The sequence below is a fragment of the Rana temporaria genome, chromosome 3 (genome assembly GCF_905171775.1).
Source record: "Rana temporaria chromosome 3, aRanTem1.1, whole genome shotgun sequence".
Classification (NCBI taxonomy): Eukaryota; Metazoa; Chordata; class Amphibia; order Anura; family Ranidae; genus Rana; species Rana temporaria.
The window spans coordinates 371,832,168-371,976,346 of record NC_053491.1 but is presented as its reverse complement, the minus strand read 5'-3'; the positions used below and the strand labels follow the sequence as shown (position 1 = coordinate 371,976,346).

Here is a 144,179-nt window from a genome sequence, read left to right as displayed (position 1 = left end):
AGTATCATACAAAAACCATATGATCAGCACCGACCAATGAAGGATTGTAACCATTCGAAGGAAATCAATTACACACTAATTAGATAACACTTAAAGGTATGGACATGCTTTAGACCATTAACCCATCAAAGATGTAGTGAAGGTTATAGAACAAATATGAAAATAATAAATAAATATAAGAAATAAATCCTTGTGTGATGTATTGATATAAAGCATGTGTGTAAGTGTTTATGAAAATAATACGCATAACTGTATAATAAGTGTGAAGTAAAGTCTGTATATAAAACTAAAATATATATATATTATATATATATATATATATATAACCTACTGATACAGTTTGCATATAAATGTCAAAAAACGATACCTATAAAAAGATTATCATCAACTGTAGATGCATAAATGTGTATCCGTAGTGATAAACCATAACCATAAATAAAAGATTAGCTGTGATCCTTATAAATGTGAAACATGTGAATACATCAAAAATGCAAGTACTGCATGAAGTGCGAGTCTATGTAATGAAAGATATATTAAAGCGGGAGTTCACCCAATAAATTTTTTTTTATCTTTTCCCCTTAGATTCCTGCTCGTTTTGTCTAGGGGAATCGGCTAGTTGTTTTAAAATATGAGCTTTACTTACCGTTTTCGAGATGCATCTTCTCCGTCGCTTCCGGGTATGGGTCTTCGGGAGTGGGCGTTCCTTCTTGATTGACAGTCTTCCGAGAGGCTTCTGACGGTCGCATCCATCGCGTCACTAGTAGCCGAAAGAAGCCGAACGTCGGTGCGGCTCTATACTGCGCACCGACGTTCGGCTTCTTTCGGAAAATCGTGACGCGATGGATGCGACCGTCGGAAGCCTCTCGGAAGACTGTCAATCAAGATAGGAACGCCCAGTCCCGCAGCCCATACCCGGAAGCGGCGGACAGCAGATTCAGGTGTAACTGAATACTGGGAAACAGCCCTGCTTCCAACAACACTTTACTTCGCCATTCCAGCAGGAGCGGGTATAGCGCACCTGGACAGGCCTCTCTCACCAGCCTGGCAGCCAGAGTGTCACTCGAACTTAGGATCAAGTCTCTGCCACAGACCCTCCCAAAAAGTATAACAGTATTGAGACAATTGTGGTCCAAAATCCTCTCTCAGTAGATTCAGCACCTGGATCCCCTTCAGGTAGTTTTGCAAATTAGCAGCTGACAGATGACCAAAATCCAGCCTGTCAGATCCCAGGTAGTCCCCCGATGAATGAACAGGCCTCTCCTGGAACACCAGCCTCGTGCTTGGTATCCTTCGGACAGACTCCTCATCGGTCAGCTTCCTCCAACTGGACTGACAGCTCGGGACCCCCTCCAGATTGAGGACCCAGTCGATCTCTGGGCCCGCACAGCAGATCAATTTCTCCGGGCCAACGTGGTCCCGGAATCAGGAACACTGCTACCCACGCACCCCCCGGCCAGGAGGGCCATATGCAGGGGTGTCGTGGAATGGCTACCCCAATGGTGGGTGCCACACGAGGAAGAAGAACCTCGAGACAATGGTGTCTGCCCCCTTTATACCCCTCCCCAGCATGCACAGCGAGGCGGCCAAACCCCTGACTGGCTGCTAAGGAGTGGCCCACAGCACAGCCAAGCAATTGCCCTTTCTCTGTATTATCTTGTTATTTGATAACTTCAATCGACTGTTCTCCTTCACCTGTCTTACCACTCCATTGCTATTAACACAAGCTAATCATTTATCTCACCAGTGTGTGTGCATTTTTCTTTTGTGTAACAGCCAAGGAATTGCCTAGCCATGTTATTTCAGTGGTGTGAGCAGGGGTAGTGCTCTGCTCAGGGTTAAACAGGGAACCCAAAATATTTAGCAGCTCCAGCAAATGTGTATCGCTATAATAGTTTAAATGCAGCTGCCCATAGTTTCTTAGGTGTATTGCGTAATTCTCATGACAAGCAGAGTATCTGTCCTATTACTATCTCACATGCACGGTGCCAGATAACTGGGACTGCGTTCCAGCCTGGTTGGGTAAGGGCTGGAGGGTTTCCTTATAACTGTCAATCTTGATTTCAGGTCTCCAACACAAAGACACATGCTGCATCAGCCTCTGGGGTCCCTGCAACTGGACTTTGTTGCAACATTCATCTGGAGGTATCTTTTTAAATGACAGTACTCCTATCGGGCCCTTTGCGCATAATTTTTGTTTGTACATTGAATGTAGGTACTGTTACTAATTGTTTCTTATATAAAGCTTTTCTATACTGGTGTGCATCTACTGTATATGCTTGTGGTTAATGTTATATGCTGATTGCAGTAGTTATTCTGCTTTCATTTACTTTGACTAGAGTACTGGTTATTTTCCCAAGAAAGTGATCCCTGCTCACATACCTGGATGGAGGCATTGCAAACTTTATTATTGTAGCAGTTTGTTGCTACTAGTTACTAACATCCACGCATATTCACCCTGCTGCCAGACATCCATACATCGCACTTTGTAGACAATGAAAAGACTTTTGCTCTGTTTTGTTGTTTTATTTGGGGGATTGAACTTGGTTGGGGGAAGGGATATGGGATGACCATAAAATAAATTGGTATTTGCAATGTTATAGTGGCTCCGGCTTTGCATTGAAAAATGTCATAGTGGTTTACTCATTACTTTGAAATGTAATAGCGGTTATGCTTTACATTTCCTTGGATTAGAACAAAAACGGTGGACCCTAATCTTGACTTCAGACCATTCTCCTCTTCTGCACTCTCCCTGCAGACTTCTACCTGCAGGACACTTCTCCTCCTGCACATAGCTTTCCTGTCATATTATTAGATATCCTGACCCACCATCTTGAGCTGACTAGGCCTCACACTAAATAAGTCCTAGAAGTAGTTTCACTTGATGATTCTTAATAGGCCAGGGGCCTGCAGTACCCCTTTCTTGATGATGGACTACTGATCCCAGCAAGCCCGACGTGTAAATCCTGTGCCCTCAGGCTGCAATGATTTTGCACAAAACCCCACAGTCTTTCCTCTGGCTCTGCACCAATCTACCCTGGCATGCCTCTTACAGATCTCCACTGTGCTTCACTCACCGGCTCCTGCCCTGAGTCCTTCCTAAAGGATTTTCCTGGACTGTGTGGACCAACTGCTTCTCCAGCTCCTGTTTCAGGACACCTCTCCATGACCGTGTACGGAGAGGCTCCCTCCCAGCTCCTGAGCTCCTCCACCTGAGTCGCTCTCCCCCCCAGATGGAGGTGTTCCTCCTGCACGCAGTCTAGCACTCCATCCTTCAGTTAACCCAGCCGACAACTCCCCCCCCCCCCAGCATGCTGAACATGATTATATGTAGGAGGCCTGCCCCCTGCCAATCCTAGTTGGGGATTGGTCAGGGCTTCTCACATGTACTCCATGCCACTCCAACTCTCAGCCCTGCCCGTACCCAGAACATTCTCACTGGAAGCAGGGGGGGCACCCAAAAGCTAAAGTATATGTCAGTCACACTCACTGATACAATAACCACTTCCTACCCCCAGATCAAAAACAAACAGGCCCAGCTCGCAGCATAGGCCTGCTTAAATTTACCTGCACTGACAGAACTTACAAAAACACTACACCTCTAGCACTTTATGGAACGGATGTTACTGGCGCAAATGGAAAAGACAAATTTGTTCTATGTTGGTTGGTTTGCTGCAATCAAAAAAATGTGCAAGTCACTCTATGGTGGCTCGCCCAAAGTGTAATTGATAAGATATATGGATTGCGCTACCCTGGTGGGTGACCTACGTCCACCTAATCATGTGCCATAATTGCGGTTATTAACACCTATAAATATCACCTATTCCACCACAAGTTATACTGTTAAATGACAATCCACCATAAATCTATATTAAAAATTACATAAATATACCATGCACGTGTTAATATATGCAAATAGTGCTCTTTACATCTAAGAAAACTTACACTACCCTGCTACGGATTCACCAAGAGTATCGTGTCACAAAACTACAAAAAATATATATATAAAGTGACAAAAAATCTAAAATATATATATAAAAAAAAAATATATGTAAAAATATATATGTGGGGAGGGATTTCTATATGTATCCTCTTCCCTTTAATATAAAAGTCCCAAATGTGATAGCCAAGTGCTCCGAAGCAATAGGTATTCCTTCTGTGGAGCGTTCAAAAGCAACGTGCTTTCACCACTTCCGTGATTGTCCCACCACCGTTAAAAATGGCCACTCACCAGATCCTATTAAAAAAATGCCTTTGGTTCATTCCCAGGATAACCACTCCTATTATGCGTCACCAGTGGTTCCGCATGGTCCGGTGGTTCCAGGAAAGAAAATGGCGGCTGTGTGACTTCCGGCCCGCCCATTTACGGGGTGGGGTGATGGGCGGGAACCTCAAATTACAGTCAGTCATAGAGGGGTATAAATACAGAGCACAACAGAAGTACAGCAGCTTCCTGATGACGCAACATAATTTGCGAAAGGCATAGAGGCTGCTGACACCCATAGGACAACACGCCGATCGCAAGAAAGGCCCAGGGGGAAACCGAGAGAGGAACGCTTTTTCTTCCATATATTTACATACACGGCTGGAGAAGCTTGGTGCCGGCATACAGGCACAATAAAATGTGAGTGCAATATATGCTTTATATTTTAATTTAATACATTCTTTTACCTACTACACTATGAGGGGCACTCTTTTTCTGTGAGTTTTTATAGAGAGACCATACTATTACATCCAAGACACCTTGACAGCTGTGGTGACACATAATAGGAGTGGTTATCCTGGGAATGAACCAAAGGCATTTTTTGAATAGGATCTGGTGAGTGGCCATTTTTAACGGTGGTGGGACAATCACGGAAGTGGTGAAATCACGTTGCTTTTGAACACTCCACAGAAGGAATACCTATGGTAGAGGGTGCTACATTATCATTCCCACTCTTTCATCTAGCAAGGGTTCTGGTTCTATTATTTATCTACAGATTTAGTGCAATACCCTGTCTGGGAAGGGCCATTTCTCATATCCCCTGCAATGGAGGGTTACATTGGTACAACTGTTTATCATCACAATACACCAATAGCAGGGTGTGAAGGGGTCATACGCAGAGTTCGATTAACAGATGCTTTTAAACTGATACTTTTGTTAAAGTCATAGAACCTGAGGCAGATGTTTTGTCTGTACAATAGTTCCTATTATTTGGGGTGTTTGGTGTTTTCAATTTAATGGTCAGGTTTCCCATTTCCCCCCCCCCCCCACCATGGTACACAGTATAAAATAGTGTATGTATTATAGCAGTCCAGAGACACTGACAGAACAACAATCCTTATACTGTACTGCATCTGTCCATACCAGTAGATACAGCCAATCGATCACTCTCAATTGGTCAGGCTGGACCATGGCCAGTTCTCCTTGGGCCAAAATCACAATCAGTACAATAAGAGCAAATATATTAAACATTTATGTGAAAACACAGCGGTCGCATTGGATGCCAGACCTCCATCTAGATCTGGCGATACTTTCAGGGCCTGTTTGGGTGATTTGTTTGACTCAAAATTCTGCTTCAGTCTGGTGACATTAACATCAGAATTTAAATATCATTTCTACCATGTGAACTTCTAAATTCTTCCTCTGCAGATTACCAGGAAGAAAAAAAGAGCTGAATCATTCTAATCAGTAGATTTCTGACTGTTCCAGCTCTGCCAGTTGTTATTATTAATTCACCTATTCTTCTGAGTGCTGAGCTGCACTCTGTCGTTATTTTTAACAGAAACTTACAATAAAGAAAAAGCTTCTGCTGTATGCAGTTTTGCCTCTAAAAACAATTTAGTTTTGAAACCCTCTTAATTTCTGCTTGTTTTAAGTGCCAACAGAACCATCTGCCATCTGGCGTTTGCTGCGCTGCTACGGCAGGTGGAGATGAAATTTATTTAAAAGTTCTTTGTTTTCTCATCCGTCTCCCGGCTGGATTTCTTCCTAGCTGCAGACAACGGACCATTTATTGGTGCAAAGAAATGCCAAGCATTTTATAATACACAAACCCATGTCACCATGGCAAAGCCAATCTAAACGACCCATGTCACCACAGCAGAGCCAATCTGAGCCACCATCCAGGCCTTGTCCACTTGTCATATTAAAATAAGTGTTATTTAAGTGCTGTTTGTACACCAATATGTACAGCACACTTAGTTCAAGGGCACCTGCATATATATTCATATATATATATATATATATATATATATTTCTACAGGTGCATCTCAATTTTTTTTTAATATCATCACCAAGTTATCTTATTTCAGTAATTCAATTCAAAAAGTGAAACTCATATATTTTATATAGATGCATTACATATAGAATTATATATTTCAAGCATTTTTTTAAAAAAAATTTGATGATTATAGCTTAGAGCTAATGAAAAAACAAAAATCAGAAAATTAGAATATTACATAAGACCTGCCGCGGACTAGGAAGAGGCAGATTAGGAATATCCGCATAGCAACCTGAATTTTTGTAAAACATTTTTTTTTTTTCAATTTTTTTTTTTTTTTTTGCATTTTGGTGTAGTTTTTCAATTTTAGGGTGGACCTCCACTTTAAATCCAAATTCAGCACAGACTTCTACCAGGAAATTCTAAAGCACATCATGCTTCCCTCTGCTAACAAGCTTTATAGAGATGCTGATTTCATTTTACAGCAGGACTTGGCACATGCCCACACTGCCAAAAGTACCAATACCTGGTTTAATGACCATGGTATCACTGTGCTTGATTGGCCAGCAAACTGACCCAAACCCATAGGCGTGCGCATTGGGTGTGCTGGGTGTGCCCTAATCTCCTTGTGCGGTGCAGATTCCCCCTGTTGCCCAGGCCCACCATGGTACTCCCCCTGCAATGCTTTCAGCTTATCTCCTATGCTCTTCCGCCAGCTGCTGCAGGCAATGTTTCAGGATGGTGAACGGGGGAGGGGCTTGTAAATATCTCATTTACCAGTCCATTTTTTTCCTGAATAAACACAGTGAGTGATTGGTACCATTGTGGCCCACGACTGGATACCAAGTTGCTTATGTGGCCCTCACTCTTCAAAAGGTTTGGCACCCCTGGCCTAGGTTAAAGGCCTGAAACAGCCGGATGGCAAGAATGAAAGCCAGGAGGCTAAAGTATTGAGTATACAAGATGCAGTAATGGTGGAACCCCCCTGTGAGGGCTACTGATGTATTTGATGTATTTGTGAACTTTTTGTGCTTTTAAATAAAAGTGGGCTACCAGGCCCTTAAAAATTCTGAACTGGCGTACTCACTAAAAACGCACCTACCGCTGGGGTCTGATCACCCCAATCTTACTAATATATATATTGTAACCTTGCAGGAACAGACTCCAACGGTAGGTGCGTTTTTGAGGGCTTGGTGGCCCACTTTTATTTAAAAAACATCAAATATTCACATATACATTTGCAGCCCTCGCAGGGGTTCCATCACTACTGCATTCTACAAACTCAAGAGCTTAGCCTCCTGGCTTTCAATCTTGGCATCCAAAGGCTTCAGGCCTCTAGCCTAAGCCTAAGTTCTGTTCCTCAGAACACACAGCCTTTCCCAGAGATAAGCTCAACCCTTGCTTTTCTCCTAGTCAGCGACTTGCTGCTCAAACATAAAGCGGCATCTGCAACCTGCAGATCTGCACACACTAGCTGCAATCCATGCAGCCTCTCTCTGACTCCTTTCAGAGAGTTGAGAGCTCACCTGGCTCCCAGGGACCAGACTTCCTGTCTGTGGGTGGGGCTCTGAGCCACAGCCAGGCCAGCACTAAATAGCTGACCACACAGCTGTGTAATTAAGGCGTCTGTCTCTCCAAAATATGGCGAAAACCAGCCATCCTTCAGGCAAGACAGACCCAAACCATCACAATATATATATATATATATATATATATATATATATATATATATACACATGCATGTGTGTTTGAGCTTTGTTGTGCACACTCTAATGCAATAGGCTGTGCACACCTATGCCTAAACCCCTTAGAGAATCTGTGGGGTATTGTCAAGAGGAAGATGGGACACCAGACTCAACAATGCAGATGAGCTGAATTCTGCTAACAAGCTGAAGTCTGCTAACAAAACAACCTAGGTTTGCATAACACCTCAGTAGTGCCACAGACTGATCACCTCCATGCCACACCACATTGATACAATAATTAATGCCAAAGGAGCCCCGGCCAAGTATTGGTATAGTGCATACTTCAGTAAGCCAATACTCCTGTATTAAAAATCCTTTTTTTTTTATTGGTTTAGCCCAGGTTCACACTGGGTAAGTTTTGCTTCGATTTGAGATGCGATTTCACATGTGAAATCGCATCTCAAATCGGCGGCATTTGCCGGCAATTGTCGGCAATGACACTGTCCTAATCGGTGCGACGCCGCATCTGCGGCGCTGCACCGATTTCAAAAAGTAGTTCCTGTACTACTTTTTGCGATTTAGGGCCGCGATTTACATTGACATCTGTGCAGAAACCTGCACAGATGTCTCTTAAATCGCGTCCGAAATCGGGACTGCCGGCGGGAGTGAAATCTTGCAAGTTCAGCTGAACTCGCACGGCTTCACTCCCGCAGCCCAGTGTGAACCAGGGCTCAATGTAATATTCAAATTTTCTGGGATACTGAATTTTGGGTTTTCACTAGCTGTAAGCCATAATCATCAAAAAAAAAAAAAAAAATGCTTGAAATATATTTAAATATATTGTATCATTCTGTGTGTAATGCATCTATATAAAATATATGAGTTTCACGTTTTGAACTGAATTACTGAAATTAACTTTTTGATAATATACATTTTTCTTTAAATGCACCTGTACTACTGTGTACAAAGACTATAAGGACACCTATGTACAAGGGCAACTGTATACAAGGACTCCTGCATACAAGAACTTCTGTTTACAAGGACACCAGCATACAAGGGCTACAGCTTACAAGTACTCCTGTGTACAATGAATCCTGCATATTGTACAAGGACACCTAGATACAAGGATTCTTACACACAAGTACACCAGCTTACCAGGGCTCCTGTATACAAAGACTGCAGTTTACTTTACAAGGTTTCTTGCGAATGAGAACTCTTGCATATAAAGACTCCGGTGTACAAGGGCACCTGTATACAAAGACACTGGCATGCACGCACCTCTGGATACAAGGTTGTCTGCGTACTAGGACACATATGTACAAGGAAACCAGAATACAAGCACTTAAGTGTACAATGATACCTGTGTATCTGTGTATTATTATTATTATTATTTATTATTTAGTTCCATTTTAATTATTATTATTATTATTTATTATTTAGTTCCGTTTCACTTCATTTAGATGCAGCATTTTTTATTTTGGCTAATTCGTAACTTCAGATAAATTTGTATTCGTTATGTTCACTAACAGCCAAATTTACAAAAGAAAATTCCAATGCCTATAATTGAATAGTTAATTATTGATAGTTAGTTTGTTATTTAAAATTTTTGGATTTTCGATCTCTCTAATTTTCCTTTCTTAGTTTCGGATTTTCAAATTTACGAATTTTCTAATTGTCGAATTTTCTAATTCCGAATTTTCTAATTCCGAATTTTCTAATTCCGAATTTTCTAATTCCGAATTTTCTAATTCCTGAATTTCCAAATTCTGAATTAACAAAGTTTTAGAATTTACGAATTTCCAAATTCTGAATTTTTTTATATTTAGGAATTAGCGAATTTACAAAAATAAAAAAATAAAAAAAAACGAATGAAACGAAAACAAACCCAATTTTTGGCAGTGCACATGTCTATTGATTTTACTCTTAGACCCCTTTCACACTAAGGCGTTTTTCAGGCTCTTTTGGGCTAAAAATATTGCCTATAAAGCGCCTGAAAAACATCTCCCCTGCAGTCCCAGTGTAAAATCCTAAAATGAATGGGCACCACTGCCGAAGCACCTGCAAAGTGCTTCTGGAGTGGCGCTACATGGGCGCATTTAACACTTTATTAAACTTTAACCCATTAAAAGCGCCCCGCTAGCGGCCGAATAGCACACCTGCAAAGTGCTTCGGCAGTGGTGCTACATGGGCGCATTTAACACTTTATTAAACTTTAACCCATTAAAAGCGCCCCGCTAGCGGCCGAATAGCACGCTAAAATGACAGTAAAACGCAGCTGAAACTTGCCGCGTTTTACTGTCAAATTGCTGATCCTGAACTCAGAGAGGATCCCTGTCATGGACCTTGGAATGCTGAAGTGTTTGAATCTGTTACACAGTAGGGGGTCTTCTGCCCTGTCTTAAGTCTAACCCCCCCCCCCCCTCCAGACGGCTCCATGGTCTGAAGGAAAAGCATTGTTCTGTGTCTGGCTGTTTGTGTACTTTGATTGCCCCCTGGGGCTTCTGTCTCATTACACATAGCAGTCCTCCTATTCAAGCTATCGGACCAATCCCTGCTGACCCTGTTTCAAGTCCTCATTTGCATGGCTAAGAGGACCTAATTGAGAACTATAATGTACTTTACAATTGACCAATAGGAAAGCGGTTGTTGGGAGCGGGGTGTTCAAACTGCTGTATAAAAGTGTGTTGTGTGCATCCAATAAAAGAGTTTTCCTGTTTGAACTTACATACAGCCAACGGCACATAGCTGTAGTTTGAATCCCGGAGCCTTGGATGACCGACCCATCAGACGTTGCGATCTGATTCAATAGCAGCAGAGGAGTGTCGGGAGAGTGGAACCGAGTGAGCAAGGGTCTCGTTACAATCCCACCCTGGAGTGTTATGGAAGAACCTATGTACAGTAGAGCTGCACGATTCTGGCTATAATGAAAATCGCAAATTTTTTGCTTAGAAGATAGATCACGATTCTCTCATGATTCTCGCGGCGTAACATCATCTTTCACATTAAAACAAAAAAAAATTGGGCTAACTTTACTGTTTCATAAATTTTTTATTCATTGAAGTGTATTTTTTCCCCAAAAAATTGCATTTGAAAGACCGCTGGACACAGTGTGACATAAAATATTGCATCAATTGCCATTTTATTCCCTAGGGTCTCTGCTAACAAATATATAAAGCTTGGGGTTTCCAAGTAATTTTCTAGCACGAAAAGAAACAAGTGTCAGAAACAGATTTGGACTTTAAGTGGTTAAACACAGAAGTTTGATCTAAGAAGGAAGCGTTAGTTACAATGTTTCATGTTGTTACAAACTTGGCAGGCTGATTTTTTTCTTTACACACACACAGAAGTTTATCCCTTTGATCTAAGAAGGGTGCGTTGGTTACAATGTTTCCTGTTAAGAACTTGGCAGACTGCCCAGATATTTTCTTTTGATAGCTGAGTGAGCAGATAAAGTCTCTCCACTTGTTATGTGAAAGAATCGGAAACCTCTGTATTGGAGATCGTCAGGGGGGTTGAAACGAGATCACGATTTTTAACGATTAATTGTGCAGCTCTAATGTACAGTACAAGGACTGCAGCTGACAAGTACTCCTGTATACATAGACAACTGTGTAAGGCAGGGGTCGTATCGACTGTTTTTCAGACTTTAGGGGGGCCAGACTGTGGCCATCAGGAGTAGAAAAGGCCTCCAACATCAGTGGGAAAGAACAATGCCCCATCTTAGGTGTCAGTGCAAGGAATTGTGCCCCATCGTTGGTGTCAGTGGGAGGATTAGTGCACCAACATTGGTGTCATTGTGAGGAATTGTGCCCCATCCTTGGAGTCATTAGGCTAACTTTTTGGTGTCATTGGGAGAAATTGTTCCCCATCATTGGGGCCATTGGATGAAATTGTGCCCATCATTGATGTCATTGGGTTCAATTGTTGGTGTTACTGGGAGAAATGGTGTCCCATCATTGGTGTTATTGGGTCCCATTGTTGGCGTGATTGTGAGAAAATGGGCATCAACATTGGTGTCAGTGGGAGGAATTGTGCCACTTAATTGGTGTCAGTGTGGGGGGAATTATGCCCCATTGCTAGTATCAGTGGATGAAATAGTGCTCCAAGGGCAAGATAAAAGCAAGCAAAGGGCCGCATCTGGCCCCCGGGCCGTAGTATGGAGACCACTGGTATAAGGACTCCAGTGTTCAAGGACATTGATGTGCAAGGACTCCAATGTACAATGACACCAATGTATAAGGACTCCCGTTTACAGTGACATTTGCATACAAAGACACCGGTGTACAAAGACTGCAGCTTACAAGTACTCTTTTGTAAATGACACCTACGTGGAAGGTTTCTTGTTTACATGTACATCTGTGTACAATGACACCTGCCTAAAAAGACACCTCCAGTGTATAATGACACTAATATACAGGGCCTGTGCTACCACTAGGCAAACTAGGCAGCCACGTAGGGCGCACTGCTGCCTAGGGGCGCCCATCCATTGGTGTTCCTACTCTCTTCTCTCTGCAACAAGCAACTAAATCTTAGCATCAGCAGGCAGCCGCCACTGCATTCGTACATAGTGTCAGAGGCGCAGTGGCGGTGGAAGACTGCGTTTTGTGTCCCAACTCCAGAATGAATGGAAGCAGGCAAAAATGAATTGATTGACACTAGTAGGCTGCATTGATGGGCGCTGGTGAGGCTGCATTGATGGGCGCTGGTGGGGCTGCATTTGATGGGCGCTGGTGAGACTGCATTGATGAGCGCTGGTAGGCTGCATTGATGGGCGCTGCTGGGCTGCATTCATGGGTACTGGTGAAGCTGCATTTGATGGGCACTGGTGGGCTGCATTTGATGGGTGCTTTGTTAAAAAGGTGGGGTATACATGGGCAGGGCAAAGGGGTGGAGCCAAGTGGGGGGTGCGGAAAAATGAGGCTTCGCCTAGGGTGTCAAAAATCCTTGCACCATCCCTGCTAATATACAAAGACTCTAGTGTACAGGTAAACCTGTGTAGAATTCCAGTGTATAATGACACTGATATACAAAGACTCCAGTTTACAGGGACACCTGCGTATAATACAAAAGAAATATTGCGCTTGTTTAACAGAAATATGTGAAGCTGCGATCAAAAAGTGTTATACTACACAAAGACAAATGTAAAGGAAAAAAGATCGCGCTAAGGTTACAACAGTGAAAATAAATGGTGAAAAAGTTCAAATCAATAAATGAGTAGTCCCGCCACACAGGCAAATTCATAAAACAATCTCCCAAGTGCACCAACGAATCCACAAGAAGAGTGCTTGAAAGGAAAGATCCTCCACCAAGGTTATAAAGGGCCTCTTACCGGATGGAGTTGATCTCCAGATAATAAGAGATCACACACAGCATGATAAGAGGTACTGGGATGGTATCACATTGGCAGCCACAGCAATGGAATCCTTATCAGAATGTATCCTTATTTAGGCAGGAACTCCCATTAGAAATCCACAGGTATGTAAGAAACAAAGGGGCTCACATAGTGTAAAATCCTTTTTTAATAGTTCAAAGTAAATGAAATTGCACTTACATGAATTCTGATAAAAACGAGCACATAAAAGCCGGCCAGCTTAAACAAAACAGCCCGTATCCGGGTAGATGGTACGCGGTGACGTCAGCACGCCGCCTCCCAATGTTTCGTCGCGATAGGACTTGATCACGGGATACGGGCGGCGCTCTGAGTCACCGCGTATATACAGAAACAGACGGATGCAGCCTCGATGTGGAAAGGCACCCGAGATCGAATGTAACTAAGATGGCGGATTCGATCTCGGGTGCCTTTCCACATCGAGGCTGCATCCGTCTGTTTTTGTATATACGCGGTGACTCAGAGCGCCGCCCGTATCCCGTGATCAAGTCCTATTGCGACGAAACGTTGGGAGGCGGCGTGCTGACGTCACCGCGTACCATCTACCCGGATACGGGCTGTTTTGTTTAAGCTGGCCGGCTTTTATGTGCTCGTTTTTATCAGAATTCATGTAAGTGCAATTTCATTTACTTTGAACTATTAAAAAAGGATTTTACACTATGTGAGCCCCTTTGTTTCTTACATACCTGTGGATTTCTAATGGGAGTTCCTGCCTAAATAAGGATACATTCTGATAAGGATTCCATTGCTGTGGCTGCCTATGTGATACCATCCCAGTACCTCTTATCATGCTGTGTGTGATCTCTTATTATCTGGAGATCAACTACATCCGGTAAGAGGCCCTTTATAACTTTGGTGGAGGATCTTTCCTTTCAAGCACTCTTCTTGTGGATTCGTTGGTGCACTTGGGAGATTGTTTTATGAATTTGCCTGTGTGGCGGGACTACTCATTTATTGATTTGAACTTTTTCACCATTTATTTTCACTGTTGTAACCTTAGCGCAATCTTTTTTCCTTTACACCTACGTATAAAGATGACAATGTACAAGAACTCCTGTGTAAATTACACCTGCATACATGGTATACTATGTAAATGGACATCTGTGTACAAGGACTCCAGTGTACAATGACATCTGTAAATAAGGACACCAGCATACAAAGACTGCATCTTATTAGTATCATGCCCTGTACACACGATCGGTTCGTCTGATGAAAACGGACCGATGGATTTTTTCATCAGATATCCGATGAAGCTGACTTTCATCAGTCTTGCCTACACACCATCGGTTAAAAATCCGATCGTGTCCAACGCGGTGATGTAAAACACAACGACGTGCTGAGAAAAATTAAGTTCAATGCTTCCGAGCATGCGTCAACTTGATTCTGAGCATGCGTGGATTTTTGACCGATGGATTTCCCCACAGACGATCATTTTTTTCTATCGTTTTTTTAACCATAAGAACATTTTAAAACAAGTTCTATTTTTTTTTTCACCGATGGGGAAAAAAACGATGGGGCCCACACACGATCGGTTCGTCCGATGAAAGCGATCTATTGGTCCGTTTTCATCAGACGAACCGATCGTGTGTACAGGGCATCACAGTGTGCAATGGCACCAATATACAAAGGCTTCTGTGTACTTGGGCACCATCATGCAAAAACATCTGTGTACAAGTTTTCCGGTGTACAAGAATTCCAGTGTACAAGGACAGCTGTGTAAAAAGGTGTGAATGGGCCCACACAGGGGGCCATATCCTCAAAAGAGATACGACGGCGTATCTACTGATACGCCGTCGTATCCCTGTTTCTATCTTTGGAACTGATCCACAGAATCAGTTTCACATAGATAGGGAGAAGATCCGACATGTGTAAGGGACTTACACTGCCGGATCTTAGGATGCAGTACCGCATCCGCCGCTGGGGGCATTTCGCGTCGAAATGCCGCCTCGGGTATGCAAATTAGCACTTACGGAGATCCACGAAGCTTTTCAGCTTCGTTTTTTCTCCGTAAGTATTAAGTTGCATGTGTAAAATTAGGGCTGCTTTTACAAAGTGTAAACTGTTTACACCTTGTAAAAGCAGACCCTTCTGTCCAGCGACGCGTTTTTTTTTTTGTTTTAAATTTTTTTTTTTTTGCTGTATCTTTTTTTTTTTTCGACGCAACTTTATTGACCCGTCGCGATCCACAAAGCTCGGCGTAACGTAATTACGCGCTATGCACATCGGGAAAATGACGTCACGAGCATGCGCAGTACGGCCGGCACGGGAGCGTGCCTAATTTAAATGGGAATCGCCCCCATTTGAAGAGGAACGCCTTGCGCCGGCCGGATTTAAGTTACACCGCTCAAAATTTCTAGGTAAGTGCTTTGTGGATCGGGCACTTAGTTAGAGATTTTGCGGCGGTGTAACTTAAATGGAAAAAGTTACGTTGCGCCAGGTTTTTGAGGATTAGGCCCAGGGGTTTTTTTTTTTCAGAGAAAAAAAATTGAATAAACTGTTTTTTTAATCTGTCAGTTTCAGAGTTTAAAAAAAATCAGTTCTCAGCTTTTAAAAAAAATGCATCATAATAAAATGTTGAATCTGATTCTACAATGAGGAGTTGCTGAAATCTGTAAATACAACCAATTACTTAGCTAACATGCTATTTGGAAACTGACACCTTCACAATCTATGGCCCAGATTCACGTAGAGCGGCGTATCTTTGTGCGGCCGTAGCGCATCTCATATGCGCTACGCCGATGTAACATAGAGAGGCAAGACCAGTATTCACAAAGCATTTGCTCCGTAAGTTGCGGCGGCGTGACGTAAATTGGCCGGCGTAAGCCCGCCTAATTCAAAGTAGGAAGGTAGTGGGCGTAATCCATTATAATGAAGCGTGACCCCATGTAAATGAAGGGTCAAACGAACGGCGCATGCGCACGCATGCTCAGAATCACGTCGCATATACTCCCTAAGATAAGACGGCTCAATGCCTACGACGTGAACGTAACCTACGCCCAGCCCCATTCACGTACGACTTACGTAAACGAAGTAAAATACGCCGGCTGTTCCGACGTCCATACCCTAACGTGACTTACACCTGCTATTTGGTGGTTTATCTTTACGCCAGACGTACGCCTTACGTAAACGGCGTAGATTACTGCGACGGGCGTAAGTACGTTCGTGAATCGGCGTATCTAGGTCATCTACATATTCGACGCGTAAATCATTGGAAGCGCCCCTTGCGGCCAGCATAAATATGCGCCCAAGATACGACGGCGTAGGAGACTTACGTTGGTCGTATGAAGCCAAAATTCAGGCGTATCTTGCTTGCTGAATAAGGCGCATAGATACGACGGCGCATCCGTGGACTTACGCGGCGTATCATTAGATACGTCGGCGTAAGTCTTTCTGAATCCGGGCCTATGTGTCTGTGACGGTATCGGTATGATATCCCAGTCAACGTTCCCTTCTTCCCATAACGACAATCACCCCAATATTCCACGAGGAGGGATATCCCTGGAATCGCCCAGCAAGCCACACATGAGACAAGCTTACTGCTAGAACAAGACACTTTATTGACACAAAAACTCAGCTTATATGTGGTTACAGCCTGTTAGGAACGCCCCCCTCACACAGTGGGGTTTCCCATACAGATTATAGGAGACAAGTCGGAGCCGACCCTGCAGACACGTTTCTTTAGATAAAGACATCAGCGGAGTTAATTACTAGGTGTAACAGCCTGACCACAATGAAGCAATCAGAATAATTAACATGAGCCCCTTATCTAATCATTGTAAACAGTAAGGCCGGTCTCCTTCCCACACACAATAAATCAATTACCATTTGAACTAGGGAGCTGGCTGAGGAAGGGTCATTAACATGTCAATAGCTTGTAACACATGAATCCATCTAGCCCACAATTTAACCAAGCAGGGAGATTTACACTGACATCCTTCACAATGGCCCCCCTTTTTCTCCCTGCTCCGGCAAACCCGGTTGGACCTTCCCTGGTCCAGTAGGGTTGACGGGTTCAGAGCTTTTAGTCCGAGGTTAACTCCGTTTGGCGTGACTGACCTCCATTGGTAACTGCTTCCGACTCAGGTATGCCACCGGGTCGTCAGATCACACGTCGGTCAGTCCCCAAGTCTTTGTGCGATCTGCAAAGTCACCAGAAGTCAGTGTGAAGACAGCGAATGGGTCTGTGCGCCGCCATCTAGGTGTCCCGCTATGGGAGGGCGCAGGTTATGGCTCTGAAGTGACAATCACAGGAGATTCATAAAAAGAAAAAGTTATATTTGTTGAAATGCTGTAGCACTGGTGCTCAGAGTCCGGGGGGGGGGGGAAGAGGGGACTCAGAGCCCCATAAGGTCAGCCACCCCCTGCTCCCTCCGCAGCCGCCGGTTCTCCTCTTTGAGCTTCTCCAGCTCCATCTCCAGTTCATGGAGCCTGGGGGGGTCAGCCCGCTGTGACCTCAGGTGGTTGTTCTCCTCCTCCATGCGGCTTATGCACTCCTCCAGCTCTATGTACTCACGGATCAGATCCTGCTTGCTCATGTCCTGCAGGCTCTCCACGTGGTCCTTCATCATCAGGAACTGGGTGGTGGTGTAAGGGGCCACCGGTGGGCCCTTGGCGAACATCTCGGCCCGCATCTGGGGCGCCCGCTGCGATTCCATCTCCTCCAGTCGCTTCTTCTCCTCCCAGGTCCGCTGGTTATATGACTTCCAGGACCTCTTCTTCTTGGAGGGTAGCTGGCGGTGCCTCTTTCTGCCCAGCTCCCTCCAAGGCCCCTCCGGCTCATGGCGGTCGCCCATGACCAGCTGACAATGGTGTTCCCTGTTGTCCGTAATAACAGATTGTACCATGAGGGCTTCGTAAGGGGTGCCCAATGGTTCTTCCTGACCCAGCTCCTGGGGATCCCAAGCCGAGTCTACACAATGGGCTGCTGCTGGTGGGCGGTACCCCGGTTGAGACCAATTTGACCTGGTGTTGTTGTTCATGGGGCAATTCTGCTTGAAGTGACCCAACTGTTTGCACTGGAAGCAGCGTTGTTCGTTGTCCTCCTGGCGTGGGTAGCGAGGGCTAGATGTCATCGGTCTGTTAGGCGGTTGGTATCTAGCGGCTGGTGGGTGTGAGGGCGCCGTTGGTTGTGGAGGTTGTACCCGTGGTGTGACCTGGTTTGTCTTGCGAGTATCCGCATATTCATCCGCCAACTTCGCGGCCTCTGGTAGAGTCATGGGCCTGCGATCTCTCACCCAATCTTTGACATCCGTCTGGATGTGATTGTAAAATTGCTCCAGGAGCATTAGTTGCAAAATGTCCTCTGCGGTGGTGGCCTGGCTGCTGTTAACCCAGTTAGAGGCCGACAGGGACAGCTGGCATGCCCATTCTGCGTAAGAGTCTTTCGTGGTTTTGCGTGAGTCCCTGAACTTCTGTCGGTGGGACTCTGGGGTTACTGCATAACGAGCCAGGAGCGCTTCTTTAACCCTGGCGTAGCTATGGATATCCTGATCTGGCACGGTCCGGAAAGCATCAGAAGCTTTGCCTGACAGTTTGCCTGACAATATTGCAACCCACTCTCTTCTAGCTATTCGGTGCAGGTTACATTGTCGCTCAAAATCCGCCAGGTAGTTATCAATTTCACAGTCCTTTTCATCAAAAGCTTTAAAAGCGCTAAACGGAATCTTCCTTGCGTCTGCTGTGCTGTACTCACTGTTCGTAGAAGGTGCGGCTGCTTGTTGGACTGCTGCCAGTTTTAACTGTAGTTCTGCGTCCCTTATTTGTTTAGCCTCCTGTAGCTCTGCGTCTCTTATTTGTTTGTCTCTTATTTGTTCCTCCGCTAACAGGTCCATCACTTTCAGCACCACATCCGGCGTTGGGTTCGGGCCGAACCACGCTAGCTTCTCTCTCATTAGCTTGTTGGTTGGTGACTCCTCCTGAATCACTGGTGTCTCCATCTCTTGTACTGCTGGCGTTGCTGCAATCCCGTTCTCCTGGTCTAGCTCCATTAATTCTGCTATGATGACCCGCTTGGTTTTGTTGCTAGCGATCCTTCCACGAACTTCCAGTAGTTCTTCCAGTGTCTGCTTGGAATCCGGGTGTGAAGGGGAATAGAAGGGAAGATCCCGCTGCTACCAACCAATTGTGACGGTATCGGTATGATATCCCAGTCAACGTTCCCTTCTTCCCATAACGACAATCACCCCAATATTCCACGAGGAGGGATATCCCTGGAATCGCCCAGCAAGCCACACATGAGACAAGCTTACTGCTAGAACAAGACACTTTATTGACACAAAAACTCAGCTTATATGTGGTTACAAAAAAACATAATATCAAGCGCACTCCCTATAAGTATCTCTATAGACCATAAACAAAGGATAAAAGATGGGAACAATAGAACTCCAAACTAATTTTGTGAGAATCAAAAAAATGAAAAATATATAGTGCTCATATGGAATTACTATAGTCCATCAATGAAAAAGTCCACAGCACTAAATAACCAAACGATGCCTTGCTTAGATGGCTGCCAGCTGACAGATGAAGCGATCTGTGAAGCAACAAGAAAGGAGACACAAAGCAGCGCCTTCTGAGCGTAGCAAGTGTATTTAATATTGGAAATGTATCAAAAACATATAAATCACCTACTCACATGTCTGATGTAGGTAAAAGACATAGTCAATTGTAAAGGGTTCATCCGCGGGGGTCCCGGAGAAGACGAGATGTCCTCACACTGACATGTAGTGTCCTGATCCGCACTGCAGCGGCGATGGGAACCAAAAGCGCCCTCGGAACTGAAGTGCGCGGTGCAGGTCTCCACTGTGTGCTGCTGTTGCTGCCGACTTCACATCCGGGCGCGGGAGGTGCACGCGTTCGAGGCTTTCAAGTCTCTTCTTCAGGCATAGTAGTGGCCATCTTTCCGGAGCTCAATATATATAAAGGAAAGACCGCCCTGAGTACTCCGATTGGCCAGATCTTAATTACGGAACATCTAATGCCCCCCACGAGACTTATATACAAAAGTACCGTTAAACAATGGGATAAACTACATTTATATAAAACATTTATATATAAATGTTTTATATAAATGTAGTTTATCCCATTGTTTAACGGTACTTTTGTATATAAGTCTCGTGGGGGGCATTAGATGTTCCGTAATTAAGATCTGGCCAATCGGAGTACTCAGGGCGGTCTTTCCTTTATATATATTGAGCTCCGGAAAGATGGCCACTACTATGCCTGAAGAAGAGACTTGAAAGCCTCGAACGCGTGCACCTCCCGCGCCCGGATGTGAAGTCGGCAGCAACAGCAGCACACAGTGGAGACCTGCACCGCGCACTTCAGTTCCGAGGGCGCTTTTGGTTCCCATCGCCGCTGCAGTGCGGATCAGGACACTACATGTCAGTGTGAGGACATCTCGTCTTCTCCAGGACCCCCGCGGATGAACCCTTTACAATTGACTATGTCTTTTACCTACATCAGACATGTGAGTAGGTGATTTATATGTTTTTGATACATTTCCAATATTAAATACACTTGCTACGCTCAGAAGGCGCTGCTTTGTGTCTCCTTTCTTATATGTGGTTACAGCCTGTTAGGAACGCCCCCCTCACACAGTGGGGTTTCCCATACAGATTATAGGAGACAAGTCGGAGCCGACCCTGCAGACACGTTTCTTTAGATAAAGACATCAGCGGAGTTAATTACTAGGTGTAACAGCCTGACCACAATGAAGCAATCAGAATAATTAACATGAGCCCCTTATCTAATCATTGTAAACAGTAAGGCCGGTCTCCTTCCCACACACAATAAATCAATTACCATTTGAACTAGGGAGCTGGCTGAGGAAGGGTCATTAACATGTCAATAGCTTGTAACACATGAATCCATCTAGCCCACAATTTAACCAAGCAGGGAGATTTACACTGACATCCTTCACAGTGTCTGTACCTCACATTCCACTGATATGCTGACTGACAGCATGGCTTGTACAGGAGAAGAACAAAAAAAGAGCCACTGCATCATGGGTAGAGTGGTAGGGGCAACACATGGCAAATGGTATGCAAGAAGATGTCAGGTCCCCAGAGTACAAGCCCTGTCATCAGTGGGGTAGATTCAGGTAGGGGCGCGCAAAACTGCGGCGGCGTAACGTATGACATTTACGTTACGCCGCCGCAAGTTTTACGGGCAAGTGCTTGATTCACAAAGCACTTGCCTGTAAAGTTGCGGCGGCGTAGCGAAAAAGGAGCCGGCGTAAGCGCGCGTAATTCAAATGATCCCGTAGGGGGCGTGGATCATTTAAATTAGGCGCGTTCCCGCGCCGAACGTACTGCGCATGCGCCGTCCCTAAAATTTCCCGACGTGCATTGCGGTTAATGACATCACAAGGACGTCATTGGTTTCGACGTGAACGTAAATGGCGTCAAGCGCCATTCACGGACGACTTACGCAAACAACGTAAAATTTTCAAATCGCGACGCGGGAGCGACGGCCATACTTAACATTGGCTGCGCCTCCTAATAGCAGGAGCAACGTTCCGACGAAAACGACTTACGCAAACAACGTAAAAAACTACCGCCGGGCGCACGTACGTTCGTGAATCGGCGTAAGTATGTAATTTGCATACTCTACGCTGACAACTACGGGAGCGCCACCTAGTGGCCAGCGTCAGAATGCACCCTAAGATACAACGGCGTAGGAGACTTGTGCCAGTCGTATCTTAGGCTAAAGTCGGCGTATCTAGCTTTCTGAATACAGAAAGTAGATACGCCCGCGCAACTTAGCAATTACGTGGCGTATCTATGGATACGCCGGCGTAATTGCTCTCTAAATCTACCCCAATGTGCCCAAAATTCTGCACGTAGACTGGACCACATTTACTATAGAGATGTAATGCTCCAAAGCCTCAAACATCAAATAGTGTGCTGGAAAAGTTCATGAGTTCATTGCAATTCCATGAGTGGGACTGGGCGAACACATGTTTATTTTAGTAAGGTAGATGTCTTAGTTCTCTTGCTTCATCACATAAAACACGAAAAATGCCCCATTATCTCCTCAGCACCAACACACATAATCAGCTCCGGAAATCTATAAAGTGTTTCACACTCTACGAACAATCGCAAACAGCCGGTGATAAATCTGATTATATTTAATGTGATCTCTAACAAAAGAAATCCAACAATCTCCTCCAGGGAGACAAATTCGGATTATTATATTTCATTTTGAAGTGAAGCTAATTCCAAACGATTTGCCCCCCTCCAGATGAGAGCCGTCCATCGGCTCTTCTACAGATTTGTGGGCCATTCTGCGGACGGTGTGGGAGAGGAGTTGAGCGGCGGCGCACTAAGCGGAGGCCTCGTGAGTTAATAACACCTCTGGGGGATTATGCAGCATCTGGCTGTGACTCACAAAATCCCAGAGGAGTGCGTTTTGTGTTCCTATTATCCCGCCCCCCACCGTGTTTTTGTCTCGCTAAAATTACCATATTGTGCAGAAATCTTTCCGTGCTGTTCGGTACTAAGCTACCAAAATGTTAAACAATTTCAGCCTCTTAGTTCTTCTGTATCCAACCAATAAGATGATTTGGAGTGGACGAAAAGAAACTGTGCAGATGTCTGATGGCTCCCTTTCTGGGACTGGTGCCATAAGTAGGCAAACTTCAAAGACATCAGACTGGATGCAGCAGTAAAGAGGTTAAACATATCCGTATTGCCTAACACCAGGCGACCATTTTTCACGGTCCAAACAGCGGCCATCCCTGCATAAGGACATTTGAATAATAGAACGATAAGAACCTGTAGGGATAGGGGGGGCAGGCACCACAATAGCCCAGCTCTCTTCATTCACCATTCTTTACATTAATATTAAAGGAAATTACCATAGAAAGTGGTGCTTGCAGCAACAACTTTTGTGTGTATGAATTTTAAAATCTTCTTCTTGACCACATGATAAGCTCCTTCAGCTAACACCAAATTTCTCTCCATTTCTAGGCCTGTCATAGTCATATTTTGTGTATTTCATCCTCTTTCCAATCTTCTTGGTCTTGTTCTCTCCCCTCCTCTCACCCCTTCCTATCTTCCTCTCCCTTTCCAACTCATGCCCCCCCTTTCTTCTTATGACCTCTTCCTCCCTATCCTTCCTACCACCCCTGGTCCCCTCCCATCTGATCTCTCTCTTCCTGCCCTCTCTAATGTTCACCCTCCTCTTGTTCTCCCCATCTAGCTCTCCCTTGTCCTCCAGCTTGGGAGGCTGGAGCCCCGAATGGGTCCCCGAAACCCCAAAGTCCCCCTCGGCATTTAGGTCTCCATTATTAGCCCCGAGCGGCGAGCGCCGGGACCGATCTAATCCCATGCGCCGCCGAATGTGGCCGAGTCGCCGAGACCGAGCTGATCCGGACCAGACCCGAGCCTTGCCGAATGTGGCCCAAGTCCTGCCAACTCGACGAGTTTCATAGCAGGTCCCGCCCTCTGGAGCCTGGGCAACGCCTATGATGGATGTCCCACTGGTCCAATGCCGGGACCGCGGGACATGTGACATCAATCATAGATGCTGCAGACTCCAGAAGGCAGGAATTACAATGTGGCCGCCGTGCCACATCCCCTCTCGGCGCTCGGGTGGGCGGCTCTCATCTCCTCTCCTCCCCTCACGGAATGACTGTCTGACTGCAGTAGTGCCTGCTGTGACACCACTGAGCGCAGATAGGTCAGACAGCACACACAGTGTAATGTGTATGTAAATGTCAGTGTGTGTAGGTCAGGTCAGTGTAGGTCAGGTCAGTGTAGGTCAGGTCAGTGTAGGTCAGGTCAGTGTAGGTCAGGTAGGTCAGTGTATATAGGTCACTACCGTAAGTGTAGGTAGGTCAGTGTATGTAGGTCACTTCCATCAGTGTAAGTAGGCCACCACGGTCAGTGTAGGTAGGTCAGTGTATGTAGGTCACTACCGTCAGTGTAGGTAGGTCACTACCATCAGTGTAGGTAGGTCATGGGCCAGCCAAAAAAAAAAGCCTGCGTCACATACACCACCCACCCCCCCCCCCTTCTGGCCTTGGGCTGAAGCCCCTGGTCTTTTTGCCACCTAGCAACGCCCCTGCCCTTTCCCTATTTCACTGCTGTTTCATACTCTACCCCCCACTCCTGTCACCCCACCATCTCCCTTCCCCCTTAATTTCTCTCTACCATGCCTTTCTCTTCTTTTCCTACTCATTCCCTCTTTCCCATACCCGCTTTACCTCATCTCTCCTCCTCTCCTCCCTTTCTCTCTATTTCCTTCTTCTGCTACTTTTCCTGTTGCTTGCCCCTCCTGCCCCCCACCCTCTCTCTACCTTGCCACCTTTCTCTGCTTTTCCTACTCTACCCCTCTGTAGTGCTACCCCCGCAGGGGCTGCTGGTTTTAACGGGTTCTCCCCCCAAACAGCACAGAGGCTATCAGACACCCAAGCGCCAATAAACATTCTAGGGGTTGTCTTTTTTGTGGTTTATTGCTGATAAAACTTGTAACAGGAGAGGGGTTGGGGGCATGAGATACTCTAAAATGCTGAGCAGTAGATAGTAAACAGAGGACAGTCTTTCTTACCAAAGCTAAAGAGCATGGAGCAAGTCTTTGGGCATCATGTTACCTTGCGCCAGTGCACAACTATCAGCACCCAGTGCAGCATGCAGCACACAGTCTCAGTTTAAGGTCGCTATTAAGGATGAGCCGAACACCCCCCTGTTCGGTTCGCATCAGAACTTGCGAACACACCAAATGTTCGTGTGAACTTTAGAACCCCGTTAAAGTCTATGGGACTCGAACATTTGAAATCTAAAGTGTTAATTTTAAAGGCTAATATGCAATTTATTGTCCTAAAAAGTGTTTGGGGACCTGGGTCCTGTCCCAGGAAACATGTATCAATGCAAAAAAAAGTTTTAAAAACGGCAGTTTTTTCGGGAGCAGTGAATTTAATAATGCTAAAAGTGAAACAATAAAAGTGTAATATTACTTTAAATTTCGTACCTGGGGGGGGGGGGGGGGGGTGTAAAGTCAGCATGTGAAAAAGCGCATGTTTCCCATACATAGAACTGTCCCTGCACAAAGTGTCATTTCTGAAAGGAAAAAAGGCATTTAAAACCGGCTTTGCGGCTATAATGAATTGTCGGCTCTGGCAATTACAGAGATGATTCATTCATAAAAAATAAAAATAAAAAAGCTGGGGGTCCCCCCAAATTCCATTAACAGGCCCTTCAGGTCTGATATGGATATTAAGGGGAACCCCGCCGTCAATTAAAAAAAAAATGACGTGGGGTTCCCCCCAAATATCCATACCAGACCCTTCAGGTCTGGTGTGGATTTTAAGGGGAACTCCACCCCAAATAAAAAAAAAATGGCGTGGAGTTCCCCCAAAAATCCACACCAGACCCTTATCCGAGCACGTTAACCAGGCCGGCCGCAGAAAAGAGGGGGGACAGAGTGCAGCCCCCCCTCTCCTAAACTGCACCAGGCCACATGCCCTCAACATGGGGAGGATGTCCCCATGTTGATGGGGACAAGGGCCTCATCCCCACAACCCTTGCCCAGTGGTTGTGGGGGTCTGCGGGCGGGGGGCTTATCAGAATCTGGAAGACTCCTTTAACAAAGGGGACCCCCAGATCCTGGCCCCCTCCATGTGAATTGGTAATGGGGTACACTGTACCTCTACCATTTCACGAAGGAAGTGTAAATAGTTAAAAAAAAACACACAGACACCGTAGAAAAAAATCCTTTATTAATAAAAAAAATGCCCAGCGGAAATGACGCGCTGGAGCTGTGACATTTCTTATATAGGGGAAGCGGCCACCCGTCACATGACCCCGCCCCCTCTGACGCACCCTCGTACGTCACTGGGAAAGACCGGGAAAGACCGGGTCTTTCCCAGTGACGTACGAGGGTGCGTCAGAGGGGGCGGGGTCACGTGACGGGTGGCGCTTCCCCTATATAAGAAATGTCACAGCTCCAGCACGTCATTCCGCTGGGCGGTGTCCAGCGGAGAGAGGAGCTCGCCTGCTGCGCTCTGGACGGATGGATCTTCTCATCGCTGGACCGGACCGCTGATCACCCGTCGCTGGAGAGATCATCCGTCGCTGGATAGAAGACAATGTTGGAGCGGGGGGCCGGGCCGAGAGTGGATTCACATCGCTGGATTTTTTTTTTATTTATTAATAAAGGATTTTATTCTACGGTGTCTGTGTGTTTTTTTGTAACTATTTACACTTCCTTCGTGAAATGATAGAGGTACAGTGTACCCCATTACCAATTCACATAGGGGGGGCCAGGATCTGGGGGTCCCCTTTGTTAAAGGGGTCTTCCAGATTCTGATAAGCCCCCCGCCCGCAGACCCCCACAACCACCGGGCAAGGGTTGTGGGGATGAGGCCCTTGTCCCCATCAACATGGGGACATCCTCCCCATGTTGAGGGCATGTGGCCTGGTGTGGTTCAGGGGAGGGGGGGGGCCGCACTCTGTCCCCCCCTCTTTTCTGCGGCCGGCCAGGTTAACGTGCTTGGATAAGCGTCTGGTGTGGATTTTTGGGGGAACTCCACGCCATTTTTTTTTAAATTTGGGGTGGAGTTCCCCTTAAAATCCACACCAGACCTGAAGGGTCTGGTATGGATATTTGGGGGGAACCCCACGTTATTTTTTTTTAAATTGACAGCGGGGTTCACCTTAATATCCATATCAGACCTGAAGGGCCTGTTAATGGAATTTGGGGGGACCCCCAGCTTTTTTATTTTTATTTTTTATGAATGAATCATCTCTGAATTGTACGGGAAACATGCGCTTTTTCATATGCTGACTTTACACCCCCCCCCCAGGTTCGAAATTTAAAGTAATATTACACGTTTATTGTTTCACTTTTAGCATTATTAAATTCACTGCTCCTGAAAAAACGTCCGTTTTTAAAACTTTTTTTTGCATTGATACATGTTTCCTGGGACAGGACCCAGGTCCCCAAACACTTTTTAGGACAATAAATTGCATATTAGGCTTTAAAATTAACACTTTAGATTTCTCCCATAGACTTTAACAGGGTGTTCCGCTGCTTTTCGAATTTGCCGCGAACACCCCTAATTGTTCGTTGTTCGCCGAACAGGCAATGTTCGAGTCGAACATGAGTTCGACTCGAACTCGAAGCTCATCCCTAGTCACTATTAACAAGTCCCGAGGACAGCTGCCCCCTTCCAGCTTACTTCAGACATAACCCAGTGAGATGGCACCTCTCAGGACCAGATCCCTTGTGGTGCGGTTCTGCAGTCAGCTCTGAGCAAAGTCCTTTTGAGCATTTGATTCTGGCACATCTGAGGTCTCCTAGAGCAGCTGTTCAGTCCATGGGCCCCTTCACCTCTGGAACCCTCCTGGAGAGAAGAAACCCTGCTCTTCAGTGTCTAAAGCCTTGTACACATGAATGGGTTTCCCAATGGGAAAACTGCCCAAAAACCGCCGGACAAAAAAAGAATCTGCTCTCTTTTTTCCCAGCAGTATTCCTGTGGGAAAAACTGCGGTGGAGCATACACACGGTCGGGATTTCCGACCAAAGCTCTCATCTGAGTTTTCCCGACGGGAAAACCTCTCGTGTGTACGGGGGAAAATTTACAGAGCAGGTTCTCGGTTTTCCTCCCAGGATTTCCGATGGATCTTTTTCCGTCGGGAATTCCGGTTGTGTGTACGAGGCATCAGACTATTTATCTGTACTCAGGCCCCCTTCTGGACGCTTTCCCTCCAGGGATTGACTGGATACTGATAAATATTCAGGCTGGTCAATTTGAATTTCCCTCCCTAAGCCCTGGAAGCATCTTTTAAAGGCAGGGGGAAGCAATCGGACTCTCAACCTTTGAGACACTAAACAGGCAAAAACAAACAATCACTGCTCTGTTGATTACAGAAAGAGTGAGCAAAAGCTAAATGTACCTAGTCACCTATGCTAGGAGGGTGCTACACCTCTTTTCCCTTATACCTCCTCTCTTCTTCTCTTTCCTCTTCCCTTTTTTCTTTCCCTTTCCCTACTCCCTCCTATCATTCTATTCCTTGCCTTCTTTCTCTCCTTTCCTGCTCCCTCCCTTTATCTTTCTTATACCTGCTTTACCTTCCTATCCCTCTCCTGTTGCTTTCCCCCCTCCTGCCCCTCCAATCTCTATTATCCTTGCCCTCTTTCTCTCCCTTTAGCAATAATCCCCTCCCTTCTCCTATACTCCCTCTACTTCCCTCTCTCCTCTCCCATTCCCTCCATCATCTCTCTCTCTCTTATGTTTCTTTTGTCTGTGCCTCCTCTGATGTCTTTCAAGGCTATAGATATATAGAGGTGCATGCAGTACCCCTGTCCCGGACCCCATCGGGTCAGCAGGAGAGCCCAGGTCTGGCAGGGGCTGCCTGTAGGCCAACATCACTGAGTGACGCAGACTCCCCTCTCTCCACTACCCATTGTCTGCTGGCTCTTTGCGCTCCTTCCCTTACACTGCGCATGCTCCCCATATATCACATACCTACACCCACCTGATTCTGTGTTCATTCGTTCCAAGTATAGTAAACTTGCTGCGACTTTTAACGTCATTGGGTACACAAGATCGACCCAGGATCCTTAGAGGCTGCCCTAAGCGTGCATGCTTTGAAGTTTGCTGTAAGCATGTTAGCTTTGTTTCCAGGGCTCTGTAGCAGCTTTTTTGAGTAACTGTGCAACCAGAACTCTCCATACAGCCTGCCACTTAGGCTGTACAGCAGGGATATGCAATTAGCGGACCTCCAGCTGTTGCAAAACTACAAATCCCATCATGCCTCTGCCTTTGGGTGTCATGCTTGTGGCCATACCTCCCAACTGTCCCTGATTTCGAGGGACTGTCCCTGATTTGGAGCAATGTCCCTCTGTCCCTCATTCTCCTCATTTGTCCCTCATTTTGGTCTGATCTATACAGATGTATATAAAATGCACTTTTTATCTATCAAAAAGTGTTTCCCAGTGCTAAACCTTTCATCTGATTTCTAAATTGCTGCATTTGTAAATTCCAAAAGCCAATATAAAGAAATAGTAGTGGAAAATAAAGCACTTGTGGGTTTAACCAATCTTATTTTTTTGTACAATTCTCCTTTAAGGGGGCGTGGAAAGGGGTGTGTCCTATGATGATGTTCATTACCAGATCTCTCAAATGAAGTCACAGACGATCACCTGCAAAAAGTGTGTGCGGAGATATTTTTGCAGGTGAGACAGAAAATGGTTAAAGCGAGGGTTCACCCTAAAAAAAAAAATTGTTTTGTCTACCATGGCATCGAGCATACTAGCGTGAGCTACAGTATGCCTTTATTTTATTTTTTTGGGGCTGTACTCACAGTTTAATCCGTTAGTTACGTTTCAGACTCCCCGCGGGGAGTAGGCGTTCCTATGAAGAGGGGAACATGATTGACGGCTGGCTATGGCGCGTCACGCTTCCCGAAAATAGCCGAAATAGGACTTGGCTCTTCACGGCGCCTGCGCAGTCAGCTCCTAGTCTGTGCGCAGGCGCCGTATAGTGCCGTGAAGAGCCGAGTCCTACTCCGGCTATTTTCGGGAAGTGTGACGCGCCATAGCCGGCCGTCAATCATGTTCCCCTCTTCATAGGTACGCCTACTCCCCGCGGGGAGTCTGAAACGTAACTAACGGATTAAACTGTGAGTACAGCCCAAAAAATAAAAATAAAGGCATACTGTAGCTCACGCTAGTATGCTGAATGGCATGGTAGAAAGTTGTATTTTAGGGTGAACTCCCGCTTTAAGATGAGAAAACAAAGTTAAAGCGGTGGTTCACCCATAAAAACGACTTCCCCCTATTACACTGCCCCCCCGCATTACAATACGATTATGCCTTTAATTTTTTTTTGGCTGCTGTACATACCTGGGTACAGCTATTCACCCGTGTCCTCCGGGTTGCGAGTCCCGCGGGAGTGGGCGTTCCTAACATGGCGGTGATTGACGTTTTGACTAAAAAATGAGCTCCCCCCCGTCGCGTAAGCCGCGTCACGACTGGCGAAAGGAGCCGAACTGCGATGCGCAGGTGCAGTATAGCGCCGACTTGCTGTTCGGCTCCTTCCGCCAATCGTGACGCTGCTTACGCGACGGGGGGAGCTCATTTTTTAGTCAAAACGTCAATCACCGCCATGTTAGGAAAGCCCACTCCCGCGGGACTCGCAACCCGGAGGACACGGGTGAATAGCTGTACCCAGGTATGTACAGCAGCCAAAAAAAAATTAAAGGCATAATCGTATTGTAATGCGGGGGGGCAGTGTAATAGGGGGAAGTCGTTTTTATGGGTGAACCACCGCTTTAAGAGCACTTGTATTCTGCCTAGGAGATGCTCAGCAACTAGTAATACTCACAGTATGAGGAGATGCTCAGCGACTGGTTAATATCCACCTTATGGGGTGAACCAAGTCTTCTGAAAGGGAGAGTACCAAGAGACAATTTTGAACTGATCCCCCCTTTGGTCTCACCCCAGGACGGCCTTGCGCCTTTCCAAGTACACTGCCAACTTCTGAATATGTTCTCCCAATTATTTTTGGAAAGTATTGATTCCAATTTAATTTAGTGATCCTAGCATGAGTGGCGTCTCAGAGGAAGCCGTAATCAGGGCCTGGCCTGGAGGTGAAGAGCCGACACCAAGGCGCCGTCTATCAGTGCTGGCGGACCAGAGCAGAGGTCATTCGCAGGCAGATTAATTTTTGACGCAAGAATCGATGGAAAATGTTTCTCCTCTCCACACTGAATCGTGTAATTTGCTGTTTATCTTTGGCTTATTGAGTTGGGAGAATTGTTAAATCATACCTTTCAGCTCTTTAATTTAAAATGTGAGTTTTAGCGCTCCCTCTTGTCGCCACGCATAAGTCTTCAGGCTGCGGCGATCAGCCAGATGGGCTTCGCGCTGACACTAAGCCTGTGTCGAGGCCTCCAGGGTGATGTTAGCGCACTTTGGAGCACTTGCTCGCTGCTCGTGGCTGTAGATCAGCTGATCTCTGGGGAAATCAGAACTCGTCATCGTTAGTTGTATCGTTAGCTGTGGTGTCTCCTGCCGTGTCCGGCACATGACAAGCGCCGAGGCGCGAATTCTGCTCTCTGAAGCTACTGCGGCTCCGATAGGTGATTATTAATGTAAAAGCGCAGGAAGAAGAGACGCAATATTCGCATCCAGGCACAAGAGGCTACCAGATAATGGCAACACAATGAGCCCTTCGTTTTAGTTTTAATTTATTAATTCAGGCTTTCATTTATATTTGTATGTAGGATTGGATAAATTAGGCAAAATGTTTGTGTGTATATAGATATGCATACACAAATATATAGATAGATAGATAGATAGATAGATAGATAGATAGATAGATAGATAGATAGATAGATAGATAGATAGATAGATAGATAGATAGATAGATAGATAGATAGATAAATAGATAGATAAATAGAGATATGTATGGAGAGGTGGAAGTGGAGACTGCAAGAGGGCATGTCAGCAGGAGGCAGAGAACCAGCAGTACACTGATCTACTCAGTGAATGGCTGTGTAGGGAGGTGTGTCAGCACAAGTCTGACCATTAGAGGACAGGCAGGCTGTGCTCCCAGCACAGCCAGAAAACTGAGCACACTGGGAAGGATGTACTACCATGCATAGTGTGGCCAGTTTGAAAAAGGAAAGCAGGGAGACTGGCAAGATCGCCAGGTATTTTACACAAAGGAAGCAATGCAAACAGAACAGATACTTGGTACCACAGGCACATTACAAAAATATGAAATGTTGGGGTAACATACACTTTAAAGATGAACGCCAGGCAAACAGTTAAATACACATATGAAGTTCTTAGAGGATGATTTACTAAAGGCAAATAGACTGTGCACTTTGCCTTAGACCTTATTAAATAAGCAGAAGCTCTGCTGACTTCCATCATCCAATCATGTGCAAGCAAAAATGCTGTTTTTTTTTTTTGGCAAAGTGCACAGTCTATTTGCTTTTAGTAGATCAACCCAGTGTATATAAGTGTTAGTTTCACCAGCCAAAAAGATTCATACACATACCTCCCAACTTTCTGAGACAGGAATGAGGGACACCTATCAGCAAAAGTGTGCAGGAGTAGGACACACCCCTTGCCACGCCCCCTTAAAGGAGAATTGTACAAAAAAACAAGATTAGTTAAACCCACAAGTGCTTTTTTTACCACTACTATTTCTTTATATTGTTTTTTGGAATTTACAAATACAACCATTAAGAAATCATATGAAAGGTTTAGCACTGGAAAACACTTTTTGATAGATAAAAAGTGCATTTTATATACATCTATATAGATCAGACCAAAATGAGGGACACATAAGGAGAATAAGGGACAGAGGGACATTGCTCCAAATCAGAGCCAGCCTGGTGAGCAGACCTTTCTTTTCTTCAGTTACGCAAAACAGCATAATCACTTTTCTGCCCTGCGGCTGTGATTGGGCAATGGAGGAGCAGCCCAGAATGAAGAGCTCATCGTTATGCTTGCTACTCTGTCAACACGTATGAATATAGGACATCTGTTTACCTAAATTGTGCCCCCACCCGGTCAAAAATGTGCTGTACAGAGGAATGAGAGGTCAATATCAGGACATTTAAAATTAAAGTAGTTGTAAAGTAAAAAAAAATTCACCTTAATGCAATCTATGCATTAAGGTGAAAAAACATCTGATGCTGCCGCCGCCCCCCCCCCCCCCCAGCCCCGTTATACTTACCTGACCCCTCGAAAGTCCCGCGCGGTCCCGAGATTCTCTTCGCCGCTCAGCCTGGCCGCTGATTGGTTAGAGCGGATGGATTGAGAGCAGCGCAGCCATTGGCTGGCGCTGCTGTCAATCACATCCAGTGACGCGGCGTGCCGAGGGGCGGGGCCGAGTGATACAGTGAGCGGATATGGCCGCTTGCTGTATCACGTGTAGTTTGTCCTCAGATTAGCCAACCGAACCACATGCTATTGTAAATTTGCAACCTTATCTAGGAAAATAAATATGATTTTTTGCTTAGGGTCACATGAACTCAGAATTGTGTCTGGAAAATGTCATGTGATCTCTTCCCTTTAAAGTTATTGGCTACAAGACCACACTGGTATCATTGGATACTCCCCAAGTAGTGCAATCTGCACTCACTGACAGGACGGCAAGTGCTATCTTTACTGTTTTTCATTGATTTTTCTCCCCTGCCAAGCAGCCACAATAGTCACCCAGCTCTCATCCTTCTAGCTAGTAAAAATGCTGAATAAAATATTGGAATATCCCTCTTAGAAGGTTCAGCCAGCAGATTTGTGCCATGCCCAGAGGCCCAACATCCTCAGAAGTAACACTTTAGTCACAGAATGTTTTAGGGGGCAGAATCTGCAGAAACGAAACCAAGTGAGGGATCCACACTTACCTGTCAGAAGGATACTGAAGAGTAGGGATGAGCTTCGTATTTGAGTCGAACTCATGTTCGACTCGAACATCGTATGTTCGATTGTTCGTCGAAATACGAACAAAACGGGTCGTTCGCGCCAAATTCGAGTTCCGTTTTACAGACCATAATTCACTGCGGCATCGCTGGCTGATGATTGGCCAAGCATGCACTATGACCCGCATGCTTGGCCAATCACAGCTTGCAAAAAACGAAGAGCCATAATTGGCCGAAGCCAGGGTGGCTTTGGCCAATTATGGCTCAGGGGGTTTAGTACACGCCCCACACTAAAAAAGGCCGCCTGCAGGTCGCCCTTGTGTAGTGTGTTGCGGTGGTTGAGAGGACAGAGAGAGACAGAGAGAGTGTCATTTTTTGCAAGTAGATAGAGCAGGCAGGCAGGCTAGTCAGTTAATGTTACAGTGTGTAGAGGATATAGATACATCCCAGGTGTTGTACATATATTTATACACTGTATAGTTTAGCTAGATCAGTTCTTCCTAATTTACTGGCAGGCAGGTGATTGTGCTAGCTGCAGTATTATTACGTGGTTTATTGCCTGTGTCCTCTGTAGTTTGCACCTAAAGCTACTTGGTGTGTACTGGCCGTGTGCTCTGTAGTTTGCACCTAAAGCTACTTGGTGTGTACTGCCCGTGTGCTCTGTAGTTTGCACCTAAAGATTGTTCGGCTCATCCCTACTGAAGAGGCAGTTTGCACATATTTTCTGGAAATTTCAACTGATCCAGGATTTCTGGTTAGAAGTTACTTCTTGCATAACTGATGTATATCCTTATGTCAGTTAGGGTCTGTCTCTTAGGACTGGTAGAGCATGTGGTACACTCCAAAGCCCTTAGAACTTTACTCAACATGTTATTATGTTATGCCCTAAAAGCTATTCTTTTACATTGGAAAAAGCCAAATGCTCCCACTCTGTCCTTTTGGAAGGGCCTGGTGAACTCTATGATATCATTCTACAGGGCTACTTATGTTTCTAGAGGTTGCCCGGAAAAATTTGACAAAGTATGGCAAGTTTGGTTAACCACATCTTCTACCACGGGGTTATGTAGTTGGGTAATTCCTGGGCAATGTATACTCTGATTAGCATTGGGAACTTACTCCTCCCTTTTTTGGCTCTTTGGAAGGGACTTAGGTGCCCGTACAGGTATTGGTTTAACCTCGTCCCTCGTATGGGCCCAAAGTTACAATGTCCTATTCTCCTTCCACTAGTCCTGATTGTTTACTCCGAAATAATGTGACATCATTTTCTCCAGTTTATTCTTTTTAGTTGCATCTGTTATCCTGTTCTAAATGCCTCACAGGTTGTTGGGGTCCAGCTGGTGATTGGGGGAGTTGTGGGTATGTATGGGGTTTTAGTATTGTTGTGCCGCATACACACGATCCGATTTTCCGTCGGAAAAACCTTGAAGGGTTTTTCTGACGGAATTCCGCTCAGGTTTGGCTAGCATACACACGGTCACACAAAAGTTCTCTGAACTTTCGTCTGTCAAGAACGAAGTGACTTATAACCCTATGACGAGCCGAGAAAATTAAGTTCAATGCTTCCGAGCATGCATCCTATTGTTTCCGAGCCTGTGTCGGAATTTTGCGTGTCGGAGTTGCTACAGACGATCGTATTTTCCGATAGGAATTGTTTTCCGTCTGAAAATTTGAGAACCAGCTCTCAATCTGCACTACTACTACTATAAAACAAACTGTCAGTTTGCAACTATAATTAGATGTACAACCTGCACAGGCCACGTTAGAAAAAGTAAATGATGTTTTTTTAAACTTATATTGTCAGATTTGAAGTAGTAAAATAGTTTCTTTAAAGGGTAAGACCTCGTACGACCCAGTTTCTCGGCAAAAAACAGCAAGAAACTTGCTGTTTCTTTTTTTTTTGCCGAGAAAACTGGTAGTGTGTACACTTTTCGACGAGGAAACTGTCGAGGATCTCGTCGAGCCAAAAAGAGAGCATGTCTTCTTTTTCCTCTACGGGAATGGAGAAATTTGGCTCGCCGAGATCCTCGACAGCCTAACAAGGAACTCGACGAGCAAAACGATGTGTTTCGCCCGTCGAGTTTCTCGGTCGTGTGTACGAGGCTTCAGGGAACTATGCCATACAGCTTTCTTACCCTCTATCTTCCAAACTACCCCAATCGCTGTATCATGTTTACATCCCTCTCCTGGCTTCTCAATCTGATATTTGCATACGTACGTGCAGTTCAGCCCCATTGAATTTCGGAGAGATAGACGGATCGCCTCCTATCCGTCTACAAGCCTCAAAGAAGTCTTCCCAGTGGAGGGATGTAAACAATGCCATGACAAGGATTAAGGGGGTGGGCTAGACCTATTTGTGCGGGTGGGGGCAAAAGGGTAGTGGAAAAGATTCCTTACTCTTTAAAGCAGTATTAAACCTAAGCAAACATTTATTGTATTGCAGCTTACCAATTCTTAGATTTGACGGCTGCGTTCGTTTTTCTTTTTTAGGCTTTCACTGCATTCACTATGTTGTATATAATACTCATAATCCCTGCACTGTCTGTACTGTATATGCTATGTTGTACAATATACTCCTGACTCCGACAATGTTTAAGCTATTTTTTACATTATACTCCTGACCCCTGCACCGTATATGCAGTGTTAGACTTTATACTTCTGACCCCAGTACTGTATATGATATGCTGTGCTCTACACTCCTGACCCCTGCACTGTATATTATACCTCTAACTCCAACACTGTATATGTTTTGTTTTACATTATACTTCTAACCCATGCATAGTATACACTATGTTGTGCTTTTTACTCTTCACCCCTGCACTGTGTACACTATGTTATACTCCTGTATTGTATACACTACATTGTACATTATACTCCTGACCCCTGCACTATATACTCTGTTATACTTCTGACCCCTGTGTTGTATACATTACATTGCACATTATACTCCTGACCCCTGCAGTGCAAACGCTATGTTGAACATTATACTCCTGATCCCTGCAATATATATATATATATATATATATATATATATATATATATATATATATATATATATGCTGTATATGTTATAATCCTGATTCCTACATTGCATTTGCTATGTTGTACATTATACTGATAAACCTCTACACTGCATTAACTACGTGGTAATCCATACTACCCAAACTTTTTTCTTTGACCCCTGGAGTGTATACGCTATGTTGTACATTATATTCCTAATCCCTGCACTGTATACGCTTTGTTGGATGATATACTAATGAACTCTGCACTGTCTGTGCTATACTGTACTTTATACTCCTGACTCCTGCACTATATATGCTATATTGTACCTTATATTTCTGACCCCTGCACTGTATATGCCCTATTTTACATATACTCTTGACTCCTGCACTATATACACTACGTTGTGCATTATACTCCTGACCACTGCACTTTATACACTATCCACTTATGGAACGCCCACCGTGAATATACAAGGCTACTTTGACGTTAAATACCAGGGTTATGGCAGCTATCTGCTGCCAAAATGCTGGTATATTTTTAAATGGTGTTCAAACCACACATGTCACACTTGTCGCCATTCCACGGGTGTACGCAATTTTAAAGCATGAAATGTTGGGTATCAATTTACTCGGCGTAACATTATCTTTTAAATTATAAAAAAAATTGGGCTAACTTTCGTTTTTTTATTTTTTACTTTAAAAAAGTTAGTAAGACTGCTGCGCAAATACGGTGTGACATAAAGTATTGCAACGCTCTCCATTTTATTCTCTAGGGTCTCTGCTAAAAAATATATATATATATATATATATATATATATATATATATATATATATATATATATATTTAATGTTTGGGGGTTCTAAGTAAATTTCTAACAAAAAACTTGTAAACAAGAAGTGTCATAAATAGGCTTGGTCCTTTAAAGTGGTTGTAAACCCTTTGCAACCACTTTAACCACTTTAGCCTACAGGTAAACCTAGATTAAGGCTTACCTGTAGGTGCTTGAAATGTCTCCTAAACCTCCACGGTTCAGGGGATATTTACTAAAAACATGGGCGCCGATGTCTACGGCGCATGCGCACTTTAGCAACGTTCCAAAGGGAGGCCGTGCTGTGACTGTCAGCTCCCGTGTGCATGCGTGGTAGTGAAGTCATCGCGGCTCCAGCTAATCACAGTGCCGGAGCCGCGATACCTGTAAGTAACCCTCGGGAAAGATGTTGGCCACCCCAGCAGTTTACGAGGACGGCTGTGGGGGCTTCGATCGGAGGTGAGTATTACATAATGGAGCTAGTATGCTATGCATACAAGCTCATTATGCCTTTGTCTTGCAGGTTTTTTTTGTGTGCCTTTACTTCCTCTTTAAAGTGGAGGTTCACCCAAAAAATCTATTTTTAACCGTAGATTGGGCCTAATTACGGGAAGCAGAATCGGGTGTTTTGATTAAAATCAATGCAGTACTTACCGTTTTAGAGATAGATGTTTCCCGTGGCTTCTGGGTATGGGCTGCGGGACTGGGCGTTCCTATTTGGTTGATAGCCTTCCGACCGTCGCATACAGCGCGTCACCAGTTTCCGAAAGTAGTCGAACGTTGGTGCACAGGCGCCGTATAGAGCCGCACCGACGTTCGGCAACTCGTGACGCGCTGTATGCGACCGTCGGAAGGCTGTCAATCAAATAGGAACGCCCAGTCCCGACGACCATACCCAGAAGCGGCGGGAGAACATCTATCTCAAAAAAGGTAAGTACTGCATTGATTTTAATCAAAACACCCGATTCTGCTTCCTGTAATTAGGCCCAATCTACTGTTAAACATTTTTTTTCGGGTGAACTCCCGCTTTAAGTGGCTATTGTGTGCATTATACTCCTGACCCTAGCATTGTATATGCTTTACTGCACTTTATACTCCCAACCTCTGCACTCTACAATATGTTGTATATTTTACTCCTTCCCCGTGTTGCATTTGCTGCACTGTACATCATACACCTGACCCCTGCACTGTATACACGTTACACATTGTACTCCTGACCCATGCACTGTGTTTGCTGTGTTATACTCCTGACCGCTGTATACACTCTGTTGTACATTATACAGTACTCCTTACCGCTGTAGTATAAATGCTATGTTGTACATTTTACTCCTGACCCCTGCACTGTATGTGCTAATCTATTTTGTATGTTATAGTAAGCTAGGTGACAGAGTCCTAACTAACTTTATTACAAACGATTTTTCCCACCTATATAAGCCTTCAATCTATAGTATGAGCAACCACAACAGGTGTAGTACTCATCAGAAAGTCAGTGTCTAATGCAAGTAGGATTGCATTGTAAATTATCACTGTATTCTTTGCTGGAGCTGTCGGGATGCTGTACTTTAAATAGACTACAGACTAAAAGTTGAGGCTAGCTAAACAAATACATAAATCATTTAACTATTGACTGATATTTTCTTGGCGTTTCCTTCCTCATTTTGGTAAATCTTTCTGTATAATACAATAAATTGAAAATATAAAACTATAATATAAAATATAAAACAGATGGTGCAGCGCTAAAAAGACAAGTCCATAGTAGGAGCAATAACACCCTCCGTGGGATCTTCAGTGCAAATAATGGAACATGCGGAGATCTTCGTGATACGTGAAACACCTCCACCAATATAGATCAAATGGCCGCTCACCTCACAGCATGGACCCCACAATAGAGAGGGTCAGTAACAGCCTTCCCTTACGGGTATAATGGGTGATGTGGTGACTCCAAATCCTTTCGAGATAGGCAGTGATGTCACAGATGATGAGAATCTCTCAGTATGACATATATCCTGGTACGATGTAGTATTGAGATCCTTCAGATGCTCCTTGTTCTCTTTGACTGTAAACCTTCTACTTGGCTGAGCTCTGCTTCACCTTATATTCATTCCACCCTCATTCACTAATATGAGATGCCTTTGGATTGGTTTTAGATTACACAGATGGCAGACTTCAGACCAGCGTGCTCTCGGTACATGTGGTGTGCCTCCTTCCCTCCTCCCTTTTTTTTATATATATATTTTTATATATACAATAAATTGCATAGTAGAATCATGCATGTTTTAAATGAATGCCCTGTACCTAATAAAGTATATTTTCCTCACAGAGCTGTTTATACCATCCTGGCATGGCGAGTGGGGTGTAGATATTGTGCTGGTGGGGTGTATATACTGTTCTGGAAAAGAGAGGGATATACAGTTTATCTTGTGCTGGTTATGGGGGATTTGTTTTGCTTTGGGAAGGGGCAGTGGCGTATCTAGGGTATGGCAGCCATGGGAAGTGCCATGGGCGCCATATGAAGGGGGCGCTGTTGAGTGGCTGGGCAGCAAGGCACTTACCAGGGTCTGAGGGTCTCTTCTTCCCTCCTCCCAAACATAGGCAGGATCTCCTTTGCTAATGGACAATGGCAGCGCTATCCCTGCTGCGTTCAGCCACAGCCCTCCCCTGTTCTCCCAGGCTCTCCCATTCCATCTGGTCAGATTGGCAGCACACAAAGAAGAAGAGGAACATCAGTTTCTCCCTCTCCTCTGTGAAAACTGAGGCCTTAAGTGATGAAGATTTCATCACTTCCAGTATTGGTTCTGCATTTACCTGGCCTTGGAGGGCTGAGGAGGGATCAGGGGTCTAATAAACCCCAGATTTCAACATAGAGGATATGTCACTACCAAAGGTATCACACAAGATGATAAATATCACTATTTTTGTTAGCTATTTTTTTTTGTAAAGGTTATCTGAAAGATGGGTTTCAAATGTTTCGACAGGGGCGCAGTTTCAGTGCTTGCCATAGGCGCTATTTTCACTAGATACGCCTCTGGGAAGGGGACATATATAATTATTATTATTATTATTATACAGGATTTATATAGAGCCAACAGTTTGCGCAGCGCTTAATGAACCTTATGATTTTTTTGGAATTGGTTTAGAAGGTTTCCGTAGCATGGGGGGTGGGGTCCTAAAATGTAAATTTTGACTTTTATTTCCAAGCCAGATCTCCAGCTATCCCCCACTTCTCTCTTACCTGACCTTTACATATATGGACATATAGAGTAAAAGCAGCACTCATATAAAATTGGAAAGTTTGGTGGTTTCTGGGGCCCCAGAGAACGTCTGAGAGAGTGACTTTCAGTGCTTCTCACCTATTACATTGACTTTGCAGGTGAGGTGAGGCTGTCGCCATACCTGGTGTTGGCATGCAGCTGGGTCCATGTTGTAAGTGTCCCAGTACAATAGGTGCCTTTACCTTGGTAGAAAATTCTGTGTAGTTACCATATGGTTGTGTGCTCCCCAACACTCACTGCTGGCAGATGAAAGTGAGCACAACGTCTCCTCAGCTCCACCCATCCTGGCTCCATGTATCCCAAACTTCACTGCTGGCAGATCACAATGCGCACAATATTGTCCCAGCTCCACCCACCCTGGTGCTGCGTCCTCTATCCATCACTACTTGCAGAGTATGCAAATGTTCATAAACCCTTTAGAATTTTGTCAGGGTGCAAACCTTAACGTGATGGTGCTTGGAGCCCCATTCATGTACCATGTCAGAGAAAGGTACCTTAAAGCGTAGTTCCACCCAAAAGTGGAACTTCTGCTTTAAGCACTCCTCACCCCCTTACATGCCACATTTGGCATGTAATTTTTTTTTGGGGGGGAGTGGGGGCTTCTGTAGGAGTGGGACTTCCTGTCCCACTTCCTTCTTCCGCACAGGGACGCCTCGGCAACTTCTCTTCTCGCCTTAGGCGGCCCCTCCCTTGTGACAGGTCCCAGGAGATCGCCTGTCTATTCATAGAGCGCAGTGCGACTCATGCATGTGCAGTGAGTGCCCGGCCTTGAAGCCGAAAGCTGTCACGGCCGGGTGCCCACTGTACGAATGGAGGCGCCAGCCGGTGAGGGGGGGGGGGGGGGGGCAGAGATCCGTGGAGCAGGTAAGTGTCTGTTTATTAAAAGTCAGCAGCTACACTTTTTGTAGCTGCTGACTCTTAATAAACACTAAAAGGCGGGAACTCCCCTTTAATCTGCCAAAACTGGCACTGAGGGAGGAGTGTCCATATTAGACACTCCTTCCTCAGTGCGCATACTGTGCCCTTCACACTAGCAGGGGCAGAGCCAAGGAGTTTTAAATTAGAGGTGCATGGAGCGTAATGAGGAACTGAGAGCCTAATTCCTCATCAGGTCTGTTTTACTTTTGATTGACAGCACATGGCACTGGGCAGATCCATAGCTGCTATTTAGTCCAATAGTGGCTTTGGAGTCCGTCTACTGCTGTAGGCAAGATGATCTGATTGGAAACCAGTCTCAAAGTTCCCTATCAGGCTCCGCCCACCTAACAGGTTCAGTAGCTGTGAATTTGACTTGATAGGTGGGCATGGTATGATGAGGGACTAGTTCCCCATAAGGTCTAATTTGCCTGTGATTTAATGCAGATGTTAGTGGGTGTGTTCCAAAGCCGCTATTAAACTGAATTGACTATGGAATCCACCCACTGCCATCCGCTGTCAATCACAAGCAAAGCGGACCAGATGGGGAACTAGTCTCTCATAGTTCCCTATGAGGCTCTGCCCACTCTCAGTTTAGTGTGACTTGCCTAATTGGTTGCTAGGACACAAGTAGCCTTAGTCCTAGTAACCAATGCTGTAAATGTGAAACACAAGCAAATGAATAAAGTAATAACTACACAACACTCTTCTCCATCCCGTACACCAACATTGAGTTGGTCTTAATTACCGCCAGTTTGCTCATCTGTGAATTGGCAATAATTCTTTTAGAATCTGTTACAGGCATAGTGAGAGATTCTACAAGTGACAGTAGTAAACCACCTGAATCTTGTGTATGTGTCGGTACCAGTACTGAAACTAGTTCAAGGCTTTCATGAATTAGGTGCAGGCCATATTAAAGAGGCCATACCACCAGAAAAGCGACAGTACTGCTTCACTGAATTCCCCTGTATGTCTCCTTGGCTCCACGCACACAGACAATCAAAGTGATTTTAAACCTCCGAAATGAAATATGTACAAAGCATATCCCTCTATAGTGTTTACCTGTCTCAATCCAGAACACTAAGGGCCAGATTCACAAAGGACTTACGACGGCGTATCTCCAGATACGCCGTCGTAAGTCCGAATGTGAGGCGTCGTATCTCGGCGCCTGATTCAAAGAATCAGATATGCCAGAATTTGTCCAAGATACGACTGACGTAAGTCTCTTACGCCGTCGTATCTTAAGTGTATATTTACGCTGGCCGCTAGGGGCGCTTCCGTATATTTCCGCGTTGAATATGCAAATGAGCTAGATACGCCGATTCACGAACGTACTTGCGCCCGGCATATTAAAATACGCTGTTTACGTAAGGCGTACGACCGGCGTAACTTTACCCCTCATAAAGCAGGAGTAAGTCATGTTAAGGTATGGATGTTGGAAAAGCGTCGAATTTTACGTCATTTGCGTAAGTCGTCTGTGAATGGGGATTGGCGTAGGTTACGTTCACTTCGACTAAACATTGAGCCGGCGTAACTTAGGGAGAAAATTCGACGTGATACTGAGCATGCGCGCGCATGCGCCGTTCGTTAGGCGCGTCATTTACGTGGGGTCACGATTCATTTCCATACAACACGCCCCCTACCAGCCTACTTTGAATTACGCGGGCATACGCCGGCCCATTTACGCTACGCCGCCACAACTTACGGAGCAAGTGCTTTGTGAATACTGCACTTGCCTAAGTTGCGGCGGCGTAGCGTAAATAGGATACGCTACGCCCGCACAAAGATGCGCCCAGATACGTGAATCTGGCCCTAAGTGTAATTTCTGTCTGCTACTCATTCTTCTGCTATCTACAATGCACTTCTGACACGTTTTCCTGACACCAAGAGGTAAAAAGGTGACAGGAAAAGGAGCTTCAGCACACAGTTGGTGATTGGCAACCTCAGCTCTTTTCCTGTATAATATGTGAAGGTTTTCCCTCCAATCAGCTCTCACTGAGCTCTGCAGAGTGTAACTTCAGCTCCCCGCCCCCTGCTTTCTGTAAGTTCAGACAAGCTGTATAAATTCTGCACTTTGAATGGCTGCAGAGAAGAGAAAACTGCAGATAAACAGGTACAACGTATGTAGGAGGATTTGTTTAATCTCTGTGTATCACCTGAGACTAGTTATTTTTCTGAGTATATGTATTTTAAGAGTTTACGGTCATTTTAACCACTTCCTAACCGGGCCATGGACAAATGATGTCCTTGGTTGGAAGTGGAATACTGCAGCAATATGCCATAACCTCAGTTCAGCCGGCGGTTCTCTATCTGATAAAAGTGATTCAAGTGATAGATTTGCAAACCCCTCCCGCCGCTTTCCAGGGGTTTTAGGACTTGCCGGTCCAGCGGTTGGTAACAGAGATGAGCGGAGGTAAGATAGCCTCCGCTCATCTCTTTTGGTCTTGTAGGACCAGAGCATCATCTTTCATATTTTACAAAAAAAATTGGGGTTTATATATACCTGTATTTTGTTTGGGAGCCACGTCGCACGACCGCGCAATTGTCAGTTAAAGCGACACAGTGCCGTATCGCAAAAAGGGGCAAGGTCCTACACCTGCATAATGGTCCGGGTCTTAAGTGGTTAAAACGCATTAAAAAGAAAATAGACTTTATTGAATTAAAGCAAAACAAAACACAATACTTACTCCGATTTTTTGTATAATGTGAAAGATGATGTTACGCTAAGCAAATAAATAGCTAACATGTCATGCTTTAAAATTGCGCACACTGGTGGAATGGCAACAAATTGCAGTACTTAAAAATCTCAATAGGCAACACTTTAAAAATGTTTGCAGGTTACCAGTTTAGAGTTACAGAGGAGGGATTTGTTTTTCTTATTTATTTTGCTTTTTATTTTTACACTGTCCCTTTATTTTTTTTAAATCACTTTTAGGGCCCTTTCACACAGGCGGATCAGTAATGATCCGCCTCCGTGTCCGCTTTGCTCAGCCGGGATCCTCCGTAAAATCCCTGCTGAGCCGTCGACTGACAGGGCGGTCCCCGCACACTGTGCAGGGACCGCCCTGTCTTTCCTCCGCTCTCCCCTATGGGGGATCGGATGAACATGGACCGTATGTCCGTGTTCATCCGATCTGAACCGCCAGACGGAAGAAAAATAGGATTTTCTTCCGTCCGATTTTGCGGAGGCGGGTGATTACGGGTGTCAGCGGATGGTCATCCGCTGACACCCGCAATCGCATAGGGACCAATTTATGTCCCGTTTTCATCCGCAACGGATGGATGAAAATGCGGACATACGGTCCGCACGTCTGAAAGGGGCTTTATTCTTATTACAAGTAATGTAAACATGCCTTGTAACAGAAATAAGGATGACAGGTCCTCTTTATTGAGAAAACAATTTTTTTTAACTTTTAATAAAATAAAATATATATTATGGCCCTGGAACAAGATGTGACATCAGACATACAGTAGCTCCAGTCCTCCAAGGGCATGGAGACAATCGGCGGCCATCTTGCCCTCCCTTGTCTTTCAACTCAGTTTACGGCCACATCAGATTGTTCTCGGGATTCATCGATGGGTCAGATAAGCCCAGGAATGACCAAGAAGCAGTGCAAGGGCACCCATGCCACTGCTACTAAAATTAATCCCGTGGCAAATCTGCCCGTGAGACCACTTTTATCTTGCAGAGAATCGGCCATAGTAAAAAACGATACTGGGGGTTATGGCATGTTAAAGGCAGGCATTACTTCAGGACCGTGACTTGTGGTACAGAAGCATGCTGGGGAAAAAAAGGGAATACCAGCTCCCTGTATCTTTGTCAAACTGAGTGACAGATTGTCAGTGATTCATACACAGCCAGTACCAACAGAGAGACCTGGAGAGTCATTAAAACAGGGAGAGCTAGCTGTAGACATTAAAAGAATGGAGTGTCGACAAGTGCTCCCTAACTTTTTTTCCCTGAACCCCCAGTTCAGAAAAGTTACATATGGCATACCTCCCAACTGTCCCTGATTTCGAGGGACTGTCCCTGATTTGGAGCAATGTCCCTCTGTCCCTCATTTTGGTCTGATCTGTATAGATGTATATAAAATGCACTTTTTATCTATCAAAAAGTGTTTCACAGCACTAAACTTTCATCTGATTTCTAAATTGCTGCATTTGTAAATTCCAAAAGCCAATATAAAGGAATAGTAGTGGTAAAAAAAGCACTTGTGGGTTTAACTAATCTTATTTTTTTGTACAATTCTCCTTTAAGGGGGTGTGGCAAGGGGTGTGTCCTATGCCTGCATACTTTTGCTGATAGGTGTCCCTCATTTCCATCTCAGAAAGTTGGGAGGTATGCATATGGCCCTAACACAAAGTCTCCTTGGAGGACCACGTGCATTGTCTGGTCCGGTTATAATGGCTGGCTAGTGAGTTAGGAGGATGGCCCAGGGCTGTTTGACCAGTGGAGGCGGAAAGAGCCAATCTGACATCCTCACTGTATGTGCCACACACCAAGAGTCAATGTGGACCTGTCTATATTGTGCCCACAGTCTGTGGACTCCCTAACTTCCCGCCTCCTGTGATTCCCAACTGCCATACCTGTCACACTGTCACACTCTGTGCCTATTTAGTTTTTGCTGATTTTCATTGGCAGGAAAAGGGAACTTTTTCACTAAAAATATGATGTTATCTGTACTGTTGTCCTTCCTCCTAATGATTCATGGAAAGTGTGACTTTTAATGACAGGTCCACTTTAAATCAGTACCTCCCGAGCTGTCCTCAGTGCTCAGCACCAAGCCACATGTTTTTGGTGTCTGTGGGTACTGATAGCTCCACCCACAAAACCTGCAGTAATTCTGGGAGCGGAGAAGAATGGGTCAGGGAAACACACAGGGCTAAGTCAGTGAAAGCAAACATGGGATGAATTACACACTGAGAATCCATTTGTTATTCTTTTCTGCAGCCTTGAACTATCCACCTCCAACCCATAGCCTGATCCCATGTAAAACTGTAAACCTTACTGAGCATTCAGCAGTGCTGATCTATAACCAGTGTGTGAGAGATAACATTGTGACTTGAGTGCTGTTACGTGGTCTGAGATGTGGCACTGAGAAGGAGGGGCTTAGTGACAGTGAGTGATACCATGAAAACCTGCAAAAATTGACACCCATTTCCTGTGATTGCAGACTGGTGACAAACACGTGAGGCGGAGGCCCTCTTATATAACCAACATGTTGTGCTCTTTAATTCTTTGTTCTAGAAAGTTCCAGCTCTGTAAAATTGCTGAAAAATCTGTCAGGCGGAATATACATCATCAACACTGATTGTACCAACAGCAACGATACAAAGAAAGCCACAACAGCACAAACGGTAACACAATAAAACTGTATCCCGTTTGTGTCAGGTTCGCTATGTACACATCGTCTCATGCCGATCACACAACGGGCGGAAGCGAAAGAAAACCGCAAACAAGAAAGTCTGTACAGGATTGTGGGCGGAGCACACCCAGCGTCCAATCAGGGCTCTCGCCATTTCTCAGCGCACCTGCGCCACGTAGCCCTCCTTCAGCAGCCCCTCCTCGTAGTCTGTCTGGCACAGAATCATGTTATTCTTTAGAAAAAATTTGTCCCCAACGCAAAACCTGAAAGAGAAGAAAATTTGATGAGTGATAATAAAGGGACAAGAAATTCATCAACAGAAAATTCAGAAAAATGGGAAACTGAATATTCTTACTATAAGGAGAACTGCCACATCTTACGCAGAGAAGGGAATGCTGGGAGGGAAGGAAATGTCTGTCCTGGGAGGTAATAGGGACCCAGGTATGGATCGAACGTATGTGCAGTGTCCCCAAGGGATTGGTACAGACATTTCCAGAGGCCTCTATACTGCAGTACCACATACTCCTTTACTCTATCCCTATGTGAGTATTTAGAACTGGGAATCTTTCCCTACCTATATCTTTTTTTATATTTTAGTCAAATACTAGATTATATTGATACTTATATTATATTGATACTTTAATTTACGTCCTCAGAATGGCGCGGCTGGGCACAAGCACGTACCTGTACGTCCTCTTCAAGTGCCCAGTCGTGGGTCGCGGGCGTGCGCCCGCTTCCCGGTCCGAAGCTCCGTGACCCCGGCCGCGGGACCCGATGGAGTCCCGCGATCGGTCCCCGGAGCTGAAGAACGAGCAGAGCTGTGTGTAAACACAGCTTCCCCGTTCTTCACTGTGGCGCTGTCATTGATTGTGTGTTCCCTGATATAGGGAAACACGATCAATGATGTCACACGTCCAGCCCCGCCCCCTACAGTTAGAAACACATATGAGGTCACACTTAACCACTTCAGCGCCCCCTAGTGGTTAACTCCCAAACTGCAATTGTCATTTTCAGAGTAAACAATGCATTTTTATAGCATTTTTTGTTGTGAAAATGACAATTGTCCTAAAAATTTGTCCAAATTGTCCGATGTGTCCAGCATAATGTCGCGGTCAAGAAAAAAATCGCTGATCGCCGCCATTAGTAGTAAAAAAATGTTTTTTTAATAAAAATGCAATAAAACTATCCCCTATTTTGTAAACACTATAAATTTTGCGCAAACCAATCGATAAACGCTTATTGCTTTTTTTTTTAACCAAAAATAGGTAGAAGAATACGTATCGGCCTAAACTAAGGAAAAAAACGTTTTTTTATATATTTTTGGGGGATATTTATTATAGAAAAAAGGAAAAAATATTGCATTTTTTTCAAAATTGTCGCTCTATTTATGTTTATAGCGCAAAAAATAAAAACCGTAGGTGTGTTCAAACACTACCAAAAGAAAGCTCTATTTGTGGGAAAAAAAGGACGCCAATTTTGTTTGGGAGCCACGTCGCACGACTGCGCAATTGTCAGTTAAAGCGACGCAGTGCCGAATCGCAAAAACTGGCCGGGTCCTTTACCTGCATTTTGGTCCGGGTCTTAAGTGGTTAACAACCCCCTCTGCCCCTCTGTATACACCCCTCCCCATCTGCTACTTAACTGACCAGATCAATATCCTAGGAGTTCTGATATATATATATATATATATATATATATATATATGAATATTGCAATGTGCTGTTCAACTATCTATGTATATATATATATATATCTATGTATGTATATATATATATATATATATATATATATATATATATATATATATATATATATATATATAAATAATACAGTGCCAAATAACAATATCAGCGCTGCTACCATTTTAACAGTTATTATTGTTTTTTTAAATTTTCTGACAACAAATGTGTGATGTCGGATTTTTTGATTGTGTGTACACAAGTCCGTCGGAAAAAAATCCAAAGTACAAACATGTATGCTAAGAAGCAATGCTCATTAGCAGAAGTTGCCCAAATAGTGTCGCTAAGGAGCTGAAAAACATGTAGTTTCGCTTTTGTTGGCCGACAATTCTTTGCCGTTTGTATGCAATTCAAGTTCACGGCCAAGGCTTTGAACAATGGAAATCTGATCGTGTGTATGAGGCTTAAGAGGTGATGAAGCTCCGCACAAAGGTGCTCACAATGCGTGTTGGTTAGATAATTAAGTGCAACCACACAAACAATCATTTCACAGCGATTTGGCAGCTTTAAAACTTGCAGCATTTACAGTGGTTGCTGACACAGAGCTGCCTCTGTCTTAATTGTAACAGATTAACCTTAGAGTGGCTGCCACTGACCCGCAGGGAACACACGTAATTGCACCATGTGGACTTTCATGGTGGTGGCTCACTAACGCACAATGGATTGGCGGTGCTGAGGCCGCAATCAGGGAATTGTCACGCAGATTACAGAGAGTTTGGAAATCGGCTTTTATGGAGCCTTCGGAGGGAGATTTACATTTCTAAAGGGGCGAACAATGGCACCATTTACTTTCCAACAGAGCTTCGATGAAGACAGCAGAGAACGGCGTGCCGGAAAAGAACTGAAAAGGATTTAAATTGTTCATCTTTATTGTGTGATGTGCAGCTCAGAAACTTGTCCTGATTACCTTCAATTGGGCTGCAGCAAATCCCAAATATCGCTACACAAACTGCCAGATGTAACGATGAAACGAGAAGTAAGATCTGCCAACAAATAAAAAAGCCAAATCCCAGACTTCTGTGTGCAGAACAGAGGCATTTCCTGATTTTTACTGATTCATGAGCCGCCAAATGGTCTACATTAGCTGCCACTTTAAGCTAATAGCTGTTCTGCAGTGACAATTGTTCGTGCTCTTCAATGGGGTTATGAGACAGGAAGACAGTTGTGTTCATGAAATATCTTCCCCTCACTATTCCACTTTCACTACAGATCTATACAGAAGATCCCCTCAAACACTCCAATACTTATCGTATACGTAAAGAGTGTTCAAGTTTTTAATGAACAATCTATGTCTATGGGTGAAGACACACACCATGCGACAACTTCATCTACAGAATGGCTTGGGTAGGGGTGGTAATAGATAGGGGTGACATTGGGTAAGGCTGGTCCTTGATAGAGATGACGGTTGTTAGGGGTGATACTAAATAAGGTTTGTTATGGGTAGGGATGATTTTGGTTAGGAATGATACTGGGTAAATTTGCTGCTGGGTAGGAATAACATTGATTATAGCACAGGTGGCACTGGGTAAGGTTGGTGCTGAATAGAGATGACAGTGGTTAGGGGTGATACTGGGTAGGGGTGGCACTAGGTAAGTGTGACATTGGTTAGGGGTGACATTGGGTAAGGATGGCACTGGGTAGAGGTGAGATTGTTGCTTCCAAAGAAGGTCATAGTGGAGAAGTATGCTTATGCCCTGTACACACGATCGGAATTTCCGATGGGATAAAATCCGATGGCATTTTCCGTTGGAATTCCGTTCAAGCTGTCTTGCATACACACTGTCAGACCAAATTCTGACCGTCAAAAACGTGGTGACGTAAAACACTACGACGAGCCGAGAAAAATTAAGTTCAGTGCTTCTGAGCATGCGTCGACTTGATTCTGAGCATGCATGTTTTTTTGTCTGAGTTTCACACAGACGATCGGAATTTCCATCGGAAAAAAATAAAACATGTTCTATTTCTAAATTCCGACAGGAAAAAAGAGCGATGGGGCCCACACATGGTCGGAATATCCAATGAAAAAATTCCGTCTGACTTTATTCATTGGAAATTCCGATTGTGTGTACAAGACACATTAGGCCACTAGCATTCCAATAACAACAACAACCCCCCCTCCCATGTCATTGTAGGAAGCCTGCTAATGCCAAAAGAAATGCTTCTGAGGGGTGCAAAGAATACAACTACCCATACCTGACCATACAGTGCATGGGGGCCTCAGGCACACAGAAAATCATGTACAGCTCACAACATAGTGGAGACCAACAACAGTTAGGCCCCGTACACACGACCGAGTTTCTCGGCAGAATTCAGCCAGAAACTCGGTCGGAGCTGGATTCTGCCGAGAAACTCGGTCGTGTGTACACTTTTCAGCGAGGAACCCATCGAGGAACTCGTCGGGCCGAAAAGAGAACATGTTCTCTATTTCCTTGTTGTTCAATGAGGAAAGTCGGCCCGCCGAGTTCCTCGGCGGCTTCCACACTGAACTCGCCGAGGAACTCGATGTGTTTGGCACGTCGAGTTCCTCGGTCGTGTGTACGGGGCCTTAGCTGTCCAGGGGCCTTGTAATGACTTCTGCTCCCCAGATATCAATGGCTGACCATTGAGTCTCATTGTTAGATTTTTTTATCGCTCTGCTGTGTCCGGCCACCATTAATGAAACAGACAGACAATGAGGAGATGCTAATTGTGCAGAACCAACAAGAACCTCGGCCCTATTACACAGCGCCAGCAAAGGATTCGTCCTAACGAAAGTCATACATATCGAGTCCACAATTTAATGCTAGATCTGGAATCTGATTGGACTGTCAGTATTTCCCCAGCAGAGATGACTGGAGCTCCACATGATGCCTTCTATAAGATATTCACATTCTAATAACTGGATTCTCTCAGGAGCTGAGAAAGATGGGATGGTTTGTACATACCTTATGGATTTGCATATGTTCCCCCTATATGGGTGGATTTACTAAAGACAAATAGACTGTGCACTTCAAAGTGCAGTTGCTCCAGAGCCTATTAAATTAGATAAACCTTCACTTTGCAAAGAATACCCAATCACATGCAAGGGAAATAAAAAAACATAATTTTGGCTTGCACACGATTGGATTATGAAAGTCAGCAGCGCTTCTGCTTATTTACTAAGCTCTGGAGCAACTGTACTTTGCAAAGTACACAGTCTATTTTTCTTTGGTAAATCCACCCCATTGTGTCTTTCTGCTTTCTGCCATGCTGCCTCTCAATGACCAAACCCCATCCATAAATACGTTTTGGATACCAAGATCCTGTTATTAGATGAAGTGGAGGGCTTGCCTGGTACGTCTGCCCAATCCCTTCAGATATCCAGGGGCAATTATTGAGAGTTTATCAATGTTTATAAAGAGAACCAACCTCTGATTACACAGCTGACAGGCAAAGCAGTCCAGATGATAGACATTGTCCTTTGCTCGCATCACCATCTCAAAGGCTGGAATTAGTTTGCTGCACGCTGCGCAATTTCCTGTCACCCCGAATAACCTGAAGAGGAAAAAGAGGCGGTCAGTAAAGAAGTCCAGATCAATGCTCTGTTCAAAACATGTCATCAGATTTTTATAACTAGTATGTGATAAGGGACTCAGGAGTCATAGAATAGAGTACAATATTTCTCAGGCTACAGTATATAGCATGAAATACAGTATAGAGAGCATAGTATGACATATAACACTGTATATAGAGTTTAGTATAACATATAACAATGTATAGAGTATATTATAATCTAAAACACAGTAAAGAGATTATAGTATGATGTGTAACATGGTACAGAGATTACATAACAATATACAGAGAGTATAGTATTATCTAGAACAGTGTTTCCCAACTCCAGTCCTCAAGGCTGTTTTCAGGATTTCCCTCAGATGAAACGGCTGTGGTAATTACTAAGGCTGGGTTCACACTACTACACTACTTTCATCCTACTTTGCTCTGTGTTCAATGTTTCCCTATGAGAGCGTCTTGTAGCGTCCTACACAAGTTGGTCCGACTTTGAAAATGCTCCCTGTACTACTTTTGGTCCTACATTGATCCTACTTCAGGCCCATTGAATATCATTGAAGTCGGACCAAAGTAGTATCCTGTTCATGAAAGTAGGATGGATGTAGGACCAATGTAGGATAAATGTAGGACCAATGTAGCAGAGCAAAGTAGGATGAAAGTAGTGTAGTAGTGTGAACCCAGCCTAAGGCAGTGAAACTGATCAAATAACCTGTGCAAAACAATGGAGAGCCTGAAAACCTGACCTGTTGGGGCGCCTTGAAGACTGGATTTAAGAAACACTGATCTAGAACAGCCTTTTTCAACCAGGGTGCCTTAAAGGGGTTGTAAAGGTACAATTTGTTTTCCTTTACCTTAGTGCAGTCCTCCTTCACTTACCTCATCCTTCGATTTTGCTTTTAAATGTCCTTCTTATTTCTACTTAGAAATCCTCACTTCCTGTTCTTCTGTCTGTAACTCCACACAGTAATGCAAGGCTTTCTCCCTGGTGTGGAGTGTCATGCTCGCCCCGTGCCTTGGACTACAGAAGAGTCAGGACGCCCACTTACACACAGCTCCTTTCTCTATCTGCAACGTAGAGAGCATCCTGACTCTCCTGTATTCCAAAGGAGGGGGCGAGCACGACACTCCACACCAGGGAGAAAGCCTCGCATTACTGTGTGGAGTTACAGACAGAAGAACAGGAAGTGAGGATTTCTCAGAAGAAATAAGAAGGACATTTGAAAGCATAATCAAAGGATGAGGTAAGTGAAGGAGGACTGCACTAAGGTGAAGGAAGCTATTAAGGGGGAAAAAAATTGTACCTTTACAACCCCTTTAAGGTTTCTTCAGGGGTGCCTTGGCAAAATACCTAAAAATGTATCAAAAATTGTATACAAGCCAGCAGGTGGATCAAGCCTGCCTTTTAGTTACACAAAGCCACGGGTTTTCATTATGCACCATTATGACTTTCTAAACAATGGCATCCTAACAGCTAATGACATTATCAGTTGATGAGGAGGGATGTCTGTTGCATCCACACCATCTTTGTTTGACCCTCCTGTTGCCCTCTCTCTCAGCACTGAGGTTACATTGGATGACTGGTAGAGAGAAATTGGGGGAGAAGAGAAACATTGGAATACTAGTCAGTACCAGCGTGCAAAACTATATTTGCTTTGGAAGAATAAATCGCCTCTAAAGTTGGGTGTCCTATGTGTGGATGTTGCTGCTTTATGTAAAGATATTAGAATAGATTTTTACATTTTAGAATGGGGTGCCTCGAGATTGTCCTTAATTTTAAAGGGTGCCTTGAGATTGTCTATAATTTTAAAGGGTGCCTTGAAATTGTCTATAATTTTAAAGGATGTATTGACTAATAAAAGATTCAAGAACACTGATCTATAACACGGTATTAAGAGTATACAACACTGTATAGAGACTATAGTATGACAATACACAGTATAGCAAGTAGATAACAATGTATAAAAAGTATAGTATGACATATAACATGATATAACACAATATAGAGAGTATAGTATGATGTAAAACACAGTATAGAGAGTATAGTATGGTATATAAAATGGTATAGAGATTATATAACAATGTATAGATAGTATAGTATGATATGTAACATAGTATTGAGAGTATATAACAATGTATAGAGAGTACTTTATGATATGCAACACAGTATATAGTATGTTTTAGAACACAGTATAGAAAGTATATTTCAAAGTATGTAGCGTATTGTATGATATACAGTACTGTGCAAAAGTTTTAGGCAGTTTCAATTTACAAAATGAGCAAACAGAAGAAAAATCTAAATCAAATCATCATTTGAAATAGAAATGCAGAGGAATACAACCAGATACTTATCCATCATGTCATACCACCATGGAGGCATCGGATTGTCCCAGATTTATTCTGCAGGACAACAACCCCAAACATACAACCAATATCATTAAGAACTATCCTCAATGTAAAGAAGAACAAGGAGTCCTGGAAGTGATGGTTTGGCCCCCACAGAGGCCTGATCTCAACATGATCAAGTCTATCTGGGATTTCATGAGGAGACAAACGTATATAAAGCAGCCTAAATCCATAGACGGTTTGTGGTTAGTTCTTCGGGATGTTTGGGACAATCTACCCGCCGAGCTCCTTCCAAAACTGTACACAATAATATGATATTGAACATGATTTAAAGAGTATATAGCAACGTATAGAAAATATAGTAGAGTTTTAGAACATGGTATAGACTGAGAGTATATAACACTGTACAGTGACTACTACATGACATATAACAGTGTAGGAAGTAGATAAGAATGTATAGAGAGAGCATAGTATGATATATAATATGATATAATATGGTATAGGGAGAATAGTAGGATATAGAACTCGGTATATATACACATGTATAGAGAGTATAGTATGACATACAGTAAAACCTTGGTTTGAGAGTAACTTGGTTTGAGAGCGTTTTGCAAGACAAGCAAAATGTTTAAATACATTTTGCCTTGATATACAAGCAATGTCTTGATATAAGAGTAGCGTCATGACACAACTGAGTATAAAAGAGAAGAGAGGCGCCTCTTAGGCCTCGTACACACGACCGAGGAACTCGTCGTAAATGAAACATCGTTTTCCTCGACGAGTTCCATGTCAGGCTTGTGGAGAAACTTGACAAGCTTTCTTTGCGTACACACTGTCAAGACCAAATCTCGTTGTTCTCAAACGCGGTGACGTACAACACGTACGACAGCACTATAAAGGGGAAGTTTGATTCCACTGGCGCCACCCTTGGGGCTGCTTTTGCTAATCTCATGTTACTGCGTGTTAAGTAAAAGTTTGGTAAGAGACGATTCACGCTTTTCAGTCTGTTACAGCGTGACGAATGTGCTATCTCCATTACGAAAACTACTTTTACCGAAGGTGCGCTCCCGTCTCATACTTTATTCTGAGCATGCGTGGGTTTCTAAGCATACACACCAACGCGTTTCTCGTCGAAAACCAGCCCGACGAGGAACACGACGAGGAAATTGAGACTCCCGACGAGGAAAAAGAGAACTTTTTCTCATCGAGTATCACGACAGTTTTCTCGATGAAAAACATACACACGACCGTTTTTCCTCAGCAAAAAAGCTCTGCCACCAAGTTTCTTGATGGATTCTGTCGAGGAAAACGGTCGTGTGTGCGAGGCCTAAGTGTAGCAATATGGTTACATTTCATGAAGGTACAACATTTAGCAACATATTGCTACACTTAGAGATGCCTCTCTTCTCCTGTATACTCTGTAGCTCCTGCTGGATTTTGCTTCCAATCCCTTTGTGGAGGCTTCCATTTGTGGATGGACATTTTATGGGTATACAACCTATCGCATGGCTATAATCTTTTTATATGGACTATAAACTGAAGGCCTTATGAATAAATGGTTGCGGAACAAATCATCTGAGTTTCCATTATTTCTTATGGGGAAATTCGCTTTGATATACAAGTGCTTTGGATTAGAAGCATGTTTCCGGAATGAATTATTTTTTACTGTATTACACAGTATAGAGTATATAAAACAGTATAGAGTATATAAAATTGTATAGAAAATTTAGTATCATCTATAATGCAATCGAATATAGTATGATATAGAACAAAGTATAAAGAGAATTTACCATAGTATAGAATATAGTATATAGTATAGTATCTATAACAGTATAGAATGCATAATCTGATATAGAACACAGTTTACAGAGAATCGTATGATAGAACATGGTATAGCGTGTATAGAACAGTGTATAGAGAGCATAGTAGACTATATAACATAGTAGAATATATTATGATATATAACAGTGTAGAGACTATAATATGATTTATAATACACTATGGCGAATACTGTATAATTTAGAATACAGTATAGAGAATATAGTATGATATAGCCAGTTGAGTATAAAGCTGGCCATAGATTGTAGAATTTCCAAAAGAAAATTCTTATGAGAAAAATGTTCTCGGAAAGTTCAATTGTTTTTCTAATTTTTTTTACTCATTAATAGGTTAGATTGATGTATGTTTTCGACTGAAGAAAATTCGAAGGAGCAAGATAAAAAAAAAATCTCAAGTGAATGAATTTTAACAGCGTAGGCGGCTTTTGTTCAGTCCATTCATTCCAACTCTAATGTTACAAGCAATTAAAATCTTTCAAAAAACATTTGAATGTTCTGAGAATTTTTGGACAAATTTTCCTAAAGCCTAGTACACATTAATAGAAAATCAGATGAACAATCGTTACGTTTGTTCATACCATGCTAAAAACAAGAATGCCATTAATGGCATGAAAAATTCCTGACACAGGAAAACCCATGTACTTGATCCAGCATAGAATTAAAAGTGATGTAATGTGCATGTGATCCTTCTAATCATAGTAACAATAATATCAATAATAATAATATTGAGTAAAATCAAAAATAGTAATATTATTAATAATAATAATAATAATAATAATAATAATAATAATAATAACATATGGGGTCCAATTGGGATAGTAGTGGGATTTTAAAGGTGCTACTGACAATTTAGAATGCAAAAATACAGATATTATATAAAAAATATATTTTATTATTATACAAAAGTAAAAAAAAAATCAAGAAAATAGAGAAAATTCATGAAAGAAATATTCTCCATACAATCTTCAGCACTTAAAGTTCTACATGTTTTGCCACAAGGCTTCTTCAGGAACGAATGTGAACATTTCTTTTCTATTGGGTAAATACAAACAGACATTAGATTTCTTGGTAATACAACGTATTTCAAAAATCATAACAATACTTAATTGTACAAAGGGGAGAGAGACAAAGTTAATATTGAACGAGAATTAAGGCAGAACGTGAAGTAATCAAGGGGATCAAAGAAAGAGTTACTCTGAATTAACTGCACGTTAATTCAGAGTAACTATGGGCCAGATTCACAAATGAGATTCAACGGCGTTTCTCCTGATACGCCGTCGTATCTCTGTTTCTATCTATGCGACTGATTCATAGAATCAGTTACGCATAGATAGCCAGAAGATCCGACAGGTGTAATAGTTTTTTAGGATGCAGTACCGCGGCCGCCGCTGGGGGGAGTTTGCGTCGTAAACCAGCATCGGGTATGCAAATTAGGAGTTACGGCGGATCCACGACGGTTTTTCGCGTTCGCTACGTCGCCGCTAGTCTAGTTTCCCGTCGCAAAGTTACACTTTTTTTTTGGTGCCTTAACTTTAGTCAGCAAGTGTATTGCTGTCTAAAGTATGGCCGTCGTTCCCGCGTCGAAATTTAAAAATCAACGTCGTTTGCGTAAGCCGTCCGGGAATACGGAAGTACGCTACGCACGTTGCCGTTCAAAAAAATTACGTCACGGCACGCAAAGCACGGCGGGAGTTAGGAAACGGAGCATGCGCAGTAGGTCCGGCGCGGGAGCGCGCCTAATTTAAATGGCACACGCCCATTTGAATTGGCCCGCCTTGCGCCGGAGGCAGGCGTAGGTTTTCATCGCAAGTGCTTGGTGAATCAGGCACTTGCAATGAAAAATTGCGGCGGTGTAACGTATCTAGGATACGTTACGCCGCCGCGATTCTACGTGAATCTGGCCCTATGTTCTTTGTTCCCCTTGACTATTTAGGTACTGCCTTAATTCTCGTTCAATAATTGATTAACTTTGTCTCTCTCCCCTTTATGATTTTGTTGTATTACAAGAAATCTAATGTCTGTTTGTATTTACCCAATAGAAAATAAATATTCACATTCGTTCCGGATGAAGCCTCATGGCGAAACATGTAGAACGTTAAGTGCTGAATATTGTATGGAGAATATTGCTTTTATGAATTTTCTCTATTTTCTTGATTTTCTGACATTTGTATAATAATAAAATATATTTTTTATATAATATCTGTATTTTTGCATTCTAAATTGTCAATAGCACCTTTAAAATCCCTACAAAAACATAGAATATCCAGGCTCAAACTTACCGACGAATCAGCAACCAACCAAATTCACCTGTCTAACTGTGTGCGTTAAAAACAGAGGCCCAGATTCAGGTAGAGCCGCGCAATATTTGCGTGGGCAAAGGGCAACGATTTTTGCTCTGCGCCCACGCAAATATTTCGATTTTCCCGCGATTCACGGAGCAGTAGCTCCGTAAATTGCGCGGGCACTATGCTAATTTGCCCTGCGTAAGGGCGCCTAATGTAAATGATCCCGCCGGGGGCGGGAATCATTTAAATTAGGCGCGCTCCCGCGCCGAGCGAACAGCGCATGCTCCGTCGGGAAACTTTCCCGACGTGCATTGCGGCAAATGACGTCGCAAGGACGTCATTTGCTTCTAAGTGAACGTGAATGGCGTCCAGCGCCATTCACGAATCACTTACGTAAACAAAGTGAAATTCAAATTTCACGAGCGGGAAGGGCGGCTATACTTTAGCATTGGCTGCCCCTACTATGAGAAGGGGCAGCCTTACGCTAAAGCCGCCGTACGGAAACTCCATACCTGGCGTGCGCTGGGCCCGGGCAAGTTTTGTGAATCGGTGATAGTATGCTATTTGCATACTATACGCCGATCACAATGGCCGCGCCCCCTAGCGGCCAACGCAAGAATGCAGCCTAAGATATGAAGGCATAAGGAGGCCTATGCCTGTCATATCCTAGGCTGCAGTCCGCGTAGCGATGTTCCTGAATCAGGGGCATTCGCTACGCGGGAGCAAAACAGCTATTGCGCCGCGCAACCTATGGTTGCGCGGGCGCAATAGCTTCTTGAATCTGGGCCAGAGGGTTAGTTGCACGCATTTGCAAATGCATGTGTAAGCTGCAGGCCCCGTCAAAGCGCTCTGTATACTGCAGTCCTAACTATAACATTGCATTTTAAGTCTCCTCAGTAGGAGCACATGACTGCTGATGGATAGATAAGGGGCAGGTGACTGGAGGTAGCCCAGCCCTCATTAAAGGGGCAGGAGCACATTGCACACTCAGCACATGGAAGCAAAGGTGCCAGTGTGCTGCCTGACCACAATGACATAAATACAACAAACAAAAGTCACTGCCCCTACCTATGACTGGTCTATACAATAAGGAGCGCTGGAAAGGGCGCATATACATACAAAAACATAGAATATCCAGGCTCAAACTTACCGACCAATCAGCAACCAACCAAATTCACCTGTCTAACTGTGTGCGTTAAAACAGAGGTTTATTTGCACGCATTTGCAAATGCATGTGTAAGCTGCAGGCCCCGTCAAGGCGCTCTGTATACTGCAGTCCTAACTATAACATTGCATTTTAAGTCTCCTCAGTAATAGCACATGACTGCTGATGGATAGATAAGGGGCAGATGACTGGATGTAGCCCAGCCCTCATTAAAGGGGCAGGAGCACACTGCACACTCAGCACATGGAAGCAAAGGTGCCAGGGTTTGAGCCTGAATATTCTATGTTTTTGTATGTATATGCGCCCTTTCCAGCGCTCCTTATTGTATAGACCAGTCATAGGTAGGGGCAGTGACTTTTGTTGGTTACCTTTAAAATCACACTACTATCCCAATGGGACCCCATATATCATTACCACTTAGGGATGATGGTGCCAACTCCTAAAATTACATTTTGATCACTCAATATAGATAATTGGATGACAGAAAGTCACCTTAAACTTAATGGATCAAAAACAGAACTCCTTCTGCTCCACGCAAGCAAAAATAGACTTGGTAGGGCAATATGGACACCCCTGCCCATATTGGGACAGACCATTACCCCAAGCACCAAGGTCAAAAGTCTGAGTCATTTTTGACTCCTACATGACAATGGATGCACAAATTGGGTCCGTAGTCAGCGGATCCCACCGTCTGCTACGAAGACTTGTTCCGTTCATCCCGGAAAAAGACACCGCAGTAGTGGTAGGTACAATAATCAACTCCAGGCTCGACTATGCCAACTCCCTTTACCTCAGGCTCCCAAAATACCAGATAACCCATCTACAATTCGTCCAGAACACGGCGGCATGACTGGTAACGGGAAAAAAAAACCCGGTAGTCAAATTCTCCCTCCCTGAGGTCCCTCCATTGGTTGACCATAAAGGACAGAACAACATTTAAGGCCCTCTGCCTGACGCACAAATGTGTACAAGGAACCGCCCCCCCAATATCTGTGCGAGAAAATAAAACACCACTCCACCAATCGCGTTCTTCGGTCCACTAACCAAAATCTTCTACAAATCCCCAAGGCCTGCTACAAGACCAAAGTAGATCATAGATTTGCAGTCCAAGGACCTCGACTGTGGAACGCATTACCAACTGTAACCGTCACCACCGTTTACGACCTTCCATCAACCCACGACAGCTTATCGACACTCCACAATCAGGCAAACGAACACGACCCATAAGAATTCCCCCCAGACACGAGACACACAGCTCTGTTCTGGTTTCAAATGCAAGACAACTTTAATGGTTAGCTCTCAAGTTTATATACAGTTCAAGCATGAAAGGAACCATCAAACTATCCACCCACACATCACACCCTGGGGGGGCTTCAATACACCTTCAGATGGCTAATTGCTAAACATTCCAGACATCTCGACGCCGGGCTATAATTATCACTGCACCTGAGAAGTCACATTCCTTCATTAACAGAATTCAAACAAAACACCTTCACACAATAAATCTCTCTCAATCCACATCTTTAGACAGACGTTCTGTCTCCGTATGAAAGGTATTCACACCTCTGAGCATCAATAGGCTTTAAACAGTGTTATCACACAATGAAAGGCCTTTCAAGAGCCAGCCTTATTTAACATGTCAACAGTCTACACAGAGAGATGAGTCATAGAATAAACCAACACTTTGCAATATCTCCAATTGCAATATGAGCTATCAGTAATGTACCCTATCCTGTAATTTAGGATATAATTTCTCAGTCACCCTATGGCCCTATCGGACATAAGGTGACCCTAGACATAAGAGTTATTAATGACGCCGGTACAGGAGTACCCCTCATCCTTCCAAAGTCTCTGTTTGTCCCGGGTCATTCCGTTACACCAACTAATATCCGAACGGAAGCAAATCACCTGGCCTTTAGGAAAAAACTCAAGACCCATCTTTTCTGAAGGCTAAATGGAAGAAAATGTATACCAAGCGCCTTGAGGCGATTCAGTTCGCATTTGTAGTGCTATATAAGTTATTCACTTACTCTAGAACTATATATTAATAACCCTTAATTTGAAGTCCAAGAGAGACCTTAGTAGGGATCAACAGAACAATCTCCCTCTAAACTGGCGGAGTCTGTCCAGGGGATCCGCGGAATGTGAAAGGGGCCCAAAGCTGGGAGCTCTGCAAGGCCAGCACACCCTGTGTCTGTGCTGGTGTAAGGATTTTTGACACCCTAGGCAAAACCTAATTTTGCTGCTCCCCCTGCCATGCCCATGTATACCCCACCTTTTTAATGAAGCGCCCATCAAATGCAGCCTCACCAGCGCCCATCAAATGCAGCCTCACCAGTGCCCATCAAATGCAGCCTACCAGTGTCCATCAATGAATGTTTGCTTGCTTCTATTCATTCGGGAGTCAGGACACAGACACAGTCCTCCTCTGCCGCTGCACCTCTGACACTATGTGCGAACAGAGCGGCGGCTGCCTGCTGAAGCTGATACTTAGTTGCTTGCTGCAGAGAGAAGAGAGAAGAAACACCAGTGGCCAGGCGCCAACTAGGCAGCAGTGCGCCCTAGGCGGCTGCCTAGTGGTAGCACCAGCCCTGTGTCTGTGTAAATAAGGGTTTGTTCACACTTTGTGCATTGCATTGTCCAACACTGTCATAATGCAAGGACAGTAGAACACACAGGGGGTCATTTGCAGAAATATGCAGCATTGTGATGTGCTGAGGGGACACTTTGACCTGCTGCATTGTACCAAAATACAATGTATGGCAATGTGCCATACAGAGCATGTTACTTTTTTGTCCAGGTTTGACCTGACAGGGAACACATTTATCCCCAAAAGAGCAGAGATGAAAAATGCAGTAATGCAGCACAATGCAGGAAGCTGTAATAACATAAGTTAAATATATAAAAAAATTCAGATAAGCTGTTAGGCAGATGCGATGCACACAGAACAATGATCTGTAAACACCTAATGTAAGTCAGTAACAGGTGGCAAATAAAACCCACCCAACAACAATAGTGGCTGGCTTATGGGGGAACGCACCAAAAGTATGCTGGAAACAATCATTGTAGAGCTTTGCAAAAGCACAATGATATGTATGTGCAAAAGTCAGGAAATGTTTTCTTTGTTTAGCCATGTTTTAAAAAGTACTTTTACATGTGTAAACACTGTCTGTCCTTACAAAGGGTTAAAGATATCAAAGGTTGGGCAGTACACCGTATGTTAATACACTTTAGAAAAAAAAACTGTCCATCAATCTGTCCCCTAAGACTGGATTCACACCTATGCGTTTTTGCATTTTGGAGATTTGCACTACAGTCCATTTAACATGGTTTCCTATGGAACACGTCCTGTAGTGCAAATCTGCAAAATGCGAAAAGCACTAAAAATGCATAGATGTGAATCCAGCCTAATTACACATTGAAAGCTATTCTAAAAAATGCAAGCTGTCTAGTGTCCTGTGTATAAACTTGCTCCAAAGAAACAACTAGAAAAGGTAGGACATTTTTATTTCTTTTTTAAGTGTGGTGAAGGGGAACACAAGGCAAACATATAGTGAGGATTTCTCAAATTTGACTCCAAAAATGAGAACACACTTTTTAAGGCCTGTTTTACACAAGCTTCAGCTTGTATAAGAGCAGTGTGAACATCAAGCTTTCATGAAACTTTCATCAAGCTTTTGCAGTCTTTGGCGAGTTTCAAGCAGCTTTCTCTAAGCCCTTAAGGCGCCCTTCAGCTACTGTTTGTAAATATTGTACACAGATCTTAATAGGAGTGCTGGTTATCACTTTAAATAAGTTTCTGGCAGGCTTTCAACAAGCTTCAAGTAAAGCCTGCTAGCAGCTTGTTTAAAGTGGCAATCAGCACTCATTAGGATCTTCAACATTTACAAATTTGAGCTGAATGGTACTTTGAAAGCTGCAACAAAGCTTGCTGAAAGCTCTGCAAATGCTCCAATACAGGCTAAAGTCTGTAGTGAAACAGGCCTAAATTCAAACAAGATACAGAGGCAGAAACCAACTGCTATTGGTAATTCCCTGCCAACGTCAGGAACACTGGACGCAAAACGAAAGTGCTGAAACGATTTCCAAAGTACAAAATTGCAGAGTCTTTAAAACAGAGAGGTTTACTCACCTAAACCAAGACAGGCTGAAAAAAAGAAAAAGAAAGGGGGGTGGAGTGGAGAAAGGAAGAACAGGAAATGGAAAGGATAGGGTAAATGGTGCTAAAGGGCTCTACACAGCAGGTGGCTGACCCAAGTGATACTGTGGGCTGGAAAGGGGTAAGTCCGGTTCTTGTACTTCCAAGTCTGATAAGACCAATGGTGTCCCGCTAACATTACAGGGATCAGATCAAGTTTAGTAGGGCTGTTTATTCTGAGAAGTAGATAAAAGCATGCCAGTAGAATCACTCTTTTCAAAATGTTATCTCTCATGCCCCTATTTGTTGCAATTAAAGTGGATGTAAACCCAGTGAAGTAAAAAGCCTCAGATGATACACAGAGATGACACAAATCTCCCTACATACGTTTTACATGTATATTGTCTGTCTTCAGCTTTCTACATTCTTTAGAAAGTGAACATTTTTTCTTCCTATTTCAGCAGTGGGAAGGGATTTTGGGCATACACTGTGTGTGAGCTGATTGGAGGAAAGGCACCCCCCCCTCCACATAGGCAGAGGAATAAAGAAACATGCAGAGCTGTGCTGTAAATAGACAATCTTTCTGCTTATCTATCTTTAAGTTACCTCCCGACTCAATTTTCCAGCTGCTTTTATCTCGTTGTGTCGGAGAACTTTTCAGAAATGATCATGCTGATAACAGAGGATTGGAGCAGCGCAAAGACATGACACTTAGGGCTTTGGAGAGAGATAAGTAAACACTACAGATATATGTGCCCAGGTTAGATTTCATAAATGGGGTTTACATCCACTTTAAGTCTTACATTTCATTGTTTTCCCTGATATTTGCTAGCCATAAGGCCATAGAGGGGAGTGGCAGCCAGTACTCCAACTCAAACAATGTCAGAGGGACAAAAGAGGAAAACTATAGTGCAATGATGGTTTTTACCTTCATTTAATAAAAAGCTTTCCATCACACTCACTTTCATGCATACAAGTAATGGCAAACAGACCCAGAAACGATGCAGTGGCATGTGCTCCATGGGGCGGAAGTGACAACACCAGAAGCCCCACCAACGCATCTCACCCCAACCAATGTGTGTCCTCAGCAACAGGTGTCTCCGTTTCAGTTGTTATTCCTTATATATGCAATCTGCCGCCCACTAAACCTGCATGTTCCTTGCGTTTGTAATACATACATTTCTGGTTATGTGGTGTACTTCTGACCAAAAGTCTTGAAGTCTACTGCATGTCCAAAAGATATGGAGCATGTCTCCAACCTCTTCCCCACATCTCTCTGTGCAGTGTTTAAACATCTTGTTAATCCAAATGGCAGTATAGTACCATCTTGTCAAGATTTTAAATCCCAATTTTTGATATTTGGGGCATATGGAGCTTTTTATGGGAAGAGACATATCCTCTTAGTCTGCTTGCTGGAGAGCGACAAGATCTCTGTCCCATTTGGAGATGTAAGACATTTGAACCCTCCCAGAGAAGAAAGAAGTAATCAATATGTCAGTGAAAGCATGTAACATAAAGGAGTTTGGTCATCACAAATGAAAAGTTGATCTTGAGATGTTTAATAAAGGAGTTTGGCAGAAAGATGTTTAGGGATTCCAATTTCTAGAAGCTGATTAGGAACTTGGAGAGGGATCCATATTAGCCAGTTCGGCTAGAAGGTTTGGTATGGAGATTACGGAATTTGTGATAAAAAACAGGAAATCATCTGCATTAGCTACGACCTTTAAAGGGCTAAAGGGCCAGTAATATCAGAATGATTTCGAATTTTAAGGAGGAAACGTTTTAATGTTAGTATGAAAAGAGAGAAGGCATCCCTGCTGAGTTCCATTTGTTATTAAGGAACAGGGAATAGAAGTTGGAGTCACTGCGCTGAAGAGGTAGGCATGCTTGGTCATATGGGACAGGGTCTTCAGAGGTACGTGAGAGGGGAAGGGTGGCAAATAGGAAAGGGGTTTCAGGAGTGGGAACAAAGAAAGACACAGGAACCCCCAGAGTAAGGAGGGGTTGCATCAGAAAAATTAGCAGGGGTGTGTACCCAACCAAATCTGCTGTAAAATGTCAACGCTGTAATGCCGCGTACACATGATCATTTTTCGGGTTGTAAAAAATGACGTTTTTTAAAAATGTAATTTAAAACGATCGTGTGTGGGCTTCAGAGCATTTTACGGGTTCTGAAAGACGGCCCAATTTTTTTTCGAACATGCTCTATTTTTTCACGACGTTTTAAACGTTGTCGTTTTTCGGGTTGTAAAAAATTATCATGTGTGGGCTTTAACGACGTGAAAAACCTGCGCATGCTCAGAAGCAAGTTATGAGACGGTATAGCTCGTTCTGGTAAAACTACCGTTCATAATGGAGTAAGTACATTCATCACGCTGTAACAGACAGAAAAGCGCGAATCGTCTTTTACTAACACAAAATCAGCTAAAGCAGCCCAAAGGGTGGCGTCATCCGAATGGAACTTCCCCTTTATAGTGCAGTTGTACGTCACCGTGCTTTGCTAGAGCATTTTTTTTAACGATCGTGTGTAGGCAAGGCCATTTTAATGATGAGCCTGAAAGAGCCTGAAAAACTTTGTTTTTTACAACCCGAAAAATGATCGTGTGTACGCGGCATTAGAGTCACAAGCACCATAGCCCTGCATAAGCCCTCCTTTGGCACAGAGGTGCACCCAAAGGGATGGTAGTAAAAGGACAACTGGAAGTCCGTCAACTAGGAATCTGAACAGCATGAGATGCATAAAGTAGAACTATTTGGCTTTTTTAAGAGAACGGTTTACCTCACATAATGTCGGGAGACTGGTCACTCAATCATGATGGTTGTGAGAATGAGCATTGATCCGATCTAGGTAGAAGCTGGAGGTGGAGGGGTTCCGTCACTAGGAAGGTAAACAAATCCAGAAGGTCTGCATGTTGCCAGAAAGAAAAGGTACCTCTTCCTTCTCTAACGACCAGGTTGAATGGGAACGCCCAGTGCTATGGGTGGGAGAACCAACTGATGAAGCTTGTCAAGAAAGGTTTGCATCATTGCTCTCCTTTGTAGAGTAGTTGTGGAGAGGTCCAGTAAGATTTTAATCTCCACTCCATCAAAATCAACGGAACCTAGTGTCCATGCCTTTCACAGATTATGCCAACAGATGACATCTTATAGTCTCACATCAATGCATTGTTGTGCCTTTTTCCCCCCGAAAGGGTCAGGAACTTTTTTCCCGCAAAATGCAGCCTTTCGCATGTAATAGACTTCAATGGACCCCATCCAAAAAGCAAGTACTGCATTTTTATGGTGATTTTTCAACAATTTGCATTATATGTATTTTTTCACATTCATTGTATATGGCTAGTTGCTAAGGAGCGGGTCAGGAAGCCGTCTGCCGCATCCATAGCAACGGATGAGTCATCAGCTGTCAACGGGCTTCCCCCGAAGCTGAATTTCCGGCTAAAAAAGTTTACGATTCTGGTATGGATTTGGAGGGAACACCCCCATGCCAATTTTTTGGCCCCCCCAAAATCTATACTAACTAGACCCTTATCCAAGCATGCAGCCCGCCAGGTCAGGAAAGGGAGGGGACAAGCGAGCGCCCCCCCCCCAAACCATACCAGACCGCATGCCCTCAACATGGGGGGCTGGGTGCTTTGGGGAAGGGGGGGCTCTCCGGGTGATGTCACAAAGGGCGGGTTCTCCGGGTGACATCATTGGATGCTCATGCCTCATGGCTACATAAGAGATGTCAGACAGCGGGGGACATCACAACAGAGGAAAAACAGCATCAGGACAATAATGAACAGTGTTAATTTCCCCTAACTAGCTTCAACAAGACCAAACCCAGTTTGGTCTTGTTAAAGCTAGTACTGGAGAATCTTTCTAAAAGTATGGGGCTACGAAGACTGGTTCATGGCCAAAATCCCACTTCAATTGGCAGACTGCTGCTTCTGCCTCTGAATTCCAGTGGATCATCATGACGGTTTTTACCTTTGTGAGCTCTGTCAAAAGCATGTCCAAGCAGGTAAAGTTGGGCAAAAATAAACTATATTATCCCACAATGGCAAGAAAGAAGCATGCCTGCTTTTTTGTAGAGAACAGAGTAATTTTTGAATGGCTTCCACCTTGTTGCCCTGTATTTTGACTCCTCTGTCCAACACGTACCAGAAATATGGGTTTCCTCTGGTCCAATGAGGCGTTTCTCAAAGTTCACTGTGAATGCCATCTTCCATAGGGCATCAAAGACTAATTTTACCTTTTTTAAATGTCTTTTCCAGCCCCAGCTAAAGATGAGGATATCATCATCCAAGTAAGCCATTGAAATTTCCTTATGGGGTCTCAAGACTTTGCCCATAGCTCTCTCAAATGTGTCCAATGCAACTCAAGTGGCATTCTGGCATCCTGCCACAATCCCTCCAGTGTGATGAAATGCTGTTTTTTTTTCTTTAGCGTGTTTGGGTAATGAGATCTGCCAGTAAGTCAGGCTGGACCCAAACTTTTAATTAGTTTGTCCACCCAAGGCAATGCATAGGCATCCATTCAGTACAGCTTCACATTCACATGGGCTTCAGGGTTTGTGACAATATCAATCTCAACTAAATTTGTTAGATCTGGTAAGCTTGGGAAAGTTTATCAATTTCTCTACAAGAAATCTCAGAGAGTGTATCTGCTATCCCTATTTTTTAACCTGGGTGTTAGGATCTTCCAGAATTCTCTGGTCCACTGTCAAAGCCTCTCTTTCCTTTCTGAGTTTGATCAACATGATAGATTGGATGTAGGGCTTTCTCTTTGTGGGCTGGTAGACCTTATATTTATCTAAAAAGGACCCTGCCATTTTTCTAGGAATTTGCTGTCCACAGTTGGCAACATAAGAGCCCAATCATCAGGTTAAAACTCTCTCAATTTGGTGGACCAGTTGAACAATTGGCTTTGAGCCTCTTGTGCATCCTGCAAATGTTCAATGACTATGGGTATGACGTGTGCCATTCCTTCCTGCATTTGAGCAATGTGTTCCACTGTGCTCCCATTGAGCATAGTGTCTTGTCCCCACGTCTCTTTAACTACATACAGTAGTCCCTCGGTGTGTCACCCATAAACTAACACAAATAGCTAGAAGCCCATGGATGCCTGGGGAACCACCTGTATGGTAAAGAACCAATGAGGCAATAAATAACCACAACCATATTTTTCAGCCATTTTCTGTCCCATAAACAAATCATCCATCCCAGGTTATTGTTGCTCACCATTTAACACTGATCTGGTCCCTGGTAAGGACAAGGATCAGAGTGGGGTACCTCATCACAGTGTTAAAAAAAAAAAAGCTCAAAATATATCAGGTCTGTTTCGTGAAAGGAGGCCTCCAATTTGGCCGCCATTGGCCAGTCTCTAAAGGTTCAAATTTCTGCTGATGTGTGTTATTTTATTATAGAGTTCCTGATTATCCTGGGAAGCTTTTAGGACATTCAACGTTTGTGCATATAAGAACCAGAATAGGGGGATGTCTCCACCTAACAACAGGTCAACCCCAGCATCACCTTGACCCTAGTTGTAGCAATGAACCTTGTAGGATTGTCTATTAACCCACCAGTTCATGGGAGGTTTAGGTGTTGGGGTGCTGTTGGCAGGAGTATTACTCTCCCAGGTAGACATACTGTGGTCATTTGCTCACACCTTTGTCCCAGGATGTGTCTTCTTTCTCTGTGTGGCTCTCTTATTGATAAAGTGTCCCCTAAGAAGCCCTCCATGCAGGTGTTTGGTTCCACCTCATCCAGGAACTAGGGTTTAGCATGGATCACCTTCCTTTGGAAAACCGTACACAAAAGGGTCAAGGGTAACAGCTTAAGTCAGGGTCATTTAAGGTTGCATCCAGTTTGAAACTGATTCATCAGGGTATACATGTGTGCACAGGCAGGTTAAAGCATGAATACTGCTCACTCTTTGAGGTAAAAGGCACTCCCAATATTTCAGCCTTCAGTAGCTTGTAGTCACATGCCATGTCAAAGTAGGCCTGCTGTGGCTAACACATGTGTGCAATCCACTCAAATAGTGTTAGATAGGCATATGATACCACTGTCCACCATTTTTTTGTAGGGCTTGCTGTATGGCTTTCTGTGGGTCATTTGGTGTATGGAAACCATCTTGGAGCCTTGCAGCTTACTGGGTCACTGCATGTTGTGGGAACTCAATCTGTCTGGCCAGCACCTCTTGTGCAACATTGGCGAGTGCCAGCTGCTTGACTAAGGCCTCGTACACACAACCGTTTTCCTCAACAGAATCCATCAAGAAACTTGGTGGCAGAGGTTTTTTGCAGAGGAAAACGGTTGTGTGTACGAGGCCTAACTCTGTCCTTCTTTTCGCTGCTGATTTTATTGTGTGTAATTTTAATCCTGGACATGGGACTGACCTGCACTTCTCAATCAGCTTTCTTTATCAATTGTGGGAATCAGGGGTAAAGGAGGGCTCTGCTAGAGATTTCCAGGTTTTACCCCTTAAACTCTCTGTGCCAGAAACATTATAAGACATGTATGTATGATGATGTCTCTTCTGTCTGCAGCAAGATGACAATTTGATTTTGATTTGATATGGGATTTGTACTGCGCCGAATGCGCTCCCCTAGGAGACCCTATATTCAAACTTTAATTACCCATACAAAGGTAAAAGAGCCTAGGGTGTAGAATTTGATGGAGGTAACATAAAACAGAAAAAAAATGGATGATGGGTGGGCCTCCAAAACAAAACATGTTTCAGCTACACTAAAGTGCAGGTCTATTTGTGGTCAAATCTCGCTGTGAGCGGAGCTGGCTGAATCTTGTGCAGTCAAGTCTAACTGTGTAGAGACTGCCGAGTTGTTTGCTTAATTATCACTAGGGGGGGGGGGGGGGGTATTTATGGAAAGCAGACTGAATGGTTGGCAAGTGCTGCGGAGAGCAGTGTGCTCGCTGCCATGGCTGCTGTTCTCTCCACACCTCCCCAGACGCTGCCACCTTGTGTAAGAAATGAAGCAAATACTGCATATATCCACAGCCAGCAATCTTCTATTTTAGTGGCATCTTCAACAGTACAATTCAATTTGGAAATTGTTTTACTGTACTGCAGGAAGTCCACAATTGGTCTGTCTAAACTATAATTTCTCAATATACAAAAAGAATTGATTATGTGTGATCTGCCGCTGCTGGTCACACTCCACAAGTTTGGCTGTGTCAAGAGGCAGTTGTGTCCTGGGTCAGATGCCAAGGATTATGGGTAGGGACACCAATGTGACAACAACTGTACATGTATCCAATATAGTACTGTACATTTTTCACTATCAGCAAATGTTGATGTCAATCTTTGGATTTTCTTCAGGACTAGCTCATAACTTTTGGTGGAAATGAACCCTCTGTGTATGGGCCCAAAACGCCCCTGCAGAATATCCTGTTGCCTATGCTCACAGCAGGGCTCAAAATTTCAAGTCCTGAGCTACTAGTCAGGCCTCAAGAGTTACTCGCCACCAGTTGCCCCACCTAATTCATACACTGCCCTGCGCCTAATTGCACCCGTAAACACGCCCTCGTAGATTATCTCATGGAATGACAATGTTTTATGCAGAATCAAGTTACAAAATTAAATATTACCAACAACAACTTTAACAAAATGGGACAGGGCACTGGGGGCAGACCAGAGGGACAGGGCACTGGGGGCAGACCAGAGGGACAGGGCACTAGTACTGGGTCTCTTCCCCATTCTCTTTCTGTCTCCTCTGCAACTCCCATCCATCCTCTCTTTCTCTCCCATTCATCTCATCATCAGGAGCCTGTGTGTGCGGCTCCACGCTTGCATGTCCCCACTTCCCCCTTTTATTCAGGCTGGCAGAGAGGAGAGGAGCTGCAGCACAGCGGGAGGGAGTACAATCCAGCGCTGAGATCCACACAACTGCACAGCCATTGACACCATAGCACAGCGCACACTGACAGCGCACAGCACACATTGAGACCAGTCTGTTCACAGTGCTCAGGCTAAACTGTTGGACACTTACATAGAGCACAAGGAGAAGAAAACTGCACAAACTAGAAGGCTGCCGCTCTCATGAGCGCTGCACTGGAGTGGTAATTTTTTAAATCCTCCACCTCACTCAATACTTTCTGCTCTCCAGCTACATTGGTCGGGGCCCGGGGGAGGGGGGCAGGCTCAGAGAGGTCATACTGTTGGGTCCCATGGCTTAATGAGAATTGTAAGTAGAGCACCTGTGTACTGCTCTGCCTGTGCACGGCTCACCAGACTACTTTTCCCGAGCATGCACCTTTCCTCTTCGGCCGCCAATCTCATCGGGACTCTATGTGTAGGCACAGATTGGAGGGAGATTGGTCATGCAGCCCTGTCATCACTCGCCCCCAGCTTAAATCCACTCGCCAAATGCTAGTAGGCGAGTGGAAATTTTGAGGGCTGCTCACAGAACATTATTTGATCAATCCCTTAAATCACATTTACTACTCTGTGGCTCTTGTCAGTAGGGATGAGCTTTGTGTTCGAACATATGTTCGACTAAAACATTGTCTGTTCGTACGTTCGACGAATTTCGAACAAAACGGGTCGTTTCGTGCCAAATTCGAGTGACGCGCAACGGCCCATAATTTACTGCGGCATTGCGCGCTGATGATTGGTCAAGCATGCACCATGACCCTGCATGCTTGGCCAATCAGCGCGCAAAAAACGAAGAACCATAATTGGCCAAAGCCAGGGTGGCTTTGGCCAATTATGGCTCAGGGGGTTTAGTACACGCCCCACACTATATAAGGCTGCCTGCAAGGCGGCCGCGTGTAGTGTGTTGCGACGTTGTTAAAGAGAAGAAGTCAGTCAGTCAGTTAGAGAGAGAGAGAGATTATGGGGTAGGTTCAGGTAGAATGGCTTAAATTTGAAGGCAGGTTCTGTATTCACCAAGAACCTGCGCCCTAAGTTTTGGCGGCGTAGCGTAAATCTGCCGGCGTAACCGCGCATAATTCAAATTGTGAAGAGGTGGCCGTGTTTTATGTAAATAAAACATGACCCCACGCAAATGACGTTTTTGACGAACGGCGCAACATGAAAGTAACAATGCCATAAAACTTCTTCTATATATTGTGAACTTTGGGGGTTCTTTAGCTCAGCGAGATAAGTGCTTAAACCGTAGTAGTGAACAAAAAGGGTTTTTTATTTGCAAACCAAACCAAACAAAACAACGCTTTCTTCAGCATAGGGAAAATCATCAAAACAAAAGTCCTGCTTGTCTTCAGCACAAATTAAAAAAAAGTCTGTTTTTCCTTCAGCACAGCAAACAAAAACACAGGCACATACGGTTTGGTAAGTATTCCAGTCCTCAGCAGCATACAACTTCTGCAGACACCTTCACTTCCACACTCTGTCAGCACTTCCTCTCCTTTTAGCTGACTTCCTGGAAGTTGTTAACCCCCTGTGTGCCTGAAAGCCAGGGGTCAGAAGGGGAGGCTCTTTTCCCTCCCGAATGTCGCTTTAGAGCCTCCAAAATTCCAGGCCCCCAAATAACATTAAGAAAGACAGAGAGGACTGTAAGCCCATTCTCTCTGGATCCACTTTTAACTTCCCGGAATCTCTCACCCCCTCTGGGTGACCTCCTGAACCAGTGTTTTAAAGGGACTAGACTTCTAAAAATGTGCGCTATGTAGCGTCCATCCAGGACCCAACCCTGGCATCCTGTACAATATACAGTAAGGGCCACAAGAGAAGATGCTTCCAGCAGAAAAAAGACACTAGAGAAAGGCGAGTAAGGGACTGAAAGATGGACACAAATTCATATAAGGAAATTATTACAAGAAGAGTGACATATTTACAGGAACATCTGAAGTAAGGGCCTGTTCACACCATCATGTTTTATTTTCACTACAACACAAGATCACAGCATGCTAAAAGCACATGAAAACAAATGACTATTTTAATATATAAAGCTGATTGTTGCGATAGGGAGCAATGTGTTACATTTCTGAAAAATTATGCTTGCTGTAATTTTTTGTGTATTTTGGGAAAAATGCAAGTGACATTATAGTTACATTATAATCAATAGCAACACAGGGATAATGCACTGAGACTGCACTAGAAATGCTAGGCATTTTAATAAGCGTATTTTTCAAGTCCAAATTCCCAGGTAAAGTGCCTGAAAAATACATCTTTCAATTTTCTACATTTTAATACAACACATTAAAATTGCACTAAAAACCTATGCGCTTTAAGGAAAACAGGTGTGCATTTTCTAATGGGATAGTGTGAAAAGAGCTTAAGAATAATATCAGATAAAGAAACATTAGTGTGAACAGGGCCTAAGAATAATATCAGGTAAAGAAGAATTAGTATTATTTATCAAGAGCATCATAATTAAAACAAGAATAAATTCTTAATAAAATAATAATATTAACAATAATAATATCATCATCATCATCATGTGTTTGGGGTACTGCAGGTCTTCTCCAGGTGAATTCTTTACTCATGAAGCAGAAGACAAAGAGAAATGGCGTCAGAGTGTCAGACAAGCCAGAAGGGGCTGCGGTTTCCATTTGTCCCCCAATTTCGGTTGCTTTTGCTGAGCGCATTTATCAGCTGCCTGATTAGAATTTGTTTCTACACAAACCATTGATCATGGGCCTATTACTAGGCAAATGACAGTTAATTACCCAGTACATTAACCGCTGGGACCTGAGCCCTGCCCGCCTGCCATCACTCACTATGATAAATGAATCGCGCTCAGTAATCCATGTCCAGCTCAGCGCCGGCGGCCGCACAACGCGGCTCCGTCTCACCGGCAGGGCCGGGAAATCTATGGCAATCTGCATAATTACAAGCTGCGGGTTAATAACAGACAAATGATTTGTTGCAGCTAAACAAAGTCCTTGGAATAGGCCGGCGGATGTCAGCAAACAGCGGCCTGACGGAGGAACGTTCCGGAGTGGGAGACCCTCCGTGGCCTCCAATTTCCTTCTGATGGTTTGTAGATTCTGCATGTATGATCCAGAAACCATTGAGGGACTCCCAAAGCGGCTTTGTGCTAATTATTGTATGCGGCATCCGGGAGATTGCACGGACACAGAAGGTTCTTGCGTGGCACGCTGTCTGCGCCTGGCTGGCGGCTCCATCACTTCTCATCTTGTGATGGACTCTGAAGAGCTAATGATGAATTATTGCCATGCTGTGGGTGGGGGGGAGAGAGAACTGAACATCTCAGTGAAGTGCCAGGGCTCAGAGTGCGCACATGTGGAAACCTCATTCATCGTCAGATGTTGTGCACATTTCTCTCCTCGGCTGGACATCCATCCCGAGTACTAATCACATAAATTTTATCAATCCCACCATTGTGTATCAGTGTGACGTACTAGACCGTTAACTGCACACACCTGTAGCCACCCCAGGACAGAAATATACGTCTCATAGGTAACAGAGAGTTCACAGAGGACTGGTGCTGCTGGCACAGAGGGGTATTCAGTGCTGCTACCACTGCTCTGACTTCCAGTATGAGTGACACTGACAGAACAAGAGTCAGTTTTAGCAATAGGACAGAAGGGGGAGAGTGAAACTGATAAAACAAGGACCAGCAACTGTTGGAATGTGAGAGAAGGGAAAGAGTGGGGTGAATGAAACCGATATTGCAAGGACTGGCTGTGGAGATGAGAGAGCAGTGTAAGAGCAAGGGTGAGTGACACTGATTGAACTAGGACCAGCTGCAGAGATAGAAGAGTGGGAGATGAGCGACACTGATACACAAATGAAACATGACACATAATACCCAGAACATCCTATAATGGAAAGAACGTGTTTTCAGTTCGAGGACAGTCTATTAAAAATAAATAAATAATAATAAAACAAAAGCCCTTGTACGAATTGGCCAGTGGCACTTTAATCATGCCCCCAACAGTCCCTGAATCTTAATCCTGTATCCTGCTCAGAATCTGACCTGTGCAAAAAAGGTTTGTGGGTGCGGGATGCATGTTACCCAGGCAGTGGTACAGACATCTAGGGCTCAATACAGGCAGTGGTAGCTGTTGTATGGATCCATCAGGACGCCAAGGAGAAGAACAAGACACTCAAAACTCCAGATGGGATGCAACAGAGGAGGCTGCTTCATCAACATTTGGGAATGCTTAGGTCTTTGTGAGTGTTTAACTTGATGTTGTGTTAGAGTGCCTGTGTTAGGGTGTATGTAATTACTGCATGTGTTAGTGCATGGGTGTATTAGGGGTGAGCCCGATGTTCGAGTCAAACGTAAGTTCAACTAGAACATCTGGTGTTCGTCTGTTCACCGAATAGTGAACATTATGCGGTGTTTGTGGCAAATTCGAAAGCCGCGGAACACCGTTTAAAAGTCTATTGGAGAGTAAGATGAAAAATCAAAAGTGCTAATTTTAAAGGCTTATATGTAAGTTATTGTCATAATAAGCATTTGGGGACCCGGGTCCTGCCCCAGGGGAGATGTATTAATGCATGTCCCCCCCTCTTTTCCTGTGGCCTGCCAGGTTGTGTGCTTGGATAAGGGTCTAGTATGAATTTTTGGGGGGACCCCTACGCCATTTTTTTATTTTGGCACAGGGTTCCCTTTAAAATCCATACCAGACCTGAAAGGCCTGGTATGAAATTTAGGGGGACCCCCACGTAATTTATTTTTTTATTTTGGTTCGGGTTTCCCCTTAATATTTATACCAGACCCAAATGGCCTGGTAATGGACTGGGCAGGAACCCATGCTGTTTTTTTCAATGACTTATCTGTTTTGCAGAGACCAGACAATTCATTACAGCCGAGATCAGTTTTAAATTATTTTTTTTCTTTTAGAAATGTCATTTTGCTGCGGGACTGTTCTAAACATGGGGAAAATGTGCCACTTTACAGGCATACTATAGACATCCCCCAGGTACGAAATTTAAAAAAATATTTCTTACTTTTATTGTTTCACTTTAAGCATTATGAAAATCACTGCTCCCGAAAAAACAACGGTTTTTAAAACTTTTTTTTGCATTGATAGATGTCCCCTGGGGCAATACCACGCATATAAGCCTTTAAAATGAACACTTTTGTTTTTTCATGTTTGTGTCCCATAGACTTGAACGCGTGTTCGATCAAATTTTTTGCCTGTTTGCAAGTCCTGGTTGCGAACCGCATCGGGGGGGGGGGGGGGTATTCAGCTCATCCTTAGTGTGTATATTTGGTTGGTTTCTATGTGGTTGTTCCAGTGTGCAACTCCTGTTCTATCAAGAAACAACAAAACATAAGGCATGGAAAATAATGAAAGTTACCATTCACCTATTGGGTGTTGTCACTGTAACCAAAAAATAGGAGCAAAAGAAAAAAGAGCCCTGGTAATAAAAGGGGCAGTTGCAGTCATTAGCTAGCCAAGACTTGTTCAATTTAATAAAAGTGAGTCAGGTTACACTGTCAAGGGACAGGCATATTCGATTCTTAGTAACAAAACCACATCCTGCATTGAAAGCTCTCTCAGAGAGCCCACTGGCTGCAGGGCAAACTAGAAGCTCCAGTGCATACTGTGCAATCTCTGGCCAGTGGACACCCAATAGTCAATGAAGTCTTCACTTCTGAGAGTGTCCTCATCAGCCTTCGATCCAATGTAGTCAGCAATAATGCACACTCAGTTGTTAGAGCTTGCAACCAGGCCTGGTAACTGTGATGTGAAAAACGGAGCTGAGGCAGCCGCCGCAACTGCTACTCCTTCTTTCAGGGCTCAGAGGATTGGGGGCATATCAGTCATCACAGTGGAACTTGTCACCATCAGGAACTGTGGCAAATAGGTTCTTACACAGCACCGCCTCAAAATGCTGTATTTTGGGCTACCTCTGAGATGGTGGCAGTAGATTAGCCAGTTTACCCTTGTACCCAGTGGGATAGACCCCATTTGCCACACATTTCTTTTATCGGAGTACCATGAGTCTTTAGTGTTGTTGATACAGCAATGTCTGCAACAATCTCAACCCACCCATGTACAGGGTTTGGCAGAGACAAAGCATTCCCCCTAAAGTATGCCTTATTTCCTCTTCACCACCGCCAGCCCCCAAAAAACACCTGACTTAGTAAGGATACTGCTGGACGGGTTAAGTTTAGAAAAATTCTGCAGAAGTTTAAGTCTTCATTTTAACCCCACACAGTGCAGTCCCATGACTCTCTTCCTTGCATGCTATAGCATACCCTAAGCAACCAAAACCCCTTGTGAGACTTCCTTCCCTTTCACTAGAGGCCACAAAATTTGCTGCAGACCCAGCCCAAGACTCTTGTGGAGCGGGTGGTGCATAGATCTCTATGGACCAGCACTGGAGATAGCAGTGGCCATACCTGTGGGGCAGTGCCATCATATGGGAGTAGTACAGCTGCTTTTTCCAGTCCTTTGAAAGCTGCCACTGCTCCTGGACAAAAACCATCCTTGCTGTTCCACTTCTCTCTAACATTTCTCTTGTCCAATTGGTGGCACCCACATTCGGTGGCACCTCATCATGCCCCCTTTCTTATCACTTGGCAGTAGGCTTCAGCTACTTGAGCATCACTGCATCTTGCTGCTTCCTGTCTGAAGTTCCCTCCCTCCATGGTCCTGTTGCCATCTGCTTTATCCTCAATATCTGAAAGGAAGAATGCTTGCGCATGATCAAGATCATCCTGCAGAAAGTCTGAGATCACCGGCTCCTTATTGCAAGTTTGTGGGGCTGTGGCAGGATTAACAGAAGAGAGAGAAGAAGAGGTTGCATTAACAGCACCTGAAGAAAACTGGCTGCACTGATCCTGGAAGAGGAAGGCTTTGTCAGCCACTTGACTACCTCCTGCACATACTGTAGCTTTATAGCACATCCATTCTGTGATAGAAAGAAAAGGCAGAGGTGCCCAGTTTCTAGATGGTGCAGCAGGATCACCTTTGTCTTATAGAACATGCTTGTTACCTGTTACCTCTGTATTTAGAACCACTGCTTCCCCCTTTAAACTAAGGTGACCAGATGTTTAAAATTAAAAAATCTGGCGGCAATCAGCGACTCTGCCCATCATCGCTGTAGCCGGCCTCACAGCCCGTCAAGTCTTACTCTCCGGGTACGGCTACTACTGGGTGGGGAGCGGAGGAAAATCACTCTGCCAGGGAAGGCAAGGAGATAAGTAGGCAGGCGGCTGGCCGGGACTTGAGCCAAGGCAGAAGAACACCTGAGCGGAGTTGAATGGGCATGCACCCGAAACTGAAGAAATATTCCCTCCGCTCCGACCAGCACATAATCATCAGAAAGGGGCACATATAATGGGGGAAAAAATAGACCCCCCTAAGCTAGTAGGAGCGGTTGTGTAATTCAGATTTTTTTTATTAATTCTGCACTGTGTGTCTTTGAAATTGCCACAGCCCCTGTTTAAATCCAATCCGGGCACAAAACCGAGGACAATCCGGGGACCGTTCTCTGCTGCCGATGTCGCTGGACTCCAGGACAGGTAAACAGATGATTGTCTAAATTGAAAGGCAGCCACAGCAATAGGGAAGTAAGAATGTGGTGCTTTGGAGTACACGACCCCACAAGTATGCAGTGATGTGCTGCAAAGAAATAGCAGTTTTGCCTGTGTCAATAGGAGGGTACAGAAAAATATGTAGCCCACCACACTGCAAGCCACAGTAATTTGGCACAATAGTGCAACTATCAGTATATACGCGCAGGCTGTCAGCTCTCCCTAAGCTATTGCAACACACGCTGACAAATGGCTTTTATAGTGAAGGGCTGGTACATTAAAAGCCCCCCCCCCCCCATTATTGACCAACTGACCTAAGTTCAAAGGCCATGTAGTGCATTCGTCCTGCCAAATTTCACCAAAAATTCTCTGGGACTGTGAATCTCGAACACACAGGATTTGCCTCAAACCCAGTGGAGAATGTGAATCTGATTCATACTGGTGACAATAGCAGTCACTTACCTTTCCTTCTCTGTATGTACCTCTGTGTATACAGTGCAGAGCATGGATCTCTGTGTCTACAGTGCAGTGCATTGATCCCTTTACATAGAGTACAGTGAATATATCTCTTTATGTGGTACAACAAATAGATCTCTCTGTTTTCAGTACAGTGTAAAAATCTTTGCATATACAGTACAATCTATGGGTCTCTCTGTATACAGTACATAGTATAGATCTCTCTATTTACAATAAAGAGTATCTCTATATATAGTACAGTGTATGGATCTCTCTGTAGATAGTCCAGTATATAGATTTGTCTACTCAGTACAATAAATGGATTTTCCTATGTACAGTACAATGTATGGATATCTTTGTATACAGTACAGCATATGGATGTCTATATATTTAGGAGAATGCAGAATTTATATTTGTCCCCAAAAGTCCCTATCAGGGCTGTAACGTTACAGATAGTTGGCTGTAGACTGAATGGCAGCATTGGCCGGTTATATCTCTCTATAGGAGGGCCCAGAGCTGATAATACAGTATAAGGAAAACATGCAGCTCAACAGTTGAAGATTTCTCATAGCACACCACACTGGGTATCATTCCACATCATCCTTTTATTTAAAGTACAGGCATACCCCACTTTTAAGTACACAATGGGACCAGAGCATGTATGTAAAACGAAAATGTACTTAAAGTGAAACAATATATTTTTTTACTTCTAGGGTGTAGTGGGGAGTCAGGGGCTGTAGTTGAGGTCTCAGGGGCTGTATTGGGGGTGTCAGGGGCACACTGGAACAGGGCAGGCTATGCTCTCTGAGCTTTAGCTCCTTCTACTGCGGCTGCAAAATGTCTGTACAGTACTTGTAAGGCACTTTACATACACTCGTGGGTATGTCCTTACTCGCGAGTGTATGTAAAGTGAGTGTACTTAAAGTGGGGTATGCCTGTAGTTGTAAACCATTACATACTGTATATCCAGTGAAGGGACTATCCTCAGGTGATACACAGAGATAAAACAATTCTTCCTATATAGGTTGTATCTGCCTATCTGCAGTCTTATTTTCCCTACATCTGTTCAAAGTGCTGAATTATTACAGCTTGTCTGATGCCGTGTACACACGATCATTTTTCGGCTTGTAAAAAACAACTTTTTTTAAAAATGTCATTTAAAATGATTGTGTGTGGGCTTCACATAATTTTTCTGAAAAACGACAAAAAAAAAATTCGAACATGCTGCATTTTTTAACGACGTTTTAAACTATGTTGTTTTTCGGGTTGTAAAAAATGATCGTGTATGGGCTAAAACGACGTGAAAAACCCGCGCATGCACAGAAGCAGGAACAGGAACAGAGATGAGGCTTCAACCTGCTGGGGGTCCCTCCCCTGTTAGCATTTTTCTCTTGGTGTCAGGAAAAATTGTCAGACGTGATTCATGCTGATAACAGAGGAGCATAGCAAAAGACAGAAATTACATGTATTGCTTTTAATTTAGACAGGCACACAATATAGAAGGATATGCTTTGTTCATATATTTAATATCTGAGGTTTACAACCACTTTAATTTATTTAAAAGTCGCATCATCTGCATGACATACAGGATACCTAGGAAGGGTCCCTGCCAATGCAAGCACTGACACTCAAATTACACACACACACACACACACACACACACACACACACACACACACACTATAATACATTTTTATAGCTCTGACATATTCTGTAGTGCTGTACAGCAGGGGCGTGCGGTGAGGTCAGTGGCTGGTGAGGCACTGGCTAGGATCAGAGCCAGACACACACAGGTTACATACGCCGCGATCGTTAAAGCAAGAGCAATAATTCTAGCACTAGACCTCCTCTGTAACTCTAAACAGGTAACCTGTAACAAAAATTTAAGCGTCGCCTATGGAGATTTTTAAGTACCGAAGTTTGGTGACATTCCATGAGTGTGCGCAATTTTAAAGCGTGACATGTTAGGTATCTATTTACTTGGCGTAACAGCATCTTTCACATTATACAAAAAAATAATAATCGGGCTAACTTTAGTGTTTTTTTTATTAAAAAAACGCGTTTAAAAATACTGTGTAACATAAAAAGTTGCAAAGACCCCAATTTTATTTCTTAGGGTGTCTGCTAAAATATATATATAATGTTTGGGGGTTCTGAGTAATTTTCTAGCAAAAATATTATGATTTTTACACGTAGGAGAGAACTGTCAGAATTGGCCTGGGTGGCAAGTGGTTAATTACCATAAGTAAGTAATATACAAATAATTATTATATATTGTTTTTTAAGGTAATTTACTGTATTGTATAAAACTGTACTCAAGCAGGTGGCTTAACGGTCAAATTAGTTATAACATAGCATAATAAGATATGATTTTGCTTGATTAAAACAGTACCTTTTCAGCAGACAGCAGATTCTCATTCTCCCACCTAAAGCAGAACCCTCCCCCCCTCAGGTGTCACATTTGACACCTTTCAGGAAGGTGCAGGTCAAAGACAGGTATTTACACCCACTTCCAGGAGTCCTCTCTGCGGGGAGTACGTCACTTCCGGCCCTCGCCCGCTGTGTTCTGGGAAACACTTGGCTCCCAGAACACAACAGGGACCAGTCAGGACAGCGCTGCGCGACTCGCGCATGCGCCATAGGGAATCAGGCAGTGAAGCCTGAGCGCTTCACTTCCTGATTCCCTCACCGAGGAGGTGGGAGCAGCAGATTGACGAGCGATTGCTCGTCCTCTGCTGCCGACGTCGCTGGACTCCAGGACAGGCAAGTGCCCTAATATTAAAAGTCAGCAGCTGCAGTATTTGTAACTGCTGGCTTTTAATATTTATTTTCAGGCGGAGATCCGCTTTAACTGTGTGAGAAAAACATGGGATTATGGGTAAATCTTATACCCATAAACCCATGCTTTTTCCTTCTAGTTAAGAGGGCTGGGCTGAAAGCGAGCATTTGTCTTTTAGACACATGCCCTCTTCTATGACACTCTAGTGCATGGGTCTTCAAACTACGGCCCTCCAGTTGTTCAGGAACTACAATTCCCATCATGCCTAGTCATGTCTAGACATGTCTGTCATGTTATAATGCCTCATGGGACGTGTAGTTCTACAACAGCTGGAGGGCCGTAGTTTGAGGATCCCTGCTCTAGTGAGAGGACAGCCTCCACTGCAGCATTTTTATTGGAAAGCTTGTTCCAATGGTGCTTTACCATTGGTCCAAGGCTCCAAGCTGTCCATTAAGCTCAGTGCTTCTGACAAGAAGTGAGAGGCACTGTGAGCTCATCCTCTCAGTCTGCTGCAAACAAAGTGTGCCAGCTTGCATTTAAACTGGCCACTCTGTATGTAGCTTCTGACAGGCTGCACAAGAAGCCCTGTATCTCGAACTATAGGTGGCAGGAACCCCCGAATTTTGACCTGTGATGGGGTAGGACTCCAGCTACCTATCCCTGGTTGCCGAGCTATGACCCTTGGGGTTTTTTTCTATGTTCATGGCCTCACCTGACTGCATGTCCCTACTGTACAGGGAACACTAAGCGATTCACATCAGTTTCTGCACCAGAGGTATTTACACTCTAATGTCCCCACCACAGTCACACACCAGTGGCGGTGCGTCCATTAAGGGCACACGGGCGCCAACCCCTCTCTCCATCCACACCCTCTATGTCAGGAGTGTCCAAACTTTTTTCAAAGAGGGCCAGATTTGATGAAGTGAACATGCGTGAGGGCCGACCATTTTGCCTGACATTCTTCTAACCATTAAAATTAAATGCAAATTAATTGATACACTGCCCAACAAGAATTTTCTTGCCTTTGTGGCTGTGTGTGGTTAAGAGTCTAAGGATGAGCTCAGGCATGTTATTTGGATATACCGTATTTATTGGTGTATAACATGCACATGCATATAACACACAAATTTTAAATCAAGAACTGTGAAGCAAAATAAGTCAGGTCAGTGCCCATCAATGCAGCCTAATGAGTGCCCATGAATGCAGCCTCACCATTGCCATGAATGCAGCCTCACCATTGACATGAATGCAGCCTCACCATTGACATGAATGCAGCCTCTGAATGCGCGATGCTCAGGGATTCGTTGGGGACTACAAAAGAGATACATGTCCAAATTACAAGTGGGGCCGCATTAAACCAGAACGCGGGCCGCAATTGGCCCCCGGGCCGGACTTTGGACATGCCTGCTCTATGTAGAATGGATAGAATTATACATAGCATGAATCTATCCATGTCGCCCCTGCCACCCCCTATTATTGAAGCACCTGGTTAGAGCCATAGGCTTTAATAGGCTTCAAAAAAAGGTGAACTGCAAGCGCAAAGCATTGTGCTCCCAGGAGTGTTAGAAAAGAGAATACTCAGCCATTCACAACAGTCTCTACACCAGAAAAGCTTATACTCCAATATCCCAACCACAGTCACATACGTTTTATTATTATTATATATTTATACAGCTCGAACATCTGCAATGCTGTACAAAGAACACTGAGCCAGTCACATCACAATCTGTCATCCCACCACAGCCACTTACTACGGTAGTATTTGGACTGTGAAAGGAAATCAGGGTAACATACAAAACACAATTGCAGAAAAAACATATAAGTATGTAATTCTACTAGTAACTGAGTCACTAAGCCCAGAGTTGCAAGGTCAGAATAAGCTGATAATCAGCAGATGGAACATCCAAGGCCTGAATTCTTTACGCATTGGATTCAAAGTAAATAATAGAAGCCAGTGGCGGTACATCCATAGAGGGCGCCGGAGCGCCGCCCCCTCTAGCTCCCGCACATAGGGGGCATAGATACAATACATAGATTCATGCATTGCATGAATCTATGTATCTGCTGGTGCCGCCGACTATTCGGGTGGCCGGCCCCCTGGCGAGTGCCGGCCATCTGAATGACAGCAGCTGGTTGGCTGTGGAAGTGCCTATCAGAGCCAGCGGCTCTGATAGGCTTTCCGATTACAGCCCTAAGGCTGTAATAGGCTTCCAAACACTTATCCAGGGACACACGGGGGGTGCGTTCCTTGGATAAGAATGACAGGCGTCTCAGCCAATCAGGTTCACCGGTTCTGGTTACCGGTAACATGATTGGCTGAAGCGTCATCGAGGAAGGGAGAAGACATCGAGGGACCGTGGAAGGAGGGTGGCCGACCCCAAAAAGTTAAGTGCCAGGCAGGGGGGCATTTTACAAAGCATGATGGCGTAAATTAATGGGCACAGTGGTGACAATTGCTGGACACAGTGGGGAAAATTGATGGGCACAGTGGTGACAATTGCTGGGCACAGTGGCGAAAATTGATGGGCACAGTGGCGACAATTGATGGGCACAGTTGTGACAATTGATGGGCACAGTGGTGACAATTGATGGCACAGTGGCTGCGTTTGATGGCATGGCACAGTGGCTGCGTTTGATGGCACAGTGACTACGTTTGATGGCATGGCACAGTGGCTGGGTTTGGCATGGCACAGTGGTGACAATTGATGGGCACAGTGGTGACAATTGATGGCACAGTGGTGACAATTTATGGCACAGTGGCTGCGTTTGATGGCATGGCACAGTGGTGACAATTGATGGGCACAGTGGCGATAAATGATGGCACAGTGGCTGCGTTTGATGGCATGGCACAGTGGCTGCATTTGATGGCATGGCACAGTAGTGACAATTGATGGCACAGTAGCTGCATTTGATGGGCACAATGGCTGCATTTGATGGGCACAGTGGCTGCCTTTGATGGGCACAGTGGTTGCAATTGATGGGCACAGTAGCTGCATTTGATGGGCACAGTAAGGCTGCAATTGTTGTAGTTTTTTTCGTTTGTTTGCGCCCCCCAAAAAATTTGGAGCACCAGCCGCCACTGATAGAAGCATAAAAACATTAAAATGGTGGCTGTTAAGTAGGGATATTAGTTTGAAAAAGCTCCAGGAGCACATTAGGAAAAAGGCCATATCTATATAGATGCAATTGGTTCCACCTGTACCTCTCTGTCTTTCATTTACCTGCATACATCACCCTACTTTAGTCCACACAGCTATGAGGTTCTACAGAGGTCTCTCCTTTCTAGTCCCTGGGCCTAGTCATCAACAGAGACCTCAATGGTAAAACAGGCACAGAGAAGGACTACGTATCATCTGATCTGCAAACTACTGTCATGTACAGTATATACAAAGAAACAATAATCAAGTTTGGAAAAACATGCTGTTGAAGTCTAGGGTCCTAAACTTGACTTGATGGACCACTTTTTTTCTGCTGTCACTCTTCTATGTTAAAACTCAATGGCCATATAGACAGCAGTGTGATGGATTATTCCATCACAGATATGGGTGTTGCATACACCAATCCCTTTATTTATCCTTCCAATGATACACCCATGAGATCACATCCATATATTGTTACTGTAGCTCCATCACACGTATCTACAACTTTCCACCAGAACTACCTTGTCTGATCTCTGCAGTCCTGCATGCTATGGTCCTAGCATCATCATTCATTTGTCAGTGCTGGGTGATCTGTTCTTTCACAAGTTCAGAAGCTGACCCATTCAGCTACATCTTTGTGTGATGGACTGCAGTACAGAGGGTACAAGCACAAAGGAAGGCAGGAGGATGTGCAACGTATCGCTGTCCATCACTTGCCCTCAGAAATTGACCATCACGCTGGCAATTTATCAGAAAAATCTTCAATTCTGGAATTCGGATGCAAGAAACCACTCAAAACAGCATGCACACATGAATATCTAAGCTGCCACCACTCACAACGTATACAGACTTGTGAGAAACCTTGCGTCTGACACCTCCAGTCAGTACAGTCATACGGGTATCACAGATCACACACAAATGCACTCACTAGCATTAACAGGTAGGGATAAGCTGAACTTACCTGGGTTCCAAACACAAGAGAATTACCAAACTGCTGAATTATTAAAATGATTTCTGTCAATTTTCAAGGCTAATAGGGAAGAGATTGGCTGAAAAATGGCATCGGAGCGGTGCACTGCCCTATGGAATATGTACTAATGCAATTTTTTTTTAAAAAATACCAGTTTTAATAACGCTTAAAGTGAAACAGTAAAAATGCTAATGTCTTTAAATCCAAGTAGCTAAGGGACACTGTATACCAAAGGCGTAACTACAACCTCCAGGGCCCCGGGGCAAGAAACCATGAAGGGCCCCTCTGACCCCATCCCGGAGCCCTTTCTCATGTTCTGCCGGGGGCCACCTCCTGCCATCTTAAGGTCACTGTATGGTGGTGGAACGGCAGAACCCAGTCGCAAGTGCGACCTTTGAGACCCTGGTAGTTCTGCCACTGACCTTACTATTACTAGGGGCATTTTGGAGGATTTAAGGGAGCACTCTGGAAGATATAAGGGGGCACCCTAGAGGTACTAAAACAATACCTCCAGAGTGCCCCCTTAATGCCTCCAGAGTGCCCCATTGGGATCAGTGACAGTAGTGGTGGTGGGATCAGTGGCGGTGGTGCGGAGATGGGATCAGTGGCAGTGGTGGGGGGGAATGGGATAAGGGACAAAGGGATAGTGGGAGGGTGGAATCAGGGACAGAGGAATGGGATCAGGGACAGTGAGATAGGATCAGGGACAGAGGGATGGATCAGGGACAGAGGGATGGTGGGGGGGGATCAAGGACAGAGGGATGGTGGGGGGGATCAGGGACAGAGGGATGGTAGGGGGGGTCAGGGACAGAGCAATTGTGGGGGGGGGGTCAGGGACAGAGGGATAGGATGGGATTGGGGACAGAGGGATGGTGGGGGGTAATCAGGGACAGAGGGATGGTGGGAGGATGGGATCAGGGGCAGAGGGATGGTGGGGGGGGGGATCAGGGACAGACTGATGGTGGGGGGGATCAGTGACAGAGGGATAGTGGGGGGATGGGGTCAGGAACAAAGGAATGGTGGGGGGATCACGGACAGAGAGATGGTGGGGGTGGGATGGGATCAGGGACAGAGGGATGGTGGTGGGTTGGGATGGGATCAACGACAGTAACACTCACTTGCCATTTTCCCCACCCCCACAGTGTTCTGCTATTTGTGGGACATAATGTCCTGATCATTGCCTAGAATGATCCCTCCCAGTCCCACCGTGGTGGGACGCTAGGGTCCAGTCGCAAGCAACTGCTGCGACCCTGGTAGTTTCGCCACTGCTGTATACAGAATTCCAATGGATCACTAGCTCTGGTTCAGCAGCACACCACAAAACAGGGACACCCCTTAAAAACGGAGGAAGAACCCAGAGTTCAGAATCCATACACATACAATCCAATGAGAGTGTTAAACAATTGTCCAAAGTTTGTAATGAAAACCTGGTTCATAGCAGAAAAATCCAGCGCATTTTGGGAGCCAAACAGACCCCTTCAAAACAATATAAAGGTTTTAAAGATAAAGTCACAAGTATATAAACAAATATGCAAGTTAAAAATAATAATTATAAGTCAACGGTTAATATCCATTTGCATATAATACCAGATTCCAGTATATAGCCGACTTACATAAAAACGCGTCACTCGTATCTATGCTCACCATCGCACATTTGTTATTTTTTACTTACATATTAATCTTTATAACTGTACTTTTTTTTATTTACTTTTTATATGTTAACCTGTTAGGTAGCCACCAAACCCCTTTATGTTTTTTTCTGTTATTGATTTTATAAATCAAAGCTTTGGCTCTTGGACATTTCTTTAGCCCTCTCATTGGACTAATGTGCTTTGGGGATGCCCCAAGGCTTCATGCACATGGGACGTTTTTTTCTTTTCTCTGAACAGCAGAACTTAACGCAGGAGAAAAACTGCTTAAAAATGTGCCTAAAACCGAACATGGGACACGCAAGTGTCTGACCGTTTATGTTCCCTGGAACGCATCTACAGTTTAGGTGTGATCAGCTTTTTATTTTTATTTTTGCTCTTCAGCTCCTCTCCTGAATGTGCTTTTAATGTTTGCTTGGTTGTTTCAGCCTCTTTTAATATTTCAATATTTTTATTGAAAATAAGCAATGTTGTACAAGGCACAAGTGACAAAGACTAAAATAACAATCGAGCTCTGTCAGATTATAGTACTCATACAAATAATCGTAAATATAAAACCTATAGATAAAAAAGAGACTCAACACAAAATGCAGTTAGCGGAAAAGTCCGTTAACATAACCATATGACATAAGAATAATCAAGGAAAAACACAATGTCCCCTTTTTACCGTATCTTTCCCCTCTTCAGATGTTAAAGTATTCATTGAATGGTAAAAAAAAAACTTGAAATAAAAAGTAAAATAAGAGTAAAGCTAATGAATTATATTCTTGACTCCCTAGGGTCCAACTGGTGGTTGTCCCAGGAAGCCACATTAACCCATAATCTTAAGAATGATTCTCACATGAAGAAAGATGTATAGTATAAAGAACAGGGGAGGAAGAGATGAAGAACAAAGGGAAGAAAAAGGAGGGGGGGAATTAGGAACGGTAGGGAAGGATAGGGAAGGATAAGGAAGGGTAGGGAAGGGGAGAGAAAAGGGAACCCCTCCGTAAACTTCTACCAGCCTCAATTAAACGTGGAAATAGAAATTCCACCAAAGCATCCCATAGTTAGCAACAATGACAACAATAGCCAATTCAACATTAAATATTTTAAAAGAAAAGAGAAAAGGAAAGAAAAGAAAAAAAAGAGAAGAGAAGAGGGTCAGCCAGAAGCACTTTAAAGTGGATGAAAACCCCCCCAAAAAAATTCCCTATCATCTGTGCCCAGTTATGCCACACAGAGTTAATCCAGCGCTGAGCAATCCTCTTTTAATGTTCAGTGAAAATCAACAGAATTCCATATAAAAACCAATCCAAAGTTCATTGTATATTACCAGGATATGTAAATAACCTGTAACACAAAGCAAGAACAGAGAAACGGACTTTATAATTTGGCAAGTTTTTATCTGGAATTCTGTTAATTTTCACTGAACATTAAAAGAGGATTGCTCAGCGCTGGATCAACTCTGTGTGGCAAGACTGGGCACAGATGATAGGAAATCTTATACTCTACATTGTGACATCAATCACGTTATATCAAATTTCGTAGTAGAATTTCGAAGGATACAGGTGAGTCTGTCGTTAACCATGATCCAATTAAGTTTATTCTTCACATAATCAAGGGGAACCATCGACTGCTTCCAATATTTAGCAATAGTTATTCTAGCCGCCAAAAACATATATGTGATGTTTCAGCCTCTTTTAATAAGCCTGCAAAAGGCTATGGGGCAGATCCACAAAAGCATTACGCCGCGTATTTCTTGATATCTCGTAAGTCGTTCGCGAATAGGGATTTGCGTCGGAAGCATTGGCTTGTTCCGGGTTAATTTCGAGCATGCGCACTGGGATACACCCACGGACAGCGCATGCGCAGTAAAAAAAAACTTAGTTTACGTCGGGTCACGGCGTATTTACATAAAACACGCCCCATTACATCCATTTGAATTAGGCGCCATTACGCCGGCAAAGATACACTAGCGCTGCTGTAACTTACGGCGTGGATTCTTTCAGGATTTAAAAAAAAAAGTAAGTTACGGCGGCGTAGTGTATCTTAGATACGCTACGCCCGGCGCATAAATGCGCCGCTGTACGAGGATCTGCCCCTATGTGTGCATGGACACACATGGTAATAAAGAGATGCTTTTACAGTCTGAAAAAACAAACAAAAAAACAACACCATACCTGTAAAAGCAGCATATTTTAAGTCCAGTGTGCATGAGGTCTTAAACATGCCTTTAAAGAAATGCACTGATACGATGTATACAATATATTACAGCAAATGTTACATAGTTATTGTGGTTGAAAAAAAAAGACAAAAATCCATTTAGTCCATCCAACAGGAAAAAAAACCACACAACTAGCAAAGCATTATATAAAAAATACTATACCCACACTTGATCCAAGGAAAGGCAAAAAAGAAACCCCAAGAAAGTTTGATATAATTCGCTCCAGTGGGGAGAAAAAATCCTTCCGTATTCCCCAGGAGGCATCAAGATATTCCCTGGGTCAACCATCCCTAGTATTATTATCTATAAATATTAGTATCCAGTTATATTTTGTGCATTTAGAGCCGGTTCACACTGAGGCGACTCGTCAGGCGACTCAGCCGCCTTACAAGTCGCGTCCCATTCTATTCAATAGAACCATTCTAATAGGACCGACGCAAGTCGCTCCGACTTAGAAAAAGGTTATTGTATGACTTTGGGGGAAACTTGCATTGACTTCTATACAGAAGTCATTTTGCAAGTCGCCTCTGAAGTCGTCTTCAGGTCGCCTTGCCGAGTCGCCCCCGAAGTCGTGCCGCCCCAGTGTGAACCGGCTCTTAGGAAAGAATACAAGCCACTGAGCTGGCCAGAACTAGTTCCTATTCCTAATCTCCACAGCTCTTACTGTAAAGAAGGCTTTCGGTATGTGAAGGTTAAATCTCTTTTCCTCCAAAAAAAAAAACACGTATGTTTTTACTCTTTGTGATCATATTCCCCCTTAATTGCCTCTACTCAAGAGATAATAAATTCAGTTCCTCTAATCTTTCCTCATAGCTAAATTCCTCAATGCCTCTTATCAGTTTGTTTGTTCTTCTCTGCACTTTTTCCAGTTCACCAATATCCTTTTTGTAAACTGGTGCCCAAAACTAACTGTATATTGCAGATGAGGCCTTACTAATGATTTGTGCAGGATTCTTTTAATACAAAACAAAATTTGCTAGCTTTAGTAACTGTGGCTTGGCACTGCATGTTATTATTAGGTCTATGATCTACCAGAACAGCCAGATGCTTCTTCACCATGGTACTCCCCCTAGTATGTATGATGCATGCATGTTTTTAGCTTCCAAGTGCATACATTTACATTTATCAACATTAAACCTCGTTTGCCACATATTTGCTCAATTAAATAGTGCATTAAGGTCTGCTCGTAAGTTGAACGCATTCTGTATGAACACTATTCTACCACATAACTTGGTGACATCTGCAAAGACTGAAATGGTACTTTTAATCCCAAACTCTTTATTATTTAGAAACATATAAAAAAAAGGGCCCCAAAACTGAACCTTGGGGTATACTATGGGCAAAGCTTCAGGGTTCGCAATGGTGACCCCGCCCATGCTCCAGGGGGCCCATGCAGCCTCCCTGTCAGATTAGGTTTTACAGATCCTAGACAGGAGCTGGGCCACATTTACAAGAACCAATCCCCTTTCCCTCTTGCAGCAGCTGAAAGCCTGCTTTTCCTCCTCTGCCTCCCTCCAGCATTTAGCTGCTGCAGCCCCCCCCCCTGTTGCCCAGCCCCCCCTGTGTGCCCCCTCCCCCAGCAGCTCTGTCAGATTCCCCTCCTCTCCCGCTGGCTGCTGTGGGGAATGTTTCAGGGTGGAAAGTGGAGGAAAGAGCAGGTAAATATTTCAATATGTGGCAAGGAGATGCCACCCTGAGCTACCAGGTAAAAGTAGAAGGGCTTGTATGTAAACCTGAGGATCAGAAGGCCCTCTGAGTTTCCTTAATCGGTGTGTGTCTCCTCAAGTGGAAGTGGTGGGTGATAGTGGGCAGGCCCCAGATCAACTTTTGCATTGGGGTCCACAAGATTCAAGCTATGTCTCTGGGGTACTACACTAATAACCTTGGACCATTCAGAGTCTGACTCATTAATCGCTACTCTCTGAATATGGTCTTTTAACCAGTTTTCTATACATTTTCCAAACCTTACACCAGGGCTCGACAAATCCCGGGCGCCAGGTCGCCATGGCGACTAGAAATAGGGTCCTGGCGACTTGGCTTGGAAGGGGGAAAAAAAATAAAAAATTACAGCATTACAAGTTAAACAGCAATTCTAATGTAATTTTTCACTGCCATCTTCTTCCCTCTAATTAGAACCCCCAAACATTATATATATTTTTTATCCTAACACCCTAGAGAATAAAATGGCGATCGTTGCAATACTTTCTGTCACGCCGTATTTGCGCAGCGGTCTTACAAGCGCACTTTTTTGGGAAAAAATTACACTTTTTTTAATTAAAAAATAAGACAACAGTAAAGTTATCCCCATTTTTTATTTATATTATGAAAGATAATGTTACGCCGAGTAAATTGATACCCAACATGTCACGCTTCAAAATTACGTCCGCTCGTGGAATGGCGACAAACTTTTACCCTTTAAAATCTCCATAGGCGACGTTTAAAAAATTCTACAGGTTGCATGTTTTGAGTTACAGAGGGGGTCTAGGGCTAGAATTATTGCTCTCGCTCTACCAATCGCGGCGATACCTCACATGTGTGGTTTGAACACAGTTTACATATGCGGGCGCTGCTCACGTATGTGTTCGCTTCTGCGCGCAAGCTCGTCGGGATGGGGCGCGTTTTCTGGCTCCTAACTTTTTTAGCTGGCTCCTAGATTCCAAGCAAATTTGTCAACCCCTGCCTTACACATTAGCGGTATCTGGGGAACTGTGTCAAATGCTTTTGAAAAATTCAAGTATACAGAGTCCACAGCCATTCATTTGTCTAAGATTTTGCTTACTTGCTAATAAAAAGAAATTAGATATCTGTCTTTCATGAATCCATGCTGTCAAAATATTATTTTCTAGCAAAAACTTTTTTATGTGGTCTTTTATTAAATTCTCGAGACTCTTCCCATTCATAGAATTTAAACTAACTGGTCTGTAGTTATTTGGTAAATACTTTGTTTGCCTTTTAATTAAATGCACCACATTGTCATTACTGTACCATGCCAGTAATTAAAGAGTCCCTAAAAATTTGAAACAATGACTTTGAAATAACAGAGCAAATTTTTTTAGGACACATGGGTGGATGTCATCTGCTCTAGGTACTATATTCACCGTTATGCCGCGTACACACGATCAGTCCATCCGATGAGAACGGACCGATGGAGCGTTTTCATCGGTTAACCGATGAAGCTGACTTATGGTCCGTCGCGCCTACACACCATCGGTTAAAAAACCGATTGTGTCAGAACGCGGTGACGTAAAACACAACGACATGCTGAAAAAAAGTTCAATGCTTCCAAGCATGCGTCAACTTGATTCTGAGCATGCGTGGATTTTTAACCGATGGTTGGGAAAAAAACGATCGTTGGTAGGCACATCGGTTAGGAATCCATCGGTTAAATTTAAAGCAAGTTGGCTTTTTTTTAACCAATGGTTAAATAACCTATGGGGCACACACATGATCGGTTTTGATCGATGAAAACGGTCCATCAGACCGTTGTCCTCTATTTAACCTATCGTGTGTATGAGGCCTAATTCTATCTAAAAGTTTCTGGACCATATCACTTTTAAACCAGAGTGGTTGATTTATGTCAATACTATCCCCATTATTGATTTGAGTATTTCATACATTAGTCACCGAAATTCAACTCGAAATTATCTTGTGAAGGGCCTACATGCTCAGACATGACCTTTTTACTGTTAATGCTGTTAATATATTTGAAGAATTTTGAGGGGGTTTGTCATACTCTCTTTTGCAACTTGTCATTTATTTGGAATTTCCCTTTTTACATATTCAAATGTGACATTTAGGAAAAAAATACATTTTAAATTACCAGTAAATAACATTTCCCTGCCAGCTTGATTTTTCTTTCTAAATAAATGCCATGGGTACTTCTGTTTCCAAAATACATACCAGTCCCTTAAGGGTCTGATATGTATTTTGGGGCATTTGGGGGGATTGTCCCCATGCCATGTTTTTCATAAAAATAAAAAGAAGGAAGGAAAATGTAAATTACCAGCAATTTTTTTTTTCTCTTCTAATTTTAGAAGTTAGAAGTCAGTTTTTCTGTAGTACACCCTACATCAGGAATGCCATAAAATGGTGGAGGGACAGTCTTTTATGGATTTTAAGAGGGAACAACACAAACACGCATCTGAGCCTGCAGCCTGGCTGGGCAGAAAATGGGGATGGGGCCCCCTTCTCTTGAACCATACTCAGGTCCTCTAAACAGGGGAGGGTACTTTGTCAGGGGGTAGCAATAGGCCCAATGATGATGAGGACAATAGCCCCTTTGTTGTTTGCTGTGTTCTGTGGAGGGGGCTTATCAGACTCTGGAAGTCCTCATTAAAATTAAGGGGCTCCCAGATACGGCATCCTCCCTGTGAGAATGATTTATGGGCAAATAGTACCCCTACTCACACACACAATAAAAGCAGCAAATAAACACACCACACACTTTAAGGCTGGGTTCACACTGGAGAACGCAGCAGCTCACAGCAAGAGTCCAATGTTTCTCCATTCACCATTTCAGGTCCAATTTCAGCCTGAATGGACACTAGAGCCGATTCGAAGATGTGTGAACCAGCCTCCATAGAGCTCTGAAAAGATCCCGACCACATGGCCGGGATCCACCCAGAAGCCTGGACGGGCATCTGGCTCAGCCTCTCAACAATCTGTTGAGAGCCTGAGCCAGCCCCGCCTGCTCCTCCATTGTCCAGTGCTCCAGCAGAGAGCCAGAGTCTGACAGTCCCAGCACACAGATCATATCCCCAGATATGATGAAGATTTAATTGTGAATCTCAAATTATTCCAATAAGATCAAAGTGAAGCTACCACTCCCCTGGATTATCTAATAGGATGGGGAGAAAATGGCCAATGAATTTTTAGCACAGTTAGGATTTTGGTAATAATCTCCAAACACTAATAACCGTGAAGAATTATGAACTATGGAGCTTAAAAATAAGTATAACAGCCTTGGCTGTTGTTCTGCTAGGGGTAGAGACCAAACATGAAGACTTTGCACCTAGCAGAACCAGTTCCAACATGAAAAGAAATTATTAATAACTTTCCCATATTCTGCAACAAAGCTGGATTATTTGAAGTCTAATATATTCTACCTTTGCAACCAGACTTTTGTAGAAGGTTCTATAATTGTGCACTGGACAGTATGAGACTTTGGGGTCAATAAACTTTTTTCAGGACTTTCAAGGATTGAAATACACACAGTCTCAGAGACTAGGTAAGAATATTGGGCCAGATTCACAAAAGAGATACGACGGCGTATCTACTGATAGGCCGTCGTATCTCTGTTTCTAACTATGCGGCTGATTCATAGAATCAGTTGCGCATAGCTAGCCCTAAGATCCGACAGGTGTAATGGACTTACACTGTCGGATCTTAGGATGCAGTACCGCGGCCGCCGATGGGGGGGACTTCTCGTCGTAAACCAGCGTCGGGTATGCAAATTAGCACTTACGGAGATCCACAAAGCTTTTTCCCTTCGTAAAGTCGCCGTAAGTGTTAGTTTGCCGTCGCAAAGATAGGGTACCTTTTACAAAGTGTAAAGTTAGTACACCATGTAAAAGTGTACCCGTCTTTCCCGCGTCGCTGTCAATTTTTTTTTTAAATTTTTATTTTTCCCGGCGCAACTCTTTTTTTCCCGACACAACTTTTTTTTACCCGTCGCGATTCACAAAACCTCGGCGCATCGTAACTTCGCGCAAAGCACGTCAGGAAATTTGCGTCGGGAACATGCGCAGTACGACCGACGCGGGAGCGCGCCTAATTTAAATGGGACTCGCCCCATTTGAATTGGCCCGCCTTGCGCCGGCCGGATTTAGGATACACCGCCGCAAATTTCCAGGTAAGTGCTTTGTGGATCGGGCACTAACTTGGAAAAATTGCGGCGGTGTAACTTAAATCGGAAAAGTTAAGTTGCGCCCGGGCTACGTGAATCTGGCCCATTATACCTACCAGCCGCATTGACAGATATGTCCAGAGTGAAAACACACTGGGGCAGATCCACATACATACGCTGCGCCCGGCGCAGATGTCAGATACGCTACGCCGCTGTAACTTACTTTGACTTGGTTTGAATCCTCAATGAATTTGCGCCGTAACTTACGGCGGCGTTGTGCATCTCTCGCGGCGTAAGGCCGCGGAATTCAAATTGGGCGGGTAGGGGGCGTGTTTCATTTAAATGAAGCGTGTCCCCGTCCGTCAAAACTCCCAGGGTGCATTGCTCCAAATGACGTCGCAAGGACGTCATTGTTTTCGACGTGAACGTAAATGGCATCCAGCCCCATTCACGACTTACGCAAACTACTTAAAATGTTCAAAATTATAGGCGGGAACGACGGCCATACTTAACATTGAGTACACCACCAGATAGCAGCTTTAACTATACGCTGGAAAAAGCCGAACGGAAACGACGTAAAAAAATGCGACGGCCGCTCGTACATCGTCGGAAATAGCTAATTTGCATACTCGACGCGGATTATGACTGGAACGCCACCTAGCGGACGTCGAAAAATTGCATGTAAGATCCAAAGGCGTACGTCTGTCGAATCTAACCCAGATGCCGTCGTATCTTGTTTTGAGGATTCAAAACAAAGATACGACGCGGGAATTTTGAAATTACGCCGGCGTATCAATAGATACGCCGGCGTACTTTCTTTGTGGATCTACCCCACAGGGTCTAAAAATGGTTTTTACTGGCAAGGTAGACAAGTACACATTTGTCCTTCCTTCTGTGCTGTATTGTTACATGTTATTTATATTCCAAATGAACTATGCCCTGACATTATAACAGACCTGTAGTGTGATCAAATAGTTTATGAAAATTTGATTAGACAGCACAGTGGCTTAGTGGTTAACACTTCTGCCTTGCAGCAATAGGACCCAGTTGGAATCCTAGTCAGGACTATTTGCATGGAGTTTGCATGTTCTCTGTGTGTTTGTTGGGGATCCTCCCACACCCCAAAGACATGCTGATAGGTTATTTAGCTTGAATTCTTTTTTTAAAAATCCCGACTGTAGGATGCTCTTCAGATAAACTCTTTCTGGGAAATAAGGAATCAGTTTGGCTCAAGACCCAATTAAAACTGCATCCCCATCCAAAAGTGTCTACAACATTTTCCAAAACTGGAGCTAACCTTACACAAAAACACATAATGACAAAACTAAATGCTAAAAAGGGGAAAATCAAGGATTTCAAAAACTCACTTGACTCACCTCCTATCCCCTTTATATTATCCCTTACCCATCATAATGTCCCTGGACTCACCCCCTATCACCATAATATTATCCCTTACCCCCGATAATGTCTTGGACTCATCTCCTATCCCCATTATATTATCTCTTATGTCTCGTACACACGACCAGTTTTCCCGTCAGGAAAACTGCCATGACAGCTTTTAGCCGGGAAAACTGGTGTGTATGCACCATGGCAGTTTTCCCGACAGAAAACCGCTGGGAATACCAGCGGGAAAAATGACAACATGTTTTCTTTTTTCCTGCCGGGATTCCCGGTGGTTTTTAAGCATAGTTTTTCTATGGGGAAAGCCTGCGTGGAGCATACACAGGGCCGGGTTTCCCGACCAAAGCTCTCATGCCCCGTACACATGATCGGTTTTCCATGCGGTAAAAAGTCTGCCGGGATAACCAAGGGGAAAACCGAGAACCTGCTCGGTAGGTTTTTCCCCCTACACACGGCCGGTTTTCCTGGCAGGAAAACTGCCATGAGAGCTTTGGTCGGGAAACCCGGCCATGTGTATGTTCCACCACAGGCTTTCCCCATAGAAAAACTGCCGGCTTAAAAACCGCCGGGAATCCTGGCAGGATAAAAGAAAACATGTTCTCATTTTTCCTGCCGGGATTCCCGGTGGTTTTCCTGTTGGGAAAACTGCCATGGAGCATACACACGGCCTGTTTTCCCGGCCAAAAGCTGTCATGGCAGTTTTCCAGACGGGAAAACTAGTCGTGTGTACGAGGCATCATGGCAGGAAAACCGGCCGTGCGTAGGGGGAAAAAGCTACCGAGCAGGTTCTCGGTTTTCCCGGCAGACTTTTTACCGCCAGAAAAACCGATTGTGTCTGGTTCACACTGATGCGGTGCAGAAAACCACATTTGGTTCGGACAGGAATTGCACCACACCACATGTGATTCTTGGGAGTGTGATTTGAGCCCATTCATTTTGTATGGCTCAAATCGCACTGCACCTGCATGAAAAAGATGCATGCACCTTTTTTTGCTGCAGTGGAATCAGATCGCAGGGGGGGTTCACACACATGCGATCCGATTCAGCCAATCACACTGCGTTTTGTGGCCCGTTTTTGGGGTGTTGTTAACATTGACACCTACAGGGGTTTGCACAAAGAGAATGCGATTGTGATGCGGTGCGAGAAATGCACAGGAATCGCTGCAAATCCCGCACTGCATCAGGGTGAACCAAAACTTAGGGCCGGTTCACAGCAAAGAAATGTAGATCGGATGCTTTTCTGCAATGCGCGTTTTTGATGCATTCTGTTGCGTGTTTCATGTGTTTTTTCCCTCTTTTTTTACACACTTTCCTAGGGCTTATTTTTTTTAACTGTAATGCGTTTTTTCCCTGTTTAGATGCATTCCAGTACATTTTTGTTCCAGTACAGTTCTGTGCAGAAAAACTGCAGCATGTTTTACTTTTTTTTTGCACTGAAACACATTGGAACTGACTGCACAGGTGTGAACTAGGCCATTGTAACCCATACCTGTATAATCTACTGTTCATGTGTTTTTGATGCAGAAAAAAAAAACGCTCTGGGCTGAATCTGGTGTGAACCGGTCGAAACACAGTGTATTGCGCACGTTTATACGTATCAAGTGTTTGAGCATTAATACAATACATTAGCCAGAATATTCATTTATTCTGGTCTTTGGAATAAATGAACGTTCAAGTTGAACTGGATGGACTTGTGTCTTTTTTCAAACTGACTAAGTATGTAACTATGTAAATACATCTAGCATTTAAGCGTGTTGGGATGCCTTTAAACGCGTTCACAAATGTCAAACGTTTTTTCTGCTCAAAAGCTCCTCTCCTAAATGCGTTGATGGGTTTCAGCCTGTAAATGCTCCTCTTCTACTTGTAAATGCCTATGTGTGCATGGACACATAGGCTAAGATGAAGGTGCTTTTACAGGCTTAAACAAAATGCCAAACACCTGTAGAAGAAGCGTTTTTTAAGGATTTTTTAAGCCCAGTGTGCATGTGGTCTAAGAGAGGATTCAGAGAAAGAGAGGTGAGAGAGGGGGAGAATAAGGTGTGGATGAGGAAAAACAAATATATTAATTTGTTTGGAGGTATGTAGAGCTGTACATAAACAAGATGAACCTCTCCAAGCTGGGGTTGAGTAAACAGGCAACGTCATGCAACTTGTGATGTTATTTTTTTCTGCAATTAGGATGAGAAGGTAATGACGGTTTTGACAAAGCACATACTAAACGTGTGAAACGCGTCAACCTTTTTTCCTCTGCCAATATGCCTTGTGCCTGTTTTGCCATGAAGGTAATGCAGCATACTTCCACTGTAGGTCATTAACCCCTCTTCCCTCAGGTTCTGCAGGAAGTGTGCGTTAATATGGCAGTGGGGTGTAAGGTGTTTGTGGACTGGAGGGTTGGATTGTATAGCAGATATCCTAACTGTATATATTGCATATGCATGGGTATGCATTGTTAATGGATAGAGGTGACCATGGTAATCTGAGCGCCAAATCTCTGACAGGAGCAACAATTCACGGTGGGGCCATTGAGAGCTCCTTTACAGTTGAAGCACTTGCTGTGCAGCTATCATCAGTCCGTTCTTAGAGACTATCCCTGATACTAGGCGACACAGGTGGGCCCAAATCTGCTTGTCAGATTTTGCGCTAAACAGATACTAAGTTGATGGTTTCACACACATGAAAACACAGAGAAACACATGAGCACACAGAGCAAAATTATGAGCATGCAGAGACACACATGAAACATGAACAAGCAGAGACACACATGAAAACACAGAGAAACACATGAGCACACAGAGCAAAAATATGAGCATACAGAGACACATGAACAAGCAGAGACACACATGAAAACATGAACAAGCAGAGGCACACAGGAAAACATGAACAAGCAGAGATACACAGGAAAACATGAGCATGCAGAGACACACAGGAAAGCATTAGCAAGCAGAGACATATATGAACAAGCAGAAACATGAGCAAGCAGAAACGCACATGAACACGATGGAGGGACACATGAGCATGCAGAGATGAGCATGCAGAGACACATCTAAACATGTAAAGACACACACGAACACACATGAACAAGATGGTTTTACGCTGGAACTGTTGGGATTTATCTGGATGTGAAACAATTTGTGCTTTGCTCCTGAAAGCCATTTTTCCGCCGCCCCCACGACCATGTGAAGGGCAACAACTCCGCTGCCAGTTACATCCACATTTGCAGGTACTGCACCCTCCACACATTTTAGGAGATCTGCCAAATGTCGTCTCCTAGCCACCGAGAAAGAAAATAATTGTGGGAAACATCTGGAGGGTTTGTCATTAATGTACCACAAAAATCGATAAAATCTGATCTCTGGCAGACCTAACACAATGAAGGTGCAGAACTTCACCGATATAGAGGGACCCCTGCGATGGTCCTGCACATAATATACTTGAGAAGGGATACAACATCCCAGAGCTGTGATACCCGACACACATATGGGCACAGTGCTGCACTAAAAAATCCCACGCCGATCCCATCCTGGCTGCCATGGTGACTGTACAATTGTTATCTGCACCTATCCTGATTGTAAAATCACTCTCTGCACTAGTCCTGAATGTACAATCATTCTCTGCAATGACCGTGATTGTTCAATCATCCTCTGTATCCTGGTTCTGCGGTCATTCTTTGCATCGATCCTGGCACGTATATCATTCTCTGCACCGGTTCTGATTGCACAGTCTCTCTCTGCACCAGTCATGTTTGTTCAATCATTTCTGCACCTATCCTGATTGTACAATCATCATCTATACCTATTCTGATTGTACAATCATTCTCTGCACCTATCCTATTGTGCAATCATTCTCTGCACCTTTCCTATTGTACAATCATCATCTACACCTATTCTGATTGTGCAATCATCATCTACACCTATTCTGATTGTGCAATCATCATCTACACCTATTCTGATTGTACAATCATTCTCTGCACCTATCCTATTGTACAATCATTCTCTGCACCTATCCTATTGTACAATCATCATCTACACCTATTCTGACTGTACAATCATTCTCTGCACCTATCCTATTGTACAATCATTCTCTGCACATTTCTTATTGTACAATCATCATCTACACCTATTCTGATTGTACAATCATTCTCTGCATGTATCCTATTGTACAATCATCATCTACACCTATTCTGACTGTACAATCATTCTCTGCACCTATCCTATTGTACAATCATCATCTACACCAATTCTGATTGTACAATCATCATCTACACATATTCTGATTGTAAAATCATTCTCTGCACCTATACTAATTGGAGATTCATTTTTTGCACCAATCATGGAACAATCAATAGAACAATTGTTCTCTGCAGTCTGCACTAATCCTATTTGTTCAATCATTCTTTGACCTATCCTGATCAATGTAGATTATACAATCTTCTGCACCAATCCCCACTGTACAAGCATTTTCTACATTGATCCCAACTTGACAATCATTACCTGCACCAAACCAGATTGTACAGTTTAAATACTGCTCCTGCCCTGAGCCAGTAAACTGTAGCCAATATAGTCACTAACAACAAATAATGGCACAACAAGAGTTGCAATAGCAGCCAGACACAGATGACACTGCTGACCAGAAGAAAAAAAAGAGCCCGCTGAGCCCACACATTATTATTAGTAGCTGGAACATTATAATGCAGTAAGTGGAGGACCCGAGAGAGCTGAGTAGCACAGGACACACTTATACAACCCAACTCAGTTCTACAATCAATTCACCCTAAACCGGGGCTTAAACTTTACCAGAAATGTTAACAGTCAGCATTTTATGAACATGACCTAATACAAATGAGATAAGAGATTCTCATACCACTATATGCAGATAAGTATACACACACCTGAATAATATCACTAAGCATATACTGTATATATGTACATGCACCTTTGAATATTATTACTACGCATATGTATGTATACACACCTCTGAATAATATTACTCATATGTGTAAACTCCCCTGAATAATATTAATACGGATATGTATACTGTACACATCATTAATGTAAGATGTACATGTACCTCTAATAAATATACACTATACTAGACACTATATACTACTATACCAAACTTTACCACACCATACTCTACCTTATTATATATTACTATACAACATCACACTATGTGATATATTACTACACTACACTTTATTATATATTGCTATTCTATACCATGCCATAATAATGCCTTTTTATAATTTAGTAGACTATACTATACCTTACTATATATTACTATACCAGATTATATTATGCTGTACTATATATAATATGATACCTTTTTACATATTGCTATAGCATACCATACTTTATTATACTACACCATACTATCTACACTAGACATGATTATTATAGTAAATCATATACTACACCATATCACACTATACCGTATTATATAGTACTATACCATACCATACTAAACCTTATTATACCTGTATATTACTATACCATACCTTAATTTGTATCACTATATCATATCTTACTTTAGTATATACTGTATTACCATACTATACCCTATTATATAGTACTCTACTATACCTTATTATAACATAATATATTATACCTTATTATATATTTCCATATTACACTATATTTTATTATATTATACCTTATTATATATTATGATACCATACGCTATATTACTATGCTATACAATAACTATATTATACTATATTATACCATACTATCTATACTAGACATGCATTACTATAGTATAGTTTATACTACACTATACTTTATTATATATTACTATACTATTATTATACTATGTTATACCTTATTATATGTTACTATACCATACTATACTATATATTACTATACAGTCATTTATTATATATTACTGTATGTATAGTACTAGGATATGTTATATATTACTATGCTTCAACGTACTATACAGTGCTATAAGGTAGAATGCTATAACATGCTATACTTTATTGTACTATACATTACTGTGATATACTACATTGTATTTCTACAATACTAGTATCAAATGATTAAATACATTACTGTACTACACCATATTGTGCTATACTGGTGTATATCACATTACTATATCAAACTATATATGCTATTCCATAACATATTATACAGCACTGCACAACACAAAATCTTACATTATTATGCCATAGTATGCCATACTACACCTTACCATATCTTACTGTATAATAATGCACATTACTACAACATACCACATATTACTATGCTGTACCATACTACATATTACTATACCATACCATAATATACATTAACATATATTACTATACGATACAAGATACAATACTGCACACTATTTTACTATATTATACTGTCTAATGCTATACAACACCATACAGTACTTTGCTGCACTATGCTACAAATTACCATACCTCACTACAATCTACAATAATATATTATATATATAATTATTATACCATATAGTACAACACCATTAATATACCATACCATACTACACCATACTTTAAAATAGTATACATTATTTTACCTATCTATTCATTACCATTTCAAATAGTACAACACCATACATCATACAACTAAACTGTGCAATACTACACATTATTAGAACATATTATACAGTACTAGACATTATTATACCATACTATATTACGTCTCTATATGTCAGTAAAGCTGTGAAATGTAAGAAAGTGGTGGCTACGGGGAAGTCGAAACCTCCTTTTTATACCAAGACACGAATTGTCCAATTTACATTTACAGAGTATGTTTTTTATTAATCTTCACAAATGCTTTTATGTAAATGTACAAAGGTTTACTTTTATAAAGCCATTGATTTCAATGCAGCTGAATCTTTCTCTGTGTGAGTGGCCGGTGAAGCGCTCGTCTAAAGGATGTCCAAATTGCCACCTGAACAAACAGATTGCAGAGCGTCTAGAGGATGACCATAAATTATAAAGGCTCATTCATTGTTAATATTAACACACCGCTCTAAGAAATAGATAAATTCAGTTTAATGCTGAAAGTTGCTGGCACTGCCTGCACAGAGTTACAGAAAATAAAAAAACAACACTGTCAGAGATCTGCGCAGGTCTGGCGTACAAGGAACATAAGTAACACTTGCTGGAAATGATTGTCAGCTCAGCTGCTGTACTGAAACTAGAGGGAAATGGTGGGGTGGTGACAACATAAACAAGCTGCAACATCAGAGATAGACAGAGAACTTCACACAGAACAGAAGCCTTAATAGACTCATTATCCATACATCTTTATAAATGCAGCTTCACCAACTCTCCTCTGGGAGGCGCCGCACTCTATCTGCATTGAAGCCCAACATTAATAATCATAAAACTTCACCTTTTTATCTTGTCCTTGGCTGCAGAATCCCTTAGCTTCCCATATTACTCACCATATACTGTTATAAAAGGTAAGACAGTGAATGACCAACAGCTCCCTGGTTGCATTATGTGTGGGGTATAAAATATGGATGGCATGTTCCTGGACATGTGAAAAGTCGCAGAAAATTACCTCTGACAAGATTACTGTGAGCTGATGTCACCCTGCATACCCTGAATCAATGGACAGGGAAAAACCACAAGCCAGTTAAAAGCTAGTTAGTATATGGTCTCTGCTGGAGCCCTCCGATTCCTGGTGGCTTCGTCAACTGGCCACTTTACCTGGTTGGTAAAAAATATCTCAGGCTGCACACAGCTGGAAAGACAATTACCCAGATGGAAGAGCAGAGGGACCTGGGTGGAAGGACAGGTGGCTGTGGGTGGAAGGACAGGTTCCTCTGGATAGTAGGACAAGGAGTTATGGATGAAAACACAGGGCACATGGATGGAAGCACAGGGAGTCTTTGATTTAAGGACAAGGGGACCAAGATAGAAGGACAGGGGGTCCAGAATGGAAGGAGAGTAGGACCTGGAAGAAGATATAGAGGAACCTGGATAGAAGAAAATAGGGACCTGGGTTGAGGGACTGACCAGAAAGGAGGGACAAAAGGACTTAGATGAGGGGACAGGAAAACCTGGATAAAAGGACAGAGGGACCTGAACAGAAATATGGAGGGACCTAAATGGAAAGCGAGAGGACCTGAATAGAAAGGCAGAGGGATAGCAATGGAAGGACAGAGAAACCAAGATGAAAGGACCCATGTAGAAGTGCAAAGAATGGAAGGACCTGGATAGAAGGACAGAAGGACCCCGGATGGAAGAACATAAGGAACTTGATGGAAGGACAGAGGAAACTGGATGAAGGACAGAGGGAACTGGATGAAGGACAGAGGGAACTAGATGAAGGACAGAGGGAGCTGGATAGAAGGACAGAAGGACCCTGGATGGAAGAACATAAGGAACTTGATGGAAGGACAGAGGAAAATAGATGAAGGACAGAGGGAACTGGATGAAGGACAGAGGGAACTGGGTGGAAGGACAGAGGGAGCTGAATGGAAAGACAGAAAGATTCAGGTGAAAGGACAGAGGGAACTGGATGGAAGGATAGGTAGTTCTAGATGAAAGAAGAAGGAGTACTGGATGGAAAGACAGGGGGTCTGGAAGGACAAGGTTCTGGACAGACAGACCAGAATATACAGAGCTCTGATATGTAAATGGAGGGTACAAAGTCAGGGACACTGACTGGAGTCCAGTCGTAATTATATAGACACAATTTGGAACATGCTGTCACCTCAGGTAATCCCTCCGACACAAGATCAGATTGGCCTTGGTGTATAAGGTGGATCCGACCTCCCCGAGACGACAGTCGCAACATGCGCACTTCAGACAGTCTTCATGCCAATACTTGTCCAGGGCCTTAAGCAGGTAGCGGTCCTTGATCTTACGGTTGCAGCCAGCACAACCTTTCGGTTTGGTGTCTGGCTGAACTGAAAGCATTTGTATACCTGCAAGGAGAAGACATGCATGTTACTCATGTGCAGTGACCACACAACATGTTATAAATCAATCAATTGTACATTATCAGATCCAGAGGTGCAAAGGCTCTGTAGGTATGATGAACTACCCATGAAGTCCGGACCTACAGAACGGGACCCTTGAGAGGGGCTGGCAAACAGATGGGACGCGAATACTGGGAAATTCTTTAGAAAATCAGCGGTGAGATTCTAAGGGGAGAATAAAATGCTGCCGCTAACCTTTCCGCTCAGACTGACTTGACAGCTTAAGAAGAGAAATCATAATTAAAGCGAGAAGTAAATAAGAGGCTTTGCCGCTGCTCACAAGCTGGGAGAAGCATCTCATTTAATTGCCCAGATTGTATTGTGCGCGGCGTGCACGCTTGATTGCACGCATTATCCTCTTGTTCTGCGTCACTCATCCACACACTGCCAGATAGTTAACACAACAAACTATTGCGGTACACAAAGTGTCTTTCGTCCCTGCCACACACTGGCTGCCCTGGGGCACCTACCTGGCCAGAGGAGCGAGAGGCGAGCGCACGCAGGCTTTTTGGGTCCCAAAGGGAAAGAATTTGTCTGGGGTGGCCATTCATGTGTTCGGGGGCATCAAACAAAAGCTTAGCCCCCTCTTTCCCTCATGCTGGCCTAAAATCTTCACTCCCTGCAGGCTGCACTCTCCTATGGAACAACAATGCAAATCCAAGTGCCCAGATCGCACAGCTCTGCCTCCCCCAGCCACCCATCCCCTTTTTTCTTTGAGCAATGAAGCTGGGAACCAATTTGATTCCCCTTTCTCCAATGCAGCTGCAAGGCTCACAGATACTGACATTTTTCCACTCTTATCAGTTTAATTACAGTTACCATAGCAGCAAAGTGCTGGTGCTTGGCAAAGGCCAACAAGAGATTTGCAAGACTGACTTCAATTTTGACGCAGCTCAAATACAAAAATACACACACACACACACACACAGACACACAATTCACAGGAGCACAAAGAGCCGCTTGCCACCATACAGCCTTCCCCGTGCACGGAATGAAGCGACGAGCCCCTGAGCAGTGTGACCCATGGAGCTGACGCTTCAGCCGTGCACAATACACATCGCTCTGCTTCTACCTACCAAAACTTTTCTCCCTTTTGTGCATGAGTCGGTGAGAGCAGACCCTCATTGGGCAGCAGCTGGGGGTCCCTTCTTGGCTCCGGGAGCAGCTGAACGAGGCTATTGTTCCCCTGACACAATGTCACACACAGGCCGACACAGTGTGCAGATGAGGCAGCCGCTGACAAAGCCACATGCTCTCTAACTCCGGAGTAAATCCTCTAATCCTGCTCTCCGCTGGGCTCCTCTAACAAATGATGAGTCTGTCACATGCAGCTCGTTCAGCACTGGGGGAGGGGACAGCTCCCAGGCACAGCCTAACTGGAGGACACAGGCACAGCAAATGCCAACTTGTCCGGGGCTGGGGGGGTAAGAAGACTTGGGGACACAGCGACCCTCCCCACAGAAGGGGCCCCCCCAACCCTCCGACATCTGGGTGCACTCTTTATATTATGCAGCCCCACACTGGAAGGGGTCAGCACAGCACCAGGAAGGTTCTGAGGAAAACCAGCTCGTTATTATTAGTACTCTAACGCCAACATAACAGGAGGATGGAAGAAGCGCTCATGCATTTCAAACCTCCTCAATCACAGCAAATGTGTTCACCCCCAAAAAAATAAAAATAAAAAATAACCCTGAAAAACAGCATTGGTAAGGTGCAGCAGGACAGAGAGCAGCCACAGGTGCCTGTCACTCCCCACAACTTACCTAGAACAGCCAGAGGAGCAGAGCAGACACACACACTCTCATCAGCAGCAGCAGCCAGACATCACACAGCAGAGAAAAGGTCACCCAGATATTACTGAGCTCAGCTCCAAAATTATCAGAGAGCTGAAAGCAGGTAGGTACTTCCTCCCCATCTCCTCCCTCCACTCCCAGCCACCCCCACCCCCTCCCCACCTACCTCTATATACAGCTGCCCCTCTGAAAACACATTCAAATCTCTGTCTCCTTTCCTAAAAGCACAGCAAGCAGGAGAAAATGATGTATGGACCACAGCTCCCCTCCGTGTGCCAGTCCTACACCCTATCAGTGCATCTTATCTCTACACCCCTTCACTGCACCTCATTACTGCACCCACTCCCTACACCTTGTCACTGAATCCCCATCACTGCACTATGTTACTGCACCCTATCACTACACCCTTTTATTGAACCCCATCCCTAAACCGCCTCACAGCACCCCCATCACTGCACCCTATCCCTACACCCTTTTATTGAACCCCATCCCTACACCTTGTCACTGCACCCCCATCACTGCACCCTATCCCTACACCCTTTTATTGAACCCCATCCCTACACGGCCTCACAGCACCCCCATCACTGCACCCTATCCCTACAGCCTTTTATTGAACCCCATCCCTACACCGCCTCACAGCACCCCCATCACTGCACCCTATCCCTACACCCTTTTATTGAACCCCATCCCTACACCGCCTCACAGCACCCCCATCACTGCACCCTAACACTACACCCTTTTATTGAACCCCATCCCTACACCGCCTCACAGCACCCCCATCACTGCACCCTAACACTACACCCTTTTATTGAACCCCATCCCTACACCGCCTCACAGCACCCCCATCACTACACCCTTTTATTGAACCCCATCCCTACACCACCTCACAGCACCCTATTACTATGCCTGTTCAGTGCACACTATACCTGCACCTTATCACTACACCTCATTTCTACACTACCTCACAGCACCTTATTCCTTTACTTCCTCACTGCACTCCTCATTCATTGACTCTGTCACTATACCCATCCCTACATGCTTACAATGCTCAACATCCATACACACGGTTACTGTACCCTATCACTGCACCCAATCCCTACATCACTACAACCCGTCACATCCTTCCTATATCCATCACTACATCTCTGGACCCCATCACTGCAGAAATTCCTGCACTAGTCCCCACCACCACACCTGTAACTGTACCCCTTCACTATACCAGCCAATAAAGCCCACCACCTATTTCATCACTACACCTCTCAGTCTACTCATCACTACAGCTTTACTTCATTCACATCACTACATTCCAACATTACACCAGTCACTCTACTCATCACTATACCCTTCTCTTCATTCACATCACTGCATCCCATCACTACAGCCTTCACTACACCCCATAACCCCATGGTATCATTACGCCCCTTCCCTAGATAGTATCACTACATGCCCATCACTACACCCCATCTCTATATGATATCATTTCAACTCCATCACTACACCTCTTCTCTACATTTTATCACTAAATCCCCACCACTACACCCCATCACTGCATAGTATCACTTTATCTCCATCACTACACCCATCACTGCATAGTATCACTTCATCTCCATCACTATACCCCATCACTGCATAGTATCACTTCATCTCCATCACTATACCCCATCACTGCATAGTATCACTTAATTTCCATCACTACACCCCATCACTGTGTAGTATCACTTCATCTCCATCACTACACACCATCACTGCGTAGTATCACTTCATCTCCACCACTACACCCATCACTGCATAGTATCACTTCATCTCCATCACTACACCCATCACTGCATAGTATCACTTCATCTCCACCCTTTCACCCCATAACTGCGTAGTATCACTTCATCTCCATCACTACACCCATCACTGCATAGTATCACTTCATCTCCACCCTTTCACCCCATAACTGCGTAGTATCACTTCATCTCCATCACTACACCCCATCACTGCATGGAACCACTACACCCCATCACTGCATAGTATCACTTTATCTCCATCACTACACCCCATCACTGCATAGTATCACTTCATCTCCATCACTACACCCATCACTGCATAGTATCACTTCATCTCCACCCTTTCACCCCATAACTGCGTAGTATCACTTCATCTCCATCACTACACACCATCACTGCGTAGTATCACTTCATCTCCATCACTACACCCCATCACTGCATGGAACCACTACACCCCATCACTGCATAGTATCACTTTATCTCCATCACTACACCCCATCACTGCATAGTATCACTTCATTTCCATCACTACACCCCATCACTGCATAGTATCACTTAATTTCCATCACTACACCCCATCACTGGGTAGTATCACTACACACCATCACTGCGTAGTATCACTTAATCTCCATCACTACACCCATCACTGCATAGTATCACTTCATCTCCATCATTATACCCCATCACTGCATAGTATCACTTCATCTCCATCATTATACCCCATCACTGCGTAGTATCACTTCATATCCATCACTACACCCCATCACTGCGTAGTATCACTTCATCTCCATCACTGCGTAGTATCACTTCATATCCATCACTACACCCCATCACTGCGTAGTATCACTTCATCTCCATCACTACACCCCATCACTGTGTAGTATCACTTCATCTCCATCACTATACCCCATCACTGCATAGTATCACTTAATTTCCATCACTACACCCCATCACTGTGTAGTATCACTTCATCTCCATCACTACACCCCATCACTGTGTAGTATCACTTCATCTCCATCACTATACCCTATCACTTCATCCTTATTACTACATTTATTTATTTATTTTTACAACCAAAGTTTTCCTTTAGTGAAAAATGTGGCATAGGTACTTACTACATGTATTTACTTCATCACTACATGGTGTCACTTCATGCCCATCACTATACCCCATAATTGCATCATATAATTTCATCCCTAATCACTGTACCCCATTACTACATCTTATCACTTCATCGCAATCACTGTACCCCATCAATACATTGTATCGCAACATTAAATCACTTCATCCGCATTATTCCATTGTATCAGTTCACCCCCTCACTACACCCCATCAGTATATTGTATCATTTTATCCCCATCACTGCACCTGTCCATCTACCCATCACAGCACCCCATTACTAAATCCCCTGACTAAAACCCATCACCTCATCACTATAGCCCAGTATTGCAGCTGTTACTATATATTACCTGTCTATACTGCTTTTACTTCAACCCGGATCACTTCATCCCCATCAGTACACTGTATTACTCAATCCCAGATTGCTGCACTCTATCTCTACATTTATTCACTTCATCCCTGATCACTACACCCCATCTTAGCAGCCTTCACTGCAACCTATTAACGCACCCCATTACTTCATCATATCACTTCATTGTATCACTTTATCACCATCAATACATTCCATCACTAGATTGTGTCACTAAGCCCCATCACTACACTGTATAATTTCATCCCCAATTAGCACACCCCATCAAATACATGGTATCACTACTGGGTGTAGAAATCTACAGCAAAGTGCCAAAACCCAATTTTACTCCACAACGGGGGGTGCTAAACCCTAACACGATTAAACACCCAACATCTGAGTCCAATTCCAGACTATACAGCACTAAGAGAGGATATTGCAGGTCTGTAGATATAGAATTGTACAGGACTGAAAGCAGATATTATAGGGTCCATTACACCCACATTAATGTATCTACACCAACATTGATATCTCCATCACACCAACACTAATATTTTCATTTTACCAACACTAATACACCAGATCTGAAATCTCTATTACACCAACACTAATATCTCCATGATATCAGCACTGATAACTCGGTCACATCAACACTAATATCTCCATCACACCACCACTGATATCTCTATTATACCAGCACTATTTCCACCAACAGTGATCTCTCCATTAAACATGCACTGATATCTCTATTATACTAACATTGATATCTTCATCACACAAGCTCTAATATCTCCATTACACCAACACTGATATCACCAGCTCCAATATCTCTATTACACCAACACTAATATCTACATCACATAAACATTAATATCTACAATTACACCAACTCTAATATTTCTTTACACTTATGCCGCGTACACACGATCAGGCTTTTGCCCAGCCAAATCACATCGGGATTCCGACAGAATTTCATCGGAGAAAAATAGAACATGTTCTATATCTAAACTTTCCGATGAAAAAACTCCAATGGGGCTACACATGATAGGAATATCTAATGGAAAAAGTCTGTCTGACTTTTTCCATCGGAAATTCCGATCGTGTGTACGCGACATAACACTGATATCTCCATCTCACCAGCTCTAATATTCCTTTACCCCAACACTGATATCTTCATCACACCAACTCTAATATTCCTTTACCCCAACACTGATATCTCCATCATACCAGCTCTAATATTCTTTTACCCCAACACTGATATCTTCATCACACCAGCTCTAATATTCCTTTACATCAACACTGATATCTTCATCACACCATCTCTAACATTCCTTTACACCAACACTGTTATCTCTGTCACACCAGGTCTAACATTCATTTACACCAACACTGTTATCTCCATCTCACCAGCTCTAATATTCCTTTACCCCAACACTGATATCTTCATCACACCAGCTCTAATATTCTTTTACATCAACACTGATATCTCCATCACACCAGCTCTAATATTCATTTACACCAACACTGATATCTCCATCACACCAGGTCTAACATCCCTTTACACCAACACTGTTATCTCTGTCACACCAGCTCTAATATTCATTTACACCAACACTGATATCTCCATCACACCAACTGTAATATTCCTTTACCCCAACACTGATATCTCCATCACACCAACTCTAATATTCCTTTACACCAACACTGATATCTTCATCACACCAGCTCTAATATTCTTTTACCCCAACACTGACATCTCCATCACACCAGCTCTAATATTCATTTGCACCAACACTGATATCTCCATCACACCAGGTCTAACATTCCTTTACACCAACACTGTTATCTCTGTCACACCAGCTCAAATATTCCTTTACACCAACACTGATATCTCCAAGCATACCAGCTCTAATATTCCTCTACACCTCCACTGATATCTCCATCACACCAACTGTAATATTCCTTTAAACCAACACTGATATCTCCATCACACCAACTGTAATATTCCTTTACACCAACACTGATATCTCCACCACACCAGCTCTAATATTCCTTTACACCAACACTGATATCTCCATCACACCAACTCTAATATTCCTTTACACCAACACTGATATCTCCACCACACCAGCTCTAATATTCCTTTACACCAACACTGATATCTCCATCACACCAACTCTAATATTCCTTTACACCAACACTGATATCTCCATCATACCAGCTCTAATATTCCTTTACATCAATACCAATATCTCCATCACACCAACTCTAATATTCCTTTACACCAATACTGATATCTCCATCACACCAGCTCTAATATTCCTTTACACCAACACTGAAATCTCCATCACACCAACTCTAATATTCCTTTACTCCACCACTGATATCTCCAGCACACCAGCTCTAATATTCCTTTACACCAATACTGAAATCTCCATCACACCAACTCTAATATTCCTTTACTCCACCACTGATATCTCCATCACACCAGCTCTAATATTCTTTTACACCAACACCAATATCTCCATCACACCAACTCTAATATTCCTTTACACCAACACTGATATCTCCATTACACCAGCTTGAATATTCCTTTACACCAACACTGATATCTCCATTACACCAACTCTAATATTCCTTTACACCAACACTGATATCTCCATTACACCAGCTTGAATATTCCTTTACACCAACACTGATATCTCCATTACACCAACTCTAATATTCCTTTACACCAACACTGAAATCTCCATCACACCAGCTCTAATATTCCTTTACACCAACACTGAAATCTCCATCACACCAACTCTAATATTCCTTTACTCCACCACTGATATCTCCAGCACACCAGCTCTAATATTCCTTTACACCAACACTGATATCTTCATCACGCCTACACAGGTTTCTGCATTACATCGATACCACAAGAATCATGGGGTGACTTTCCTTGGGCCTGAAATATTCTGTAAGGGTCTTCTTGACCATGTGCTGGACTGTGTGCATGTAATATATGTTACAATTTACACTTTCACAATGACTTGCACGCAATGAAATGTATGTTTAGTGTATGTTGGATATTTAGGCCCGGATTCACGTAAATGCGCGTATCTTTGTGTGGGCGTAACCTATCCTATTTACGTTACGCCTCCGCAACTTTTACAGGCAAGTGCCGTATTCTCAAAAGAAAGTTGCGGCGGCGTAGCGTAAATAGGCCGGCGTAAGCCTGCCTAATTCAAATGTGGTAGATGTGGGCGTGTGTTATTTAAATTTTATGTGACCCCACGTAAATGACGCTTTTTACGAAAGGTGCATGCGCCATCCGTAAAAGTATCCCAGTGCACATGCTCCAAATTAACCCGCAAGAAGCCAATGCTTTCGACGTGAATGTAAATGACGCCCAGCCCTATTCGCGAACGACTTACGCAAACAACGTAACGTATTACAATTCGACGCGGGAACGACGTCCATACTTAGCATTGGTACGCCGCATGTACACCTCATATAGCAGGGGTAACTTTACGCCGGGAAAAGCCTGACGTAAACGGCCGGGCGTACGTTCGTGAATTTGCGTATCTAGCTGATTTACATATTTCTAGGCATAAATCAGCGTACACGCCCCTAGCGGCCAGCGTAAATATGCAGTTAAGATCCAACGGCGTAAGAGACTTACGCCGGTCGGATCTAATAGAAATCTATGCGTAACTGATTCTAAGAATCAGGCGCATAGATACGACGGCTCAGACTCAGAGATACGACGGTGTATCTGGAGATACGCCGTCGTATCTCCTTTGAGAATCTGGGCCTGAGTGTGCACGTGTCTCGTTCATAATTACACGCACGATGCGTTTTTGCATGTTACCATTTATTTTGATTGGCCCATCTAATGCATGTTTACACAAAAAATGTAGCATGCAGGATTTTTTGCGCACATGCTAGGACAATGCACACAGGCTGCTCAAACGATTTTTAATTAATTTTTTAATAAATCATAATTTAAAAAAATAAAAGTCAGACATGTCATTGGGCACCAATGCTTACAATACAGCGCAATGCTTGTTAATCACACTGCGCATCGCTGGTTCCTTCCTAATATACTGCGCTGGCCACCTACGGACATTAACAGTACAATCTGCAGAAACAAAATTGCCCCCCCCAGTATGCAAACTGCCCTATCTCCATACGTTCACCTCCAAATATACAGAACAGCTCTGGACACCGACTGCCACAACCCCCCATAATCAATCATCACCCCAAATCCCCCTTGTTATGACCTCTCCCCCCCTTTGATATCTGCAGCAGAATGGAAGAGGGAGGAGGGGGACTGGGAGAGGAGAAATAAAATCACAACAAATGGAACAGCTAATGAGGACAATTAAATTAATTATGTTGAAGGAGATGAGACCCCCCCCACCCGAATCCGTGTGATCTGTTACCCCTCGCTGCTAACCGCCGTGCCGTAATTCACCGCTGCTGATTAGAGCATCTATGCAAATCTTTGTTTAAATCATTCAGCTAATTAAATGATGGGATTATTCCTACAGTGACATCATTCCTGCTAATTAGCACTGTTTGGACTCTGGCAATAAGAGCCCTGACAGAAAGCGATAACCCCTCGTGTGCCGCTTGCCAGGCCACTGTTGTGGCTTTTTAACCCCTTCCACGCTGGGGAGTGAGGGGGGGATGCTCTGCTCTCTGGTTGGTTAATGGGTTGCTTATATTCTCAGATCAGTTAACTCCTCCGTACTGGGCAGCAAGGAAACAGTCTGGAACCGGTTAACCCCTTCAGTGCAAAAGTCAGAAAAGTGACAATGATGTGATTTAACCCCTGCCACACTATAGTGTATACTTAGATTGGTTAACCCCTTGCACACTTTGTCTAGAAGCCAAGGCCTCTGGGGACACATGTTAATTCCTGTGCACATTGACCACCTATGTTCAGGGTGCAAAGGTCACTTCCTGACATCATTAACCCCTTGGTTACCAGCAGTTGTGCAAACACTGAGCCACCATTCAGGCACAGTGACATCCCCCCTCCCAAAATGTGCTGATAATTAGATGGGTGACAAAACGCTCCTCTTTCCAGACCGAATGATGAAATGCATTAAAGCTGACACTGCATTACCTGCCAGTAATTAGGTTTTGTCAGGAATTAAATGATTTGAAAGCAGTTCATCTCCCCAATCATGCAATTTCCAGCCACACTTCTTCCCTCGCTGTGATAGAGAATAGCGGCTTCCTAATCATGGGAATTATTCCCACTAACGTTGTAGACTTCCCATTCTACGAGAAGCAGCAAGTAAATCTGCCAAACAGCAATTTAATCATCCCTGAGAAAACATCATTGCCCCCCCTCCTCAAAATCTCCCTGCGTTCGGCACAAGAAGTAAAAAAAAAACTGGGACATGGCTCATTCATCGGCAAGGCAGAATCCAATACAAATCCAAACTTAATGACACTGCGACTTTCCAACGGAGCAAGGTAGCCAGGTCTTGTTACCTTCGGGTTCAGACAGGCGACATCTAGAAGAACGACTCACCTTATCTCAGGTGCAGGATTAGAATTTCCAAAAGTTTGTCCCCCCGGCAGTACGACACTGTGCGGGATCTGATGAGAGGTGCCAGAAAAGTAAAGGTTGAAGCAATCGCACTTTCACGTCTTTGTGCTGCAGAAATGAAATGATTTGAGTGAACTCCAGAGCAGAAAAAGTCAAAGTGGCGAGTGTGGGGGAGGCGGCGGTGCCAGGTCTGCGATCGGCCCTTCTCCTTCCACGAGTAGTGCACACAGAGACCTGAGTGGGCCAGCGTTCACTATTTAAATACCTCAGCAGGTCCCTAGTTAGCAGCTTCCTTCAGCTCATCCAAGAAGCTGACAAGTGCTGTTAAGGAAACTGTACATGTTGCTCTAATGGACCTCATTAAGTCCTACTTACAGATGTTCTCTTAACATAATTGATCTGCGGTGAGTTGAGAGGACTGCAACTTATTCCCTAGCCCCCAATTATGGTTGGGTAATTAGATCCCCAACCTCCGATTTTTCACATTCACCCTTCTAACATTCCAAAATATCAAAGTATCTCTTTCACACAAAAGCCGGAGTCTCCCCCTTGCTGGACCCGCAGTATTGACAGTCAGATCTCCTAACCTTTTGTACAGACGCCACTTCTAATGGCGCGTACCGTCCACTGACACGAGCGCCTTTCCAGCATCGCTTTTCTTTTTAACCCTCAGAAACAAAAGGGTAAAAAAAAACTAACTTGTATAGATTGTACTTGTGATAAAAGATTGCAGTGATGGGACTTGGCAGCTCATCTACTCTTCTAATGTCTTTTTATGTGGATTAATTCCTTAGATGAAAACTTTAAGGAACAATGAAGGAGAGCTAGTTCTGAAACGGTGGAGAGAGAAAAAAAATTAGCGAGCACACCTGGGACAGATGAAGCCAGACTTGCGCTTTTATAATGCCAATCAGCGCGCCTGTTATCATGCCTCTAATTAGGAAAGCAGCCTAAAACAGGGAGCACTTGGGGAAATGGTAATTCTGTGGTTTTGCACTTAAAAGGGGAGACATTTCTTGCACTGTAGAAATCTTGGATTGGGAATGACAAGTCCTTTAACTAATGGGGCGGATTCGGAGCCCTGTGTGCTGCATCTTCTCTGTGTCTGATTCATAAAAAGTGGACAAAGTCTGCGGAAAGCAAAGCCAGCTCAACCTGAACGCTGCAGATCTCTGGGGAGCAAAAAGTAATAGAGATCATTGTTAAGCCCCACGCAACAAATTCCTTACATTTGCATCTCAACGTGATCATTAAAAAACCAAAAGGAGCTAATTCAATTCTGGACCAGTCAGAGGCTGAGCGGGTAGTATGCAACTAGCATGGTGGCCTGGGCACCTGGACATGCAATGATGGAAAAATGGGGGGGGGGGTGAGTAAAGAGAAGCTTGCATCAGTGCTTGTGCACATACCCAGTATGCTGTCATGGAGGATTGGGGGAATGAATAAAGGGAAGCCTGGATCAGGGCTTGTGCTCCTGGAATTTTTGCAGTCATGGAGGATTGGGGGGGTGGGTTTGGTGGCGTACAGTTATCAGGTTTACAAATAATTTTTTTAGACCATTCAGAAAATGCTTAAAGCGGGAGTTCACCTGAAAAAAAAATGTTAACATTAAATTGAGGCTCGTTTTGTCAAGGGGAATCGGGTGGTTTTTTTTACCGTTTTAGAGATAGATCTTCTCCGCTGCTTCCGGGTATGGTCGTTTCTATTTGATTGACAGGCTTCCGACGGTCGCATACATCGCGTAACGAGTAGCCGAAAGAAGCCGAACGTCGGTGAGGCTCTATACGGCGCCTGCGCACCGACGTTCGGCTACTTTCGGAAAATCGTGACGCGATGTATGCGACCGTCGGAAGCCTGTCAATCAAATAGAAACGCCCAGTCCCGCAGCCCATACCCGGAAGCGGCGGAGAAGATCTCTCTCTAAAACGGTAAGTACTGCTTTGATTTAAAAAAAAAACACCCGATTCCCCTTGACAAAACGAGCCTCAATCTAATGTTAAAAATTTACTTTTTGGGTGAACCTCCACTTTAACTAATCAATTGTGGTGTTATAGTATATGGTGGATGTTGCCAGCAGGGTAGAGCTTCGGGTCCACTCACCTCCATATGAACAAAGTTATGATATTTTATACATGTCAACAAGCTCTAATATGCGTCCACACATGCACATTTAATTTACTTTCTGTCATCGTACAAAGTGGGAGGAGCATTAAAGACTGACCTGCACCGGGCATCACAATGCAAAAAAATGTGCGTTACGGCATGTTTTTACCACTCTTTGCTTGGTGTCCCTTTAACGGGCGCTATTAAAGACAGCTGAAGCCCACTTTGAGAACAATCCAGAAATGATCCGCTGTCGTCCTTGAAAAAAATAAATAAACTTGAATTCAGTAAAAACAAACACATATCTGAAGAAGCTTTTCTGGAAGTGAGTGATCTTCCAACCAATAAGGCTGATAATTTCTACTCATGAATGACTTCATACACAAATATACACACAGAGCTGTAAATAGACATCATGCTGCCTAGGCAGCCTAAATGATGACACTCTGCTGTAGATGCTCCACCCCTTGTGTCAATTGATTACATTAGTAAAATCTGATGCCGGAATGTGCTATTAGAAGAAGAAGGGGGTCTGCTTTTATATTCACAGCTATTTATCTATTTATTGGAACAAACCACCAAACCAAAGAGGGGGCTTCATGTTTACACATTTTGCCCCTTCCTGCACCCCTAACCTCCCTATACCAGCTTCTGTTTCTACACCTCCTTCCCATCCTGCACTTCCTTCTATCTCTATGCTTACTTACTGCCTTATGCTCACTTCTGTCCCTGCACTCATTTCCCTTCTTGTAATCAGTTCTGTCCATGTACTGCCTTTTGTCTCTTTACCCCTTCCCTCTCTTCTGTCTCTGCACTCCCATAGTTGCCAACATTTGAAAAAAAATTCCAGGGACACTTTGCAGCACAGCTATTTATTAATTTCCACACTCACTTCGTCGTCGGTCGCCGGGTCGGTGCTGCCTGCTGCCAGTGCACACCAGTGCCTGTGCTGCTGAGGCCACCTAGTAGGTAAGGGTAGCCTGACTGGACCGACGGATAAGTTATTACATGTATTTGTATGATAACAAAACAATAAATAAATATATATATAATCTTGTGAGTTACCAATCAAAGAAATAGCTAATATCCTAGGTACCGTACTCAATAGTCAGCTGCTGGCATTGATCACGTCCCATAAGTTTGTGCCTAATAATAAGATATAAATAATGCCGTGCTATACTTACATTAACCAAATCTGTGCTGTTAACAAAATAACAAATGGATATGCAAATGTTGCTAAATCAAGTAAATGGTGAATAAAGTGCTAAGTGCACAATAATTATTTAACAAGTGAATCCATAATATATCCTTAAAGTCCATTTAAATATAACTAAATTACAAAAAATATCCATGTGACACCAAACTTGTGCTCCCCCGTGTGTGAAGCTGCTCACCTCAGGGCTTGCGACTACACAATTAAGTTTAGTCAAAACACGCAAGCGATCCACCTGGCAGTGCACACCAGTGCCTGTGCTGCTGAGGCCGCCTAGTAGGTAAGGGTAGCCTGACTGGACCGCCGGATAACGTGCGGGGGAGATGTTGGCGGGCGGCTGACAGCTGTGTCTCGTCTCGGCTGAGCTCGTCACGTGACCCGGCTGAGGAGGGGGGGAGACTCCAGGCGCGTGCATGCGCCAGCGCGCCACCCGCCATCCGAATTAGCCAATCAGACAGACAGGCCAGCTCTGTCTGTTACTTACAACACTGGAAGCCGCACCTGCTTTCCCCACTAGCCGGGACAAGTCCCGGCAGGCTAAATTAGCCGGGACTAGGTCCTATTTGATGGGACTGGCCCGTTAAAAACGGGACAGTTGGCAAGTATGCACTCCCTTCTATATTTACTTCTTTCCATGCACCCCTTACCCCCCCCCCCCCACTCACTTCCATTTTTGAAATCCCTTTTTTCCCTATACTCACTTCTGTCCCTGCACTCTTTTCCCTCTCTACACTCAATTTTGTTCCTTCACCCCTTTCTGTACCTTCTTCCCTCCATACACTGAGTTCTGTCCTTGCACTCTATCCCCTCTCTACACTCAGTTTTGCCCCTGCACCATCTTCTCTCAATTCTGTATTTTGCACTCCCTTCTGTCTCTGCACGATTTCCTTCTCTACACTCACTACTGTCTTTGCACCCCCTTATATGCTAAGCACCCTCTTCTTTACCTGCCCCCCCATTTGTTCTCTGCACCCAGGGCTGCTGATAAGGAAGTACAGCCAGCCCTCCTGTACTCAGGGCAGGTGCTACCACTAGGCAACCACCACTGGTGTTCCTACTCTCTTCTCTCTGCAACAAGAAACTAAGTCTCAGCATCAGCAGGCAGCCGCCGTTTCGTTCGCATACGGTGTCAGAGGCGCAGTGGCGGTAGAGGTCTGTGTCTGTGTCCCGCCTCCTGAATGGATGGAAGCAAGCAAACATTCATTAATGGGCACTGGTGAGGCTGCATTTGATGGGCGCTGGTGAGGCTGCATTTGATGGGCGCTGGTGGGCTGTGTTTAATGACCCTTCTCTAAAAAGGTGGGGTATACATGGGCAGGACAAATGAGGTGGAGCCAAGGGGGGTGCTGCAAAATGAGATTTCGTCTAGGGTGTCAAAAATCCTTGCACCAGCCCTGCCTGTACTGGGCCTGGCCTCATCTGTTCAAAAGGGGGACCCGGGCACCTGCTGAACAGGAGGGCCAGCTGTACTGTCTTACTGTAGACACCGATCCTCTTCTGCCTTTCCCCTGCAGCGCATGTTCCTGCTTGAAAATAAAAGACAACTTTTTTGAAAAGTTATTTCGGAGTGCGGCTGTCCATCTCCTTCCTCCTATTGCTACACCTATGGTCTGGAGGACTGTTTATGAATAACCTTCTCTAATGTGATAGGCAAATTGAAGGAGGGTGTGGCCGCAAGAAACACTTACAGAAGACACTCAGCACGGGTCCTCTTGTCCTAGTGCTCCACCTTCATTAAGAAGGCCTCCAGGCAGCTCAGAATATCTTAAAGATGTCACTGGCAGGTTGATCTTTGCCATGGCACATCCTAATGCCCCAGGGAATTCTAGAAAAGGACTCTTCTATGTACGAGGCTTTACATGGGTCCAGATGAATAGCTGAGTTCACAGTCTCTAATGCCGCGTACACACGACCGTTTTTCAGGTTCTAAAAAATGACGTTTTTTTTATGTCATTAAAAAAACGACCGTGTGTGGGCTCCAGAGCATTTTTCACGATCTAAAAAATGGGCATTAAAAATTTCGAACCTGCCCTTTTTTTTCACAACATTTTTAACGTTGTCGTTGAGTTATTCACTTTACGGTTAACACTGAGGACAAGGGGGCACTCTTTACATCTAGAAGAAAAGAGATTTCATCTCCAAATACGGAAAGGTTTTATCACAGTAAGAGCTGTGAAAATGTTGAATAGATTCCCTGCAGAGGTGGTTCTGGCCAGCTCAGTAGATTGCTTTAAAGTGTATGTAAACCCGAAATGTTTTTTTTCTTTTTGCTGTCACAATGTAGAGTATAAGATTTCCTATCATCTGTGCAGTTTTTCGGGTCTCATAACAGACAGTGGGGAGACATTTGACAGGTAAGGTTACATGCAGGAGGCATGTATATCCTTATAGATCAGCACTATGGCAGTAGTTTAGAAAGGATGAGAGTGGGTTTATATCCACTTTAAGAAAGGCCTGGATTCTTTCCTAAATGTACATAATATAACTGGGTACTAATATTTATAGATAAAGTTGATCCAGGGAAAATCCGATTACCTCTCGGGGGGATCAGTAAGGAATGTTTTTCCCCTGCTGTAGCAAATTAGATTATGCGTTGCTGGGGTTTTTCGCCTTCCTCTGGATCAACTGTGGGTATATGGGATTGTATGATATACATATATACGGTATATATATATATATATATATATATATATATATATATATATATATATATATATATATATATATATATATTTATGGTTGAACTGGACAGACTTGTGTCTTTTTTCAACCTGACTAATTATGTAACTATCATGTAAAGTAGACCTTCTCCTGGTCACCTCTTCTAATATTCAATGGTTAACATTGAAAACAAAGACATTAAAATGATCCAGGGAGCAGAACCGACCTGCACAACCTCTGTTTATAATTTTGGCTTTGGACTCTCAGCCACCCTTCTGCTGGTAATCATCTTTTTCTGGGCACTCCACCCTGTACATGGAACTGCCTGACACCTGGTGCGTGAAGTAAAAAGGCAATGACCCTATGTCTATGCAAAGCCCCATGAGTGAGAAGAGAAAAGCACTGGTAGCTACTGGTTGCCAGCACCTGTTCTGTAATTGATGACTAGCTGTGGGAGACGGTAGGGTGTCCATGGGAGAACACACCAAATACCAATATATGAAAATGGCATTTGGCGACATCCAGTCTCGGGTTGTCTGAATCTCTGCGTTCATCTGATTGAGTTGCTTGGAATCACCTACGTAATTACTGAGTATGTATAACAATTTTGCAAACAGTAATGTGTGACCACTGAAGCGTGTGACACTTGCTTCCACGAAGACTCATGACTATGGTATACCAGAATACACCCTGACCGCTAAGACCCTTTTACAGTTAATACCCCCACATTAACCCTTAATAAATAATGAGACCACCACTTAATGTTGGAGTAAAAACTGGCCGTAGCAGCCTCCTTTATTTTAAATACTCTTTAAATAATAAATAACCAATAACATAACAACAAACACGTAAAATTCCTGAGATACTCCTAAATGGTGTTGGACTTTGCAGGACCCACTAACCACTAAACTTCTTCACACTTTTAACTTTTTAACCTTGTAACTCTTTATTTGGCACTGCGGTGTCCTAACCTCTGGTCATATGCCTCAAGCCGAAACTGGCTCAAAGACGACCGTTGACCGCAGTGCCCCCAATTCACCAACCTTCCAGCTACATTAGTAGACTGGGAACTAGAAACCCCTTCAGAAACCATCCACCACTGGGTACTGGTGTCCATCTTTGGGGTAATATCTTCTCCTGCAAAGTCCGAAAAACACCCGCCACTGCCACGACGATGTAATCCTCACCTGTAAAGAAACAAACACAAAAACAGCACCCAAACACATACCAAATTATCAAGTACCATCAGTCCATTTTTTTTTTTTACCTCAAAACTAGGGAGGGTGGGTGGGAACTTTGCTCCCCCACGCCTGTCTGCCCGGGAAAAAGGATGGTGGGAGATAGATATAATCTCCCCTCCCACCGCTCCTGCTCCTCCTCCCCCCCAGCTACCAGGGTTCTGTTAACCCTGTCATGGCCGGCCCTACGCTGACTTGCAGTTGGGCTCCGTGCCTCACTTTCTTAGTATTTTGTCCTGCTATAAAGATCATTTTCACTTTGCACTCCATGGATTAAAACTGGTCAGAAATCTGCATTCCGATTGCAGAAGATAAAACATGGAGGATTTAGGATTTCTTAAAGTATCTTATTAGTCTCATTTAGAGTGAAATTAGCTGCTAATGATTTTTTTTTTTAGAGTTCACCATTTTAGTCGTATTATATTGGAATGACAGAATCTTCTATAAATATGCAGAAACTAAGCCTTCTGAAATTCTTCTCTTACTAAAGAAGCCCATATGTGCTTAAATCTTAAAACTTTTTCATAAATTGGGCAAAAATGTATTTTGTATGACAATACTTTGAGCTAGATCACCATGGTGATTTCTAGAGATGACCAGTTTATAGTCTGGGCCTGTGACTCCATTGGGATGAGGGTTTTTTAAGCACATGGCCAAAGTCTAGCAGATGTTGGCCACAATCGATGAATTTCAGAGTTAAGAGATTTGTTCCGGATCGCCCCATGTTGCAGTTTTCTGGATTCAGGACACAGCAAATACGGTAAATAAAGCCACCAAAGCTTTTTTTGCGCCTGAAAGCAGATTTTGCTGATTAGGTTACCCATGACCACACAATGGAGATCTGTACATTTACAGTTATGCACATTGCACATGCTTCTGAGGAAGTGGAATTTTCCATGAAACGCGCTTAGCCTTCTAAGATGCAATAATTTTTTTAACTATGCGTTTATATGTCTGATATTTTATACATTCATTTATTGTATTGTTTTTTTTCAACCTATTGACACCATTGGCTCTCAACACAATAATCTACTTGTCTGTAGCTTGTATTATCCAATTGAATCATTTACTGATGTTTTATTACATGTATGGATTCTGTGAATATGATTTTTTTACAATCTGTTGACAAGGCTGTTTAAAAATAACTGCTCTCCATTATTTTGTATATAAATCAAAAAATAAACTGCGCTAATGAAATACAATCATGTTAATATTGATGAGTGAAAAAAGTCTATATGCATAGAAACAAATACAAATAGTGATGTTAAATCCAAAAGTCTCTTAAAGTGGATCTAAACCCATATTGTTTTTATTGATTTTTTTATGTCACAATGTACAGTATAAGATTTACTATCATCTGTGCCCAGTCTTGCCACACAGAGTTAATCCAGCTCTGAGCAATCCTCTTTTATTGTTCAGTGAAATAAAACTTAACGAGAAAAACTTTAGTCCATTCCGCCCCCTTGCTGTGAGTGACAGGTTATTTACATATCTCATGCACTAGCCTGGAGACAGGAATTATTTTTTAATTCCCACCCCACTCCTTTTCTGAGGTCATGTGGTTACTTTTCTGGATTTTGACTAGATGTCAGTGATCATAGCAGAATTTAGTGTAAGAAATACATAGGAAAAAATGCATGTTGACAAGGGGAGTGTAGAGGAGGACGGGGAGTCTACTGACATCACGACTCTACCTACCGAGCTCCAGACAACAGATCCACCCACAGAATCTGCAGTTTTCTGTGGGTGGACAGAGGGGAAACATTTGACAAGTAAGGATACATGCAGGAGGCATGTATATCCTTATAGATCAGCTCTATGGCAGTAGTGTAGAAAGGATGAGAGTGGGTTTACATCCACTTTAATCGTGGATATTGACACAAAATAATAGTGACAGATCAAAGAGACACCTCCACCTCATAAAATGTCCGCTTACCAGCTCCTGAGATCTCCTCTAACAGGGGATATGATACACCGGTGGCTTTACACCCAGCCAGGGCCTTTGCTCCTCCAGTCAGGAGATTGCGCTATTAAGCCTTCACTGCCTGAACGGACTTGATCATAAAAGGGTTCCATGAAAAAAAATATAAAGGTCTCCATAGTGTAAAATTGTTGGGTTTATTAAGTAAAAAAGGGGTAATGCACTTACATCAGTAAAGTGAAATGTTCGCAGATGAAAAACAAGCCAGCCGGCTCACAATGCAGCCCGTGGTCCGGGACTGGCACAAACTCGGTGACATGAGCATGTCGCTCCTCCCTCAGGAGCTGGTAAGCAGACATTTTAAGAGGTGGAGTTGCCTCTTTGATCTGTCACGATTCTTTGGTGTCAATAACCATGATTTAGAGACTTTTGGATTTCACGTCACTATTTGGATTTGTTTGTTTCTATGCATAAACTTTTTTTCTCTCATCAATCTTAACATTATTTTATTTAATTAGCGCAGTTTATTTTTTGATTTATTGTTTATGGTATTTATATCTCACATAAAAACTGCTTATATGGTCACATTAATTTTTTGATACTAGTCACACATTGAAATTTCTTCTTTTGGCAGCACTGTAAATTTGCACTTGATTATTTTGTATATGCATTATTGCATGATTCCACCTTATATACAGTACATATGATTTACTTATGCGTCTTTACACTTATCATTTACCAACTGGTTCGCACGCACCTCATTTAAAGTCCCAATTTCTTTCTTCCCTTTATTAGGCATAAACTAAGCCTTCTTTAGGGTTCTGACTATTGAAAAGATAATGAAAGATTACATTTGATTGGCTGAAATGCATCTCTTACTAAAGAAGCCCATATGTGCTTAAATCTCATAAAACTTTTTCATATTTTGCGCAAAATTTTCTTTTGTATGACAATAATTCGAGCTAGATCACCATGGTGATTTCTAGAGATGAGCAGTTTATAGTCTGGGCCTGAGACTCCATTGGGATGAGGGTTTTCAAGCACATGACGGAAGTCTAGCAGATGTTGGCCACAATCAATGAATTTCAGAGTGAAGAGATTTGTTCCGGATCGCCTCATGTTGCAGTTTTCTGGATTCAGGACACGACAAATAAATAAAGCCACCAAAGCCTTTTTGTGCCTGAAAGCAGATTTGTGTTCCATCGTTGTTGTAATGGAGTCACATCTAAAATAGTGTTTTCTAGTAAGGTGGACCTATACTTAAAGCTTTGTTTGCCCAACAGAGATTCCTAATGTGACAAAGCAAATCAGTAAACAAGTTTGTAATTCAGTTTAGAGCAGCAGAGCACTTTGACAGTGCCTAGGCTCTTTCGGCCTTAGGCTGCATTCACACCTAGGCGTTTTCACGCCAGACGCCCGCCGCTATTGCAGCCTGCAATACGCTGGAGGGGTGATTTTACATTGTCGGCTATGGAGATGGTTCACATCTCCACGCCAAAACGCCTGAAGCTCAAAACAAGTCCCGGACCCTTTTTTTCGGGCGGCTTCGGCGTTCGGGCATAGCCGACAATGTTAAAATCACCCCTCCAGCAAAAAACAAGGCTAAAAATGACGCGTTTTGTCGCCGCAAATCACGGGACAAAACACCTATTTTATGTCGCAAACAATACGCCGCAAATCGTAAAAAGGTGTGAATGCAGCCTCACAGTAACCAATCAAGAGTTTGGCATATCCTGTCGACTCTAACCTATCACTTGATTACACTGGAACCTCTGAGGAGCGAAGGCTAGGAACATAAAAACTGTGCAATGGAGGACAACATAGATCTGGCAAGGGAAATAGCTGTGGAATAGGAATATTGTCAGTGTTGTATCATTCACCACTGACGTGTTTCACACCCTTTGAAAAATCATCAGCTGGTCAGAAGGCAGGTCCACTACAAGGGCACCATTCCCTATTATCATCAAATTAGGTCATCAACTTTACTGACACCTATCAATTTGACCTACTGACACCTGAGTAGGCCATCGATCAAGCCTGGTGTGTCTGCATCGCCTCTGCTTAACTGTGTCTGGTCTTCCAGCAGCCTTGTGTTCCTGGAGCCTGTGGTTAGTCATGGCTTTTAGCTCTCCTGCTCTTTTACCCTTGTTTTGTCTTTTCCAGGAAGTTCTACAATGTGATTCCTAGATTCCTCTCTGTCAAACTTTTTTCCAGTCCGGTCTTACTTCTGTTTATTTGGCTTGTTGTTTCCTGCAGGTCTGGCACCACCCTCTGTTTTCCTCAGTGCCTGGTTTTTGCCTCTCTATTATTTTCCACTATATCACTGACTATGTTTCCTTGGCCTTAACTTGGTAAGTAGCCTGCATGCCATTAACGTATTCCCAGTTTGTTTGTGACATTAGTTCCCATCTCCTGAGTATCTGGGCAAACCACTTATATCTAATGTCTTATTATCATCATTATTATTACAGGGGTCAAGTCCTGGGGAAAAAAGTGTGGGAACTCCCACCCAAGATCCACTCCCCCACCAAAAAAAGAAAAAGATACGCTCATATGCATAATTACTAAACCGTATGTTTTTTTGGTTTTTTTTTCGATCCACTGTACCTTAGTAATCCTTTATGTTACTGGGCACTTCCTGTTTATGGATTCATCAGGTAGTCACTTCCTCGATGCCGCAATGTCTCCTGGGAGCTTTTGTCATTGTTCCCAGGAGACATTGCAGAGGTCTGCCGCAACTTGCTTCTTTCTAAATCCTGCGATAACTCACGGCAGACCTCTGCAATGTCTCCTGGGAACAATGACAAAAGCTCCCAGGAGACATTGCGGGATCGAGGAAGTGACGGAATACCCGCACACTACCCGATGAATCCATATACAGGAAGCGGCCAGTAACATAAAGGATTAGTAAGGTTCGCCTGCCCCTGACAGTGACTCGAGCTGGGCATCGCCGCTTAGTGAAGGATCGGCTCGACTGCTCTCGGCTCCTATAGTCCTGCAAAGGGAACTGCGTTCCTGCTGTGAAAAAAGTGCAGGAACTCCGTTCCCACACGTTCCCGCAAGACTTGAGCCCTGATTATTAACCCTTGTATTATTTTTTCCTAGCAGAGAGGTGAGATAGCAGTCATCTGGTGGCATCTATATTGAGTCCCCATCCCTGCTGCCCATTTCAAACTGCAGCTTTTCTAGACAGCATTTTGGTATGACAATGAGATTGCTGTATTCCCAACCCATTCTGAGTGATGTGTATTCTGGTCCCAGTCTGTAAGTTCTCCAAAGTCCTCAGATTGGAGAAGAGACAAGAGGAAACAAAGGAGATTTACTGGCCGGTTAATGAATAGAGCTTCTCTCAGAAATAGATGTGAATAATGCTGGTGTTTAGGATCTGCAGATTTCCCCACAGCCGGAGCCTTAGAAACTGCCAGAGCTCCACTTTTATCAGCGTAATGTTGATTTTAATTAAAGTGTGCGATTTCAGATATTGTTAAATGGAGTGTGCTGAGTGAACACAGTAATGTACCAACTACCTCTGAGACTGCTTCACATTCATAAGCCATTAGTCAGAAACCATTAAATAACAATTGGCTCCATTCAGTGCTGAGCTCGGCCCTTCCCGGTGTTAAATGGGAGATTATATATCACTGATTAATTCCAATTATAACGGCGCTAGCTTCAAGAGTCTGCTACACACAACCTTTAGATTGATTATATATATATATATATATATATATATATATATATATATATATATATATATATATATATATATATATATATTCATAATACACATTGTATATACAAAGAAATTTAAATAAAATCAATGGTTCATAAAAGTAAATAAGAGGACTATTTGCATTTGATTGTATTCTCTAATAATTTCAACATCAAAGGTTTTTGTGAAAGTTATAATTTATACACAGATATTACAGTGCCGGAGGGATAACTAAGAACTTACCAGACAGTGAGAGGTGGTTGAGTTAGTATCGGATGTTGGGGGATGGGAGTTGGGCTCTTTAGTATTTTAATGGTGGTAGGCTTAGGTGGAAAGGGGTGGGATGTCGGATTGGATAGGTGTTTGGTGGGGCTTGGATGTGAAGGGTAGGTGATGGTTGAATGAGGGAAGGATATTGACGATAGGGGGGTGTTGGGTGGGGGTGAGAGAGGGATCAATGGGGAAGGATGTTGAGGATGGAGGGGAGTTGGGTGAGGGTGGAATGTTGGTTTAAGGAGAAGATTGGGCTGGGATTGGATACTGATGATGGATACAGTAAGTGTGGACGTTGAATGAAATGGAATACATAAATGGTTTTTAGCATTATAACATTTTTTTATGTTCATGTTGACATTATGCAGACATTTCTATACCATTTTTGATGCAAAGTCTAAGCCCCAGAGTATAACAAGAAGGTGAAGGAAGAAAATGTAGCCAGCTGCAAGGGATCAAGTGTCAAAGGGCAATGGGAGACTATCATAATTTCACCCTTCTTCTTGTCTGAAATCCACTTCCCTGTCGTCTTCCCAACTAACATAGTTGAACATGGAGATGTCAGACTATTTAACAAAATGAGTACTTGTATAGAGTATATTAAAGAAAAGATGTATATTATACACACGTGGTTCTTCTAGAGATCTGATGATAGTAAGGACCCACATTATACATTCATTTGGTCCTTCTATAGATGAGATGAGAGCAAGGATGTATATAATATACATACATAGGGTCCTTCTATTGTATAAATAACAGCAAGGACATAAATTATACATACGGTATATAAGAAATACATGTTACAAATATGGGGTCTTTCTATAGATCACATGACAGCAAGGATTTATATTATTCATACATGGGGTCCTTCTAAAGATCACATGACAGCAAGGATGCTTATTATATACATGGGGCATATATATAACATACTGTATAGTGTATTTACAGTAGATCAGATGACAGTGAGGACACAAATTATACATACATGGAACCCTTCTATAGATCAGATGGCATCTAGAATGTATATCATACATACACATGACTTACAGTACAATAGACATATATGGGGTTTTTCTATAGATCAGATGACGTAAAGGACATACGGTATACTGTACATACATAGAATGCACATAATACCTAAATGGGGTCCTTCTATAGATCAGATGACAGTGGGGAGTTGTATTATACATATATGGGTCCATCTATAGATCAGATAACATGAGGGGTACGAATATTATACATGCATAGGCCCGGATTCACAAAGCACTTGCGCCAACGTATCTCGAGATACGCCGCGTAAGTGCAAATATGCGCCATCGTATCTGTGCGCCTGACTCAGAAACTAAAATACGCCTGAAAATAGGCTTCATCCGACCGACGTAACTTGCCTACGCCGGCGTATAGTGGGCGCATATTTACGCTGGTCGTATTTGGCGCTCCCATTGATTTTCTATTCACATATGCAAATGAGTGAGATACGCAGATTCACGAACGTACGTCCGTCCGATGCAGTGAGCGAAAAGTCATACGTCCGGCGCAAAGTTATGCCCCATAAAGGAGGTGTAACTCAGCAGCATCCATGCAAAGGGAACACAAGCCGATGTATTTTACGTAGTTTACGTAGGACGTGAATATAACTAGGCGTAGGTTACGTTCACGCCGTAGGCAGTGATCCGGCGTATCTTAGGGAGTAGTTCCGACGTGATTGTGAGCATGCGCACTGGAATGCGTCCACGGGACGGCGCATGCGCCGTTCGTTATACGTATCTGTCTGGCGCTCGGCCCATCATTTGTATGGGGTCACGCCTCATTTGCATGGCTCACACCCACTTCCACATACGCCGGCTTACGCCTAGGAAACCCAGCGCAGTTTTGGCAGCACTGGCTTTTGTGAATCCAGTGCTTGCCTCTCTGCGCTGCGTCGGCATAGCGTAAAGGAGATACGCTACGGCGGCATAAATATGCGCCGCTGTATGTGAATCCGGGCCATAGTATGTACATTATACATGTTGTACGTGGGGTCCTTTTATAGATAAAATATCATGCAAGATATAGAACGTGAGGATGTATATTATGCATAGGGATGGAGTCCTTCTATAAATCAGATGATAGTGAGGATGTACAGTTGTGTTCAAAATTATTCAACCCCCCAATGCTGTAAAGGGTTTTAGGGAATTTAGTGTACATTTGTAATTGTATTCAGAATGAAATCCTACAAGGACTTCTTAAAGAAGCATATGCAACTAAAATGACATCAATCGGTTTTGTAATACAGTAGTAAATATTTATTTTGTGAATTCTTCATTTACACAATTATTCAACCCCTTAAAGACTACCACTCTGAGGAACAGAGGTTCATTGAAGTTCAATTTCAATCAGGTATTGAAAACACCTGTGGATGTCAGGGAGCAGCAATAAAGCCTAATAAGCATTAATTAGGCAGCTTTAAAATGACTGTGATACTCAGCTCCTTCTAGACATTTACTGGTGTGGTTACAAACATGGTGAGGTCAAGGGAATGGTCCAGGAAGACAAGAGAAGAGGTGATTACTCTTCACAGGAAGGGCAATGGCTATAAGAAGATTGCAAAGATGTTAAACATACCAAAAGACACCATAGGAAGCATCATTCACAAATTCAAGGCAAAGGGCACTGTTGAAACGCTACCTGGTCGTGGCAGAAAGAAGATGCTGACTTCGACTGCTGTGCGCTACCTGAAGCGTAGAGTGGAGAAAAGTCCCCGTGTGACTGCTGAGGAACTGAGAAAATATTTGTCAGATGTGGGTACTGAAGTTTCTGCTCAGACAATACGGCGCACACTGCGTAATGAAGGCCTCCATGCCAGAACTCCCAGGCGCACCCCCTTGCTGTCTCTAAAGAATAAGAAGAGTCGACTGCAGTATGCCAAAAGTCATGTGGACAAACCACAGAAGTTTTGGGATTGTGTTCTGTGGACTGATGAAACTGTTTGGGCCCATGGATCAACGCTATGTTTGGAGGAGGAAGAACAAGGCCTATGATGAAAAGAACACCTTGCCTACTGTGAAGCATGGCGGGGGTTCAATCATGCTTTGTGGCTGTTTTGCTTCTGCAGGTACAGGGAAGCTTCAGCGTGTGCAAGGTACCATGAATTCTCTTCAGTACCAGGAGATAGTGGATAACAATGTGATGCAGTCCGTCACAAACCTGAGGCTTGGGAGACGTTGGACCTTTCAACAGGACAATGATCCCAAGCATACCTCCAAGTCCACTAGAGCATGGTTGCAGATTAAAGGCTGGAACATTTTGGAGTGGCCATCTCAGTCACCAGACTTAAATCCGATTGAGAACCTCTGGTGGGACTTAAAGAAAGCAGTTGCAGTGCGCAAGCCTAAGAATGTGACTGAACTGGAGGCTTTTGCCCATGACGAACGGGCGAAGATACCCGTAGATCGCTGCAAGACACTTGTCTCAAGCTATGCTTCAAGTTTAAAAGCTGTTATAACTGTAAAAGGATGTTGTACTAAGTACTAAGATTGAATGTCACTTGGGGGTTGAATAAAACTGATAATGATGTAAGCACAGAAAAGACATTTGTGGTTATTTTATTATAAATGTTATGTTATATTTATCTGACCTACACGTGCCTCTTTGATTTAATTGTAAGCAGGATGACTGAATGATCAAAATCAATGTCAAACTGGCCAAAACAATCAATTTCAGTGGGGGGTTGAATAATTTTGAACACAACTGTATATTATACAAACATAGGATGTACAAAATACAGTACACACAGGGTATTCTTCTATGGATCAGATGACAGCACGAATACATATGATGTATGTTATACATACATGGTGTCCTTCTTTACATCAGATGACAGTGAGGCAATAGTCGACTTGTTTTTGCCCATATGACAAATCATATAATAACATTGACTGTGGAATCTCACAGAGAAACAAGACTAATACACCATAACACAGCAAAGCTGCGAGGTGCACGGTGTGTTCAGCTGGGGATCTGCACACCATTTTACAACCTGCTCGTTGTTGGGGAAATATTTATTGTGACCCTGGAGAGAAGTGAACTGTACGCCGAAGATTCACACGTTTCATACATTCTCAGTAATTGCTTTACGACGCCCTGTGTGGTCATTACGCCTGACCTTGTAACTCTGCTTATTGGGTTAGACATTATAGTGGATGATGTGTGATGGCACAAAGCTGAGAATTCAGTTACGTCTGGAGTTCTGTGCTCTACAATTGCGCTTTACATTCTTCCTGAGCGAATATAAAACAATTAATCTTTGGTAGGAATTAACCACTTCGGACCCGGGCCATTGTAGGATGACGGCCACAAGGTGGCTCTACAGTACCGAGAGGACATCATATGACGTCCTCGGGCCTCCGGCCACCAGCAGCGCGCGCATGCCCGCCGCGTCACTCAGGTGCCAATGCGCGTGCCTGGCGGCCGCGCTGTCCGCCAGGTACCCACGATCGACAGTCACAGAGCCAGAGCCAGGGACGCGGATCTGTGTGTGTAAACACACAGATCCACGTCCTGTCAGGGCGAGGAGACCGATGATGTGTCCCTTGGGACACCCATCAGTCACCTCCCCCAGTCAGTCCCCTCCCCTCACAGTAAGATTTACCTAGCAGGGCACGCATTTAACCCCTTGATCGCCCCCTAGTGTTAACCCCTTCCCTGCCAGTCACATTTATACAGTAATCAGTGCAGTTTTATAGCACTGTTCGCTGTATAAATGTGAATGGTCCCAAAAATGTGTCAAAAGTGTCCGATGTGTCCGCTATAATGTCGCAGTCCTGACAAAAATCGCAAATAACTGCCATTAAACAAATAAAAAAAATCATAATTCTATCCCCTATTTTGTAGGCTCTATAACTTTTGCGCAAACCAATCACTATACGCTTATTGCGATTTTCTTACCAAAAATATGTAGAAGAATACGTATCGGCCTACAAAATTGTCAGTCTTTTTTTGTTTAAAGCGCAAAAAATAAAAACCACAGAGGTGATCAAATACCACCAAAAGAAAGCTCTATTTGTGGGGGGAAAAAAGACCTAAATTTTGTTTGGGAGCCACATCGCACGACCGCGCAATTGTCATTGAAAGTGTAACAGTGCTGAAAGCTGAAATTTCGCCTGGTACTCCCCCATCAGATCTGATATGTTTATCTTCTGCTGCCCAGGATGCTGGCAGATTTCTTTTGAATGCCTCAGAAAGCATCCTGTTCTCCGGACTCAATACTGCAGGCACTTACACACCTTCCAGGTACCTGAAGGTTACAGAAGATGAGGGAGGCTTAATCAATGAGCTTAGTGGTCCAATTAAGGGTGGAGTCTGAAGAGCAGAGCCAAATATTAGTTTCTTTATATTGTTTGGGGGTTTCTCATTACTGAGAACTACCTTCTGAGTGAGTGAGTGAGTGAGTGAGTAACTTATACAGCGCTACAAATGAGAAACAAATCGCCTCAAGGCGCTTTGCTTCCAGTGTCGTCCTGATCCTTCAGAAGAGGTGGGTCTTAAGTTTTTTCCTGAAGGCCCGATGGTTTTCGTGGGTAGAACATGGTCCTTGGACCTTCTGCTAAATATGCTTAGAGAAAATGCCTCATAAAGGGCACAGCAGGGGTTCAGACCCCAGGACTCAGAAAATGGAGGTGGCATCCCCTTACAATGAGCATAACACATTTGATGACCTGGGAACTAAGTAAGAACCCCTAATAATGGGCACAACAGGTGTGAAGACCTGGAAACGCAGAGCAAGGTAGCTGAGAATCCTTCAAAATGAGCACAGCAGGTGTGCAGACCCAAGAACTCAGAGCAGGAATGGTGAGAACCTCTCAAAACGGACACAACAGGTGTACAGAACTGTGAACTTAGGGCAGGGATGGCGCGATTACCTTATAATGGGCTCAGCAGGTGTACAGATGCAGAAACATTGCTTACATGTATATTTAAAGAGGGGGTTCACCCTATAATTTTTTTTTCTAGCATTAAATTAAGCATAGTAGCGCGAGCTACAGTATGCCTTTATTTTTATTTTTGGCCCCGTACTCACTGTTTAATCCTATAGTGAAGATTCAGACTCCCCGCGGGGAATGGGCGTTCCTATCCAGAGGGAAGATGATTGACGGCCGACTCTGGCGCGTCACGCTTCTCTGGAAATAGCCGAAATAGGTCTTGGCTCTTCACGGCGCCTGCGCCTAGTCTGTGCGCCGGCCGTCAATCATCTTCACTCTGGATAGGAACGCCCATTCCCCGCGGGGAGTATGAATCTTCACTATAGGATTAAACAGTGAGTACGGGGCAAAAAAAATAAATAAAGGCATACTGTAGCTCGCGCTACTATGCTTAATTTAATGCTAGAATGTTGTTATTGAGGGTGAACCATCGCTTTAAGTATTTTCTCTGGGAGGGGTCATCTATCTGCACAGTTAAGTCAGCTATTGGTACCTTGAGCTTTTAGCCAAGACAACTACAGCTGTATAGTGCATCTCAGGAACAGCTGAAATAGATATCACATGGATGCTGTCCTGCTTGGTTTCCATCTATATCACCAAGCGGTGAAGAATAAATAGGCCCCTGTTGGAACACTGCAGAGGAAGAACTCCAGCTGATCCGACACAAGCAGTGTTCCTCACTGACCGCACCAACATCTTCAACGTTATACTAATCAGATAAGTGGTGCTGCTTATTACTGCGAACACGACTGCGAGTGATGGATGAGAGGTGCGAACGCACCGCCAAATGGAGCGCTTAGATTAAAACATACATATTAAAATTCATCGCCGATGTCACCCATGTACCGGCATGGCGCGGCGAACACTGAGGGCTGCTGAATGATATGGTAATATTTTCTTCCTCCCAGTTGTAGCTTCGGATTGAAATTTATACACTCAATAAGCCGGCGAAGAATCAGAGGGGATCATGCTGCAGAAATGTGTCTCACTCCATTCCGGCCTGTCACTCTCCCAGTCATTTTAATATTTTTCCAATGTCTCGGCTTATTTTTGGTGCCAAACAACATTTTCGAATACAGTCAGTTTGGAAATGAGATGGGTGCGCAGCACCGTTCATAGTAAACAAGTGAATTTGCAGGAGGCTCTGAGAATTTTCTGTGGTAATAAATAGAGAAATAAGATGTGCGAGTCATCGGCCGCTCGCTCTCCCTCTTAAATAGATTTCTTTGTGACACAATTTCAAACGTTTTCATTTGCAACAGATTTGCTTTATATGAAAACATTTTATCTGTAATATTCAATAGTTATTGGGTACGAGGAAGCCCACTGTGAGATACAAGGACAATTCGAGTTCCCTGGTCGGTTTCTGGAAAGATTTAGGACAAGTCGGGATGGACAAATTGATGGGGCAGAGACGTCAGACCCAATGTAAATAAATAAAGCAGCAACAAAGAGCCACAAAGTGAGAAATTACCCTGAAATTAGGTAACTTTGGTTTAATAATTATTCTGAATTCCAGATTTCGATCAGGAAATTCCAGGCCAAAAAGGTGATCACAAATGTATCACCCTCCCTCATTAACCCATCGGACCCCCATACTGTGACTCCCTCAGGTCATGAAAGAGGCGGTAACATGGCAGACTCCTTTCTGTCTCTTTGCGCTGTTACACATCTCTGGTGCCCACACGAGATGTGAATAAAACCTGTGAAGGGGTCTTTATCACAGAGATCACACAAGGCAGCAGCAACATTAGTGTACGTTCCTGTGGAGAAACGAGAAGGAAGTGTAAACATTGTCCATGCTGGACATATACCGTGTTTCCCCAAAAATAAGCCCGGGTCTTATATTAATTTTGGCAACAAAAGACACAGTAGGGCTTATTTTCGGGGTCTTACCATGTAATGTGATGTCTTCTCTCCGCCACTCTCTCCCTGCCCGTCAGGACTCCCCAGTGTGAAGTGAGTTAAAATGCTTGTAAAATCCTATAATCCACTCTATTACAGTATTATATAATGTACATTGTACAATGTGTGTGTACTTCTGTAATATAATTGTGCCAAATACCTTTGTTATAACGCTGCTCTGCGCTTCTGTGACCCGCCTGAGCTCTCTTCCCCGCAATTATATTACAGAAACACACACATTATACATTATAAACTACTGTAATAGAGTAGATTATAGGATTTTAAAAGCATTTTAAACTAGGGCTTATTTTCGGGGTAGGGCTTATATTGCAGCCTTCCTGGAAAATAACGCTAGGTCTTATTTTCGGGGTAGGTCTTATTTTCGGGGAAACAGGGTACATCAAATGTATATGTGATGGAGGCAAAGAAGAACAAATATCTCACTGACCATCTTTCTCACTCAGTTAAAGTGGTTGGTTGTACACCCTTACAAATACCCTGTGAAGAAACTTGCCTCAGGTGATACACAGAGATGAAAAAAATCCTCCTACATAAGTTGGACCTGTTTATCTTTCCCCTATATCCATTCAAAGTGCAGAATTTACACAAGATCTCTCAGCTCTGAAAAGCAGGGGGTGGAGAGCTGAAGTAACATCAGTGAGGAGAGCTCTAAGAACTGATTGGAGGGAAGGTACATACCCTGTGCACACAGAAATAAAGCTGAGACTGTCAATAAGCTGGAGGTCCCTCCCCTGTCCCTTTTTCTCTCTTGGTGCAAGTTATTCATGCTGATAGCAGAGGAACGAAGCAGTGGACATAAATTACGCTTAGTGCTCTGGACTGAGAAAAGTACAGACTATGGAGGTATATGCTTTGTTCATATTTCATGTCTGAGATTTACAACCACTTTAAAGCGGCGCTCCACTGACGTTTTTTTTTTTGCAAACAGCAACACAATCACACATTCGCACTTGAAAACTCACTTTTTCGGAGAATTAGCCAACCTGATTTCATTGTAAAGATGAACTTTGATAAAATCAGGATGGCCGTTTTCATCTTGCTTGTGGGCATTTGAAGCCCACAAGCATTTACTTCCTGCTTCCAGCGATGGTGATCTACCAGCATTCCTTGCGCGTTCTCACACATGATCAAGAGCAACTATGTGGAGCACTGTAAAGTTCTTTCTAAATCCTGTGATAACTCGTGGCAGGCCTCCGCAATGACAGCTGGGAACAATGACAAAAGCTCCCAGGAGACAGTGCGGCTTAAAGGAAATGACAGAATACCCGCAAAACACCCGCCCATGTCCGCAGAATACACAGACAGGAAACAGAGAGGAACATCAGGAAAACACAGGTACAGTAGAAAAAAAAAGTTCAGTTTTTAACTCAATACATTGCTGCAATGTGATTGATCTAATGTTGTAAAATAGGGTGGAGCTCCGCTTTAAAGTGGATCTGCAGCCAAAACTTTTTTTTAAGCTGTGGATAGACATTTCCTCTCACTTCCTGTCCTGATGACACCATTTTAGACTCATGGCATCCCTGGGACAGAGGATGAACACACTAAGCCAAGCCAGCCAATCATACAACACCTAAAATAAATATAAGCTGCATATTAAGTACCCAATGGACCACCAATCATTGTCCACATTATGGAAGACTGAGAGCGACACAATATTGGTCTATGTGACCTTGTGATGCCTGAAACTAAACCAGGTGGCTTTCATGACTTTAGCATGGCTACAGTAATTTCTGGATGGAAATAGCATTGCTTCCGCAGATGGAGCGATTCATTGTGGATAAACATCACTATCAACTATAAAACTAGTTTTCTTGTTGTAGAGGCTGCTTTGCAATTCCCAGGGTCATTAACAGGAGTCTCCACACTTCTGTTCCCAGGTCGGAATATAATATTATAGTAGGGCAGACTTTAGCGCTATTGGGGCAACCTTAAAGCGGAGTTCCAGTCTTTTTTTATGTTTATTAAAAGTCAGCAGCTACAAAAAGCATAGCTGCTGGCTTTTAATAAACATACACTTACCTGCTCCACTGTCCAGCGACGCAACACCCCTCTCTCCGCTCCTCTCCCCCTCTCTCCGTCGGTGCCTCCATTCTAACTCTAGGCACCTGGCCGTGACAGCTTTCGGCTTCACGGCCAGGTACTCACTGCGCTACCTGAGTGGACAGGTGATTGCCTGGGACCTGTCACGTGTCCCAGGTGATCGCCTACAGGGAGGGGCCGCCAAAAGGCCATATGACATATCGCCTAAGCGGTCCCTGGGCGGAAGGAGGAAGTGGGACAGGAAGTCCCACTCCTACTGAAGCCCCCACTCTCCCCCCAAAAAATGACATGCCAAATGTGGCATGTAAGGGGGCGCGAGGAGTGGTTTAAGCGGAAGTTCCAATTTTGGGTGGAACTCCGCTTTAAGATTTTTCAGAGAGCCGTCCAGTGGTCTTCAGAAAATAACCGAATCTAATTTCTGAAACCAACTTATCTGTATAATGAGTAATTGGTACTTCATGGTGCCAGCTGGCATTTACACAACTTTTGGATTGGCACAGTTAAATTTTGTCAAAAGTTGTGTAAATGCCAGCTGGCACCATGAAGTACCAATTACTCATTATACAGATAAGTTGGTTTCAGAAATTAGATTCAGTTATTTTCTGAAGACCACTGGACGGCTCTCTGAAAAATCTTAAAGCGGAGTTCCACCCAAAATTGGAACTTCCGCTTAAACCACTCCTCGCCTCCTTACATGCCACATTTGGCATGTCATTTTTTGGGGGGGGAGTGGGGGCTTCAGTAGGAGTGGGACTTCCTGTCCCACTTCCTCCTTCCGCCCAGGGACCGCTTAGGCAATACGTCATATGGCCTTTTGGCGGCCCCTCCCTGTAGGCGATCACCTGGGACACGTGACAGGTCTCAGGCAATCACCTGTCCACTCAGGTAGCGCAGTGAGTGCCTGGCCGTGAAGCCGAAAGCTGTCACGGCCGGGTGCCTAGAGTTAGAATGGAGGCACCGACGGAGAGAGGGGGAGAGGAGCGGAGCTCCAGGCGTTGCGTCGCTGGACAGTGGAGCAGGTAAGTGTATGTTTATTAAAATCCAGCAGCTATGCTTTTTGTAGCTGCTGACTTTTAATAAACATAAAAAAAGACTGGAACTCCGCTTTAAGGTTGCCCCAATACTTAGAATAGCTCTAAAGTCTGCCCTACTAAAATATTATATTCCGACCTGGGAACAGAAGTGTGGAGACTCCTGTTAATGACCCTGGGAATTGCAAAGCAGCCTCTACAACAAGAGAACTACTTTCTAGGAGTTTATAGGTGATAGTGATGTTTATCCACAATGAATCGCTCCATCTGCGGAAGCAATGCTATTTCCATCCAGAAATTACTGTAACCATGCTAAAGTCATGAAAGCCACCTGGTTGTGTGGCATTCGTGTCCATCCATGTAGGCAAAGAATAAACACCTCCAGAAAAGACACTTCTGATGCATCCATATGACTGACCACAGCACATGACAGAGCTGCATAACACATCAGCACTTCTACATGGGCTGGTAATACCTGCTACATATGCCAGCCACTTCACGACTCCTACCTTATTTCAGAAGTGCCACAAGCTATGGGAGTGAGTGGACGACCTCCACATCTGAAACATCCCAAGAAGTACCCAGAATCCTGGGGAAGGGTTGCATATATGGAACCTTGAGGCACTGGAGAGCCATATAAAGTCATTTGTCTGGCGAGATGACTTAACAGGCCTTGTTCAATAATTGAGACGCTGTGAATTGAACATGAAATACACAAATTGTAAATGTTATATATTAGGAGGAAAAGCAATTTGCAGAGTTGTGTTTCGCTGCCGTTGTGTTAGATAAGAGCTCTCCAGCCGTACGCTGCAGCCAATCACGACTTCTATTAGTAGCCTTTTAATATAAATGAGAATGATGGTCTCCACTTTATGAAAGCTTTCTTAAACAAAAAACTGATATCTGCCGCTACGCCGGCTATGGAGCTTGTTTGCTATTACAAGGCCCAAATGTATTATTTATGCAATTTTCTTCAAAAAGACGCCTGCAAGAGCAGATTTCATTTTGTCCTGTTCGGGGGAAGCATTGTCTCATAAATGTGAACATTCTGCATTTTATCTGCTTTGAATATATACTGCGAATGTACGCGTTATTTGAGGATGATGCTGAAAACCTTCCAATGCATTCAAAATAACTATTTTAATAAGTTTACAGATAGCGCTCACCTCTATAGATCTCTTTCATCAGAATAAACGGCGTTTTGTGTCTGAGACGCGGATTCTTCTGAGGCTGCTTAGCGCTATTTGGAGAGATGAGGAGAAATTACTGCCTCACAAAGCCTCAGGAGATGGGTCGGGGTGACTGTGCGGGATGGAGTGGCAATCTGAGCGTGTGTGTGGGTAGTGAGTGTTTTGGGTTGAAGTGAGATCTGACCATGGGCGTGGAACAACTCTTTGTGTGTGGAATGAGGGTTCAAGATGGAGTGGGTTATGACTGTGTGTGTGTATGCAAAGCATGTGTTCAGGATGAAGTGATATCTGACTATGTGTTTGTGAAGAAACTTTTTTGGGACTATCTGATTGTGTGTGTGTATGTGCGTGCGGAGTGAGTATTCCAGATGGAATGATAAAGTGATTATGTTTGTTTGCGGAGCCTGTGCTTGGAATAGTGTGACAATCTGACTGTGTGTGTGTACAGAGTGTCTGGGATGGTTTGATGATCTGACCATGCATTTAGCCCCAATGTATGAAGCTCTGGCGTTTAGATGTAGATGGAGGGTACAGGTGCATCATCCAGCCCCACTGCCAGCAGCCTGTAAAAATCTCTGAGAGGCTGACAGCTGCTGCAGCTGGGTATCACTGAATGGTAGACCGAGTGGTACTTACCTTTAGGGCAGTATGCACCCAGGCACAAATGCCTGGAACACAGACTGCTTGTCGTCCTTGGGCGCATACTGTAAATAAATGTAAGTGCCACTTGATGCACCATGCAGCTGCAAGTTTCTTTTTACAGGTTTCTGACTGGACAGTGCGCCTGTACCTTCTACCTGTACTGAAACACCCAGTTTGTACAAGGTCTTAAAAAGGGAAGTATGGGATTTGCTTTTTTTTAAAATCATACTTCCCTGGGTGGATGCAGCATCAGTCCGATGCTGTATATTTCCCCAGCCGGCTCTAACACTGAGAACCGAGCAATCAAACACTGCCGATTGCTTGGTTCTCAGAGCTCCATGAGCAGAGAGCCGGTGACTGTCAGTCACCGGCTCTCTGCTCTGCCCCCCCTACCCCAATCTCACTGGAGAGCTGGGCTGTGGAAGAGGCTGGAGGGGCCGACTTGCTAAGATGGCTGAGCCGGGTGCTGGTCCAGGTATGTGGCCGGATCCCGATCATATGTTTGCAATATTTCCTAAGCCTGGACCAGCTCTGTGATGTCAGCCGACAGCAGACTTCAGCCCGTCGTTTTGCTGAAAATGGGTCACGGAAGTGCAGAACAAACTGCACTTCTGTGAGCCGCAAGAGAAGTACAGCCAAATGAGCTCTGACTGTACTTCTCCTTTAAGCAATACAAATAAGTGTGAATAAAAAGCACCTATTCAAAACTCCAATTGACATAAATCAAAACATGGGAGTCTTCACAAGTTTGATTAGCAATATATAACTATTTTGGCCTTTCTATGATCTGAAACAATTTTTGGTGAGCGTT

General features: G+C 43.7%; 1 protein-coding gene across 8 annotated transcripts; it reads right to left on the bottom strand.

The window, feature by feature from the left end:
• Positions 1-46,856: 46,856 nt before the first annotated feature.
• LMO3 (LIM domain only 3) lies at positions 46,857-118,066 on the bottom strand. 8 transcript variants are annotated; one of them, XM_040345489.1, is made up of 4 exons: positions 118,043-118,066; positions 106,601-106,814; positions 52,143-52,268; positions 46,857-47,279 (listed from the first exon to the last, which is right to left on the bottom strand). In XM_040345489.1, the coding sequence occupies exons 2-4, from the start codon at positions 106,804-106,806 to the stop codon at positions 47,174-47,176; spliced, it is 438 nt and encodes a 145-aa protein (XP_040201423.1). In that variant the 5' UTR covers positions 106,807-106,814; positions 118,043-118,066; the 3' UTR covers positions 46,857-47,173. The 8 variants fall into 8 exon arrangements, with proteins under 8 accessions (XP_040201423.1, XP_040201425.1, XP_040201429.1 ...); XM_040345491.1 differs by lacking the exon at positions 118,043-118,066 and adding an exon at positions 117,438-118,004; XM_040345495.1 differs by lacking the exon at positions 118,043-118,066 and adding an exon at positions 108,828-108,899.
• Positions 118,067-144,179: the final 26,113 nt, after the last annotated feature.

What these genes read in the sequence shown, in the direction of transcription:
- LMO3 (XM_040345490.1), bottom strand. Translation starts at nt 107,993, where the DNA reads ATGAGGGTCTGCTCTCACCGACTCATGCACAAAAGGGAGAAAAGTTTT. An exon ending in CAAAAGGGAGAAAAGTTTTG is followed by an intron (nt 106,815 to 107,944) that starts GTAGGTAGAAGC and finishes TTCTCCTTGCAG; the next exon opens with GTATACAAATGCTTTCAGTT. An exon ending in TGTCGGAGGGATTACCTGAG is followed by an intron (nt 52,269 to 106,600) that starts GTGACAGCATGT and finishes TTTCCTCTTCAG; the next exon opens with GTTATTCGGGGTGACAGGAA.